General features: G+C 60.5%; 13 protein-coding genes across 13 annotated transcripts; 6 read left to right on the top strand and 7 right to left on the bottom strand.

Moving 5' to 3' along the window:
• Positions 1–3,550: 3,550 nt before the first annotated feature.
• Positions 3,551–8,897, top strand: PSMF1 (proteasome inhibitor subunit 1). Its single transcript, XM_088523561.1, has 7 exons — positions 3,551–3,679; positions 4,468–4,620; positions 5,029–5,111; positions 5,850–6,032; positions 6,677–6,730; positions 8,402–8,560; positions 8,678–8,897. Exons 1-7 carry the CDS (start codon positions 3,551–3,553, stop codon positions 8,727–8,729), a joined length of 813 nt encoding a protein of 270 aa, XP_088379687.1. The 3' UTR covers positions 8,730–8,897.
• A 3,563-nt stretch (positions 8,898–12,460) lies between these two features.
• TMEM74B (transmembrane protein 74B) lies at positions 12,461–12,898 on the bottom strand. The gene has a single exon (XM_088523624.1). It carries the CDS (start codon positions 12,896–12,898, stop codon positions 12,461–12,463), a length of 438 nt encoding a protein of 145 aa, XP_088379750.1.
• Positions 12,899–15,859: 2,961 nt separating this feature from the next.
• RAD21L1 (RAD21 cohesin complex component like 1) lies at positions 15,860–25,596 on the top strand. The gene is made up of 13 exons (XM_088523545.1): positions 15,860–16,046; positions 17,051–17,180; positions 17,520–17,619; positions 17,938–18,044; positions 18,439–18,624; positions 19,222–19,323; positions 19,551–19,655; positions 20,665–20,894; positions 21,924–22,026; positions 22,762–22,901; positions 23,538–23,627; positions 24,250–24,327; positions 25,359–25,596. Exons 1-13 carry the CDS (start codon positions 15,903–15,905, stop codon positions 25,545–25,547), a joined length of 1,704 nt encoding a protein of 567 aa, XP_088379671.1. The 5' UTR covers positions 15,860–15,902; the 3' UTR covers positions 25,548–25,596.
• Positions 25,597–34,550: 8,954 nt separating this feature from the next.
• SNPH (syntaphilin) lies at positions 34,551–38,236 on the top strand. Its single transcript, XM_088523548.1, has 4 exons — positions 34,551–34,616; positions 34,880–35,080; positions 36,468–36,617; positions 37,150–38,236. The coding sequence occupies exons 1-4, from the start codon at positions 34,573–34,575 to the stop codon at positions 38,183–38,185; spliced, it is 1,431 nt and encodes a 476-aa protein (XP_088379674.1). The 5' UTR covers positions 34,551–34,572; the 3' UTR covers positions 38,186–38,236.
• Positions 38,237–38,901: 665 nt separating this feature from the next.
• On the bottom strand, positions 38,902–41,403 carry SDCBP2 (syndecan binding protein 2). The gene is made up of 9 exons (XM_088523560.1): positions 41,390–41,403; positions 40,850–40,912; positions 40,679–40,773; positions 40,442–40,572; positions 40,203–40,342; positions 39,945–40,120; positions 39,707–39,878; positions 39,245–39,336; positions 38,902–39,173 (listed from the first exon to the last, which is right to left on the bottom strand). The coding sequence occupies exons 2-9, from the start codon at positions 40,901–40,903 to the stop codon at positions 39,119–39,121; spliced, it is 915 nt and encodes a 304-aa protein (XP_088379686.1). The 5' UTR covers positions 40,904–40,912; positions 41,390–41,403; the 3' UTR covers positions 38,902–39,118.
• Positions 41,404–43,963: 2,560 nt separating this feature from the next.
• On the bottom strand, positions 43,964–52,116 carry FKBP1A (FKBP prolyl isomerase 1A). Its single transcript, XM_088523556.1, has 5 exons — positions 51,997–52,116; positions 51,873–51,920; positions 45,107–45,219; positions 44,432–44,584; positions 43,964–44,095 (listed from the first exon to the last, which is right to left on the bottom strand). The coding sequence occupies exons 1-4, from the start codon at positions 52,031–52,033 to the stop codon at positions 44,456–44,458; spliced, it is 327 nt and encodes a 108-aa protein (XP_088379682.1). The 5' UTR covers positions 52,034–52,116; the 3' UTR covers positions 43,964–44,095; positions 44,432–44,455.
• A 2,807-nt stretch (positions 52,117–54,923) lies between these two features.
• LOC104573766 (sodium-dependent lysophosphatidylcholine symporter 1-A-like) lies at positions 54,924–61,700 on the bottom strand. The gene is made up of 14 exons (XM_088523623.1): positions 61,620–61,700; positions 59,563–59,712; positions 59,145–59,269; positions 58,426–58,558; positions 58,089–58,167; positions 57,803–57,960; positions 57,620–57,710; positions 57,040–57,161; positions 56,854–56,937; positions 56,559–56,642; positions 56,302–56,414; positions 55,675–55,818; positions 55,150–55,326; positions 54,924–54,954 (listed from the first exon to the last, which is right to left on the bottom strand). Exons 1-14 carry the CDS (start codon positions 61,698–61,700, stop codon positions 54,924–54,926), a joined length of 1,572 nt encoding a protein of 523 aa, XP_088379749.1.
• An 8,276-nt stretch (positions 61,701–69,976) lies between these two features.
• NSFL1C (NSFL1 cofactor) lies at positions 69,977–75,910 on the bottom strand. The gene is given in 11 exon segments (XM_088523559.1): positions 69,977–70,147; positions 70,982–71,146; positions 71,639–71,776; positions 72,185–72,294; positions 72,893–72,985; positions 73,321–73,486; positions 74,550–74,624; positions 75,285–75,312; positions 75,315–75,381; positions 75,792–75,806; positions 75,808–75,910. Coding segments are annotated over 11 exon segments (1,107 nt in total). The 5' UTR covers positions 75,895–75,910; the 3' UTR covers positions 69,977–69,984.
• Positions 75,911–76,564: 654 nt separating this feature from the next.
• On the bottom strand, positions 76,565–78,244 carry LOC104575107 (tyrosine-protein phosphatase non-receptor type substrate 1-like). Its single transcript, XM_088523622.1, has 5 exons — positions 78,221–78,244; positions 77,726–78,062; positions 77,305–77,619; positions 76,838–77,173; positions 76,565–76,665 (listed from the first exon to the last, which is right to left on the bottom strand). Exons 1-5 carry the CDS (start codon positions 78,242–78,244, stop codon positions 76,565–76,567), a joined length of 1,113 nt encoding a protein of 370 aa, XP_088379748.1.
• Positions 78,245–79,080: 836 nt separating this feature from the next.
• Positions 79,081–98,515, top strand: SIRPA (signal regulatory protein alpha). The gene is made up of 14 exons (XM_088523621.1): positions 79,081–79,198; positions 79,240–79,587; positions 79,776–79,877; positions 79,954–79,969; positions 80,196–80,238; positions 86,515–86,673; positions 88,494–88,587; positions 94,256–94,606; positions 94,713–95,027; positions 95,159–95,509; positions 96,061–96,162; positions 96,711–96,732; positions 97,386–97,425; positions 98,221–98,515. The coding sequence occupies exons 1-14, from the start codon at positions 79,081–79,083 to the stop codon at positions 98,473–98,475; spliced, it is 2,316 nt and encodes a 771-aa protein (XP_088379747.1). The 3' UTR covers positions 98,476–98,515.
• Positions 98,516–101,208: 2,693 nt separating this feature from the next.
• Positions 101,209–101,842, bottom strand: PDYN (prodynorphin). The gene is made up of 2 exons (XM_088523620.1): positions 101,723–101,842; positions 101,209–101,594 (listed from the first exon to the last, which is right to left on the bottom strand). Exons 1-2 carry the CDS (start codon positions 101,840–101,842, stop codon positions 101,268–101,270), a joined length of 447 nt encoding a protein of 148 aa, XP_088379746.1. The 3' UTR covers positions 101,209–101,267.
• A 5,040-nt stretch (positions 101,843–106,882) lies between these two features.
• STK35 (serine/threonine kinase 35) lies at positions 106,883–112,617 on the top strand. Its single transcript, XM_088523550.1, has 2 exons — positions 106,883–107,324; positions 111,902–112,617. Exons 1-2 carry the CDS (start codon positions 106,883–106,885, stop codon positions 112,612–112,614), a joined length of 1,155 nt encoding a protein of 384 aa, XP_088379676.1. The 3' UTR covers positions 112,615–112,617.
• A 15,839-nt stretch (positions 112,618–128,456) lies between these two features.
• On the top strand, positions 128,457–129,386 carry FNDC11 (fibronectin type III domain containing 11). Its single transcript, XM_010213954.2, has one exon. The coding sequence runs from the start codon at positions 128,457–128,459 to the stop codon at positions 129,384–129,386; it is 930 nt and encodes a 309-aa protein (XP_010212256.2).
• Positions 129,387–132,876: the final 3,490 nt, after the last annotated feature.

Here is a 132,876-nt window from a genome sequence, read left to right as displayed (position 1 = left end):
GAGCTGCTGGCGGGGCGGGCGGGTGGGAAACGGCTCCTCATTCCGACACTGCAGCCGCCCGAGCCGGGAGGCAGCGGGAAAGTGTGAAGGCCAGTGAGGCCACAGCCATGGCAAGAGGCAGCTGGGGCTCGTCCCAGCCTGGACGGCTCCGGCACCGCGGGCAGGAGCTCGGCACGGGCTGGCACGGGAACCAGGCAGCGGCTGTGCCAGGGGATGCGATGGGAGCATCCTCGTTTACCCACCCGGCTGCTCCTGGATGTCCAAGGCCACCCTGGCACGTGGTGCGGAGACGCCGGCGCCCGCAGCCGGCTCACCCAGCAGGACGGATGTCCCCAGGTGTCCCCGGCACGCGCAGGCTCCGCGGATGCCGCTCCAGCCATGCGGTGTCGGGGCCCGGCTGTGCCGGAGCGCCCGGCCGCCACGGAGCCCGGAGCGTCTCCCTCCCCTCGCACGGAGCTGGGAGACATTTTGAGCCAGGAAAGGGAAAATAAATTAGTCGCAACCCAAATATCGGGTCTCTTGCAAAAGCCCTGCCTGCTCGGAGGAATCCTCGCACCGGGCCAAGGGTGGGAGAGGAGGGATCCCAGCCTTCAGCTCCAATTAGAAGATCTTCCCCTGACAAAACGAGGCAGCCAGGGAGTTATTTAACTTCTGTGTTGCCCGGCCTGGCTTCACCACGTACCTTCCTATAGCCCCGGCTCGGCTCCTCACGTGGACGCGGCCCATGGAGAGCCGGACGGGCCGGGAGACACGGATGCGGGGGGAAGCGGAGGGCCCGGAGCGCGGCCTAAGTGGGGCACACATTCTTGTCCCCCGTTTTCTCCTTGCAGGACTGTGATTCCCTGGAATTCATAATTCCAAAGCCTTCATGCACTGAGGGACCTGCCACCATGCAGGCTGGATTGGGGATGGCTTCATGGCAGGCAGGATCATGATTCCCAGTGCTGGAGAGGCCCTCAAGGAAGCCACAGGAGTGGAGCAGGGGGCACCAGCTCTGCCCTTGCCTGCATAGGGGAAGGCCGAGCCTGGAAAGAGAAACAGGGATGCTGTTAGGAGAGCCAGGAATGCCGCTGGGAGCTGGGAATGCTGTTGGGAGATCGGGATGCCATTAGGACAGCTGGGGATGCTGTTGAGAGAGCTGGGGATGCTGTTGGGAGAGCTGGGGATACCATTAGGAGCCGAGTTTGCTGCTAGGAGAGCCGGGGATGCCAGTAGCAGCCAGGAATGCCGCTAGGATCCAGGAATGCCGTTAGGAGCCAGGAATGCCGTCAGGAGCCGGGGGTGCCGTCAGCACCGCGAGCCAGTGCTGCCTCCCTGCGCGGTGGGAGCGCTGCCTGCTGTGAATCACTGCCCCGGCGCGGACACGCGCCGGCTCCGGCATTTCCTGCCCTGCGCATCCAAGCGCGCCCAGATGCCTCTTTCAGCGGACGTCCCCGGGGCCGGATCGCCCAGGCCAGCCCGGGACAGGGCTGCCCCACAGCCCGCGTCGGGGCACGCGGCTCCCGCTCCGTCCCCGTGGCTCTTTCGGCATCCCCAGCTTTGTGCCTTGTGAGCGCCGCCTTGGCACCCATCAAGGCCACCTGGCTCCCAGGATAGCTCAATCCCTCCATCTCCTTGCTGCTCCGGGAAGCCCGACCCAGGGGTATCCCAAGCGGAGCAGGAGCCTCCCAGCATCACCTCCATTCCCTGCCTGCTGCGGGACACTGGGGACAGCGCCTGTGTCACATCCCTGGCCCTCTGCAGCCTGTGGCCGTGGTCCCCTCCCTGCCACCCCCATGGGACATGTCACCTGCCCGCACCCGCCGCTGCTCGCAGAGCCACCAGGACAGCACTGGGAAGCTCTGGAGCCCCAACACGGGTGATGGGATCCAGGCCCTGCCGAGATACGTGACAGCTTTCCCACCCGTTTCCCCATGAGCGGAATTCCCGCCTTGGGGAGCTGAGCCGGAGCAGCGCTGATCCGGCGGCTCCGGGGAGGTGACTCACGGGAAGGGCAGCGCTGCGGGAGCGCCCGGCGGCGCGGACGCCTCCGCTCGCGGTCAGCTCCGCCGCTCCGCTCGCTTCTTGGTGGGGAAACGGCAAGAGCGGCCTGTGCGTTAACTAACACGCACGTAATGAGGTCAGGATGAATCAGAGCATCCCCAAGGAGCTGCAAAGCGGCAGATCGCGGCGTTCCCTGGCATCGAGGAGGCTTCATCCCAAGGGTGGGTCCAGCACCCCCTGCCACCGGGGCTGATGGGGTCTCAGTGACAGGTCCCAGCCCTGTGCTGGCCACAGGACAGGAGAGGAAACAGCCCGGGTCAACCACCAGCTCGGAAAAAGTCCCCAGCTACCTTTAATGCAACTTTAACAAGAATTTAAGTGATACAAATAACACGGCCCAGAGATGCGGAAGGAATGGAAATAAACGGTAAGGGTTATTTTCCCGGGTCGGCTCTGTGCTCCCCTTGGGATGGTGCCCTAAGAGCAACAAGCTCCAAACGCAGGAGGATGTTTGGATGCTCACGGAGCGATTCTGGGTTTTCAGTAACCTGCAGGTTATGTGACGGCCCCAGGCCAGGCTGCACTGGGGCTCGCAGGGATCTGCAGCCCCGCAGGTGCAAGGGAGCCCGGGTGAATTCCCGCTGGGAAAGCGGCACGCGCTGAGGCTGCCGGGCCGTGCTCCCAGGGAGCCCGGGAGCGGGCGGCGGGATGGGGAGGGATGGGATGGGACAGGCAGGAGCTGCAGTTCGGAGCTGCGCAGGGACCGAGGGCCCTCTAGCGAGCGCGTGTCCCCGCGGAGATGCTGCTCCCGGGAGGGCTGCACTGCCCCACAGCCCGGTCCATATCCAAGCCCTACAACTGCGCCTGACCCCACAGCTCAATCCATACCCTGGCCCCACAGCCTCCCCCATACATTGCCCCACACCTGGGCATGGACCCTACAGCCTGGCACATACCCTGGCCTCACAGCCTGGTCCCCAAACTGAGACTGGGCCCCACAGCCCAGGTCAGCCCCAGAGCCCAGGCCATAATCTGGCCCTATAGCCCAGGCCCATAGCTTGGCCCTACAGCTCAGCCTACAGCCTGTCCCCGCAGCCCAGTGCCACAGCCTGGCCCTATAGCCTAATCCCATAGCCCAACCCTATAGTCCAGCTCCATAGCCCAGTCCTACAGCCTAGTCCCATAGCCCGGCCCTATAGCCCAGCTCACAGGTCAACCCCATGGCCCAGCCCTATAGCCCGTCCCCCCTGCCCGTCCCCCCAGCGGTGCCCCGTGCTGGCCTCGTGCTGGCCCCGGCCCCGGCCCCGGCCCCGGCCCCGGCCCCGGCCCCGGCCCCGGCCCCCCTCGCTCTCCCGGCCCGGCCCGGCCCGGCCCCGCTCGCTTTCCCGGCGCGACGCGGCCCCGCCCCGCTCGCTCTCCCGGCCCCGCTCGTTCTCCCGGCCCCGCTCGTTCTCCCGGCCCGGCCCGGCCCCGCTCGTTCTCCCGGCCCCGCTCGCTGTCCCCGCCCCGCTCGCTCTCCCGGCGCGGCCCGGCCCGGCCCCGCTCGCTGTCCCGGCCGCCCGCAGCCATGGCGGGGCTGGAGGCGCTCTACGCGGCGGCGCGGGCCGCCGTGTCCCGCCCGCAGGACGCGCTGCTCTGCGCGCTGCACTGGGAGCTGGTCCGGCACGGCTACCGCTGCGTGGGCGCGGGCGAGCAGGTACGGCCGGCCCGGCACGGCCCGGCACGGCCCGCGGCGCCGCCGGGGCCCGCAGGCCGCGCTAGGCCCCGCCGGGCGCCGGCCTTTCCCAGCGCCGCTCGCCGGGGCCGGGCGGCGGGAGGCGGCCCGAGCTCCGCGGAGGGCCGGGGCGGGGGAACGTCCCGGTGCTCCAGGGGGTACCCGGGCTCCCGGTGCTCCGGGAGTTGTGTTGGTGTCCCGAGGGTCCTCCGAGGTGTCCCGTGGGGGGGGTCTTTGGTGTCCCCGGTGTCACGGGGGGTGCCCAGGGGGTCCCGGTGCTCCAGGGGGTCCCGGTGCTCCGAGGGGCCCTGAGGGGGAGCAGGTGCCTGGGGGGTCCCAGGGCTGGAGGCAGGGGGTACCGGGGGTCCTGGTGTGGCCGTCCAAGGGGGGACCGGGTGGCACTGGGGGGGACACGGTGCCTGGGGGCTGCAGCGCTCGCAGGGGGGTCACAGGTGGGGAGGTGCTGGGGGGGTCGGTGCTGAGGGGGGTCTCAGCAAAGGGTGTTTATGCCCCCCCAGAGGGTGTTGGTGCCCCCCCAAAAGGGTGTTTGTGCCCCCACTGCTCCCATGTGAGGAGGCCGAGCAGACCCTCCTGCTGCCCACCCTGCTGCTGCCCACCCTGCTCCCGCATCCAGACTCTGGAATCCCTGGAGGGATCCCTGCAGGATCCCTGTGTCCCCCCAACCTAGACCGCCCCACGCGGCCGGGACAGCGTCCCCGGTCCCGCAGTCGCCGGTGCCGGCTGTCGGCAGCGTCTCCCTCCTCTTGCAGCCCGGCCCCGGCGAGCGGCAGTCGGAGCTGCTGCCGCCCGGCTGGCAGGCCGACCCGGAGCTCTACACGCTGCGCTACGAGTCCACGGCCGGCCGCCGCGGGCTGCTGCTCAAGGCGGTCGTGGTGGAGGACAGCATGATCCTCAACGTCATGGTGAGCCGCGGGCACCGGGCTCCTCCCGGGGCAGCCGTCACTGTCACCCCAAATGCCCTGGGCGCAAAGAGCCGCAGGGCACGCGTGGCCGCTCACGTTTCGGCTGCATGGGGATGGGGAGGCAGCCTGTGTCACACACGCTGGCCCAGCAGCTGCCCATTTTGGGTCCCCTTTCCAGGTGTTGATGTTCCCAGATCACTTGCCCCATCCCTGCTGAGCCCAGGGATCCTTTGCCCTGTGCCGTGGCCTCAGGCTGTGCCCAGGCTTTCTGCCTTTGGCCCCTTAGAGCCTGCTGGACACTGGGGTGTCTTTGCTCTTGGGGGTTCAGGCACGGGGCTAACCCCATTCCTGGTGTATCCCGAGCCCACGCTGGTCGCGGCTGACTCCGAGTCTCACCTGTCCTTGTAGGATCGCAGCTCTCAGAAGGTGGCAGATGTGACCTTGACGGTGGCCGACTACATCAACCCAGAGCACCTGGATGATTTCCACAAGTAATCTCCGTCCCCAGCGTTTTGGGTGGGAGAAAATACCCCATTGGCACGGGGAGAGGGGACAGGCAGGAACAGAGGGCCCAGCAGGAGGAGGCTGGAGGACTCTTCTCCGGCCCCGGAAGGCGGCCACGTTCCCTCCTGGCTCCGAGCCGCTGGCAGGAGGAGGTTTAGGGGCCTGTAGTTCTGCAGGGCAGAGCCCAGCGGGGAGGTGTCGACCTGTGAACGGGGCTGGGCCAGCATGTTTATTTCCAGAGCACCGACTGCTTCCCCGTGCTGGCTGGATGCGACCCGAGGGTGGTGACAACTTCAGCAGCCCTGGGCACCGCGTCCCCGCGACGTGCCAGCCCCTCTGCCCCTTTCTCCCCTCTCCCTGGTCCGTTTTGAAGCTGGTGGTTGCTCCCTGCCTGTGTTCATAGTGACAGCGTGGCAGAGAGCTGGTGCCCAGTGGGCACGGGGGACGGTGCTGTCCCCTCCGGCCAGGGGGGAGGCTGTGGGATGGCTGCAGGTCTCTGCAGTCACAGGGAAGCAAGACACAGTGCCAGGTCCTCCGCTTTCCTCTGAAGCGGCCTCACTGGGCTCCCCGGGGCTGGGTGGCACTCCTGCCTCTCGAATGGGCCTAGGTGCCACCGCGTGTCTGTCCCCTCCGTGCTGGGGACACAGCGTGCACGTGTCGGAGTGCGTGGCAGCGCGAGGCGCCGTGGCCTCCCCAGCCTTCCGTGTGTCCTCCCCTCCCTGCAGAGTGTACAAGAACACCGAGGAGCTCCGCGCCAGGATCGCTTCGGGCATCATCGCTCCCCTCGGGCCCCCCGCAGAAAAGGCCAAAGAGGATCCGCAGGCTGAGAAGGCTCCTGCCTTCCCCCGGGACCACGACCCGCTCCGGGTGCCTCCCCGGCAGCCGGCGGGCGCCAGGGAGCCTCCCTGGTGAGTCAGGAGCCGGCAGGCGCTTGCAGTCCTGCGTCAAATGGGCCCTGGTCCCGTCTCCCCGTGTCCGTGTCCGCTCGCTGCCCGTTGCAGATCCGTCTTGCGCACATGGGAAGGGGAGCGCAGGACAGCCAGCCCGTCCCGGCCTCGCCGGCTTTGGGTGATTTGCAAGCTGCTCCCTGAGGGAAACAAAACAGGGGAGCTGCCTGTTGCTTTGACTCCCCTCAGGCACTGCCTGGGGTTTAAGTGAAGAGCCACCAACCCAGGAGGGACAGGGCAGAGCGCGGGGCTGGGGGACGTGTGGGGCGCAGGAGAGGGGCCCTGCTCGGTGCTGGGACGTGGCGGGGAGCCCGGCCTAGCCCGGCGCTGCTCGGGGAGCCTCCGGCAAGGAAGCTGCACCGATAGCTCCCACGTGAAGCGGCGGGAACGGCGGCGCTCCCCTCGTCCACGTACGCTTCCAGCGAGCCTGCTGTGCGCGCCAGTGCTCCCAGGGCAGAGGACAGCGTGTCCTGCGCGTGGAGCTGCTCCTCCCACGGCCAGCGCAATCGCGTGGGAGCCCTCTGTCCCTGGAGCCCCTTGGCCAGCTCCGTGGGGCCGCGCTTGCCCCTCAGCCACAAGCTCACTCGCTGGCTCTTGCCTTTCAGGCCTTCTCCCTCGGGCCCCTTCGCTGTTGGTGGGCAAGACCTGGATCCCCTGCGGTGAGTCGGGCTGGCAGCGGTGGGGTTGGCGTGACGAGGAGCCTGTCCCCGCTGTGCCCTGGCCGTGTGGGGGACGCCGGGAGCCTCCGCTGCCACCGCCGGGACGTGCCCGGGTCAGGCGGCCCAACCAGCGGCCACTGCAGCCTCTGATGAGGCTCTTATCCTGCTGGAATTGCAAGGGACCAGTTGACAGTTGCTAACCCTCAATATGGTTCTAATACCGTAATAAGATCCTGCCTCTTGCATAGATGATAGGTTGCAATCTGTGTCTGTTTAATAATCAGCTTGTATTCATTTAAAACGCAGTAATTCCTTCAGTCCATCAAAGCTGAATACGTCGTTAAGCGAATGTAAGCCCCTAATATAAAATGTTCCCAGCTGCTGTGTCTGCAGCCCGCAGCGTTCTGCAGAGAGGGAGGCTTAAATCTGAGCCCCCGGCTTCTCCATTCCCGTTGGGAAGCTCCAGGCTGTGAGAGGCGCCTGCGATGGGGACACTGGGGAGAGTGTGGGCAGCAGCAGGGCTCTTTGCAGGGGGTTCGACACGCATCTCTCTGGGCCTTTGGGTTGCTGGGGGAAGGAGAACCTGTCATTCTCCATTCCTGTTAAAAGCACGTAGTCAGGCGAAAACCAGCCCTTGGAGTCATTGCGGAGCATCCCGTGGCCCAAGGGAGTCCTGTTTGGAACCGCTGCCCTGTGGGGATCGCATTTTTTCCCTCTTGCAAGATAGTTCTCTGAGGGTTTGGCTAGAAAAGGGCTGGCTAAAAATGTCCTGCTCTGCTGGAACAAGAGGCCTGGAGCCTGGGTGGCTGGAAGGAAACCCGATAGCACAAGGAGAGGGGCTTCAGTTGTGGGGGAACCCTGTTTCTCCCACTGCCTCCAGCCCTTCATCAGGAGTTTGTCTGTAAAGGACAAAAAAGATTGTAAATGGGACCAGATTTGTGCGCTGACACCTGCCAGGGCCGGGGCTGGGGACACAGACTCCAGGTTGTGCTCCTGGGGCCGGGCCGTGGGGGGGCCCTTTGGGCAGCCAGCCTGGTGTAATGCAACTCATTAGCACGGCTGTTAATGACTCGCACGATGGTAGCGGGGTCCAGAGGCTCCAGCTGCGTTGCACAAAGCTCACCGTGAATAATGGCCCTTGCAGCGTGGGGCAGCTCCGAGGAGCCGCCACGGCCGGCAAATGACTTCCAGGCAGTTCTTTGGGAAGGCTGCGGGATCCTGGGGCGGCTCCGCGAGCTCTTGCGACACGGCGCAGGGCAGGGTGTGACGCTCGCCCGGGGACTCTCCCTGGAGCGGGGAGCGCGCCCGGCCCTCGCTGCTCCCCTCACGGGCAGCGTCGGGCTGCCCTTTTCCTGCGCGTGTTTCCAGCTAACCCCGGTGTTTCCTGCACGTTTCCAGCTAACCCTGGTGTTTGCCAGCGCGGTTGGCTGCAGCCTCCCGCCCTGGTGCGATGCCGGGCATGGCGTGGAGCCACGATTGACGTCCTGCCTGTGACTGTTTGTCCAGGGGGGTCTGCGGGGCTGTGATAACCCCCGCGCAGGGCCGGCTGTAGCGCCCTGGGGTGGCTCCTGCACGGGCAGGAGGACAAGGAGCCGCCCTGGCGCGGGGTGGCTCCTTGCTGCTGTGCCCACAGTGCCGGGGTGATGCCCATCTCTGCCCTCTTCTCCGCAGCGGTCGGGGCGGAGGGATGATCGCCGATCCGCTCCGGTCGGGATTCCCGCGGCCTGGCCTGGACCCATCCTCAGGCCTCCCAAGCCGGCTGCCCCCCGGAGCGGTTCCGCCCGGCGCCAGATTCGACCCCTTTGGTCCTTTAGGGGCCAACACAGCCGGGTAGGTATTTGGGCAGGTCCCCAGCCTGTTTGCCACAACCTGCCCCTGAATCTCCCCTCTGCCCTGAAGGACTGAGCTCTCCATCCTGGTTTAACTTGGTTCTAACTCCCTTTCCAGGCCAAATCCGGACCACCTTCCCCCTCCGGGCTATGAGGACATGTTCATGTGAGGACTCCGCTTTCTCAGCTGGCTTCCGTGAGAAGATTCCCTGAGGAGCAGAAGTACTTCCATGCCGTTGCTCACCGCTCTGGTGCACTTCAATCTTTGCAGCAGTGTTTTTCCTCTCCCCACCCGGGGTGACCCATATTTCTGAGCAGCTATAAAGGCTTCCGTGTGTGTTGAGCAGGAGAGGAGGCAGCAGGTTTATCTTGTTTGTTTTCAAACTGCCGTTTTGCACCTAGTTGAAAGGCGCCTGCCGGGCGGACGATGGCAGCGTGGGGTGCGTAGCAGTGCCCCACATTCACCCGGCTTGTGAGGAGGTTTCATCCTCGGCCTCTCCGGGGAGGCCCCGCTTTCGCCGCTGGGTTTACGCCCGCGGTTGTGGCTGAGGCTGGAGATGGGCTCCCCTTGCGGAGGCGGTTCCCTGCGTGGGGAATGGCAGTCGTGGTGTTTTCCATTCCCTGGGGCGCCTGCAGACGGGGCAAGGGCTGTCCGGCGGGGCCGGGGTAGAGGAGGCTGCAGGGAGAGGGGTCGCAGGGCTGCGGGATTCGCTCCCCTGCGCTTTGTGGAGGGGTGACGGGGACGCGCGTCCCTGCGACCTGTCCCATTGGTGTCTCCCTCCTGGCTGGGTTCATGGTACCACAGGCCACCGGCGCAGAGCGGTCGGGCGAGGGCAGGAGCCTCCTGGGCAGCTGGAGGGAAGGGAGAAGCTCTGCACAGCCCTAAGCTCTCCCTGACCCGCTCCCTTCCGCGGGGCTCCCCCGTCAGCAGTGAGTTCGGGTGTTGTGGCTTGTTTCTTGTCCAGGGCTGATGCTGTTTTTTCTTGTCGGGGTTTGATTTCTTGGAAGGATGCTCAGGAGTTTGGAATAAAATCCCGCTGAAACGTTGTGTTGGTGCTCGGCGGGGTGTCCCCTCCTCGCTGCCTGCCGGAGCGGAGCCCTGAAGGTGCCCTTGGCTCCGGCACCGCCCCGGCTGCTCCCGCGTCGCCTGCGTGGAGGATTCACGCTGGGGCTGCCGCGCTCCCCCAAGGCACCGCGACTGCATTCACAAAATGAAGCGGAAAGCGGCCCGGCACCGGCTGCACCACGTGCCGCAGTCGGCTCCCCGGGGTACTGAGCGCTGCCGTTAGGCTGCGTGCAGCGGCACCCACGTAAATAGAAAGGGGCAGCGATCCCCTTCACCTCGCTCTTTTCCCCAGGCCCTTTTCCCTTCTAAACTCCCTTGCCCACGGCCGCAGTTTGGATTTACAGTGTGGGCGACCTTGGGCTGGGAGCAGGGTGGGGAAATGCAGCCGGGAGCCGCAGCCCTTGCGCCGCATCCCAGGCAGAGGTGCCAGCACCGCAGGTGGCGGGTGGTCGCTGCCCGCGGCTCCGCGTGGAGCCTGCCCCGCTGCAGCAGGCTCGGGAGCGCCGGCCTGCCCGGCCGCGGGTGCTGGAGCGATCCCTGTGGGATCCCAGGTGGCCTCGGAGCGCTCGTTAACGTGAGCCGGTGCTGGCTGAGCCCTCGGCAACAGCCTCATGTGCGCGGAGCCGGGCGGGCGGCTGGGGAGCAGGTGGTGGAGGAGGCGCTTCGCGAGAGCACGAGGGCCCCACGGCGCCGAGGGGTGCGGGGATGCGCTGGGGACACGGGGATGCACTGGGGTACGTGAGGATGCGCCAGGGACACCGGGACGCGCCAGGGTACGTGGGGATGTGCCAGGGACACAGGGATGCACTGGGGGACATGGGGGTGGTCTGGGGGATGTGAGGATGCTCTGGGGGATGCAGGGATGCTCCAGGGAACATGGGGATGCTCTGCAGGGCACAGGGACACTCTGGGGGACCCAGGGAGGCTCTGGGGGATGTGGGGATGCTCTGGGGGATGCAGGGATACTCCGGGGAACACAGGAATGCTCTGCAGGACGCAGGGACACTCCGGGGGACCTGGGGAGGCTCCGGGGGATGCAGGGATGCTCCTTGTCTGCTCGCTGGGAAGGGCAGGATGCTGGCAGCTAACGCAAGCACCTGGAAGCACTCAGGTGCCAAGGAGCCAGTTAAGCCCCGCACTGGGCGATGCTCCATCCTGGAATGTTGCCGGGACCAGGCTCCAGGTCCCTTTGCGCCCTGGCCCATCCCATCGTGCCCCGTCTCCGCTCCCTGCTCACTCCAGGGCAGCAGCGACGCCCGCGCTCGCCCTGCAGCAACCGCCCCCCGAGCTCAGGTGAGTTTAGCAGCTCTGGGGACGGTGACAGCAACCAAGAATTATTTATTCCTTGAAGTAACCAAGGCCCCGGCGAGAGCGGGGGTCATGGGCGCCACCAAGGGCTCCATCCCGAGACATCCTGGGAGCCTCAAGCCCTGCGCTGCACGGGCAATGTGCTCCATTAAATATTTATATTCCAACTGGGAAGTTTATTTTGTTCATCCCAATCCCCCAAGCCCATCTTAGGGGACACTCAAGGGGTTTTCCATACCCCAGAGAAGTCAACTTCTGAGGTACAATGTCCACCGGAGTCATGGCCCCAGGGATGCTCCGGGCACAGGGATGCTCCAGAGACACAGGATGTCCCAGGGCCGCAGGGATGCTCTGGGACACAGGGAGGCTCCAGGGCTATGAGCAGGAGCTGCTTGGTGGCCCATGGGATTGCTGACGGGCACAAGAGGCCCCTTGGGGACAGGGAGGGATGTGCTGGAGGCACGGAAATAAAATGGGATCCGGGCAGTGGTGGTGCTGCAGAAGTGACTTCCCTCTTGTCGGCTGTCTAGAGAAATTCGCTCCCGCCTGGAAACCTCCAGGGCAGGTTTAATCACGGACTGGATTACAAACCAGCTGCAGCTCACGGCAGAGGCACCTTTTGCTGTTCTGCATTTCCTTAGCGGTGATTATATCCCTTCCTGGGCATCCTGCTCCTACCGCTTTTTCTTTCCGCAGAACAACATGGGCTGTGACGATGCTTCACGTTTAATCCCCGCGATGCAGTTTCACCTTCACACTGCCGCCAAGGACAGTTGTGATCAGCACAGACTCATGCTCAGGCACCCCAATGGGCAGAGCTGCGTATTCAAAATGGGAATAATCATTTTTAAAAAAGAAAAACCACAGTTTCTCAAAGCTTTGTGAATTATTCTCTCCATAGCACCATAGCACCGACGGGGCTGAGGAGGGTGTTTGGGGGCACTGGTGGGAGCAGCGGTGTGGAAGCGTGTCCGGGCTCCGTTCCGCTCGCCAGAGCAGGGCTGGGCTGTGGGAGGTCCATCCCCGCGCTCCGCCGGGAGCTGGCAAAGCACCAATTCTACAGCACGCTGTTTTACAAGAAACTATTGCTTAAAAAGAAAGGTCACTGGCAGCAGAAATTAAAAGCTACATCCCAAAATGGAGCCACCAGCTACGTACGGCTGCTTGGAAGCTCGTGGGGCAGTGACAAGGAGCAGGGCCCGTGCTCCCCATCAGGGGATGTGCTGGGCCTCGGGAGGCAGTAACTGTCCATGGCACAGGAATCCCGCCTGGAAGACGACGTCGCTCGGCTGCTGGTGGGTCGGACTGTCGTCCAGGAGAGGATGAGCGGGGCCTCCGCAGGCTGCGTCGTCCCACTGTGCGCACGGGCAGGTCCCCGTCGGGAGAGGACGACGGGGTGTCCCAACGCGGCGCGGCCCCGGCGCGAGCGGAGCTGGAGCCCGTCCGGAAGGAGCCACGGCCGAGCAGGGTGTCCGAAGGCCGCGCGGACACGGCTGCGAGGGGGCGAGCGGCGGGGAGGCCGCAGGGCTACGAGCCCTGTCCGTCGGGGGCCGGCGGCGGGGGCGGCCCGAGCTGGCTCTCGAGCAGGGCCTGGTCGCCCTCCGAGAGGCGCCGCAGCCGCAGGCGCACGGAGCCGTAGGTGCCGCCGTGCGCGCGGGCGGCGCGGGCGCGGCGGCGGGCGGCGGCGGCGGCCAGCAGCAGGGCGGCGAGCAGCAGCCCGCCCAGGGCGAGCAGCGCCAGCCCGGCCACGGTGCAGCGGTCGAGGCGGGCGCGGAGCCGCGCGGCGCGCGCCTCCAGCCGCTCCATCTGCCGCGCGGGCACGGCCGGGTCGGGCCGCGCCGCCCGCGGAACGGCCCCCGCCAGCACCACGAGCGCCGCCCCGCTCAGCGCGCAGCCCAGCGCCAGCGCCAGCCCCGGGCCCGGCCCCAGCGCCAGCGCCGGCTCCGCCGCCCGCGGGGAAGCCATGCGCGAGCGGCCCGCGGCGGCTCCGCTGTCCCCCCGGAGCCGCGCCGAGCTGCCCCCCGCTGCCCGCCGCTCGCGCCGAGCCGCCGCCCCGCGCCACGTCCCCGCGCTGCTCCTACCCGGAGCCGCTCTTCCCTGCGCCGGGCCGGGGCCGCCCGGCGGCGGGAGGCGAGGGCAGCGCGGCGGGCGCCCCCGGGCGCGCACGGGCACACGCGGGCCGCGGGCGGCACGGGCGCGCGCGCACCTGCCCGCTCGCACCTGCCCGCACCCGCGCGCGCCGCTGCGGGGCTGCGCCCGGCTTGCACGCGCGCGCACGTGCGCGCGCGAGTGCGCGCACACACGCGCGTGCACCACGCGCCGTGCCCGGGGCGCATCGGGACCCTCCATGGGCGCGTTGGGTTGTGCTGGGAGAGGCAAACGGCAGCGCCAGGGGTCGGCGGGCGCAGGCTGCGGGCAGGGCTGGAGGGAGCCGGGGCGCTCATGGCCGCCGCTGCTCCGAGGCAGCGGGGCTGAGGCTCCCTCTTCTCGCCTCCTCGGTACTCCCGGCACCCCGCGGCCGAGCGGGCGCCCGCAGCCGGCACCGCTCAAGGTGGCGCGGAGGTCGCGGCGGGCTCGGCAAGGGGCAGCGGGTAAAGCCTCCGCGGCGAGGACGGCGACCGGAGTTTCTCCATCTAGCGCCGGGTAGACCCCCTTCCGCGGGGGGAGCAGCCGCCGTCCTCGCGCTGGACCCGCGGCGGGAGCGCGCGGCGCCCCTGCCCCGTTTGCCCTGAGTGCGGCGCTGCGGACCCCCAATCAGCCCCACACCGCGCCGGGTACCCCCTCCGCCAGCCCCGCACTGTGCTGGGTACCCCTCTCCGCCAGCCCAAGAGCCCTCTGAGCAGCCTCGCCAGCCCAGCACGACGCTCGACAGCTCCCCTCAGCGCCGCGGTAGGTACCCCCCTCTGGTCAGGGCCGCTGCCATTCCCTCAGCACTGCTGTAAGTACAGGCCACCTCTCAAACCACCCGAGGTACCCCCATCACCTCAGTGTGACACTAAGTACCCCCATTGCCTCAGCACTGCCCCAGGTACCCCTGTCACCTCAGTGCGGCGCTAAGTACCCCCATCGCCTCAGCGCTGCCCCAGGTACTCCCATCACCTGAACGCTACCCCAGGTACCCCCATCACCTCAGTGTAACACTAAGTACCCCCATCGCCTAAGCGCTGCCCCAGGTACCCCCGTCACCTCAGTGAGGCGCTAAGTACCCCCATCACCTCAGCACTGCCCCAGGTACCCCCATCGCCTCAGTGTGACGCTAAGTACCCCATCGCCTCAGCACTGCGCCAGATACCCCCGTCACCTCAGTGCGGCGCTAAGTACTCCCATTGCCTCAGCGCTGCCTCAGCTACCCCCATCACCTCAGTTCTGTGCCAGGTACACCCATAGCCTCAGCCTTGTCCTCGATAGCCCCATCACCTCAGCGCAGTGCCAACTACCGCTGTCACCTCAGTGTAGTGCCAAGTACCTCCAATATCTCAGCGCACCATTAGGTATCCCTCTCAGCGCACTACCAGGTACCCCCCACTACCTCACTGTAGTGTCAAGTACCCCCATCGCCTCAGCGCCTCACCAGATACCCCCATCACCTCAGCACAGCGTCATATACCTCCATTGCCTCAGTGTAGTGCCAAGGACTCCCATCACCTCAGCGCCTCACCAGGTGGCCCCATCTCCTCAGCATCTTGCCAGGTAACCCCAACACCTCAGCACAGCAGCAAGTACCCCCACTGCCCCAGCATAGTGCCAAGTACCGTCAGCTCACTGCCTCATCAGGTACCCCCAGCACGCTAGCCCCTCAGGAATGTGCCAAGTATACCCGTTGCCTCAGTGAAGTACTAAGTACCCCTATCACCTCAGTGCTGCACCAAGTAACCCCAACACCTTAGCACAGTGCCAAGTACCCCTGTTGCCTCAGTGTAGTGTCAAGCACCCTGTCTTCAGTGCCTCATCAAGTACGCCCGTCACCTCAGTGCAGCACCAAGCACTCCCACTGCTTCAGTGTAGTGCCAGCACTCCACCAGGTACCCCAAACACCTCAGCACAGCACCGGACACTCCTATTGCCTCTGTGTAGTGCCAAGTACAGTCATCTCAGCACCTCACCAGGTAGTTCCATCGCCTCGGTGCCACAGCAGGTATCCCCAATACCTCCGTGCAACACCAAGTACCCCCATTGCCTCAGTGTAGTGCCAAGTATCCACATTGCCTCCATGTCTCACCAGATACACTTAACACCTCAGCACAGCACCAGGCACCCCCAATACCTCAGGTACCCCCATTGCCTCAGTGTAGTGCCAAGTACCATCACCTCACTGCCTCATCAGGTACCCCCAACACCCGAGTGCCTCAGCACTGTGCCAGGTACACCCATTTCCTCAGTGCAACGCCAAGTACCCTCAACACCTCAGCACTGCACCAGGTACCCCCAGCACCTCAGCACAGTACCAGTTACCTCCATTGCCTCAGCGTAGTGCCAATACCATCACCTCAGCGCCTCACCAGGTACCTCCATCACCTCAGCACCACGCCAGACACCACCATTGCCTCAGTGTAGTGCCAAATACCATCACCTCAGCACCTCACCAGGTACCCCCATCACCTCAGCGCAGCACCAAGTACCCCCATTACCTCAGTGTAGTGCCAAACACCCACATCACCTCAGCACCTCACAAGGTACCCCCATCATCTCAGCGCAGTAAAAGATACCTCCATTGCCTCAGTGTGGTGCCAAGTACCATCACCTCAGCACCTCATCGAGTATCCCCAACACCTTAGCACCACGTGAGGTACCCCAAATACCTCAGCGCAGCCCCAAGCACTCCCTTTTCCCTCAGCGTTTCCTCGTCCCAGAAACACTGCCCATAAATACCCCTGCCTCTTCACCCTGTTTTCTGCCCCAGTGAAGAAGAAGGGCAAAGTCCCCAAGGACGTGACAGTGCAGGTGATCCGTGAGCATCCGTGTAACCATCATGTTCTACATGCACCTCTTCGTGAATAAGCGTGGGCCCCTGGCCAAAATATGGCTGGCTGCCCACTGGGAGAAGAAGCTCACCAAAGCCCATGTGTTTGAGTGCAATTTAGAGAGCACTGTTGAGAAGATCATCTCACCAAAGGTAGGTCAGCAAAGAGGAAGGTGCCCTCTGGTAGCTTCATGTGCAGAAGTCCATATTCTGTAGGGAACAAGTGTCTCAGAAAGACTGAAGAGTCAGCCACCTAACCAAAGCAAAAGGACTATGAAAATTACCTTCTAATTGTACCTGGAACATTTGAGGAGAATGTTTTTTGCTATTCTTAGGGTTAATTTGTAACCTATCATAACTATCCTTCCACTTTCAGTGGAATTCTTCCAGGTCCCCACCTGTAAGGAGATAAATATACAATTAAGTATATATTAATGCTTATGAAAGGCTGCGTATTAGCAGTCCTGGGGGCTGAAGTCCTCTGTATATCACTAATAAGGTGTGGCTCAGATAAGCACAGATGGGGCTGGTTGTTAAATATCCATGACTCAGTCAGTCCTTGACCCCTCTATTTTGATTGTATCCCCTGAAAGAGTAAAGAACATTTTGTACCATCACTAATTGATGAGTTAGAATACCCAAGGTTTTCTGTGGTACAAGCAGGTTCTTTTACGTGAAAATACCTGCTCAAGAGTTGGTGATCTTAATGTTATTGTCTGTCTTTTCTGGGTTATAAGTGCATTGTTAGAGTAATCTTGTTATTATTACTTAAAAGCATTTTCTGAAATGTAATCTAGCAAAACGCAATCTAGGACCACCTAGCAGTTTCTTGCTGCAGAAGATTTTGCATTATTAAATGAGTAGCTGTAGTTAAAATACCCTAAGTGGAAAATTCTAGAGTATGTGCAGCTGTTTTGCTCTGCAGCATGTGCTGTACTGCTGCAGTGAGTTGAGATGTTTTAGACAACGAGCAAGCAGCAACTTACGACTTACGCTTCAGTATGGTAATGTTTAGTAACAGAAATAACTGGAAGTTTCCAGCTCCATGCCAGTGTAATTTACCATAACTCTGTAGCTATTTTGCATAATATTTTCATTTTAATGTTTTTGTTATATAAATACTAACTCACAAACAATTAAAAAAAAAATCATTGAAGTTTGCAGTTGCTCTGCGCACCTCTGGACACTTACTCTTAGGAGTGGTACGAATCTACCACAGGAAGGCAAAGTACCTCTTGGCAGACTGTAGTGAAGCTTTGACAAAAATGAAGACAGCCTTTCGTCCAGGTGTGTATAAAGGTTTTTCCATCTGTGTCCTTTATAGCTCTTATCTTTAAATTTAATTTTGGACTTTTCTCCCGCATACACATTGTTGATCCCAGAGAAGCAGTTTTCAACAGCAGCTTACTATTCTGTATCTGTCTGTAAATAATACGTCTTCCAAAATATAGGTAAATTAATATTTTTAATTCCATTGTGGGGTCCTGTTGACTAAGTACCTAAGCTTTGTTTTTGTTATTTATAATTCCAGAGACCCTGACAGAGTTATAGCTTTACTATATGTACTTGGGAGAACATTACTTATTCTGTTGATGTTTATTTTGTTATGCTTTGTGTGGCTTTTAGGACTTGTTGACCTTCCAGTAGAGGACTTCGAGGCTGCGTATCAGTCCATTACATTACCTGAAGAATTTCATGATTTTGCAGCACCACTCCCTGAACTAAAGTAAATGCTTCCCTATATTTTATAGTTTATTTTGGCATTTTTGAAAGTACAAGATAGAGGAAATTCAAAGCAGTAAATTTTATCAATAAAATCTGAAATGGTTTGAATTCTAATAGCTTTGAGAGGCAGTGCTTTCTCCACAGAAGTTAGGATCAGCTGGGGTACTTTCAATGCCATATAAAATTGTAGTTGTCTTTTTGGTTTTTTTTGGCAATAAAACATCAGGTTTGAAAACTTTCTGGAAACAAGGTTTTCACATTCCAGCTAAATGGCCAATAAGTTTCAGTTCATGTTATATTTTGTGATTTTTTTTATTAGTGCCATTGATGTTGCTGAACATTTTACCTTGAATCAGAGGAGAGCTGAAGACATCACACTTACAGAGGATTATGAAAGCAATATACTTCTCTGTGATAGAAACTTTGGTGAGAGAAGTTGAGAAATTAGGAATATTTCATAAGGAGAAGTGTGTTTTATACAATTTTTTGTACAATCTGGGTCATATCCACGCATGAAAAAGATGTTATTAAAAATGAATTTGTTTCATGTTTGTGTTGATTGGCCTATCATATAGTCTCATATGTATATTTTTGTGTCCAGTACTCTGCCGAAGCAATGTAATGGGATATGAGAGAATAAGAATCAAACTCATCATTTGCTGTTTTTTTAACTGAATTAGTTGAAATTGTCCATTGTAGTATTTGCTATGTGCAAGATCTTACAACAATTCCTATTTTTTTTATGAGATAGGAAATGGATAAATAAATATTTCACATGCATTCATATAGATGAATCATCAGAAATTCTGTATGTATTCAGGTGAGGAACCAGAAACACTAAGAAAACAAAGTTTCTTTGATGGCAGCATATTAATGAGCAGCAATAGTGTCTTAGCTGACCACACCTTGGCAAGTCTGAACGGAGACAAGTCTGCGCTGTGTGAAGACACTTACTGCTTCGAGCACGACTGCTTTGGAGATGAGGAGACTGCTGGAGATATGATTGGTAGGGCTTAGCACAAATCAACAGAAATAAATCTTTCCAAATATTTGTATTTTTACAGGAAAACAAACAGACATGAAATGGACTGTTTTCAAACCCAAGTTTTCTCTTTTTTTTGAAGTTTTTCACTATTTTTCACTAAATCTCTGTTCATTTAGGCATTCTCAGCTGAAACAGAATTAAAGGACCAATTTCAGTTGTACAGAATAAAATGCATTCAATTTATATTTAATACTTAATTTATATTTTCAAGGGTGATATACTACAGCAGTTTTATTCCTACTAGAATAACAAAGGCCACTGAGTGTACATTTTTATGGTTTAGAATATTTACATAAACCTTTGTAGACTTTTATCTTTGAAAGCGTATCAATGATTACACTTTTCAAGGAAAAGATAGAAAACTGAATTAAGACTAATGCTCCTCTTTTCATATTAAGATAGTTGTAATATTGCCGCACAGCAGTATAAACTTTTATAAACTGTATGAAGTTTTTTTTTTTTGCACAAAAGTTATATTTAAGTAGTAATATAAGGCTGTATCAGGTTATTTCATGACTCTAACTTGGAATGAATAAAAATACACATTTTATTTTTGAGAAATTCTATTAAGGGATGAGAAAAATAGCCAAATCAAGGACATTCTTGATATGGAGGAAGAACTTCCTTTGTCACAAGATCTTCCAGGGAACAGCACAGCTGGTGAGTTTGTTGTTATTTTGAACTTTATCTAGCACTATTTCTGACTCCACTTTTCAGCTACAAATGTCATTTTGTTAGTTCATAAAGGTGGTCTGGTCATACTTTCAATTGGTATTGACAAAATAAGTTGTTAACATGCCAATCTTGTATATTGTAAGGTAGAGAAATTCTTTCATGTTATATATATACATTTAATTTGGGTTATTTGCTACGTTTTCTTATGGCAGATTCCAATGGTGCAGATACCATGATTCAAGAAAATCATCTAATGAATGAAACAGCACTTCTGTCTAAAGAAGAAGGATTTGTGCTTGAGCCCATTGATGATACAGGTCAGAACCAGACCAGTTTCTTGCTAACAGTGTGCAGTATGAGATTTACTTTACATACTTTCTATTACTGAAGATGTTTGCTTCACAGAATATTCTCATTTTACATTAATCTGCTGCTTCTGTCAGAGTTCTCTTTGCTGATAATAATTATACAAAAGCAATACCAGGCTATTCCTCTCATCTGCACAAATCTTACTCTTACAAACACCAAGATAAGTTTTGCTCCTCTACAGTCCTGTATCAGTGCAAACCCAGCGTACACATGGGTGTTACTGAACTTCTAACTGAAGAACCTTCATTGCTAGTGATACATCAGCATTTCTGAACTGTCAAAATAATATTCAAGTAGTTATGGATATATAACTATTGGTTCCTTGGTTTACTATGTGATCACCGACGGATTAAAGTGGCAAATACAGATATGAATCATGAGATAATGAAGGTTGTTGGGTATGCTGATAATTGTTAGAACAATGAACTTACTGATGGATTAAAAACAGTGTACACAAACCTGCTGACATATCATGTGTTCTTGTTAAATCACCACATTGCTGCTGCTTCAGTAAAATACTCATACATCTTCCTTAATTAGAAATATGTGGAAGAGTAGACATTACAAAAATTTTTGTTGGAATGGTCTATGCATTGCAGTTTAATTCTCAAGTCTGTGCTGTATTTTAAGAGGTCAGCACTCTGTCCACTCGTTTCACAATGCTTTATTCATGCTTAAGCTGTGGGTGCCCTGGGCCTCATTTGTGTATATTCATAATGCAATAGCTGTTGAAAAAAGCCCTGTCCAGATCGGAACTAGGAGGCACGAACACCTCATGTTGCGTTTTTGATATTGTAATGACAAAGAGTAAATATATGAGGGTAAGGAATAATTAAATACATTTCTTAGAGATTATTTTTCCCACTATTTATTTCCTCTGGTGCTGAATTACATTATAGAGAGATAGCTGCCAGTGAAGAAGGTCAATACCATTTTTAAAATACTTCCTCTACTTAGTGATCACTCCGAGGAAAAAAAATAAGAGAAAAAGGAAATTGCTTGTGGATGCAGACAAGGAGCTCAGCTGCCAGACTATATACAACCAGCTTAACAACTGTGTGGGCACTCTCACTACGCTGGACCTTGCGCCCCCAACCAAGAAAACAATGATGTGGAGGGAGTCAGGGGGAGTGGATGTTCTCCTGTGCCAAGCTGCACAACCTTTGATTCATGCTGAGCTGCAAAAGGTAAGGATTTATTCCTTGTAGCTTTTTATGCCACCGTGTTTCTGTGCACATCTAGGGGGTCTGTTGCACATTTAGGCTCTGATTGTAAGAGATTTTGCAGAGTGGGTTACATGCGAATTCTTGGGAAACTGCAGAGTGGCAGTAAAGTCTTGTTTTGCATTACAGCTCAGGGGATATCTGGTGCTTGTAAGTGGATTCATAATTAATTGCTTCAGCAAGAAGGCCTCATGTGGAACTGCGATCCTTAATTTCCAGCACTCCACTCTCTAGAATGGCAGAAATGAGCAAAAAAAAAAAACCAAAAAACCACACACAAACTTGACAATACGTGATTAATTTCATATATTGGCATCTGATTGTACATTAATACATTTTTTTTTCTGATTTCTGTCAATTTTTTACTTTCTTTTTGTTTGTTTTCTTTCTGCTCTGTAGTCAATATTGTACCTTTTTTTCTTGCACATTACTTTAAAGATACTTTATCATTTACTTTAAAGTTACATAAGGCTTAAGCGTTATTGTTGTATGATTAATGATTTTGAAAAGAAGGCATATCAAATTGTTTTTTACTTTCCTAATGGAAGACTAAGCTCCCAGCTCAGCTGAAGTCAAGGGACTTTGCCTCTCAGAGAGCCGAAATGCTCTTGATCTATCATTTTGACTGGAGGCATCGTCCAGGCCCCCCTTTCTTTTACAGTTTGGTCCCGGCTGTTCTTCTCTCAGGAAAAACACATTTTTTCATGGGAATGTGGTCTATCAAATCCTCTCATGTCCCTACATGCTATTTGACAGATCATTCAAAGAAGCTGTAAGTCTGTTTCTCATGATGAGGTAAAGAAGAGATCCACATGTGTACAAGGTGATACAGAAAGCAACAGAGAAAACTTTCACGGGCAGTCTTGCCTTAGTTGCACTGTGTTTCTTTGGCTGTGTGGCTTTTCTGAGAGCCAGGACGCAGGGTTTCCACACGAACAGCCCTCCACGGTCACCAGAATAATAATCATCATCATAATAAATGATTGTTTTCAGTTGTTTGCGAACTGCTTCAAGTATCACAGAATTAAGATGGGAAGAAATGGGATACAGGTGGAATCTGAAATGGAAGAAACAAGAAAAGGACAAGATACAGAAGGTAACATTTTAATTCATTAATTATCTAGCTATTAGGAGATATTTAGAATCTACTTTATGTAATATTTGAGACACACACCGTGGGTACAGTAGTCTACAAAGCAAGGCCTAAAAGTTCTAAATGTTAAGAAAATTGGCTCCATTAAATATAAACAGAAAATAGGTTTTGTTTTTATAAGTACTTTACTGTTCTTTTGCTCCTTGCATCACACAGGGCAAGATTTTCTCTCTTTTATGTCATAGGGAGGTATTTGGGGGTTTTCCTTTTGTTTCTCCCATTGATTCCCAAAGTAGAGGTTTGTTAAAAACAGGCTTCCCATTTATCCTGAAATTATTCAAACCATTCTCCAAATGCAGGTAAATAATTTCTATTACTACTATGAAGATCATGTTTTGGTTAATATGAAACAAGAAGAAAAAATGTTCTATTTTAGAAGTTCTCTAAGGTGATTTACCACTTTTACTCTTTATTTAGCCAGGAAAATTATCTGTGTGACTAGCTCAGAAGTTAGTCAGTGAAACCACCTCCTACAAGCCTGTAAAGGTCAACTTTCAAAGGAAAAGATCTCTTGAAAGGTTCTCCTTCCCTAGTCCTGCTGGGGATGATGTTTATTCCACTTAGCAGCCACCTTGAGTTTTCTAGACCGAGGTCCGAGTTTGTTTTTCAAAGTTTTTTTAAGGATAGAGGTTAACCATAATTTCCTCTCAAACCTTGTTTGTTTTTTTGTTAATACAGAGATGCTGATTACAGAAGAGCCAAGTTACCTGCAGGAGTCAGCTCATTCAGACACTGAGAAAAAAATTAGAAATGATTCGTTTATGTTGACATCAGAGAATAGCAGAAATGCAATTGATAATAATCTGGATGAAACTATAGTGAGCAGTTTCCATAAATTTTAGAGAACTACTAAATACATTTACCGGTATCATTTTGTATTAAGGTTCCATTTGTAACAAGCTAAGAAATTATTAACATATATTTGAAAAGCATGTTACAGAGAGCTGATAAAGCGTGAAGCAGCTTGTGTCATGAAAGTTTTTGTTTATACACACTATGGGGGACTCTCACAGAAAATTATTGATTAAAATGTCTATTAATCTCTTATTAATATCTTATAAACAATTTCTAAGTGGAGCCTCAATATAAAATATAGCTACCAAGAAGGTAAATACTACCATCTTTATAAAAGCATTGTTTTTTCCTTTTGTGTCTCAAACTGAGGAAATACTCTAGCAATAATTAATTATCTATTTCCGCTCTCTTTATTTAGACTATTTTTAAAGGGAGATTCTTTAGAGAACACCAGGCTCTTCAGGTTGAAAAGGAATGAAAAAAAAAAAGACTTAATAGTATAAAATGCAGGATCTGTACTTAAATTGAACTGAATGGAAATATCAGCTCTTAACTAATTTTGAAATACATCCATTAAAATAAATCTTTGGAGCAGAGTTATATAAATGAGGATGAGACTGTATGTATGACTGCTAATGCCACCCTTCCTACCCTAGCAGCAGGACAGAAGTGCCTGGTCTGAGAGCTCCTCTTTGGTGAACACCTCCCTGGGACAAGAAGCTGAAACGAAGCAAGCTGAGATAACAAACGTATGTGTCCTAGAGACTGGCAATTTAACCTCGCAGCATAACAGCATTCCTTCACAGAAATATTTAAAACACAAAAGTGATAACGTCATGAACTTATTGTGAATTTCAATGTATTAATTCACATACTCTTTACTGTATAACTTGCCAACCAAAAGCAGTCATAGCTGGGATTCCACTGTTACAGGTTATAGAGACAGTGAGGAAAACAGTTCCCTATTTAGATACTCTGCTTCCATGCAAAAGGAAAGCGTTTCTAAACTTAGTAGTTAGGAGAAAACCAAAAAATTTCAGCAATCCCAGTCACACACAGGAGTGTCTTACTGGGAAGCTGTTTTCATAAGGCTCAAACGGACCATTTTTGTACTAGAAGACATATCATTGCACTTGATCTGCCTCTCTTTTTGCAGAGGGAAGGACCTAGTTAACACAATTTTTCTCTCAGTTCCTCAAAGTCTGTGGTAAGCGTAGAGGTGTCAAAAGCCCCAGATAGCTATATATAGGGTATCAAAATGTCTAGCTCCAGTTGGATTTTCAATGAAGCTAGAACACTTGTCCTTTTTTATCATCTTCGTGTATGACTTTTTATACATCTATTTAACATTCTGCTATATTTCCTATCAAGCAGCTAATAAGGAGTAATAAAGACAGTGAAGAAAGAAGGTGGAGCAAAAGAACTCTTCAATTATTAAAAACTTTACAGGTATCAATATTGAATATTGTAAACAGATGCCAAAAATAGGTATTGATATTGGCTGGACCATGTCAGAAAAACGTCCTGCTTATTTGTACAGTTTACCATACTACTGCTTTTCAAATGCTATGTATAATTGCCTTTTGCTGAGCATTTATATAGGCATGTTTATATTGCATGTCATATGCACAGATTTGAAACAGGCTTATGCTGGAGCCAGCACAGCTTGTCGTGATGCTGGATATCTAAATGCTTGACCCTATCCAGACATTCCTGTTCCCTCCTGTTGGTCAGTGCTGAGCATTGTGCAGGTTTAGCATTGGTCTGGCTGGGGGAAAAAAGGGAAAAAAAAAAGCCAAAAAAATGCTTTCACCCAGGGTGGTTCTCTGATCTAATGTACCTCATGGCTGAACAAGTGATGGAGGAAGGAAAATATGGAAATCAGAACACGGAGATGGGAACATTTGGGCTGGAACTTCTGCCAAAGCAAAGTACACCAGACTTTGCTCTCAGCCTAGCTTTTCCCTAGTGTTGGAGGCTGACTTTGCAACCTTCTTTTAGTTATTTTATATTAACTCTTTTAAAAGGTTGCCTGTATAACCCATAAATAAATACTTACATTTATGTGTAGCTCTTTAGAAACAAACAACAACAATAATTATTTAGCTCTGAATTAATTTGTGTGTGATACCCTGTTCTTTGAATAGAAAATATCAGCTGTATGCAATGATTTTTATTGCTTTGAATCATGAAAATCATTACAGATACGCTTCATTGTATGCCTCAGTACAGTTTCACTGAATTCTGGCAAATTGCAGGCATGCAATTTTTTGTAGCATACGTAGGTGGTAGCAATATTATGGCAATAAAATGTTAAGAGCCACTATATAAATGTAAATGCCAGGATGAGATGCTGTTCAAGGCCTTCAACCAGAAAATGTTAGCTCTGAGCAGAAGTGCTCTTCAGTTCAAAGTTGACAGAATTTGGTTTTATTGGCAGTTAAGCTGACCTAACTGATTTTGATTTTTCTCTTACACAGCGCATGAACAAATCAGGAGTGAATTCCTTCAGTTTACTGAAGCTTTGCCAGAAAAACAACCGGAAAGAAGCTGCAGACAAGTTCTACATCTTCCTTGTTCTGAAGAAACACTTGGTTATTGAGCTTACTCAAAGTGCTCCCTTTGCTGACATTACAGCAACTGTAGGCCCAATGTTCAATGCTCTCTGAAATCATGTAATATCCAGATAAGCTAATTAAAAATCTTTATTTTTCAGAAAATTCTGTTCCTGAAAACAAGTGCAAGTCTTGCTAAACCATGATGCACTAAGCAGAACTCTCCTTGATTTGTCTGTCCCCTCAGGACTGCAAAGTAACTAAACCTGTGCAGATGTGCTGCTTCAGTACTGGTTAGCAAGGTGTTCCTTATTATGTTGATTTTTAAAATATTTGTTTATATAATGAATGGTTAAATATTCTGTTAATTAATGATAGTCAGAAACAGATATTCCACACAAGATTTCCATTGTTAAGGTTCCTATGAAAGTTCTTTAAAATCTTTCTTAAAATCCAATTTTGAAGATCGTTTAAAAAACAATCTCCATTATTATTATTATTTTAATAAAAGATCCATAAAGGGGTTATGAACAATTTCACAGCATTGTTGGATAATACTGAAGCTTTTGTTAGAGATCTCAGGCTGTGCAAACACAACAAATATTGATGTTTAATGGTCTATGCAGTCCTTTCACCTAATGCAGATACCCAACTCAAACATGTTTCTAAAACCTCATGACATTTATTGGAAGCCACATGTAACTGAAGGGCTTGTATGTGTTAATTATCTAACACAACCAGTAAAGCAAACCCTGTTAAGCTGTCTTTAAAGCTGCATTTAAAAAAATCTTTTTTCTTTACAAGAATGTGCAGCATTTCATATTTTAAGGTCTAGAGAGCTATCATCTCCAGGATTATTTTTGTATTTTAAAGCACAGACAAGTTTTGCTAGCCTTGTCAGGGTGGCACGTCATTCCAGAAAAAATACTAACCTTGGCCATTTTAGATTGCATGGAGCATGTTTGCTTAAAAATTACTTTTTTTATTTATGTGTAAGCCTATTTACATGAAGATATTAGTTCTTTGCATTTTTACTTATTTTAAAGGAAATTTTAAGGCTTATATTTACATGTTGTAAAGTTAATAATGTTCATATAGGAGAAAGCAGTTACAATAAAGTTGCTAAATACAGGCCAGTTGTGTACCTTAAGTACCTTAGCAAAATATGACTGTGCTTTGAACATGTTGGCATACCTTAATATTAAATCAATAGAAAACAAAAAATGTCTCTGGAGCTCTTTGGTGTTTGCTCTGAAGGACCAAAATTGGAAGCTGTCTATTGTAGCTTGGGTTTGATGTTTTAGAGTCAGAGTTTTCTCTGATTTTCCCTAAAATTTCAAAGGCTGGAGAACATTGTCACGCACTCTAACTTTCCAGATGTTGGGTGGTTTTAGTCATGCTCCGAGTCTCTGGTCCTGCTAAAATACGCTGTTCCCCTGTGTCACACACAACACCATTCCCTTGCAGAGGGTGCAGAGCACTGAGGAACCCCTATTTCTGCTTTCCAGGAGTCTCTTCAGCTTTCAGAGCTCTTTGTGCTGGGTGGAGGGTGGTGTTTGGGGTTTTTCTGGTTGGCTGACTGCAGGATTTTATTTCAGTTTGTTTTTCTTTTTTAAAAATCCTTCCGTGTAAGAATATCTGATAAAAGAGGTGATAAGAAACCTTTGCCATGGTAAAATGTGTCTGCCACTGTGTTTGCTTTTTCTGGGCACAGGGGAGGAAAAAGGGATCCTCTTTGGTAAAACGCTGAGACCTTTTCTTCTCTGTGACAGAATCTGCATTTTCCTTGTCTGCCAGGAGCAGAAATCTCTCCAACCTCCCCCAGCCCGAGACTGTAATTAAGAAGGGCCGGTTTCTTCATTGCCTTGAGGTTCATTTAAGAGTCTGAGTATCCCTCTGTGATGAAGAAAGGGTTCGATTTTCCCCATCTGGAGTCATCCTGGGAGCAGGGCAAAGACTTCTCCTTCATTTCCAATGCCTGCCGGAGCATGCCATGTCCATGGAGGATCCCATTGCTCCTGCACGAACCAGGGAGCACAGGGATGCAGCGCTGTGGGAACGGAGCCGTCGGCTGCAGTACAAAATTGCGAGAAGCCCCGTGTAAGATTTTGAGAATTTGAGGGATATTACGACCTTGTGCAAAAGGTGAGGTTTCCCCCCTTGCCTAAAGTTCCCTTCAGGATAAGTTTACCTGTGGGAATAGAATGGTTGTGGACTCTCTTATTGCTTATTTATGAATATCCTTTGCACTATGTTAAAAAATAGAGAAAAATAACAATTTCTCCTGTATCTGGAAAAACTCTTGTGGTGGTGCCTTCATTCCTCCACGTGGAGGAGGAGGAACAGGCGAGGGGCAGTCGAGGACTGGGAACACAGGCCTGAGGCAATACGGACATACAAAAAGCGGCACGAGAGACTGGGAAGGAAACAAAGCAAAGAGCAAGACGGGTGGAGGAGAAGGCAGCCCCATTCCCCCATGAGGTTCAAGAAATGCTTGTGCACCTCGTGCAGCAACGTTACTTCCCGCTGCCAGCCCTGCTGCAGTGGCAGGAGCAGCAGCGGTGGCGGCTGGAAACTCAGTCGTTTTCTTTTCGGGGGTGAAGTGTAAACGCCTTCGTCACCAGAAAATGCAGAAATGAGAAGAGGCTGGAGGAAGGCGGGAGAAAAACTGGAAGGCGCAAGAGACAAATTGGCAGGATCTTCACACAGGGAAGATCTGTATATTGGAACAAACGAGGTGAAAATCTTGCAGGAAATGAAACTGGGGGAAAGAATAGAGGGTGTTTACGGACTAGAGTTCTGAAATAGCTGGCTGGCTGGTATAAATAGAGTTTGCAAAGGCAAAGGAAACATAACACTCCCTTACCAGCCAAATCTGCATACTTGCTGCACATATTTACACGTGGGTTTTGTTTTTCATCTAGACCAGAGCTGCTCAGATGCCGGAGCCTGATCCAGACCCCGCGGAGGAGCAAGGTCTGCCCTGCCCCGGGGAACACACGTTCCCTCCTGGCAGTTACGTGGGTACCCATTAGCTGCCCCGTGCACACGGGTGACAGCCACGTACACGTATGGACGTGTAGGCACCGTGTCCAGGTGTTTGCATTGGAAATAACACAGAAGAGGGAAATTAAACAGCTATAGGAGGAGCATCCCACCACCACCTCACCAGCAGCTGGCACAAAATGAGGCTTATCTGGGGCAAAGATTTGTCACATAAATAAATAAATAAATAATATCGATTATTGTATTATATAATAAAATAAATAAATATATTGTTTATTATGTAGAAATATAGTATTTAGTATTTTGCATACTACATAATTATGTAATATCTGCTTGCATAACAATATTTTATATAATATTTGCAAGTGTATCCTATTAAATCTAAACCCGTATGTTTTTATGTTCGAACACAGCTGTATTAATAAACATTTATTGATTCGTTTCTCGGGGGAGGTGCCGCCCTCCCGGGGCTCCCTGGGGGTCGCCCCTCGGCCCGGAGCCCCCCGCGGCCGCGGAGGGCGCGCGAGCGGCGGTTGCCATGGAAACTGAGGAGTTGCGCCGTCCCTTTAAGAGCGCAAATTGCGCAGCTGCCGGGCTCATCCCGCCCTCCCTCCCGCCCCGCATCCTCCCTCCCCATCCCCATCCTTCCCGCATCGCCGCTGCGCGGAGCCGCCCGCAGCCCCATGGAGGCCGGCGCAGGTGCGGAGCGGGGGGCACTCGGGGGGTCGCGGAGCGGGGGCGGGGGGTGGTCGCGGTGTCGCCCGCGCATCCCGCGCTCAGCGCCGCTCTCTGCCCTCCCCGCAGGTCGCTGAGGCCGCCGGAGCCCGCGGGCCCCGCGCAGGTGAGCGGGGCGCTGCGCGGGGGGAACCGCGCTGAGTCATCGCGCTGCAGCGCGGGGCGGCGCGGCAGGGCCGCGGGGGGCGCCGGACACGCGAGACGGGCGCGGGACACGCGGGGGGGCGGCGCGGGACACGCGGGGGGGGGGGGGGGAGGGCGGCGCGGGACACGCGGGACGGGCGTGGGACGCGCCCTAGGGACCACATCCGCGTCGCAGGTGCCTGGCCCCATTGCGGGCGCCAGCCCCGCGCAGGGTGACCCGTCGCCCTCACCACACCCCACGCGCCAGAGCCACCTCGCGCAACCCGGGCTCCCGTCACCCGCCCTGGACCTGCAGTGGATGCACCAGAGCCCCACGGTGCCCATCAGAGCACTGCGACACCCCCCCAGGTCCCCATCACCCTCCCAGACCCTCCCTGAACACTCCAGGCCCTCTCCAGACCCCTGTCACCCCCCAGACCCCCGCTGCACCCCCCAATCCTTTCCATCCACCTCGGATGTGCAGCTGCCCAGAGCCCGGGGTGCCTCCCGGCGCCGTGGGGCGTTGCAGGAGCGGTAGCTGCCCTGCAGCCGAGGTTTTATTATTTAATAGCTTAATGCTCCCCCTGCATGGGGATGCAGCCAACGCGCCAGCTGATTGATGAGCCGCGCGCTCCTTTTTTCTGCTCCCCGCAAGGTCAGCGCTGCCTGGTTGTCACGCAGAGCGTTTGTGGTGCCCATAAAGCCCCGCGCGCCCAGCCTCGCTGGTAACACACGTTCTGTGCCGTGACCTTGTGCTAGGAGGCAAAAATACTGGTTTTCAGGGCTTCAGAAGTCGCTCTGGTCTGGGAGGTTCCCTGTGCGCGGGTTCAAAAGGCGCCGATGTCTGCGCTTGTGCGCGGCAGCCGCGGCTTTGCGGCAGCCTCACACGAGAGATTTGGCGTGTTGCTAAAGTAGGGCATCCCGGCAGCGCGTGGACCTCGCGCTAATCCTCCGTGACCACCGACTTCCCGGCCGGGATTCAAGGTGGGTTGTGGCTAAGGGAGACCTACTTGTGTCCAAGGGGGCATTTTCCCTCTGTGTTTCTGTGGGTGCTTCCCGGCGGCGCTGGCGCTCTGCTCCCGGGCCTGCTTCCGAGCTGTGCTCCAGGCTCCGTGTCCTCACGCATCCAAGCTTTCCGGCGGGAGCCCCGGCATCCTGCTCTTGTCACCGCTGCTGCTGGAGTGGTTGTGCTGACGCCTCTTTCCTCCGCCTCTGAAGAGGCATCGGCAAGAAAAACACTGCACAAAAGCCATGATGGGCCTGAAGTTTGCAGCAAAAGGGCCTTCAAGGGCCTGGGGAAAGGAGATGACCTGAGCATGCAAGGGTCACATTGGCCATGCAGAGAGGCTTTCCATCCCACGGGAAGGGGACAAGGGGCCTCCCCACTCCAGCCCCAAACTAGACCAGGTGGAAAACTGAGCTGCATAACCCGGTTCTTCTAATGGTCTCTGTTTTCCTGTAATCTCTGAGCATAAACTCAGCATCTTGTGGCAAACAAGAACATCAGGAAATACCCCCGCGTTTCATTACATGTTGTAACAACTCTTGGCAAAATTGATCTGCTGTTGCATAAACACCCCGCGCGCTTTGTCCCCGCTCTCGCCCGGAGCGCTCCGCTCCGCCAAACCGGCGCTTCTGCCCTTGACCCTGCACGCAGGTGCAGGGAGGGCTGCGGCTTTCCGGCCCGGATCGCCTCCGGGCAGAGCTTCCCTTTGGAGCCTTTGGCAGATGTTGTGTCCCCTTGGCAGCTGCCCGGCGGGGGTGAGGAGACCTGTGGGCTCCATGGAAGTAGGTGCAAGCGCAGGCTCCCACCGGGCTGGGGATGTGCTGGGCTTTGCCCCGGGCTGCCTTGGCCGGCATCCACTGCCCACCCAAAGGCACCACATCCCGCTCTTCCCATGGTCCTAGTGCTGCTCCGGCACCGTGCTGCTCCGTGCTTGCACCGCCTCCTCTCGCCGTGGTTTTAGACTAGGTTTGGCGAACTGGCCGGTTGCCTCCCATCCCAAATGTGCGTCTCGGCCTCCTTGCGAGGTCCATCAGCACCTCCCGCGCCTGTGTCTGGGCACCGTTTGGGGGCTACGCTCATCCCTGGCCCTGCTGCCGGCCGTTTCCCAGCTCTATTCCAGGCCTCCTGCTGCTCTCGCTGTGCCGGGACAGCAGCACGAAGGGAGCGCGGGAGCTGAGCCGGGGCCGCAGCCCACCCTGCTTCGCTCAGCGGCTCCGCGGCCTTGTCCAGCAGCAGGAATGGACACAGCCCCCTGCTGCTGCTCAGCATCCGGGAAGGGCGTCCAGAGGCTTTGGAGCCTCCCCCCAAAAGAAGTAGTGAACAGGAAAATGAGGAAATGCAGGCGGTGGTTGCACCAGCATTGCTGCTCCCCAGCAAGCCCTGCTGCTGCGGCGGGTGCCCGGCGCGGTGCTGGAGGAGCCGCTAAAACCCTGCGGAGTAAAGCGAGACGCGGCGGGAGCGCGAACCTGAGAACCCGCGTCAGCAAAACCCTCCTGCGGGAAGAGCCGAGGAGGAGCGGAGGCTCCCGGAGCTCGCGGCCCGGCCTGCCGGAGGAGCAGCCGTGCGGATCGGCCCGGCGCTGGCACCGAGCGCTGCCGCGTGCCCGGGAGGAGATGGAGAGCGCGGGGCGAGCGGCTAGGGAAGATCACGCCGGGCAGGAAGGTTTGCAGCTCCCGGTGGCGCCCGGCTCGTGCTGTGTCCTGCCTTGTGCTATCGGCCTCTCGCCGCCGCTCTGGATGCTTCCTTCACAAGGGCTGTTTCTTTTGTTCGGCAGCGCGCCCGGGCGAGCTCTGCTGCGCTAAGCACCGTTGCCGCTTGTTGACTGCAGCAAAGCTGGACCCGCGCATCAGCGAGGCCGGCCCCGCGCTGCCACCGCGTCCCGCTCACTGGGGACGTGCCCAGCCAGGCAAGGGGCCCGGTTTGGACTCCCACCGTGATGCGCACAGTGGAGGTGGCAGAGGGGACCGTCCTCGTCCTGCTCCCTGCGGTGCGGGGCCGTTGTGGCCCCGGGGCCGTGCCACAGTGGCTGCCACACAGCGTGACGTCCTGGTCGTCCGCTCTGCAGGGCGCAGATGGGGTTCTTCTCCTCCGTGCTTTCCCTGCATCCTGCAAGGTGCCCCGCACAGGGCTTGCTCTGCAGAGGAGTAAAACCAAGGGGAAGAAACCGACTGCATCCTTGGATCTCCATGAGGACACCGGGACCTCCAGCCTGCCAAGGGGAACTGAATCCACGGGCCAGGGAAGCGAAGGCAGCGATGGGCTGAGCCCCAGGCTCAGCGGGACGGGGCTCACGGAGCCGAGGAGCTGCAGGAGACTCCTGCAGCCGCAAGGGCCAGAGCCCCCCGTGCACAGGGCTCGTGCCGGAACTCCGGGATCCACAGCAGCCTGTTAAACCAGCGAGGAATTGCCATGCGGGGAATGAGTCCATGAGTCCTGGCAGCATCGCTGCCTTCCCGGGCCTGCCCGGATCCTCATGCTCCTCCTGTTCATCCTCGGCACGACCCGGCTCTGCCGACCAGGCACTGGGCTCTGCACCCGCCCCAGGCCTGGGGGTCCATTCCTGCTCTCCACCCAGTTGTTTTGGGGCAGTTCTTGTCTGTCCTTGCAGCTTTGCTCCCTTGGCTAGCAGAGGTTTTCCTGCCTTTTTCTGCCCTGCTCCTGGCTGCTTCCCGGCCCTCCCTGCGGCAGCCCACAGCTGCCCTCGTGCTTCTCGCTGGAGAGCACGCCGAGTGTGGGGGGACTCGGTTACTTATCTGGGGACGGTGTCTGCAGGAGCATCCTGCAAATCCCATCCAGGACGTGGGGAAACGTCCCGCCAGACAGCAAAATGGAGGTGATTTTCAGGAGCTCCCATCTATCGTTGCTTGTCCACCCCAAGAGCATGTACAGAGCAAAGAGCCCCCGGGAATCTGTGTCCCTGTAAAACCAGGAGAGTCTCTGTCCTCTGCCCAGAGCATGGATTTGGGACTGAGCGTATGGAAAGTCATTGCTGCTTATTCCTTCCTTGCTCCTCAGGTGGGATAAGATAATCCCAGCTCTCCTCATGCTGTCATGTCCCTTCTGCTATAAATTCCATAATTTCTGCCCAGATTCCGGGGCAGTGGCCCCTCCGTGGGCGCCCGGCCGAGGGCACAGCTGCACTGCGCTGCGCAGTGTCACGATGCGCCGTGCGGCCACGGGGGTTTTAGCTTTGACGCTAAGTCTGTCCCAACACCACCTTCCTTGGCAGCCCTTGGGCACAGGGAGGCTTTGGGGAGATGGAAATAACCCAGAGGTTCCTGCAGATAAAAGATAATGATGATTTATTACAGGGGGTTCAAACCGAGCCTGGCATGGGGGGACGGGGACCCTGCGGAGTGGGGGGCACCGCAGCGTGTGCGGCCGCTTCCCAAAGCCACTGGGATCACAGAGCAGGGGGCAGCCCCCGCGCTCCCTTTCTGTGGCACTTTGCCAGCGCCAGGGTGGAGGCTGCACGACATTCCCACCATTCCCAGACCTGCAGCACCTGCCTGAGGGACAGGGATGGCCCCGGGGGACAGGGATGGCCCCGCGGCGCCCGGCGGCGCTGCCGCTCTGCAGCACATGCTGATTCACGGTGCGGCAGCGGCCCCGGCGCCGCTCGCAGCCCCGTGCGCGGCCCATGCGGCAGCTCCCGCCCCGGCGCGGCCCCCGCCCGGCTCCTCTCGGCCCCTCCGCGCAGGGAGCAGCGGGCGCCGCGCGGTCGTCCCCGCGCGTGTCCCCGCGCTCTGCAGCGCTCCGTGTCCCCGCATGGACCTGGGGCTGATGCTGCTCGAGCGGCTCCAGACAACTGCAGGTCTCTGGATCCAGCCTGTTTATTTAGAGGAAAATGAGATCCGTTCCTTTCCAGAGCATCATGCAGCATCTCGCCTGGACCTGTGCTTGATACCTGGTGTCACTGGCCAAGGGGTGTTTGGTATTTCCTTAATAAAATGCAACCCCGTAAAATGCCCAGGGCTTGGATGGCCATGGTGGTGCCTGGAGTCAGGTGCCAGGGCCCCATGGTCCGGTCCATGTTCTGTCCCGGTGGCTGCTGTGGGTAAAGGGCTGCTCTGCCGTAGGCCTCCTCCTCCCGCGCACTCCGTGCGCCCTTTGTGTGTCCCCCAGCAGCAGCCTGTGCCCCGTGCTCCAAACTGATGTCTCCGGCCGGCGCGTCCTGTCCCTGCTTCCCCGTCTTCACCTCCTTCTCTTGCTCTCCCCGCAGTGGAAGCAGCAGCCGTCGGCAGGGCCGGGCCCTGCGGCGCCGCGGCCATGTCCGTGCCCGGAGGCCGCCGCTCCTCCACCAGCTCGCGCAGGTGAATACGAGCACCCGGGAACCGGGATCCATCCCACGGGGGGCGGTGCTGCTGGAGACCCCCATCCCTCCCGTCCGCCCCCTGGGACCCTCCTCGCAGCGATAACTGTGATAACCCCCCGTTTCTTCCCCTGCTCGCGCTGCTTGTGCTGCTGGGGCGCGGGGGGCGCGCGCAGCCTGTTGCAGACGGCCGTGGCCGTGCCACTTTGATCCCCCTGTCTGTTTTGTCCCCTTGTCCTGTGTGTTCCGGTGTGGCGGCGGCAGCCGCGGGGTTTATGGACGCAGTGGCTTGGCCTCCTTCTTTAAGTCTTCGGCGGCCTCCGCCCCGCGGCCCGAGACACAGCCTCTTCTCCCTGCCTCCAGGCGCCCCTCGCCGCCCGGGAGGGACACGTACGGCACCTCCTCGCTGAGCAGCAGCAGCAACTCAGGCTCCTGCAAGGGCAGCGACAGCAGCCCCACGCCAAGGTAACGCGGGGCAGCGCGCGGGGCCGGGGGCTGCCGCCGTGTCCTGCCAGATCCCCCCGAGCCGCCTCCAAGCCCCTGCGCCACCCCTGTCCTGTCTTTCCCCTCCGTGTCTCCGAGCGGGACTCCCTGTCCCCGCTGTCACTGTCACTGTCCCTGCCGTGTCATGCACGCTGCATGTGTCACTGCCTGCACCGTGGCACCCCTTGGAGCGCTCCCGTGCCCCTCGGGATGCAGGATGCCCTGGCAAAGCGCTTGGCAGTTGCTTCCTCCCTCTGCACTGCCTGGGGAGCACGCGGCAAGAGCCGGCGGCTGCTTGGCTCTCACCCACTGCAGCCCGGTCCCCGCGGCCACCGCGCCGCTGCCCTGGGCAGCTCGGGCTGCGGACAGGCCTGTCCCCCGCTGGGGGCTGCTCCCGCCTGTCCCCGAGCCAACTTCCAGCTCCCAGAGGTGACACTGACTCCCGTGGTCCCGAGGGAAGCCCGTGGCTGGTGCCCAGATGCGCAGGCGCAGGGCCCAGCAGCCGTCCTGCTGCTGATGGGGACACGAGAGCCCTCGTCCTGCCCGGCTGCTCCCAATTTGTTGCTCATGGCTCCAGCAAGGAGGGAGCTGGGGCTGCTGGGCTGTCCCACCGCAGTGCCGGGCGGCCCGTTGACCCTGCTGCAAGGGACAATCCGGCTACAATGCACAGAGTTTGGGGACGCCCTGCTGCAATGCGCAGCGTTTGGGTCATCCTACCACCATGCACACAGTTCAGGTCACCCTGCTGCAGTGCACAGGGTTTGGGGACACCCTGCCGCAATGCACACGGTTTGGGCCACCCTGCTGCATGCACAGGGTTTGGGGACACCCTGCCGCAATGCACACGGTTTGGGCCACCCTGCTGCATGCACAGGGTTTGGGTCACCCTACCACCATGCACACAGTTCGGGTCACCCTGCTGCAGTGCACAGGGTTTGGGGACACCCTGCCGCAATGCACACAGTTTGGGCCACCCTGCTGCATGCACAGGAGGTTCGTGCCGTGCTGCGCTGCAGTGCCCCGGGCGCTCACACCGCTCCCTGGCCAGCCCGGCCGTGCACCCCGGGAGCAGCCACGCTCTGCCCCATCCCGCTCACCCTTTGCTTCTCCTGCTGCCCCCGCTGCATCTGCCCCAACCCCTCCTGCCATGGAGCCAGGAGGCTCGTGGTGTTAATCCAGGAGGCTCCCAGTGTGCAGCAGTTCCCTGCGGCAGCGCTGCCGAGGCTCCTCTTCCTCCGGCCATGCAGCAGCCCTAAGCGTCCCCTGCCTCATCTTCCTCCCATCGCGCCTCTCGGGGGAGCGGTGCCCGCTTAGGCCCGCGTCCCTGTCGAGCTCATGCGGGACGCCGCTCACGGCCGTGTCCCCGCAGGCGTCCGGTCAAGTACAACCTGTGCAGCGACAACCACGGCATCAAGCCGCCCACGCCGGAGCAGTACCTGACGCCGCTGCAGCAGAAGGAGGTCTGCATCCGGCACCTGCGCGCGCGCCTCCGGGACACGCAGGAGCGCCTGCAGGACCGGTGAGCAGCGGGACGCGCGCTGGGTCCCACACGCAGGGACTGCCAAGGGGGCCCGCGCGCGGCTGGGGGGAACCTGCCCTGGAGATGTCACCAGAGGCCTTAGGTGTCGCAGGGTGGTTGTCCCTTGGGATGCTCTCGTTTCCCGCCCTCGGGTTGGCACGTGCCCGGCTGCGAGTGTCGTGGGGCGATGGCGGGGCTGGGCGCCGTGTCTCTGTGCCCGCCTTCCCACCCTGTCTGGGGCCGGTCGGCCTCTCCTCGTGCTCCTCTTGTCACCACGTCCCCAGCACGGGTACCTCGAGGGGCTAAATCTCTGTCAGCTCCTTGTGAGCGTAGACACATCCTTGTGTAACGGCCTCAGCCAGAGGGAGACACAGCTGGGATGGGGCTGGAGCCCTCTGGAGCATCCAGTCCCAGCCACGGGTTTAGAAGGGGGCTGGAAAACAGGAGCCACCAGTTAGCCCTGCATGAGCCTCAAAGGGCAGGGCTGGGGCAAGTGACAGGGAGAGGCCATGACTGTCCCTGTCTCTTGCAGGGATGCTGAGATTGAGGACCTGAAGACGCAGCTGTCGCGGATGCAGGAGGACTGGATCGAGGAGGAGTGTCACCGCGTGGAGGCCCAGCTGGCGCTCAAGGAGGCCCGCAAGGAGATCAAGCAGCTCAAGCAGGTCATCGACACGGTGAAGAACAACCTCCTGGAGAAGGACAAAGGGCTCCAGAAGTACTTCGTGGACATCAACATCCAGAACAAGAAGCTGGAGACGCTGCTGCACAGCATGGAGCTGGCGCAGAACGGGGCGCCCAAGGAGGAGGGCGCCGGCGAGTCGGCCGGGGGCTCCCCCGCGCGCTCGCTCACGCGCAGCTCCACGTACACCAAGCTGAGCGACCAGGCGGCCGGCGAGCGCAACGGCGGCGGCTCCCAGACCATCTCGGTGGACGAGGGCGCCGACAGCGGCTTCGGCAACGCCGACGAGGCGCCGAGCCGCACGGACTGGCCCGAGCCCCCGGCGCGGCTCCCCGCCAGCTGCACCTACGAGAAGCTGCTGGGGCGCGCGGGCGGCGTGGAGGCGGCCGTGCAGGCGAGCTGCATGCAGGAGCGCGCCATCCAGACGGACTTCGCGCACGGCCAGCCCGACCTGGACACGCTGCTCGAGAAGGTGATGCACTCGCAGGCGTGCAGCCTGGGCAGCCCCACCTCGGCGTGGGCGTCCGACGCCGAGGAGCTGCTGCCCGCCGGCGCCGAGGGCGCCGCGGCCGAGGACAGCTCGCCCGCCGTGCGCCAGCCGCGCGGCGCCGCCGTGGCCATCGCGTGCGCGCCTGAGGAGGAGGCGGAGGCGGGCGGCGAGCCCGCCGCCTCCAAGAGCTACTGGAGCCGCCACTTCATCGTGGATCTGCTGGCCGTGGTGGTGCCGGCCGTGCCCACGGTGGCCTGGCTGTGCCGCTCGCAGCGGCGCCAGGGCCAGCCCATCTACAACATCAGCTCGCTGCTGCGCGGCTGCTGCACCGTGGCCCTGCACTCCATCCGCCGCATCAGCTGCCGCTCCGTGGGCCCCGCCGGCTCCCAGCCCTGAGCGCCCCGCGCCCGCCGCCCCCGCCGCCCCGACCGCTGATTGTAGCGCCCGCCGCGCGCTCCGGGCGCTCCGCGCGCCCGCGGGAGGCTGCGGGCACGGCTGAGCCGCCCCTGCTCCAGCCCGGGCACCCGGTCCCCGGCCCGGTGGTCTCGGATATACCTCACGCGCGGCTCGGCCGGCAGTGGCTCCCCGGCACGGGGCCGGGCGCCGGCACCATCCCTAGCTGCTCTGCACTATGTTCACTTTTCTTTCTTTCCTTTTCTTCTTTTCGGTCCTTCCCAACGGCGGTGGAGCCGGGGCGGCCGCAGGGCCCCAGGCTCCGGCTCTCCTGCCCCACGGAGCTGCCTTGGTTGGGGGGGGCGGCCCCGGCCCATGCCCTGCTCTGCCCGTGGAAAAGGCCTTTTCTTTAAACAAAAAATAGCAAAGACAGCAAAGATTGATGAGCCGGGGGTGCGATGGGGGAGGCGGGGGCCCCCCGGCCCTGCACCTGAATGTCTGCGGCTTCTTCGCGCCTTGAACTGACCAGGTTTATGGCCCGGCACCCCTGCTGTCCCCTCGGGCACCACGTCCTGTCTGTCCCCACGAGCGCTGGGGCGGGTGCCCCCCCGGCCCCATGGCCTTCGCGGCGGCGAGGAGGAGGAGGAGGAGGAGCGGAGTCGGCCTCGCGCCTGCACTGTCCTCGTGGCCCCGTGTGCTCTGAGACTCTCCCGCGCTTTGCCCAGGAGTCAGTGTAATAACGACTTTATTTCAGAGACAAAGATCTATACAATATATATTTTTTAAATACAGACGTCGAGCCTCTGTAACCGCCATTCTCCCGTTGCCGCTGTCCTGTAACTGCTGTCTGTGGTGGCCGTAATAAACGTCGCTGGGTCTGTGTCTGCTTGCGCTGGAGCGTCCGCGGGGGACAGCGGGACGCGGCGGTGCCGGCGCTCAGAGGTCCGGGATGGAGCGGTCCATGGCCGTCTTGGCCTGCGCCGGCGAGAGCCTGCGGAGAGGGATGCGGTGGGCGAGGGCCCGGGGGTCGGGGACCAGGGGCCGCGGTGCCGCCGCACTCACCGCTTCACCATGTGCTCGTAGATGACGGCGGGGATGATGGTGAGCGTGACGATGCGCCCGGCGCCCGCCAGCACCTGCTGCAGCTGCTTACCCTGGGGGGGAGACGGGGGGCGCGTTTGGGGCATCGCTTAGGGTGGGCACCCACTCCCGTCTGCGAGTATCGCGTGTGTCATCCCGCGCATCATCCCGTGCATCACCCTGCACATCCCGTGCATCATCCTGTGCATCCCACGCATCATCCCATGCATCATCCTGTGCATCCCACGCATCATCCCATGCATCCCGCGCATTATCCCATGCATCACCCTGCGCATCCCATGCATCATCCTATGCATCCCATGCATCATCCCATGCGTCACCCCATGCATCATCACGCACATCGCATGCACCATTGCACTCATCCTGCGCATCATCACACGCATCATCCCATGCAACATCATGCACCTCCTGCGCTGCCCCTACCTTGAGCCCGATGACGTTCTGCCCGTTGACCTCGCAGATGTAGTGGTGGGTGAGGAGGCCGTTGCGGGCAGCAGAGCCGTCCTTGCTCAGCGACACGATCTGCCCCTTCTTCACCACGAAGCCCACGTTCCCGTTGCTGTCCTTGTGCACGGTCACGGTGCGCTGGAAGGGCCTGAAGCGACGGGACGGGGGTTCAGTGCGGCCCCATCCGGCCGTCCCCGTCCCCGCGGCCGCTCACCTGTCCCGCACCACCATGACGATCTTCTCGGGCGAGGCCTTGCGCAGCGCGCGCTGCGCCTTGTCGCTGCTCCAGCCCGCGCAGCTCCGCCCGTCCAGCTGCAGCACCTGGTCGCCGAAGCGCAGCCCCACGAGCGCCGCCGGCGAGTTCGCCTTCACCAGCTGCACGAAGATGCCCTGGGGACGAGGACGCAGCGGTGGCACTGTGGGGGACGCACCGGGGCCGGGTCCCCTGGCGCCAGTCCCCGGCTCCGCTCACCTGGTCGATGTTCTTGAGCTTGAGCCCCGTCTTGCCCCGCTCGTCCTTGCAGAGATGGATCTCGCGCAGCCCCGGCTTGATGGCCGCGCGCCGCAGCCCCGCGTCGCCGCCGCTCAGCGGGGCCACCAGCTGCCCCGGGGCTGCAGCCACCAGCGCCTGTGGCAGAGCCGGCAGCGGCGTCACGAGGCGCCGGGGCCGGGGCCCCCCTCCCCGCGCGGTGCCGGTACTTACGGCGGCACCGGTACCTACGGCAGCGCCGGCCGGGACCAGGCTCCTCTGCACGTCCTCGCTGCTCAGCGCCAGGCCCATGTAGTCGTCGAGCGCGGCCAGGTCGGGGTAGAGTGCGGGCGCCGCTGCGGGCACAGCCCAGCTCAGCATGGGGACACCACGCCGGGCAGCCCGGCCCATGCACCGAGTTGCGAGGGCTCAGCCGGGCGCTGCCGCCCTGCCCGGTGCGCGTCCCCCCGCTCCCGCGCGATCCCACGGCCAATTTACCGGCGCCGGGGGGGAGATTGGGCTTCTCCGTGACGGGCGCCGTGGGAGGCGTGTGGAGGCCGGCGCGGGCCTGCGCCTGGGGAGAGAGACGGTGCTGGAGGCCACGCGCCGCCGGGGACACGGGCGGGGGGACGCGCGGCGGCCGCGCTCACCTCCAGGAGCTGGTGGCCCTTCATGTCCTCGAGGGAGGGGTACAGAGTCGCCATCGCTGCGTCCTGAGGCCGCTCCTGGGGACGAGGCGGGGGCGGGTCAGGGGCTCGGGGGCCGTGACGCTCCATGCCCGGGAGCTGCGGCCTCGGGACAGGCCCCGGGACGGACCCCGGGACGGGCTGCACCGCACGGGACGTGACTCAGAGCAGCGTCACTGTCACGGGCTGCCGCCTCCGCCGCTTCCCGGCACGTTGGGACAGGGCGGATGCAGGTGATCGCGCGTCGCCGCATCCCACATCCCCCGGCAGCGGCGGGAGCAAAACCCCCATCCCGGCTCCTTGTCGGCTTCCCCTGCCCAGGAGCGGCAGCCAGAGCTGCCCGGAGCCCCCGTCCCCCTTCGGGCACCTGGTGCCAAGGGTCACCCTGATGGGGACAGACTGCAGGCACCGCAGGGACACAGAGGGATGAGGACACCGGGTGGAGAAGGGACGGGGACACAGGGTAAGGACATGGGGTGGCATCGCGGCCCCGGCAGGACTCACCTGCAGGCTGCTCCCGGCTCCGGCGTTGCCCTTTGCTCCGAGCCCGCGGCTTTATCCGGATGCAGCAGCTGGGGAGGGGCCAGGGCTGCCGCACAGGTGAGGAGGAGGAGGAGGAAGGAGGAGGAGGAAGAGGAAGCTGGGCCGGAGCGGTGGGAGAAGGCCTGGCCACGCTGAGGAGCTGATGGGGATGGGGACATGGGGATGGGGACATGGGGATGGTTTTCCATAAGGATGGAGATGCCCCCCCACAGGACCTGGCTCCCCAGGGACCCTGCTCCAGTGTGACGGTCCCCAGCACCTGCCACAGCCCTTGTCCCGCTGCGACGTCCCCTCTGGGCGCCCAGACGTGCCCCAAGGCATCTCGCCCTCCGCGTGGCTCCAGCCCGGGGTGATGCCAGGTGTGTGGAGCCCCGCGGGGCTGGCAGGGCCACCGCGCACCCTGTCCCTGGCACCATCGTGATACCCTGTTCCTGGCACCACTGCCCGGCCCGTTCCTGGCACCACCACGATGCCCCATTCTTGGCACCACCGCGATGCCCCGTTCCTGGCACCGTCGCGCGGGGTGAGGGAGCAGGTCCCACATGCAGCAGAAGGGACACACAAGCCGGGAGCCGCTGGCACGCGGCTGGGCACGTCCCGGCGCTACCGCTCGCTGTGCCAGGCCAGCAGGAAGCGAGTTATTTATTTACCCGTGGTATTTTTAGCTGCCCAGGAGCAGCCCAGCCCGGCGGCAAAGAACCAGGGCACAGAGCGAGCACAGGGAGGGGATGGGCTGCGGCCGTGGGAAATCACCCTCCTCTGGCCACCCTGGTGCTGGAGCCGGGCAGGGCGCGCGCGTGGGGCGCGGGGACCCGCTCGCCCACACACACGGGCACCTTCCAGCTGCGTCCCGTCCTCACGGCCCCAGAGACGGGATGAAAGGGCCCACTGAGCCCAGGCAGCACCAGCACCCGTGAGCAGATCTCAGAGCAAACCCGCAGCAGCCGAGCACTGGTTTTTGCACTGAGCAGGTGCCCGAGGGCAGCTCTGATCCCTGTGGAGCAGCAGGGATCGCACAGCACCAGGCCGGACCCGTGGGAACATCCGTGCAGCTGCAGCCAAGCCCGGGAGCCCAGACAGCGGCAGCCCAACCTGCAGAGGCTTTTCAGCCTCCTCCTATCCCCCTGGAGCCTTGAATGCAAAACACGGATCCCGTTCCCTGCAGAGCAGCCTGGGCACTGAGCTGGACTCTCCCTGATGAGGACACCCCAAGTCGTGATGACTACGGAGCATCCAGACCACGAGCAGCGAAACAGCCCGGACCCGTCAGCATGGCAGCCCCAGGGCCACCAACACGGCCCCATGGTGGCAAGGAGGATCCCAGGCATGGCCAACTGCACGAAGGGGGGTTTGTCTGGAGAAAAGGTCCCTGCACATCCAAGGAGGCACCCAGGACACTACGAAAGTGCCGAAATTTCCCCATTTTCCACCCCGGGCTGCGCTGACCTGTCCCCACCAGCTGCTGAGGGATGTTGCACACGTGGCACCGCCGGCCCTGGGTTCTGCTCTCGCCCTGGACAGAGAGGCAGAAACCCCAGGGAAGGGCTCTGCACAGTGACACCAGAAGCCACTTAATGACTTTGTGGTAGGATGAGTCGGTGAAGGTGGCCAGACCGCGGCAAAGCCCCGTGGGGCCGGGCGCATCCGGAGCATCCTCAGCGCCGGCACCCGGAGCCGCAGGCAAGCGAGGGAAAAACCTCCAGCACACAGAGTTGAGAAAAGCCAGCATAAAGCACTTTTATTGCAATAATAAAACTTGATACCTTTATGCGGTGGAGAGGGAAGTGAAGAGCGGCAATTTCTCTTACCAAATCACTACGCGGGGCAGAGCGGGGCGCAGAGGGCGGCAGCGGGGGAGCAGGCGATGACCAGCATCAGGCGGCGGGCAGAGCGGCCGGGCACGGGCACAGCGGGGACACCGGGCGCTGCCGCCTCCTTCCAAGCAGGGCAGAGCAGGGACCTTTCCTCCTGCGCTCTCCCGCCGCGGCCCCGCGCCTCCCCGGGGGACAGCGCCTTCCTCTTGCCTTTCCTTGGCTCTCCTAGGGAAAGCTCCGAGCGAGTTCTGGAATTCCAAGGGAGTCGCGGAGCTCCGACGGCTAAAGCGAAAACCATCTCCACAAACCCCAACGCAGGCGGGCGCAGGGACCCCGCGAGGCCAAGGGCAGGGAGAGCAAAGGAGGGAGCAGCGGCTTCCTCACGGCCCCGGGAACTCGCACCCGATCCGAGCGCTGCTTTGCTCTCCGCATCCATCCGGCCTCTACAACCTCACTCTGCTATGGCTTTTGCAGCAGCAGCAATTTATGGTTTTAATACACCAGAGAGGTCGGCACCAAAAACAATTAACTAGCAGGTTGCCTTTTGTTCAAACAACTCCTATCTAAGGTCAGGCCACCTGCATACTACTGGTAAAATGTAGTCTACACCTGGAACAAAAATAAGAGTAAGAATTTGACCCAAAAAAGAGTTGAGGTTTACGGCGTATAGTTTAAAAAGACATAAAAACACGATACAAGGAGGAAGAGTCAGACGCAAAGCTTAGTGACCAAAGGCATTCAATCAAGGTGTAAGGTTATACAATGAGTGTAGTGGAATATCGGGAAAAGCTCCGTACAAAGTCATGTGCATTCTTCTTGAAGCTGAGATTCTGGATTCCTCCATGTGCCAAACCTGCTCGGGAGAGAAGAGAGGCTCCGTGAGGAAGCGGCCGGCCGGGACAGCGGCAGCCTCGCCATGGAGCGGCCTCGGGAAGCATTTCCATCAGAAACCGCGCGGCGCCCTCAGAGTCAAATTCCAGCCCCAAGGAGGGGGGAAATTGGCCTTGTGCAGGTGCCCAGTGCTCCCCAAACCACCCATGTCCCGAAGGCAGCGGTCTGGCCAGCAGCCCCATCCATCCCACGCACCCCAAGAACCGCCCGCTCCATTGGGGCTCCCCATGGTGGCCCGAGGCCAAGGAGAGGGGCCCTAGGAAACGCTGAGCGCCCGCAGGGGCTTCTCCCTCCTTACCCGAGGGCGGGGGGTCGGGGAAGGTCATTCCAACTTCATGAGCTCCACGTCGAAGATTAGAGTGGCGTTTGGGGGGATGATCCCTGGGTGGCCGGTGGAGCCGTACGCGTAGTCTGGGGAGATGGTCATCTTCGCCCTCTGACCAACGCTCATCTGGGAGCAGGGAGAGACACACACACACGTCAGAGACAGGCGGACACCGGGCGGGAGCAGGGACACGGAGCCGTCCCTGCCATCCCCGCGGAGGGCGCGGGTCCCACGGGCTGCCCGAGGGACAGGAGGGCAACGGGAGGAACACCAGGAGGAGGCTGGAAAAGGAGGAGATCGGCAGGGGAGCAGGGCCGGGAACGTCCTGCACCAGGAGCGCCGGGGCTGCCAGGCCGTGCCCTGGGACCCGTCTCCGTGCGCTCCGGTGCGGAACCGGCGCCAGGCACGCGCAGAGCGGCCCGGCCGCGCATGGGCTCCCTGCGCTGACTCGGCGCCCAAACGTCCCCGCGGAGTCACCGCCGCGCCGGAGCTGCTGCCGGGGCCTGGCCGGCTCCGTTCTGGCCATCTGGCAGGCGGCGACGCAGCCGGGGATGCTCTCACCCACGGCACCGAGGGGTGGGAAACACAAGGAAAAAGGAGAAGAGCTGCCCGCGCCGGCAGGGAGAGACACGGAGCCGCCGCGGGCACCTGGGCAACTCCTTCCTCCCAGCCGCGGATCACCTCCTGCTTGCCCATCACGAACTTGAAGGGTTTATTCCTGTCGCGGGAGGAGTCGAACTTCTTCCCGTCCTCCAGCATCCCTGCGGAGAGAAGGGGCAGGTCGGGGCGCGCGCGGCGGCCGGGCGCAGGGACGGGCAGCGCGTCACCGTCCCCGTGGGCGCACGCGGCCCTGAGTCACTGCGCTCAGGTGCCCGTTGCTCCCTGCTGCCCAAACGGGACGGACCTGCGGGGAAAACCCCGACTGGCACCTGCGGAGAGCGGGAGCCGCCCTGGCACGGGGGGACCTTTCCCCCTTGATCTTTGACGCAGGGAGAAGGGCCCGGCTGCCACAGGAGGGAAGCGGCAGAGGGACAAGGCACCGTGCCCGGCTGGAGGCTCCAACGCGAGGCGTTGGCACGGAGCCTGCTCCCAGCAGCAGGCCCAGGCCTGGCGCTTCCCGGGATGATCCCGTCCCTCTGCGGGCACCAGGAGATGCCAACTCCTGCTCGGAATCCCACAGCCGGGCTGTATCCCGGTGGGAAAGGCTCTCCAGGTTCGCATCCCCGCGCACACAGGGCAAAAGGCCAGGAGGTGGTGGCCAGCCCAGGGCTGCCGGCGCTTCCGCGGCCCCGCTGGTCCCCAGCCAAACCACCCTCGTGCCTGGGAATCACCAGGAGAGGCGGCGCCGATCGCTGGACACGCTCATGCCCAAGGCAGCCCCGTTCCGCGCACACGGTCATGACGAGGGCTGAGCAGGGCCGGAGCCGCCAGGCTAAATATAACCCCCAACGGGAGCAAAGCAGGAATTCCCTCCCCGCTCCGGGGTCCCTCCCTTGCTCCCTGTGTGACCTTCTTGGGGAATCCCGGAGCGGAGCTGCCTTATAGGAGCAGCAGCTCCGCAAGGAGAGCTTGGCCATGGGACAACAGGCAGCGCTGCTTGGAGCCGGGCCCACGCAGGGACATGCCGAGCGGGAGCCCAAGCTGTGTCCGGGCCGGTGGCTCGGGGACAGCAACAGGACGGGGACACGAGTGCCATCCCCGCATAGGAAGCCGGGTGCAGGGTGCTCCGAGGGCGCCTTGCTGGCCCCGCACGGGCGTCACGGAGCAGCCCACAGCCACGGCGAGGGACACGGGATCTGTCCATGTCACGGGATCCCGCCGTGTCACGGGATCCCGCCGTGTCACACGCACCCTGTCCTCCTGCCCCGCAGGGAACCTCGGCCTCATCGCTGGTTTGCGGCGGCTCCGACCGCAGAAAGGGAGAGCTGGTGCCAGTGGCACCAGACGGTGACGGAATAGATTGAAATTCATGAGGGCAACGATCAACTCCACGGCAAACGCTGCTCGCTTCCCCGAGAAGCCCAAGAACCTGTTTTCCCGGTTGGAAAGGGCTGCAGTCTTGGCAAACGAGCCGCTCGTCTGGTTCTGCACCGCGAGGCTCTGCCCACGGGCCAGGGGAAAGGCCCCGCGCGCAGCGGGCACCGCACACGGCCTCCCGGGCCAGGACAACGCGGGCCACGAGCCCACGGGCATCGGGGATGGGAAAGGGCACCTGGATGTGGGCGGACGCCTGGGAGAGGGGAAATGGGGCAGAAAGGGATGGAAAACAGTCACCCCCTTGGAGCAGCGGCACCGTGGCCGGGCAGGACTTTCTGCGCCCATAAGCGCGGACTCATGACGTCCCTTCAGGCCGTGGGAGCCTTCGGAGCACATCGCGATTCCTGCCAGAGGACAAGGGCCAAGGGCTCCATCCCATGGCCCCAGGGTGCCCACACGGGGCTGCCCGGGACAAGGCCAGGCCCTGCTGGCAGGGGTGGAATGAAGCATCCAAATCCACGGAATGCCAATCTGCTCCTGCCAGAGCTGCCCCCCGGCACCCTGAGCTCTGCCCATCGGCACCAGCTCGGCTCCGCGCTGGCGGCACAGCCCTGGACTTTGGAATGATAAACAGGGAGTCTGCGCGTTTCCCGCTTCCCGGATGAACTTCCCGGTGCGCAGCCGGCTCCGGCGCTGCCGAGGGACCAGCCGGGCCCCGGCGCTGCAGCCGCAGGTGTCGCAATGACCAGGTAGCACCAGACAGAGACACCTCGCTCGCTCCTTCCCGCCTTCCAGGTGCCCAATCCTACTCCTCCAGGCCCATTCCCGCTCCTCCGGGCCCGCTCTCCTCAAAGGAATCACTCCTGCTCGCGGTCCCTGCGCTGCTGGCACAGCAGGTCCTTGCTGTCCCCACGCTCCTCATGGCCAGCTCCTGCCCCCGGCCCGAACGCTGCGCGGTGCCTGCGGAGCAGCACGAGGGAGCGGGCGCTTCCCCGGGCTCCAAGGGCTCCGGGGACACAGGAGCCCGTGTCCCGCCTGGCTCCCGGCCACCCCAGGACAGCCGACCTGCCCGAATCCAGAGCCGGCAGTGCCCCAGTCCTGGGACAGGGGGTTAGTGGGGATTAAGTTGTCACACCAGCCCTGAGGGCAGTCACCACCGCACAGCCCAAAGGGACATCGGGGTCACCCCCAGGGAGCCGGCCCCGCTTCCGGGCAGGTCCACAGGACTTTGTGCTCCCTGCACCGTAGGGAAAAGCTGCAGACAGCGACACGGCCGAGGGGAAGACGAAGCAGCGCCGGCCTTCGGAGCAGCATCCTCGTCCCCGCTCCGCCTCGAGGCTCCCGGGAGCCGTCGTGAGCCCTGGACACGGACGAGCAACCGTTCCCAAGCAGGGAGACAACGAGATCCCAAAGCTACGGCCAAGGCGAAGCCTCCTCTGGCTGCCCCGCCAGAGCCGCACATAACCCGAGGCCAAGGGAGCCCGTGACACATCCCGCTGCCTCCCCTGCTGCCGGCGTCATCCCCAGGAGCCCGCGGGACGGCAGCTTCCCGGGATCCGGCAGCGCTGCCGGCACCTCCCGTGCGCCGCGGCCACCAGACCCTGCCCTCTCAACAAGCAGCAGCTTTGGGTTTTCCGACGGGAATTTGGGTCCCATCCACCCTGCCTCCATCCGGGGCTGTTCAGGGCGCCTTCTCCGCGCGGCCGCTGCATGATGAGGCCAAGAGGTTCCTGCGCGGAGCTGGTTTCCCAAGGAGAGGCAGAAATGGAGCAGAGCGCCCTGGGGCAGACCCTCCAGTGCAGCTGCACAGGGACGGGGTGGGAAAGCCTTCCCGTCTAAGATCCTGGGATACCCCCGGATATCCTGGGACACCCCCGGATATCCTGGGACTGACCAGGATGTGCTCCAAGCCCCTGTGCAAGGCCTGGGCTGCCCGGCTGAGATGGCATCCTACCTCCCCCCGCAATCCAAGCGGATCCAAGCTCCGGGGCCGAGGCGCTGCTCGCATCCCGCCAGGCCCGCGCGGCCGGCGCCGGCTGGAGCAGGGCTGTGCCGACCCTTCCCGGGAGAGGCTGGGGCTCGGCCCGGGAGTGGAGGCTGCGGGAGAAGGTGCGGAAGCCTCGGAGCACTCGGCGGCCTCGCAGCGAACGTCCCGTGGCCACCAGCCCCACGGCAGCCGGGATGACGGGAGCACCCGGAGCGCTCGGCGCTGCCGGCGGCGCCGAGGGAGGCTGTGTCCGGGCGCAGGCCAAGGAGCCCCGCGCCGCCCGCCGCCCGCAGCCCACACCTACTCGCCTGCCGCTTCCCGCCCAGCCCAGACGGGGCTCCGCGGAAACGCTCCGGTCGGCCACCGAAACCACTCGGCTCTGCAAGGCCTCCCGCCGCTTCCTCCAGGCGCAGGAGGCAGATCCCAGCACGGCAACTTTCCCTCCCCGCTGCCCAAGCTCTTGGCAACAGAGATGAGGGGCTGCGAGACCCCTGTTCCCCGCTATTAACCTCCAAAGCGACGCTCCAATCCCGCTCCAATCACCCCTGACAGTTCCCAATATGCAAGAGCACTTCACCCTGCATTTCGCTTCCCCAACAGCCTTTTGCAACAGCTTTCACACGCAGGGCCTTTCCCAAAGCCCCTCCGCATCAGCGCTCCCGCCGCGCTCCCTCCTCTCCCGCTCTTCCCTCCCTCAGGCCGGAGCCGCGATGTCCCATCAAGAGCATTGGGCTCATGGCCACCGGTCCGGCCTGGGGACAAGGAATCATCAGGTGACCTCCGAATCCCTGCCACCCTTCCGAGCGCAGGCCAGGCCTGCTAGGAAGGTTTGATCTTGAAAACAAACAAGCACCTCCGTGTTTCTCGGTGCCGTCCCCAGCTGCAGCAGCCAAGCGACCCGGTTCCCAACGACCCTTGTCCCTCAGGTCACCACATTTTACTGAAGGAGGGAAAACATGGCTTTGTTTTTTTTTTTTTTCCAATTGAGTCACGGCAAATCCGTAGCTCAGCGGAGCTCCACGAGAGCTCGAGGGCCGCGTGCCCGTTAGGGAGCAGCACACTGAGAGCTGCGGCTCCCCAGCGCCCGCTCCGGGCGCGCTTCGCACGGAGACGGAGGGCAGGCAGGGCCCGCGCTCCCGCTGGGGCCCTCGGAGCGGCGCGGAGCACCGCGCGTTTCCCACCGCCGGCGAGAAAGCCGCAGGGCTGGGGAAAGCAGCCGTTTCCAGGGCTTATTCAGACCAAGTTTCCCTTCTCCCTGCACAGGGCACAGCTTAGCGAGCGGCGGGGTGAGCAGGGAAGGGCTCCGGCAGCGAACGCGGCACGCGGGCACCGCAGAGCATCCCCATCGCCACCGCCGGGGCCCAGAGACCTCCCTGCTGAGGGCAGCAAGGGCCAAAGGGATGAGCAAACCCAGGAGCAAAACCAAAACGCAAAGAGCAGAGCACCCTCTGCAAGGCGCGAAGCAGCCAGGACGGAGGAGCTGCAGGTCAAGAGCTGCTGCCAGCGCCTTCTCCAGCTGCTGCTCCCGCGACCCCCAGCTGGAAGCGGGGCCGGGATGGGGACCGGCACCGGGACACGGTGCAGAGAGCCGGCGAGCGCGGCCGTGCCCGGCAGAGCCGCCGCGGCAGGGCCCGGAGCGGCGCCGCCGGAGCGCTGCCAGCCCTGCCTTTGTTCTCCTGGAAGGAAACGGGCTGGAAACAGGGCCCGGGAGAGCCCCAGCCGCTTCCTCTGCCTCCTGATGGCGGAATTAAAAGGACCGAGGGGAGGAGGAGGGGGGAAAGAAGCAGATGGACTGGACAGGGAGCCACCAGGCAGCCCCGCTGGAGCGGGCTCGGATGCCCGTCCGGGTGTTAAGGGCAGCGCTATGGGGAGGCAGGAGGGGCCGCCTGGGCCCCCCGCCCTCTGGATCACACCATCCCACCCGGCTCCAGCCAGGAGGAAAGGGAGAGCAGAGAGCACCAGGGGCAGGAAGCAAATGAGTTGGAATCGGTTATGAGGAGAGCCGGCCACAAACGGGTTGACTCATCCTTGTCCCGGCGCGCGGCAGCGACACGCGGAGCCGGCGCTCTGCAAAGCGCCGTCGGCCGAGACACAGGGCCCTGGACATGTCCCTCCAGGCCCTGAATGATTCCTCAGGGTCACAGCCGCAATGTTTTACCACTGCGGAAGCTCTAGGAAAGCTGTTGGAATATAGCACACACGGAGAAGCTCTGCACTGAAATAGCTCGGGCAAAGCTTAAACTGCACCTTGCGTTACCTGTGCCAAGCCCGCGCCTTCCAGCATCCCGCTAGAAAGCTGGGAACAGGGATGCAGCAGCATCGCTCCGTGTGGGGACTGGCTGCGAAAACGCCTGGTAGTGGGAAGCAGCCTTGGCACAAGGGATGACACCGGGGAGAAGGGACGCGGGACCAGACGGCAGCTCTGCCGTGACCGAAACCTCCTCCCCGGGCGCTCGCTGCAGGGGAGACGGCTCTGAGCTCCGGCGCTGACACCCCATGGGAGCCCCGAGCGTGCGGGATCTCAGCTCTGCCCCGCACAGCCCCGGGGTCCCCGGCTCTGTGCTTATGGGGTCACCGTGACCCCCATGAAGTGCGAGCCTGGCCACATCCTGCACCCGGACCCCGCGCCGCATGGGGCAGTCCATTGCTCCCGACGTCCTGGGCCGTCTCCCGGCATTCCCGGGAGAAGAGGGCAGGAGGAAGCGGTGCAAGGGGCCCAATGGCCCTCCCGCTTCGTTACCGTTGGGGCAACAGGGAAAACCAGCCCCATGGGGACAACCGAGCACCACCGCATCCCCCTGGGCTGAGCCCCATGGGGCAGCCAGGCATCCCCTTCCCGGGGAGCTCGGGGGAGAGCCGGGAACTCCCAGAGTATCCTGGGGATGGCCAGGACCCCTCCACGGTGGCTCCAGAGGGAATAGCCAGACCTTGCTCCGAAGTCCCCCCAAGAACAGCCCACAGAGACACCCAGAGCCCCCCAGGGACACTCAGAAACACCCAGCCCCACAGGAACAACCTCCCCAGCCCCACAGAAACACCCAGAAATACCCAGCCCCACAGGAACAGCCTCCCCAGCCCCCAGGGACACCCAGAGCTCCCCCAGCGCCAGCTCCCAGCCCCACAGGGACACCCAGACCCCCCAAATAGCCCCATGGGGACAGCACCCAGCGCTGTGGGACACCTGCAGCCCCCCACAGGCCTGGGGCCCCCATAGCCCCCAGGGATGCCCAGACTGAACCCCACAGCCTCCCCCCAGGACCCCCAAACTGCCCAGGGGCCGCCCGACACCCCCGCGCCCCCCCCAGCCCCGCTGTCCCCAGGGAACCGGGGGTGGAAGGGGCAGGTCGGGGCCGCCCCCCCCGGCCGTATCTCCCCGCGGCCAGGCCGGGCCGGAGCGCCCTCCCCACCGGCGGCCGGGCCGAACCGGGCCGGGCCGGGCGCCGCGCTCACCCGTGTAGTGCACCACGCAGGTCTGGCCGCGCTTGGGGAACGTCCGCCCTGCGGGGAGACACAGAGCGGGGGTCAGCGGGGCGGCCGCGGCGGCGGCAGGCGGGCGGGCCGGGGCCGCGCTCACCGTCGCCGGGGGCGATGGTCTCCACATGGACGCCCATGGTGCCGCCGGTGCCGCCGCCGGTGCCGCCCGCGCTCCCGCAGCGCCCGCAGCCCGCGGAGGAGGGGCCACGTGTGCGCAGCCGCCATGGCGCCCGCCGCCGCGCCCCGCCCTCGCCCGCCGCCATCTTCCGCGCGGCCCCTCCGCCTCCCTTCCCGCCCGCCCGCCGCCATCTTGGCCCCGCGCCGTTGCCCTGGAGACCCGCGCGGGGAGGCCCCGGTAGCGCCGTCCCGGGGAGCCGCCTCGGCCTCCCCTCCGCAGCCCTCGCCCGTTCGCCCCGGCGGGCGCCCAAGGCCGCCGCGGGGTCGCCGCAGCTCCCGGCCCAGCCCCGCCCGAGGGGGCCGTGTGGCCTTGTGTGACACCCGCGCTGGCACCTGCCCCTGTCGCTGCTTCTGGCCACACTGGGCAGGGTCACCCCCTGCCACCAGGGTGCTTGGACATTGCAATCCATGAGGGCACAAAGAGCAAGCCCACGGGCAAAAGGACTTTCTTTCCTGAACAAAAGAACTGCCTTTCCTTTTATTTTTCCCCCTTTCTATTTTTCCCCTCTTTTGATTTAAAATAAAGATGTTTCCAGGCAGAGATTTTTTTTTTGCATCAAAGTGTCCTATTTCCTGACACAAAGTAGGTGAATTTGAGTGCCCACCAGGGAATAGAGGAGTTGCAAGGACAGCCAAGAGCATCAGAAAAAGGCAGAAGTTTCAGCAAGTGCATTAAAATAGGGCACAAGAGGGGACTCTCTAAAACAAGAGATAATGAGATGAAGCAAGATTTAACTGTTCCTATTTTTTACTTGCATCAGTTAAATGCTGAAATGTCACCTTTTTTTTTCCCTTCTGCTTTACTCCTTTAGCGTTTTTTTACATTAAACCTGCAAGCCAGTGGTACCTGCTTTTCCTCCAGCAGACCCCTGTCACCAGAGTGCCCGCCAAGAGCCAAGACAAAAAGAAAAGAGAGAGAAAATGGGCCTGTTCCCATCCCTTCGGATTAATGGGAACAAATCGAGCCTGCTGTCCCCACAGGGGCCATCAAGAAGCAGGGAGGTGGAAGGGGAAAATACCACTCTATTTATACCCATACTGGAACCTCCGTCACGGTGCTCAGGGGCGCTCATCGGGCGCTTCAGCCTCCGAGAGCTCTCACCCTGGAGTGCATTTTTTTTCCTTTTATTTTTTTTTCTCTTTTTTAATTCCTAGTAGAACCTGCTCATCTTACCAGCTACACCAACCAGCAGCCCCTGGCAATACCAGTGACGCAGGAGAGAAACTGGGCATCCAGAAGCACAAAAGGTCTCAGGCCAGGTTCTGGTACCGGGACTCTGCAGAGGGTGAAGCAGCCTCAGAACAGATTCTACGGACTCTTCATCTTACTCTGTGGTTCCTTTTCTGGAGGAACTCACAAAATAAATGCCGAAAGGGAAAAGTGTGAATATTCAGGTTTAATTATGTAAGAAGTGTGGGGCATTTTGTGGCATACAAAAGTAGAAGCAGGGCTGGAAGGCACCAGAAGCGCCAGCGGCGTTTCCCTGCTGTGCCATGGGGCCGGTCCCGCTCCGCAGTGGTCTGGGGATGCGCTCGCCCCCGCCGCTATCCCAAAAGGCAGGTGCTTCTGAGCACCCTTGGTGCCTTCTGTAGGACTGAGCTTGCAGCAGAGCGTTTCCTCCACGTTTAAAGGCACTTGCTCGTAAATCCGCAGGAAGCGAGGGCCGGTGGTGGAGGGCAGCGCATTGCGGCTCTGACCACAGGCTTGGTCAGGCACTTGCAGGCAACACCCTTCACAGCCCAGCAGAAAAACGGAACCCTTGGCCCTTCTGAGAAGTCCCTTCTGAACCCGGGCTGGTGCGGGGATCCTGCAGACGCCCCGACGCGACGCAGCTCCAAAGCAGCATCTTCCTCCTCACGCGGCATCGCAAGGCGGAGGGTTTCGGGTGGGATTTGCTGGGATCCCAGCACCGCGCAGCAGATGGGAGCGCTGCAAGGTCAAGCAGCGGGCAGGTCGAGCTCGAGCCCTAAAAATAACGCCCCGCACTCACAGCCCGCGCAGGGCCGGCCGCGGCTCCTGCTGCCTCATTCCTCCTCCTCCTCCCCGGCTGCCCCCGCGCTGTTGCCAGGAGAGCTGTGGGGGCGCTGGGAAGCTCTCACAAGATGCGGCGGTGGCGGAGCTGCCTATGGGCTGTGGTTTAGAAAGCGGCTCAACTGATTCTGAATTTTGTTTGACCCCTCGGCCGTAACCTCTTGACATGGCACAATCAGGACAGACGGTCGGAATCGCCCACGACTGCCCAAGCGGAGGCAGCCGGGCCGGGCCTGCGAGCTCCTCTGCCGGGAAGCTCCTTGTTTCCCCTTTTCCTCAGCCAACAAGACAGCGGCCGTGACACAAGGAGCTGTCCCTGCAGGGCTGCCAGGTGTGCTCATCTCTGCTTTTCTCTTACACGGCTTGGACTTCACCCTTCTGCAGTGGAATCGCGAAAGGGCAGTGTGAGCAACCAACACACACCGGCCAGGCAGCGCGTTCTGTAGGAGCTCGCCAGAATGCCGTATTTTCCCTCAGAAGCAATCAACATGCACGCAAAGCCACACGCCTAAGTGGCATCTCGGTGGCCCGTCGTGTTGGAGAGCCCCGCTCCGAGGTTGGCACGGTGCCGTCCCCGCAGGAGCCTGGATCTGCCCTGTGCAGGAGCCGCGGGGCCCAGCCCGGAGAAGACAGCTCCCTAAGGAGGGCCCTCTCCGACCCGCGCACGCCTGCCAGGAGAAGGAGGGGAGCCAGGACAGGCCCCTGGAACACGGAAACGGGAAACAACAGGAAACGGGGAATTTCCGCGACGGCAGCGCTGGGCGCGCTCAGCGGGCCGGGCCCCTTCCCAGGGCGACTCACCCGCTGCAGGGCCCGTTTCACGCGGCGCCGCCGGGCTCTGCGCGGAGCCTGCGGAAGGAGCCACACGAGCGTCCGTGAGAGCCGTTGCGAGGGCTGCGGCCCCCACGGCCCCTCGAGCCCTTGGAAAGGTGACCGCGGAGGGGAAAGGTGGCCGCAGCCCTCCCTGCGCAGCCCCTCTGCCCTGGGCTTGTCGCAGCGCAGACACCCAGAGCAAATAAGAGCAGAGCCGGGGGCTCCCGTTACCCGATTGCCTCCATCTCCCTTCTCATCTGCTCCCTCCTCTCCTCGGTGATGGGGTAGGTGCAGAAGATGGCCACGGCAGCGAGCAGCAGGCTGATTGGGACGGGGGCCATGAGCAGCTGGAGGGCCAGCGTGACGGAGGGGCTGCGCCTGCAGTCTCCAGCGCGGTAACCTGCAAAGCTGGAGAGGAGCGCGCGTGGAAGGCACCGCTGCCGGCCGAGGGAGCCGAGCGGGGAGCTCCGGAAGGGTTCCAGCTGTGGGAATGGTCACGCTGCTCCCCATCCCGGCGAGCCGCTGCGGAAGGGCGAGCGGGCGCTTCTGCCACCCCGCTCCGGAGACCCAGCTGGGGGATATCCCATCCCTTCCCGCTCCTCTCACGCTCAGTAGATGTTGGAGAGACCAATCTGGATATGCCTATAACCCACCCCAGGGTCTCTTGTCAGACAACCAGGATCAGTATCGTTCAGTATCAGTATCCAACATCTGTGCTGGACTGGCAAAATAGGGAGAGTAAGAGTTGGTGCTTACTGTAAACTCAGCGTCGATATCCCCACGGCAAGGCCGCCTGCAAACTTGTTGAAGAAGACGTAGAATGAGTAGAAGAGAGCCTCCAGGTTGAGGCAGCTGGGGTTCCTCAGCCTGAAGTCGTCCACGGCGTCGGGCAGCATGGACCTGGGGGGACACAGCCCCATAGGGCCTTCACGAACCGCCCCGGCGCCGTCCAGACCCGGCTGCAGCCACTGCCGGGCCTCTCCGGGCAGCGGGAAGAGGTGGCGAGCCCTGGCAGCCCCTGCTCTGGAGCCTCTTGGGCGCCAGCCCTTCGCACTAGGCAATGGGGGCAGAGAACATCTCCCAGGTTGCAGCAGATTCTTTGGGAAAGGCAGAAGAAGAGAATGCTGCTTTGCATGGCACCCCGGGCGATGCTGCACAGGAGTGTCGCTCACTGGGATCCCATCCCTTCCCGGTTCCGCTGCACGTGCCCCTGTGCAGCCCAACGGCCCGTGCAGGGAAGCCTTGGCCTGGCATGGGGCTTCCCGTCATTCCCAGGAAGCCTTGGCCTGGTGCGGTGCTTCCTGGGAAGCCTCAACCTCATGCGGCGCTTCCCGTTCTTCCCATCCTCTCCCTCGCAGCTTCCTCGGAGCTGCCTCCACTCACCAGGGCAGCAGGTAGAGCACAGCCATGCTGCAGCCTGCCACCATCATGAGGAAGGTGAAGGCCAGGAAGTTGTGCGTCACCTGGGTGATGGCCACGAGCGCTGGGATGATCAGCTGGGGCGCGGAGAGGAGACGGAGCGCGTGGGTCCCCCCGCAGACCCCTGCGCTGGCCGCACGCCCGCTCCCCCTCGCTCGCAGAGAGGGGCTGCAGCCCCCGTCTCCTGCATCGCCCTGCTTGGGCGCCCGGCGCAAACCCACCAGCAGGCCCAAGGACACGGCCGTTTTCTTCCCAAATTTCCCCAAAAGCCACTGCCAAAACGGGATGGAGAGGGCGGCTGAGACCTGTGGAGAGCAGAGGGGGCTCTCAGCAGGACTTTCCAGGTTCTGCTGGCATGTGTCCAGGTGACATCCTTGGTGGCAGCAAGCAGTAGCAGTGCTGGCTCCACAGGATCCGGCATCCCACGTGTGGCACTGCCACCCTCCTGGAGGGCTCAGGTAATCCCGGCATCTGCTGAAGCTGATGGGGACAGCAGGGCCAGAAAGTGTCACTTACCAACATGACAAGCAGCAAATGCTGGAACTTCCCGGCCAGGCCTGCAGCGTGAGTACAGAAGGTGGCAAAGATGCCCTGGGCAATCTGGGAAGGGAACGCGGAGACATTCGTGGCTGCGGTCACGGGAGAGCCCGCCTGGAGCGCCTCCTCTCCCCGGCTGTCCCGCTGCCGAGGCCGGTCCCGCACCTGGAAGGCCAGGGACGCGCAGAGGAAGCCGCAGAGCAGCTGGACGTAGGGCCTGTGTCGCACGACCGTCCTCAAGCAGCTCCCGAAGGGCAGCCCAGCCTTCCCCAGGGGGCTGAGGGGCCCTGCGCGAGACGCAGCAGGGCTGGCCCGGGGCTCGGGGACAGCGGGAGGCGCAGGGGGACGTCCCTGCGGCTGGAGCGCGGCTCGGCCGAGCGGGGAGCCGTGGGAGCGCGATGTCCCTGTGCGCAGATGGGAGCCCTCATCCCCGCGCGCCACGCGGTCCGCACCGCCGCAGGCTCCGAGCAGCAGCGCTCAGTAGCCTCCTCGTGCCTTTCTCACCAACATCTCCCCAGGCCTCAGCTGGAGCAAGATGCCACCGGCACAGACTGAGGGGCTGCAAGGCTGGCGGCTGTTCCCAGGGAGCCGGGAAGGCAGAGGCTCGGGATCCGAGCAGATCCCATGGATCTGCCCCATGCTGAAAGAGTCACCCAGCCTGCAGGTGCCTGTGCCTTCCCCTGCACGGCCACCGTCACCATCCACCGCCACGGGACACCATCAAAGCCATCAAAACAGACCCTACCAGGCTGTTCTCTTACTCCAAAGACGAGAATCAGGCAGGACAGCAGATAGATGGAGCCCAGCACCAGGGATGCAGACGCATAGGCCCTGCGCTGCGGGCGGCAGCGTCACAAGGTGGGTAGGACGCGCGCGGCCGGGAGTGCGGCCGGTCCGTGGGGAGGCCGAGCGGCCGGGCCAGCCCTACCGTGGTGCCCAGCGAGGCCGCGAGGCCGGGGGAGCTGCCGTTGGCCAGGGTCCCGTTGGGCACGTCGCAGCTGTGGAGCATGCGGGCATGGTAAGCGCCCACGAGCTGCCCCTGGATCCCCGAGCCCAGGAGCGTGCTGAACACCTCCATGCCCATTCCTGCCGGGAGAGAGGCTTCAGAGACACCCCAGGAAGGGCAGGAGAGCAGCTCCGGGTGCGGGGTGCGAGGCCCCGACATCCAGGGCCGCTCCGGAGGGTGAGCCCCGCGATGGGGCACCGTCACTTACGGTAGGCAGTGGCTACGTCCCGATCTCTCTGGCTTCCTCCCAGGAACATGGTCAGGGAGGAGTAGGGCACATGGTAGCACTGGGGAACAGCACAGATCAGACCCCCCTGGCTGCTGCCTTGCCTCCTGCGACCCCCTCATTGCCAAGTACAGGAGACGACACTGCCTTCCACTGCACCCCTGCACAAGGCAACCCGCTGCCCTCCTCTATCAGGACTTGGCTTCTTTCTTAATCCTCCTCACAGCCAGTGCTGCCCAGACCCTGCTCCAGCCCCGGCACCCAGCGCTCCGAGAGGCCGACGTGCAGCACGGGCAGCCCCAGGTCGCCTGCTCCTTACGGTCATGCACGTCTGGAAGAGGCTGTACGTGAGCAGGTACCACAGGAACTTCAGGGAGCCGGCGGTGGCGTCGGGGAGCGGGGCCCACATCAAGCAGTAGCAGAGCACCCCGGGCGGCGCGGAGCACGCGATCCTGCGGAGGAAGCGGCGCGGAGGAAGCCGAGCTGCTCCGCTCGGCGCCTCCCCCGGCCTCCAAACCGCAGCTCAACCCTGCTAAACCACAGCTAAGCCCCACGAGGCCGAGGGCTGCAGGAGGAAGGAGTCTGCTCAAGCGAGTGCCCGTCTGCCAGGCTGCAGGTGGGGGTCAAATGAAACACTGGGACAAAAACAAGTGGCTAAGTTGTCCCAAATGGCTTATTCTCTTATTTTAAATACTTCAAGTCCCAGCCCTGCAGCAGAGCCTCGTGGGCAGCAGTAATGCTCCAAGTACAGGATTTGCCCATAGTTGGAGACTGCTGGAGAGCTCCTGGCGCCGTTGTTTGTGCCTGGCGGCTCATGAAGATTTGGACAATTCTGGAGCACCAAACTCCACAGCCCTGGGTAGGAAAGAACTCAAGGAAACAGCAAGTGTTGGGAATGGTCTCCCCCTCTTTCATTACTGTGCCATCTGGACCCCACTGCAAGCCACGCTACGAGGATCCCAACTGTCTCCCCATGTTAACACGGGAGGAATTTGAGCCCCACGCAGACCCTCCTGAGGCTCTGGCTCGGACACGCACCATGGCACCAGCTTGCCGTATTTTCTCCTCGGGCTCTTGCTGACTAGGAAGCCAACAGCAGGGTCAGTAACTGCATCCCAGGCTCTTCCAAGGAAGAGGATCAGAGAGGCATGGAATGGCTTCAGCTGGGGGAGAAACAGAAGCCACAGCTCCATGGAGAAAGAAGTGCTGGTGGGAAGCTGGGAGCAGTGAGCTCCATGCAGTTTGCTCTAGGCAGTATTTCAGCTGCATCCCCTGGGGACCACCCAAAGCCTTGAAATGACCCAGAAACATCTCTATAACCATGAGTTGTGCCAGGTTTGGCACCTAATTCCGATGAGCATTTCCAAGGGCTTCGGCCGCCCATCACGCTCCACCCTGGCTCCGGCCTGCCCAGTTCATGCAAAGCAAATTCCCCCCGTCTCTCATGGCCACTCACCTGCACAACATCCAGAAGGAAGATTTGGAGGAAAAACCCCAGGACGTTTCCCGTCATCTGGTAGGGAATGCCGCCAACGGCGTAGCAGAGCTTTGTGCGGAACGGCACCGCGGGCCCCTCCTGGAAGCGAGAGGCCGAGGACGCGCTGCGCTGGGAACGGATCCCAGCCCTGCGCCAGGCCTCGCTCCTCTGCTCCGCGGGGCTCCCCGGGAGCAGCGAGGCCCTGCGTCACGGCGCTCCCTGCCCTGCGCTTTCCTTTGGCTGGACAGGGCCCCATCCAGTCCGGAATCCGGAGGGACATGGCAGCTGGGAGCCGTGCTGCTAAACGCGATGCTCAGCGTGGCATAAAGGCGGCGCGGGAGCTGCCGCAGCCCGGCGGGGCATCCTGCTCTGCAGGGCCCTGTTCTCCTCCATCCCTTGAGGAGCTGCTCCCAGGAGCTGCCGCAGCCCGGCGGGGTGTCCTGCTCTGCAGGGCCCTGTTCTCCTCCATCCCTTGAGGAGCTGCTCCCGGGAGCTGCCGCAGCCCGGCGGGGCGTCCTGCTCTGCAGGGCCCTGTTCTCCTCCATCCCTCGAGGAGCTGCTCCCGGGAGCTGCTGCAGCCCGGCAGGGCGTCCTGCTCTGCAGGGCCCTGTTCCCCACCATCCCTCGAGGAGCTGCTCCCGGGAGCTGCCGCAGCCCCGCAGGGCGTCCTGCTCTGCAGGACCCTGTTCCCCACCATCCCTCGAGGAGCTGCTCCCGGGCGCTGGGCGCCTTCGCAGCAGCTGCCCTCGCTGCAGCCAGCGCACGCGCAGCCCTGACCGCAGCAGGGGCTCGCGGCAAAGCCTCCGTTTCCCCTGGATGTGGTTAGTTTAGCAAATACTCCACCAAGCCGCAACTACCTGGCAGGTTCCCAGAGGCAACCTACAGGCCGTGCTCCCAGCCCCCACCTGCTGCCTGGTGGGATCCTCCTCTGCCTCATCCAAGCGCAAGAACAGAGGGAAACACAGAATCAGGCCGCAGAGGAAACCAGCGGCCGGTCCAGGCTGCGATTTTCCTTGCCCTTGGCTGAGCAGGGGGCACTAGCTTGGCCAGTAGCCGGTTCTGCAATGGGCAGACCCTGGTTAGAGGCCGTTCAGCTGCAGTGAGTGGAGCCCTGGGGGAGTTCAAGTGCAGAGGTAGGAATCTGGAGAGCAGAGCTCATCTCTCGATTCACCACAGGTCAATGTAGTGGCACTGGCTGCTCCTAAGGGACTCACTTCCCTGGCTGGCACCATGTCCCTGCTTTGCCAAGTCACTGCGCAGCCCCGGGAGCTGCGGGCAGGTTGCTGCCCTGCACCCCAAAACGCACAGGCCTTTGTGGGAGCACGAGGGAAGCTCCTCTGCTCACGTAGTGCCAATGGCCATCCCAGCGACTGCTCTTGTCCAGGCACAGCTGTAAAAAAAGCTTTGGGCTCCTGCAGAAGTTTTGCAGAAGTGCACGGAGTGACGAGACATAAATACGTGTCCTCCGCAAGGCCCCGTGCGCCTTCCCCTGTGCAGCGAGCAGAATTCCATGAGATTGTATGGAGACGGACCCGGGCCGGGAGCCTCCCGGACTGCTCAGGTCCCTGCCCGCGGCCTCCTCTCCTTTCTGTCTTCCCCTGCACACACGAGGCAGCTCCCTTGCATCTCAAGGCAGCTCCCTTGCATCTCAAGGCACAGATCAGCTTGGTCCCGTTGGGCTGAAGCGTTGGGTTTGCACCTCCGCTGTGAGCACTTACTCATGCAACACATTGTTGCCGCAGCAGCCCTGTTTCTAAAATTACCAAGGCATTTCTCTACACTGGAGGGGTTTGCGGCAGCTTTTGTTCCCTTTCTGTTCTAGCAGGCAGGACGCAGCTCCGTTTCACCGGGAAGTCGGCAAACGCAGCGCGAACGCGGAGCCTCCCCTAAACAGCGTGTTCTGGAGCCTGAGTCACGACAGCGCCGCGCTCCCCCGCGGGCCGCGCCGAGCGGCTCGGCGTGGGCGCGACGGCGACGCCGCACGTGCGGCGCCCACGGGGCACGTGCGCAGGGGCACCCCGGGGCGCTGCTCTTACCTTGGCGGTGCCCCGCGGCGGGTCGGCTCCGTCCCGCACGGCCGGGAGCAGCTCGGCGTCCCGCGGCGCGGCCGGGGGCATCGCGGCGGCGGTGCCCCCGTCACGCGCGCGGCCGGGCTGCCCGGCCTGGGCACGGAGAGCGGCGCGGGCACCGGGAAGGGCTGCGCGGGGAGCCGGCGAGATGCGGCATGGCGAGGCCACGGGGAGAAGCGGCAGCCCGGAGGAGAAGTGACGGCCCCGAGGGAGGAGCCCGGCCCAGCCTGCCCGTGTGGGGCGTCCTGCGCTGCAGGGCAGCAGCTCTGGGCTCTCTGCGGGCAAGCAGAGAAATCCAGAGCCCTTCAAACATCACGTTGGATCTGGCGCTTTATCCCCATGGCAGAGCTGCTGCTGGGAAGCTCGGGATACAGGGGAGAACATGGTCACGCAAGCAATAAAGCACCCAGGAGCCAGCCCAGGGCTCCTGCACCACCAACCGCAACGAGCAGAAGCACCAAGGCCAGAGAGGGACCCCAGAGGAGCAGCAGGGACAGGGAGGTGCCGGCTCTGGGGCACCCCACAAAGCCCCTCTGTCCCCACGGGCTCAGGAGGCACTTGAGGAGCAGCAGGTGCCCGGGCACCCCATGGGGGGCTGCGCAAAACGCCCTCCCTCTGCTCTGCCCTCTCCTTGACGGGCGCAGGAAGCCGGCGCTGCCCTGGCCACGTCGCTTGGCCTGGCAACGCGGGGGGGTTATTTTCCTGTCGCTGTCAAGATCACTGTCACCTCCGCTCGGTCTGCGGCTCCGAGAGCGCTCTCATGGCAACGCGGAGCCCACACACCACGTCTGAGCCTTGTGACAAGGAACGTGCTGTGCTTAGTCACCTTCCACAGACCCTTCGTAGCCCAGAGATCCAGCAGTCCTGGTAGCACAAACGACTCCTACGTTAGCAGCAGCAGGAGCTCCGTTACTCACTGCGGATGTGTGGGAGTCGCTCCCAAAGTGGAGGGACTCGTGGCCAGAAGCGCTTGGAAAGTGAACGGTGCGGGGAAACGCGCCGCAGAGCGCGGAGCATGTGGGGAAACGAGCCGCAGAGTGCGGAGTGTGCAGGGAAACGCACTGCAGAGTGCGGAGTGTGCGGGGAAACGCGCTGCAGAGTGCAGAGTGTGCAGGGAAATGTGCTGCAGAGCATGGAGTGCATGGGGAAACACGCTGCAGAGCATGGAGACACGCTGCAGAGTGCAGAGAAATGCACTGGAGAGCATGGAGCATGTGGAGAAATGCGCTGCAGAGTGCGGAGCGCGTGGGGAAATGCGCCGCAGAGCACCGAGCCTCCGGGAAAGGGACCTCCCGCGCCACTAACATCCGTCTCATGCCTCTCCTGAGCGCTCTTCTCACACAGGCCTCCCTCGTGGTGCTCATGGGTCTCCAAGCGTAGCCTGGCCCGGAGCAGCAGCCCTGAACCCGCTGCGTCTCCTCGCTCTGCTCCCAGCGAACCCGCGGCCCCTGGAAGCCCTGAATCCACATCCCAGTCTCTGCAGCGCCAAGCTGATCACAGCGTTGGTAAAAAACATGGTGTCTCGGCTCAGTCTTGATCAACGGGGGTTAATCTAAAAAACAGAAATTTCACAGGCTGAGTTAGAACTTAGCTAATAAGCCACAGTGCAACTGAGTCAGTGGCATCTCTTTTCGCTGCTATTTTACTGACATCTCAGATAACAAATATCACTCGTTCTGGACCACAGCCAGTGCATTAGGAGCCAAATCCTTGTCTCCCACCAGCATATTTAAGCATAAAATTTTATAAGAAGGGAAAATACATCTCTAACTACCCAAGGGAAAAGGGAAAAACTCAGAAGAAAACATTAAAAAAAAAGATTTTTAGTTTTTCTATGCTATTTTCTACTCACTGCATGTAACTACAATATTTGCACAGACCCAAGGTACTGTTCAGAGCAGTGCTCAACACTGAATCCTCTGGCTCTTTGGCACTCCTTTACTCTCCAGGTGCAGATAGCTGCACTTTCTGCCCCTGTAAAAAGCAGACAGAGGAGGAACAGATACGTCGAGAGCAGCTGTGCCTGCTGCTCCCGGGCCCATTGAGGGCGATTCCTCCAACACAGGCAAGTTTTGGATTCTCCGGAGACCTTTGTCTTCTCCGGAGAGCTTCATCTTCACCCACTCACGGGTCCTCTTGAAGCCTTTGGTCGCGTTTTGCAGCATTTTATGCAGGACGGTGTCACCCGTCGGCCTGGACGGGACCCTGAGGTCGCGGCTGCAGCGCGTTGAAGAGCACCCGTCTCATCCCGCTGCTTTTCATCATCCCAGACCACTCGCTGCAGGAAAGGAGCTTTCTGATAATGCCACATTCCCTGAGCCCGAAATGCAGCTGAGCCACAGGCCTCCGTGTAGCCCAGAGCCGAGCACAGAGCCGTTTCCAGCTCCACAGCCGTTTTTCCTGTTGGTTGCTGGAAGCGGGTTTTGGGCAGGAAGGAGGTCGCAGCGATGCCGCGGCCGAACCCCTTCTTTCCCTTGGGGCAAACGCGAAGCCCAAGTGCTGCAGCAAGGCCCCTTCCCCAGGATCCCCCTCTCTGCGGGAGCACTAGAGCTTATCCCAAGGCAGCCCTGGGCCTAAGAACACACAATTCCAGCAATTCCAACCCGAGCCGTGCAGAATGGCCTTTCTCAGGGTCCTGGGACCTGAAGAGGGGCCGTCAGGCAAGGGAGCCCACTGAGAAAGACGCCCAGTGCCCACGGAGCGGAATGTCTTGGCAGCAGCGGCCGTGGCAGCAGTTGGACTCGTGCCACTAGTGGGTCCCCTGCATGTCCCCCCTTGGCCGCTCCAGGTGTTTCCAGCAGCTCTTGGGTCCCGTTCCCACTTTCCCAGGCTGGAACGGCAGGGCTGCTCCTCAGAGGAGGAGCGAGGGCGGTTGCTGCTGCAGCCAATAAAGAGCAAATGCAATAGAGAGCAATGCAACGTACCTGAATACATAAGAACAGCTGGAATCTCTTCCCGGACTCCCAGCACTGGGTCGGACAGGTTGAGTATGGACAGGGCAGGACAGCAAACAAGATAAGCGCTTTGGAATGCAGCGAGTCGGAAAACGATGAACTGGTAAATTGAGACACAGAAACTGTTCAGCTGCCAAAGATGCCAGCCTATTGCATAGCCAGTGCTACACAACCAGCTGTGGAAGTGTGCGAATTGGGAAATAAGGGATTGCTTTGGAAAAACCTCCTTAGTATTTAGTATTTAGGAGGGATTTCTCTTGCTCCTCCTGGTTAAGCCTGCGGGATTCCTGCTGCCAGCTCGCCCGCAGGGCTGCACGCGGTGCACGCTTGCTCGCTCATTCCGTCAGAGCCGCGCGGGAGCCGGGTCTGCACTTTGGAAGCGGCAGCCGCGTCCCGACGGCCCCCGGCAGCGGTCGGAGTTGCGCGTTGCAGCGCCGGGTCCTTGCGCGTTGGTGCCACGCGGTAAAGCACGCGCGTTATTTACCAGAGCAAGAACAAGCCTTGCAGCTGAATCCTCTGCAGAAGCCAACGAGCTTTAAGCTTTGCTTCTTGCTGAAATAAACTGGAACCAGCTAAACTCAACCCAAAAGCTGCCTGGGACCTCATCGCTCATGATGAGGATGGTAGATGGGAAGACCCAGCTCCTCGTTCAGCAGCCGAGCGTGGGCAGTGGCCGGTTGCCTTCCCCTTGGATCTCGTGTTTGATCCCAGCCTGGATCAGGGGGCAGGGCACGCAGCTCTGAGGAGCCCGGTTGGAGCCTCGAGGTACGAGGGGAGCCGAGAGGCTGCTCGTTCCTCAGGGCTGCTGCCTGGTCACCAGGAAGCTGCACTTGGCAACAGGCACTGCCAGGAACGAGGGCTCCTGTCTCCCAGCTTTTCCTCGGATGACCACCAGCATCCTCGGGTGATGCCAAGTGTTTCTGATAAAAGCACTCATGGAAAGCCACAGCCTGCTAAGAAAAACAGCGCTGTTGTTTCATTAAACCGGTCATTTAAAATCACCGATCTGCCTTGATAAGCATCCCGGTTCACCAGCAGGGACGGGACCGTGTGGGAGCCGTAAGGGGGTGGCAGGAAGGGCCGACACAGAACAACCGTCCCAAAGAGGTGCCAGCCCTCGCACAGGGAGCAGCGCAGGTGTCACAGGGAGGTTCTGCTGAACACCACGAGCGTCTGGCGTTCCGGGGCCGGGACACCCATCCCTTGGGCCAGCTTTCCTGTAACCGCAGTCAGAGACGTCACTCAAGGTCCTTTCCTTGATGAGAGGGGACAAGGCTCTAGAGCAGAGCTGCCTTTGGAACCAAACCCGACAGAGCTTCAGGAAAGTATCCCGGGAGCAGAGTGACGTCAGGCGCTTGGTCCTTCCTCCAGCTAGATCGAACTAAGCACCAGGGAAGCCCAAGTCCCACCCAAAAAGGAGCCGCAGCACAAGGGCCACTTTCTAGTTCCTGACTGATTTATTATCATCGCACACGAAGAAGCAAAGACCAAGTCAGATATGACTGATTATAGCAAAAAGCAACAAAAACATCCACCTGTTAGCTTATAAACAATCAATAAAAAACAGGGCAGGATGAAGTCATCCTCCCGTAGCTGCAGGTGCCCAGGGGATTCCCTGGTCCCTGTCCCTTCTCACGGCTGCATCTGTATTTGGGCCAGAACCGGCACCCAGCCTGCTGCTCCCTGCTGCTCCTCCTGCCCGGCCAAGCCGAGCGGGACCCGCACGCACAGCGGGTGACAAACAGCAGCAAGGACAGGCGGCCGGAGGGGCAGGAACACCGGGAAAAGGGTGCACCTCCACCGACGTCATGGAAAAACAGCTTGGCCATAGAAATACCCCCGGAGGAGGCAGCCCCTGCCCGTGGAGAACAGATCGGACCAGGAAACAGCCAATAGCAAAGACAGTGTTACGGATGGGAGGAAAATTCACAGGAAACGGTGCAAAACAGCCGTGTGTGAGGAAGTGCTATCAGGAGGCACAGGAGCTAGATCGGAGCCAGCAGGACACGTGAAAAGGAAGAGGAAACAATGAACCGTGCACGAACGAAGGCAATCTGAGGAAGCCACACAAGCAGCGCTCGGAGAAAAGCAAAGCTGCTGAAGGACAGTGTTCAAAGAGAAACGCTCGGATGCCCTGAAAGACATCAGTGACATCAGCCACGGGCGAAACAGCGCGGGAGTGAAAAAGGGGGAAAAAGGGAACGAGTTTTTGCATGTGACATCAAGCACTGCCGTAACACCAAAGGGTGGGAAAGAACAAGGCAGGCAGAATAGCGCTCCGAGAGAATGATCAAAAAAAGAAAAATTCAAAAAATATAGTTTCCCAGGCACAGAGGGCAGATGAGGCCCTTTTCTGTCGGCTGAACAGAGCACACACATCAGTTTGAGAGGAGCCCGATCTCAGACTGTGACTGCTAGAACAAAGAAAATGGCAAAAAAAGGAGATTTTACTACAGAGAAAGCCAAGCAAACTCAGTAATTCCAAACTGGAGCAGAGTCAGAAACACACATTTACCTTCCTGCCAGGGCAAGGCAGAAAGAAACACCCAGGAGCTGGAAGTGATGAGCGAGGGTGCTCATACCCTGCATGAAAGCGGGGCGTCTCTTTCCACTTCTTCCTTTTGCGTGATTTGGGGTATTATTCCCTTCCCTATTGGTAAGCCTGGGTGATTTTTTTTTTTTTTTTTTTTTTTTCCCCGCTTTGCAGTTTGCTTTGCATGGAGGGAGCCAAGCAGAGCGGAGCAGTAAGCGCAGCCGGCGCTGCGGGCTCCTGGGCCGGATAGAGCTATCTCAGTTCGCGATAGCGCCTCGGCGCTGCGCGCGGGCACGGCTCAGATAGCCCGGCGGCAGCACGGAGCTGATCCGCACGCCGGGAGATAAGGACTTCTCATTACTTCCAAAAACAAGGGAAGACGCAGAGGAAAAGGGCTGGGGAGCAGCATCGTGGGGCCCCGAGCAGCAGGAGCAGCTCCCTGGGAGAGCCGGAGCTGGGAAGCACCTTCCGCAGGAGCCGCCGCGCAGGGCGGCTTCTCTGCAGCACTGCCACCCTCCGGCTTAGAGCACAACGTTCCCTTTTTGCGGCAGAGAAACAGCGCCAGGAGCTACTGCCTTTCCACCCCACTCCCTGGGAGCCATCCATAGAAATCCTGGCCGTGAAATTCCCCTCGTCAAGCAGCACCTGGGCAGCAGAAGCCTCAAGGGAGCCGGGGGCCTTCCAGCTGCCAATTCCCATTTAATCTGGGGCCAGACCACAAGCACCAGCTGGACACCTCCTTATCCCTCCCAAACCACCAACAAAGCAGGGCAGGAACAAGAGAGAAACGGTTTCTTATCTGTTAGATAAACCTTCCTCCTGGCCCGAGGGCCACATCCTGTTCAGCAATCTGCAAGATGTTGTCCTAGGTCCCCAAATGGCACACAGGGAGGGAAAGGTCAGCAAACAAGGAAGCAAGACCTCCTCCAATGAGCAAACTTAAAGCAGGTGTCCTCCAGGTATTCTCAGCTTCGAGGGGAATTCAGATCTCAGACAGCTCCACGGCCATAGCACACAGCATCAGATGACACAGGCAGACCCCAGCTTCACCCAGCAGCTCTAAAAACGCTGCCCAAATTTTCCAATCTCCCGTTGCTGCAGACAGGGAGCCCCAGGGAAGCAGCAGCAAGAGCAGACGTGGGCACACGCATCGCCCGGCCACAGAGACAGATGGCAGCCACTAGCAGAGAAGGTCAGACACCACATTCCTCTTTTGCGTGTTTTTAATGATTGTTTTCACAATAATTTACAAATTTGCTGTTATGCACATTATATATCCAGTTAATGAAAAAAAAATGAGTTAATTCAACTCTCAGTAGAGAAACTGCTATAAAAAATTGCCCGTGTTTAGTCTGGTACCTACCGCAGCTCTGCTATATTAGTACACCCGGCGAAGCGAGTTCCTCGTGCTGAACCTGTCCGACCTGCGGGCCCTGCCCAGCCCGCGTGGGTCTGGGCTCTGCTCACGCCAGGGGAGGACGTGGGGGCTGCAGAGTGCTCGTGGGGTGACCCTGCGGGGACAGGGCTGGGAGCCAGGGGCAGAGGTGGCCCCTCTCGCTGGGGGTCTGGGCTTGGTGCAGTCGCTGCTCCGCAGTGCCCCGAGCAGCCCCCGGTCCTGCTGGGACGCGGCTGGGACATGGGACGAGGCCCCTGCGGTGGGTGCCAAGCGCCACAGCCCTACGTGGTGCCTGAGCAGAGCCAGGGCCAGCAGCGATGAATTCCCACCAGGATTCTGCTCGAAGGAAAGAAACAGAGACCCGAGGCCAACATACAAACAGTGGAACAGACCAAAGCTGGAGAATTCCAGGTGTCAGAGAATCCCAGAATGGTTGAGGTTGGAAGGGACCTCTAGGGATCATCCAGCCCAACCTGCTGCGCTCCCACAGGGACACCTGGAGCACATGGCACCTGGTTGCATCCAGGAAGGTTTGGAAGATCTCCAGAGGAGACTCCACAACCTCTCTGAAGTTCTTGTCCTGCCCTGTCAGCACTCAGCTGCAGAGAGGAAATAAAGCATCCTACAGCCTCAAATTCTTCACCTGAGCTGCTCCCAACATCTTGCTAATTCATCTTTTAAAACACAACCTTTCTGCTTCCAGTAAGAAACACTGCCTTTCAACCACTCCACACTGCTTCAGCCTTGCACCTTCTTGCAGCAAGTTGTGTTTCTCAAAGAAAATCAACAGAGCAAGTTAAAGCTGCCAACAGCCCACCTGGGCTGCTGGAGAAAGCGCAGACAGAGGAAGGGAAACTGCACCGAAACCCCACGAGGGCTGCAGAGGGAAGGACAGGCAGAACTTGCTCTCCAGGAAGACACATCCAAGCTCTCCCCCAACTCTAAACAACAGCTGGGTCAAAGAGGCGCCCCATAAGGTGCTCACAGGCATGTCCCCATGATCCTGGGGGTCAGACCAGCCCCTCTCGTGCAGAATCCTTGATGTGTGAAAACAGAGTGTTTTGCAGCAGCCCTTGGAGGAGAGGGAAGAGTAACGGATTGCTGTAAGCGGTTAACTGGCATGGATGGAAACCGCTCCCTTCCCCTTTGCCTTCCTCCCCTCTAAAAAAGGCATTAATGCAATCCACCAAGGTAACTAATCTCCCAGGGGAGAATTTGGGGCGCAACAGGCTGCAGCTCCTTTCAAAACTGGTTTCTTTTGTTTATTTATTTTAGAGTCCACTGATCATCACCAAAAAAAAAAAAAAAACCATGGGAAATGCAACTAAAGAGAAAAAAAAGTCCAACCAAGACCTAAGAACCCAGCGCTACGAGGAGATGTGACCCGTGGTGCGCAGGACGGGACGACACGCGCCTGGCGGGCGGGCGCCTGGCCACAGGCGGGTTCCTCTATATCAACCGCTGCACGATGACAGCGTTGAGCAGGTTGGCTTCCTTCAGGGTTTGGTTCTCATCCGTCAGCTCCTTGTTGGGGAAGGTGGTCATGAGGACGAAGCTGGTGGCAGCCATCGCCGGCCGCGCGTCCACTATGAAGAGCCGGATGTCGCGGATCCTGCGCGAAGGGATCGAACACACCAGGTTGGGGCTGTTAGTTCACGCTCTGCAGAAGTGCACGGCGAGAGCCTGAACTCACCCTTCCCAGAACACACAATCCTGCAGTGACTGCACTTGCTTCCCAGCTAACAGCAGAGGCCGTGGCCAGGCAATCTGCCCCCTCAGCTAGAAACCTAGATGATGCCAGCCCCTAGAGTAGCTGCAACAGCAACACTGGATCTGTGTCCTGTAGAAGATGCCTGAAGGAGGGGGGTTGTAACCCTTTAGCAGGCTTCGTTCTCCTGTTCTCGGAGCCCTGGAGGATGCCCAGGCTCTCCAGGATCAGCTGGAGGAGAACAACTTGGGGACACAAGGCTGATGAAGCCATGGGCTACAGAGCCAGCCTGGCTCAGCAAGGGGAGGGAACTGCTTTACAGGCGTTCTCTGAGCTCGGGGCCGCACAGGGAACAGCCTGGTACAAAAGTTTCACTTCAGAGTCAGAACAGCTGAATCAAGCTCCCAATTACATCACAACTTCTATAGTTCTTAGACTAGTTCCATTTTCTACAACTGACATTATCAGCGTAACTTTCCCTAACACTGAAGCTCCTAGATACAGTTATCACCAGCTACAGTCCATCACTATCTGCAAAGCAAATCCTATCTTTCTAAGAGTTAACAGCTGCCTTAAAACCCCACAATAAGTTTGTTCCTATTCACCTATCCAGAAGGATGCCCAGAGCTCCCTTTAGCAGGCCAGCCAGGCTTTTAACATCTGCTGCAGCTGTGCACAGTTCGCAGTGTCATTCAGGCCTTCCCAGTTAGTAACCTGTGTTTCCTGTTGCCTTTGTACCTGTGATTGTGGTTAAATTTCTGGACCAGTCGCCCGCCGTCAGCGAGACGGATCTGGATGTTGGTGATGGGCTCCGACTCATCAATGCTGATGGCAGAACTGGCTTTGGCTTCGTTCTCTGCCTGCTGGGCGGGTGAGCTGGTGCCCATCACCTGGGGGACAGTGCTGAGGAGAGAAGGACACGAGGAGGGTCGTTACCACCCAGAGGAGCTGCTGAGCACAAGGCCACGGCCAGGCACAAGAGCCTGTGGCCTGCAGGGCCCGACTGCCAGGGCTCCCAGTCCAGGGACACGCTGCAAGCTAGAAAGGTGCTGCATTAAGATTGTGGGGACCAGCTAAGGTCACAGCAGGCACCTCTCTAGGGTTTCACCGCCACTGCCTCCCACAGGAGCTCTCGGCTACTCCCTCACCGACATGAACAGCATCTGATGACTAGGAAAAACACCCTTGCCCATGACCTAATGGCAGAGCTGCAGCCTCCTGCCACGCAGCGCTGAGTCACCCCACGGCACAGCTGCACGCCCCGCGTCCTCTGTGGGCACCCCCCAACCACGCAGCTTCTCCTCGGAAGGAGGGACCGACAGGCTCATCCCCCCCAAATTCTCAAGGGGCTTTCACAGACCCCGACACACCGATGCAGGGCTGCTGCTCTCTCACCTGCCCAGCTTCTGGCCTTCTCCGGTAAAAGCTTTGAAGACACTTTTAGGTTTCACGTAGTCCTCGTCGCGGTGATCCTCCATGTCCAGGTTCACCTGCCCGCCCCGCGCTAACCTGCGCAGCTCCGCCGGGACCTCCCTGCAAGGGAGAGCGTCGCAGGGAAGCTGGAGCGGGCTGCGGAGCGCGGGGACAGGCCTCCGAGCCAGCGGGAATCACGGCCTATTCGTGCTCAATTAAGAGCAGACACATACCTTCCACCTGACACAAATTAAAGGTTACCTCACCCAGGCTCTAGCCTGGGCCAACAGGTCTTTTTGTGACACATCAGAAATTGTCACCTCCAATACAAAAAGCCTGTTTGTTCACTTCAAACGCTCAACATCCCACACAAACCAAAGCTACTTCCCTATTTATCTAAAGTGAGTCTTCAAATCCAGCCTCACCAACAGGTTCCAGGCTGGAAACCCTCCTAAGAAAGGGCAAGTGCAATAGTGCTGGTTTCACAAACACCTTCATTTCACCTTTTCTCTCTCTCTCCTCACTCACCCTCTGCGGATATCATCCAGAAACTGGGCATTGGACGGATCTTGGTAGCTCCTCAGTTCTCCGCTGTCCAGGCTGAACCCGCTCTTCCACAGCTTCAGCACAACATGCACCTGCAACCACCCAACACAAGAGTCAGCTGCTGCAGCACCTTAGCAAGAACAGCAGTCGGAACAAAGTGCAGAGCTGCCGAGCAGCAGGCAGGTTGCAAGCTGCAGCCAGGTCCCAGCAAGGCTCCTCTGGGTCAGAGCAATTAACATGGAGAACAAAATAGGGATTGGCTCTGTGATTCACAGGAATTCCTAGAAGGTGACAGCACTGCCCGCTCTTTGATAAACACGGCTGTGGAATCAGGAGCATGTTCAGCAAGGAGCCCAACACAGGGTCAGATGGGACATTTGCTCCCGAGCCAAAGCAGTGAGCAGCTCATACCAGCACACTAAGCCCCACGAGCCCCCAGCAGATGAGGGCTTCACTGCCCAGCGCTCTTTGCTCGCTGTTTGGATAATTGATATATTGAAGAGGTTGACAGCAGGATTCCTGTGACTAAGGAACACCCAGGTTCTTCATTAGAAGGTCATCAGGAAATTATTTGACCCAAGCACCTATCAGAAGAGGTCCCCATCAGGCTTTATAACTCTGTGCTCTCAAGCATCGCAGCTGAAGGACAGAAATGGCTCAGGTGACACTCACAGAACAAGGGATACTCACATCCTGCGCCGAGCTCTGCCTCCTCTCTCCAGCCACGTAGGCAGACTCCTCCTCTGGAGTAGCCCCAAGGCGATAGCCTCCCCCTGCAAATGGCTGCAAGAGAGCATCAAAGAAAGATAAATAGCCAAGGAACAACTTCATTCCCCAATCCTGTTCTGGATAAACGGGGGCTTCATGGCGGCAGCAGCAACACACGTTACTCCGCAGACACAGCGATCACCTTGAACTTGCTGACACAACTAAGGGGCTTTTCTTGCTACCAAGACACTGCAGCTAGAGCTGCAGTATCTGGTGGCCAAACTCAGCTGTTCTAAGAAAATCCCAGGGCTCAGCAGCCCTACAGAGGGGGGGCAGCAATGAGCAGATCCCACCATCAAGGAACAACTGAAACGGGGAAGGACGGAACAAACGAACTCATCACTCCTCACTTTGGGCTTGCTGGTCTCGCCGCCGCTCTTGGCCGTCCGGTCCACGGCCACGGCTCCATGCTCCTTCGCTCCTTTGAAGAGATCTTCCACCAGCTCGTTGGGACTCTTCTTCCTCGGGGGGCCGACAATCTGCTGCCCGCTCCTCTCGGAGCCTCCGGCATAAAACCTGGAAGGGAAGCACAGGGAAGCTCTGCTGGATGAGGCTGCAGTTTTCCGCGGACCCACACAGCTCCGGGACACACATGACAGGACCCAGCAGTTTCACACCAGGACATGGTTGGTCATTTTGGGACAGCTTAGTGAAACCGCTCAGATGCACAAATATTTGTTATTACCAGGGTATCTTCTCCTGCAGTCACTTCCAGTAGGTGGGAATTACAGAATTTTAAAGGACAGTCCATCGGTGCAGGAATTTGTAAAGTTACACACTTAGGGATAACGAAGCAACCCCAAACCTTTGGCTCCCTCAGGCCTGGGGAGAGGGCACAGCCTGGCAGGGCTCAGTCCAGCTCTATTGGTAACTCCTAAGTGAATTTCAGCAATTCTCTGACTTGCCTGATACCTTTTTTTAGCTCTTCTCTAAGGTAGAGGAATATAGGTCACATCCAAACACAATTTGAGGAAAGACACACACTTTTTCTACACTTAAAGAGCAAGCCCACATCACACCCATCCCAGCCAGCTCAGGTGCATCAGCCTCATTCAATCACCTCCCTTGTTAACCTTAAGTGTATTTAACTACTCACAGCTGACAGCTAAAAACGTCCCCACCAGGATACCTTAAAGGTCAAAACTGCTAAAAAGGGACCTACGTTTTTGCTTTCCATCTCCTTAGCCTTTACATTCCCTTAAACTGCACTTTAAAGGAAAGCAAATAAGCCAAAAGAACAAGTGATCCCTGTAATTTTCGCACAGATGTGTTCTCCACAGACCCAAATACTGCTTGTGACCTTTTTCTGTTCTTACTTTAGGGCTTCCAGGTCCCCCCTCAGCCTTGGCCTCTCTCAGCACAGCTCAGAGAGGAAAGCTGAGGCTCGTACAGAGGCGCTGGGCACACCTGGAGCACAACCTTTGCGCTGCCCAATTCTGCTGCATCAAGCCTGAGATTTTCCACTATGGGACTTTCAAATCAGTTTAAACCCACTTCAAAAAAATAAAGTGGCTGTAGACAAAACCGTCACGTGAGGACAGAGACAAAACCACAGGTCTGCCTCTAACAGAAAACTTACCGCTGTCCCTCTTCCTCTTCATCATCATCCTCCTGTGCATGGACAAGGTCTCTGAACGACGTCACCCGATGGTCACTGTGAATCAAAGTCGAGGTAGGTCAGACTGAGCACACGTTTCAACCTCAACAACGCTCAGGAAAAGCTCCTGGGCGTCCGGAACCTGTTAGTTTGGCTCCTTCTATTCTGCCATCCAAGGCAGAGGATATTTTGCAATATGGAATTTCCTCACAGGCTGAATGTCTTGATTCACTTTCCACTGCCAGCAACCCTTTTTCCACATGCTCCCCGTCTTTGAACCGGGATAGTATTTCCCAGGGATTTGGCAGGGCCAGGTCAATAGGCCTAACCAGATTGGGTGGCGCACAGAATGACAGGATATTTTTCTTGTGGAGACCCAGTCTCTTTGGACGAAAGGGCTACCTACAACACCTCCCTGGTTACTGGCTGCCTGTCTTCCAGCTTCAGAGTGCAAATCAAGTCTTTCCTGAGCTATGGGGCAAGTTATCCTGACTGATCATTGCATGAGTTGAGCAACAGCCCCGGAGCCCGGGGTGGAAAATGCGGATGTTCCCACAGCTCTCATGGGTCACATAAGGCGAAACGGATCCAAACGCAAAGGTGCCCCTCTGACAGACACCCCACACCGGCACTTCAGCTACAGCGTGTGCTTTTGAGCAAGGAATTTCTCCCTTGGATTTCAGGGCCCCTGCGGAGCAGGAGGCGCCGCTCTCGCACCTGGGCGCCAGGCCTCGGGACCCGGAGCTGGCCGCGGGCTGGGCAGGCTCAGGATGTCGTCGTCGCCGCCGTCCTCGTAGAAGCTGGCCAGGGCGAGCTGCAAAGAGACAGCGGCGTCGGCCCAGCCGGCCGTGCGCGCCCGCCGCGCGACAGCCCTCCCACGGCAGCGGGATCGACGCCTGCGCCGTCCCCCCCGCGAGGCCGAGCGCGCGGGGCCGGTTTCTGCTGCTCGGCCTCGTCGCTGCGGCGCTTCCAGCGCGACCTCTCCGGGCAGAGGCCCCGTGCCGCAACATTCCCACCGGGATTCTGCTGGAATTCCCGCTCGGAAGCAGCCGCTTCCCGCACATGGTGCACGGAACCAACAGGGCCACAACGCGGCCGCCGAGGCCTCGCCGGGCCCGGTGGCGCCGTCCCTTAGCGACACCCGTCGAGAAAGGGCCCCGAGGCCGCGCTCCGCGCCCCGGGCGAGCGCTCCCCGCGCGGGCCCCGGCCCGGGGGCGGCGGTACCTGCAGGTCCCCAGCGCGCGGACTCGAGGAAGAAGCGCGCGCGCTGCTCCCCGGCGCCCGTCACGGCCTCGAACTCCCGCAGCGCCTCCTCCCTGCCCGCCATCTTGCCGCCCGCCGGTGCAGCGCGCAAAAGCCGCCGGGCTCGCCCCGTCCCTCCCGCACGCGCCGCGCCGGCCGCCCGCGAAAAAGGCGCCGGGCGGAAACACGCGCCGCGCGGCCCCTGGCGGCGGCGCCGAGCGACACCCCCCGCTCCCGCCGAGCACGAGGCCACGCGCGGGTGTCCCCGAGGGTCCGTGGCCTTTATTGAGGGGGAGCGGGCTGTCGCCGTGCCCAGGTGTCACCGTGCCCAGGTGTCATCGTGCCTGGATGTCACTGTGCTGGGTGTCACCGTGCCCAGCTGTTACCATGTCCAGGTGTCACCATGTCTGGGTGTCACCATGCACAGGTGTTGCTGTGGCCTGATTGTCACCATGCTCAGATGTCACCGTGCCCAGGTGTCACATGCCTGGATATCACCATGTCTGGGTGTCGCCATGTGCAGGTGTCACCATGCACCGGTGTCACTGTGCCTGGATGTCACCATGCCCAGCCATCACAGCACTCAGGTGTCACCTTGCCTGGGAGCCACCATGCCCAGGTGTCACCATGCCTGGGTGTCACCATGCCCAGGACAGCAGGGGTCCATAGCCACGCGCGTGTCACAGCTGCGTCATCGTGGAGTGATGCCACAGCCAAGGAGCGGGAGCGGGGGCTGCCACGGGGTCCTTCCCTCCTCACTCCATTAAGCGCTTGAAGAGGTAGAAGAGGACGAGGCCCAAGAGCCCCTTTTCCAGCAGGACGCCGGAGAAGAAGCCCAGCAGGATCAGGATGCTGCCTGCAGCGGGGACATGGCCGGGACACGGCTCTATGGCCACGAACCTGCCGGCCGGGCCGGCCCCGTGGGGTCCGGGCTGCCGTGTGCGGAGCTTGGGCCAGCGCTCAGCGCTCCGTGCAGCAGCTCCGGAGCTCAGCCCGGCGCCAGGAGCCCGGCCCGGCCTCCCACTCACCGTTCCCAGCGGCGGACGGGTCGGCGGGCGGCAGGGTGACGTGCAGGGTGACGCTGCGGCTGACGGGGCTCTGCGAGTCGTGCACCACGCGGCAGGCGATCACGGACTGGTTCCTCTCCGCCACCGCCTGCAGTGCCAGGGAGCTCTGCAGCTCAAACGTCCCCTGGGCCGTCGCTGCTGGGCTCCTGGCTTCCACGGGCACCTCCTGCTCGTTCTCCAGCCACGTGAGGGTCGCGGTGCCCGGGTAGAAGCCCTCCGCGGAGCAGCTGAAGTTCACGGTCGTGTTCAGCTCCACGGGGCCCGAGGGCTTGGCGAGCAAACGCACCGTGGGGGACACTGCAAAAGGAAGCGCCTGGAGCCCCGTGCGCGGCCCCGCCGCCCGGCTCCGCGCGGCCCCGTCCCGCTCCGGGCGCCCGGCTCCGAGCGCGGAGCGGGGGCTCCGGGCGGGCATCCCCGCGGGCGCTCACCTCGCAGGGCGGCGCTCAGGTTGTAGGAGCTGCGCAGGGGGGTGCTCAGCGTGGGGTGCGCGACCTCGCAGCTGAGCCGGGCGCGCACGTCGGCGGGCGCCAGCGGCACCTGCACCGCGCTGCTCATGGCGAAGGAGGAGCCCGGCCGCTCCGGGATGACCAGCACCGATGGTGCCGGCAGCGAGTGCTCGTCCTTGAACCACTGCACCTGGATGTCCTCGGGGAAGAAGCCTCTGGCCGTGCACGTGAAGGTCGCCGAGCTGCCCGACTCCACGCGCTGCGTCGGCCCCGACACGGCCACGTCCACGGGGCTGGCTGTGGGGAGAGGCGTTTGCCCGTGGGGCCGGCGCTCTGCCCCACAGCCCCCGGGAAACAGGGTGCACGGCCAGGCTGGGGGGACGGGGCCGAGGACTCCACTCACCATTCACAAGCACCTTCGTGCCCTTTCCTGACAAAAGCACCTCGTCCTGACGGTCTCCTCTCTTAAACTTCACGCAGTAATAGGTCCCGGCATCCTCCACTTGCATGTTACTGATGTTGATGTCGTAATTTATGTTGGAGCTGTCCACCACCCTGGTCACACGGGGCCAGGAGCTTTTTTGGTCATAAACAGTCTCATTCTTTCCTCCTGAGTCCTTCAGCCACGTCACCGGTCCCCCGACCTTATTTCCGAGCACGGTGCAGTTCAGCGTGAGCGTCTTCCCCACGGACACCGACACCTTCTCCGGGGACTGCAGCACCTGGAGGCTCCCGCTGACCTGGGCACGGGCACCTGTGCAGCGAGAGCAGGGCCTGTGAGGGTCCTGCAGGGACGCGGCCGGCAGGGAACCTGCCCCCCAGCACGGGTCCCAATGAGGAACCCTTTGCGCTGGTCACGAAAGCAGGGAGCGAGAGGAGAAGGCGGGAGAGGCGCCACCGGGAAGCTCGAATGCGGGACCATCCGCCCCGTCGCGACACTCACCCAGGGCCCTGCAGAGCAGCAGCAGCAGCAGCAGCAGCTGCAGCCTGGCAAGAGGCAGCGCCATGGCCGGAGCCGTGTCCTGCTCTGGCAGCCTCCAAGCTCAAGGTGTTCCAAATGGGGAAGGAAGGCTCTGGCGGTGGCGCAAGTTCCCCTGCCAGCACCATGCAAGCCCAGAGGGTTTTCAAGCCGTTTCCGCCACGGTGCGTCACAGGACCACGTCTTGGCCAGCCCTGTGAGCTGCCGAGCTGCCGTCCTGCGATGTGGCATGGCAGTGGCTTTGCGGCACCAGGGTGGCTTTGCAGCCTGGCCTCAGGTTGCAGCCCCACAGAGGCTCTGCAGCCCCACAGGCCATCGCACACCCGCCGCTCACGGTGTCCGTGCCAGCACAGCACCCAAACCGCGGTGCCGCCAGCCCGGCGCACCCCACCCCAGCCCCACAGCATCGTCCCTGCTGTGCAGAGCGGGAAGGGAAGCGTGGCCGGCGTTCCCAGCCGCTCGTCCAGGGCCTGCCTGGCATCAGTGCCCGAGCTTGCGCTCCTGCCACACGGGCTGCCCCCGTGCAGCTCTGCAACCCGCAGCGCCCGAGCCCCAGGCGGGCAGCGCGCGTGAGGGGTTAACGCGGCGCTCGGGGCGGCACAGGCACCGCTCGCCTCCATTTCCTGCACAGCTTCTCCTTTTCCCTCTCCCAAAGCTGCAAGTTTCAGCGGCGCCGATGGCTCCGCGGGCTGCCGCCGCGGCCCCGCTCCTCGTCCGCCTGCTCAGCCTCTGCCCGGCCCTGCTGGCGGGTGAGTCGGGCGCTCGGTGCTGCCGGTGCCATGGACCGACCTCGCGGCCGCCAGCGGTGCCAGGGCCGGCAGGGCCGGGTGGTGCTGGCTCCGCGCTTGGAGCGGCCGCGGCTCCGCGCGGCAGGGAGCTCCCGCGCGCGCAGGGCTCGTGGGTGGCACATTCACGTGGCCCCACGCGGCCGCCCGCAGGTGCCACCGCGGGGACGGGCGGCCGCGTGCAGCTGCAGCAGCCGCAGGCCGCGCTGGCCGTGCTGGTGGGGCAGACGCTCACGCTGAGCTGCACCGTGTCCGAGGGCGCCCCGGCCGGGGCCGTGAAGTGGCTCAAGGCGTCGGGCGGCCGCAATCACACCGTGTACGACCAGAAGAGCTCGTGGTCCCGTGTGGCGCGCGCCACGAACGGCTCCAACACCGACTTCACCATCCTCATCCGCGACGCCCGCCCCGACGACGCCGGCACCTACTACTGCGTGAAGCAGCGGCCGGGCACGGAGGATCAGGTTGCCTGCTCGGGCGGTGGCACCACCGTGTCTGTGCACGGTGAGCGTGGGTGTTGGTGGCACCACAGTATCCGTGCACAGCGAGTGTAAGTGTCGGTGACACCGCAGTGTCCATGAATGGTGAGTGGGGGTGTTGGTGACACTGCGGCACTGGTACATGGTGAGTGTGGGTGTTGGTGGCCCCGCGGTGCCCGGCTCTGCGCTGCCGCTGATGCCACAACCCTGCAGAGAGGAGCCTGTTCCCCAGCGTGGCCGTGGCCGCTGCGACGCTCTCCCTCCTCCTCCTCCTCTTCCTCGTGGCCCTGTGCGTCTACCGGCGTCATCGGGCAGGTGAGCGGGGCCGGGCGCGTGGCGGGTGCTGTGGGGGCACCCGTCCCACTCACCCCTCCTGTCCTCGGCCTTGCAGGTGGCGGCAGCCCCAGGTTGGTCCCTGCGGTGGTTGTTGGTGACGTGCGGACGTGCAGCCCCCTCGGAGCCCCTCGCTCCCCGGGAAGAGCTTCCAGCGGGGGCCCCATCCCACTTGTGCCGCCTGCCCAGACCCTGGGGTCACCGCTGCAGCACCGGGGACACCGCGCGGCCCGGGGCTGGGCGCCGCGCGGGGGTCACGTGGTGCCATCACCTCTAATGATGGTCCCTCTCGTCCCCCAGCGCCCAGGAGCCGGATGGCGCCACCGCGGCCGCCGCCGCACAGGTAGGAGCCGCCACCGCTCCCCGCAGCCCCGGGGCCTCGCGAGGGCCTCCCCGATCCCGGCGCCGCTCCCAGCCGGGGTCCCACACGCGGCTCCCGCCCTCGCAGGGCTGCCCCGCGGCGGACGGGGACGTTCACTACGCCGACCTGCAGCCCCTGCCCGCGGCGCCGCGCCGGGCGCCCGCCTGCGCCGCCGCCTCCGAGTACGCCAGCATCCAGCGAGCCGCGCCGTGACCGTGGCAGCGGGGAGAGCCGGCAGCGGCCGCGCTCACGGCGCCGCCCGAGGCCCCACGTGCTGCAGCCTCCACCCAGAGCCGGGCGGCTCCGAGCGCCTCCAGGAACCGGGAGCTCAGGCTGCTTCGCACCGCCCGGGTGCCAGGGACAGATCGCGGCCCAGCAGGGCCACGTGGTCAGCACCGGCGCCGGCAGCCTGGAAAGCAGCCTGCAGGTGCCAGCTCCCGCTGCCCTCCAGCTGCGGGGGCTCTTCCTTTTTTTTTCTTTTTCTTTCTTTTTCCTGAGAGATTGAAATAGAGAAGTGAGCTGAGAGCGCGCGGCCTCTGCGCCCGGAGCGGGGAGCGGGGCCTGGTCCGGGTGCGGGCGCTGGGGGAAGGATTTGCATGGCAGCCCTGGGGGAGGCGAGCGGAGGCTTGGGGACAGCCTGGGGACATTGTCACTGCTGCGCCGTGTCCTGCGCGTGACACCCAGTGCCCCAGCCACAAAGGTGGCAGCGGGACAGGGACCATCCCGGGATTCACCGGCCGGTCCGGGGCTCTCGGGACAAATCTGGTCACGGCCCACGGGACACGGCGCCACTTTTGCCATGCGGGAATCCCGAGGAAGGACCATGAGCACCGTATGTAAAACACGTGGGTGAGACCGAGAGCGGGGAGAGACGCCGCGGCGGGGGGAGGCGCTCTCAGATTTAAGGGGATTTGGGGCTTTTGAAGCACCGGGCTGGGCCGGGAGGGGGAATCCCGCTTGCTGCAGGCTCATGCAAAGCAGCGGCGGGCGAGCGCCGGGCCGGGGAGCGGGCCCAGGCGTGCGGCTTACGGCCCAGGAGAGGGATTTGGTGGTTATTGTGGGAAAATCCTTTAAGCCGGCAGCCCGGGGCGTGCCGGCAGTGAAAGCAGCCGCAGTGCCCAGCGCGGCCGGGCCGCAGGTAGGAGCGGGGCCGGCGGGACGCGGGACGCGGGCGCGGGGAAACCTCCTTCCCGGGAGCGGGGCCGGGAGCGCGGGAGCCCCCGGAGCCCGGGCTGAGCGGGAGGAGGGACGGGAAGGGCCGGTGCCAGTGCCGGTGCCGGTGCCGGTGCTGGTGCCGGTGCCGGAGCAGGGTGGGAGGAGACCCCCGGCGCGGAGCGGCCGCCCAGGGCTCCGCGATGCCCCACGCTCGTCCCCTCCGTCCTGGGGACACCCTGTCACCTGCATCCCCCTGGGGCTGCAGCCGCGCTGCCCTGTCCTGCGGCCACCAGCGCCAGGGACCCGGCAGCTCCCGAGGAGCTGCGAGTCCTGCGGGCCCTGCAGTGGCCGAACAGCGGGACCCCTGCAGTGCCATGGGGACATGGAGGTGCCACGGGGACCCCGCAGTGCCATGGGGACCCTGCAGTGCTATGGGGCCATGCGAGGCCACAGAGACCCTGCTGTGCCACAGGAAGCCGGGATGCCACAGGGTTCCCTGTGCCGTGGGCCCGTGGAGGGAGCAGCTCCGAGGGGAAGGGCACAGGGATGCGCCGGGGAAGCCGAGGATCCCCCTGTGCAGGCGGAGCTGCCACCGGATCAGCCCCCATGGGATCCGGGTGCCGCTCCGGGACATGTGGCTGCCGGCTCCGCGCTCCCATCCCTGGGCAGGGGCAATGGGGAGCCAGGGACGGAGCTGAGGGAGACGCGTGAGGCTTTAGGCTGCTGCCGCTTTATTCCATGTTGGACTTAGTGAAACTTACAACCTGGTTTCACGGTTATTGTAGGATTTTATTGGGGGGATAGGCAGTTTCGGGATTGGGGTTGTCATAGGAACAGCCCTCGTGCCGCATCCCCGCTTCCAGCCTCGTTATTCCCGCCAATTTCACCGCTTAGCGGAGCCGCCGCTCTTTCCAGCCCAGCGCGTGGTTTTCCAGCCCCATGAGCACAGCCGGAGCAGGAGAGCAGGCGGCGGGAGAGCCGCGGGCGGCCGGGTCCGAGTGGGGCCGCAGCGCGGGCACCGCGGGCAGCTTCTCGGGCATCTCCAGGAGCTCGTGCCGAGGGCACCGCTGCTCCGCCAGGGACCCCTCCGGCAGCCGGTCCCTTTTTGGTGACACCCCCGGCACCAGGAGGCCGAGCGGGCAGGGACTGGGCTGCGCTTGGCTGCAGCCCCGGAGCTGGCAGTGGCACCGGTGCAGCCGCCTCCCAGACGGGAAGGGGAAGGAAAAAATCTGGAGCAAGGCTGGGGAGCGGGAAGAGCGGCAGCCGCACGGGGGGCCGGGCTGGGGCTGGAGGCGCTTCCCGAGGCGCCGCCGCCGGCCCCGCTCGCCGGAGCCGCTCGCCCTCCTCAACAACCGCTCCTGACACATCCATTCCTTCCACAAGGTTCAGGCTTAATTTTCTAATGGCATCGGTAACCATAGCAACGCGCAAAAATAACAGGCCCCGGGCTAGGCGAATTCTCCGTAAACATCTCTGGTTTCCCGGAGCACGGCGGGACGCTGCGCGGGGCGGAGGCGCCGGCGCTCGGGATTGGGGACGGGCAGCGGGAGCCCGGGCCTGGCCCCTGGATGTGACCCCCAGGAGGGGCTTAGGGGGATTAAGGGGTCCCGGGAGCGGGGTTGTCGTCGCTGCTCGCACCGGGATGAGCACGGAGAGCCCCATCCCGGCACAGGCAGCATCCCCGGAGCCTCTGCGGAGGCACCGCACAAAATGCCACCTCCTCCTCGCCAAGGGATCGGTGCCACCGTGGCGGGACCCGCAGCGCCGAGCGCGCCTGGGGCCCTGGCTCGGGCCAAACACTGCCACACACGTGTGTGCATGCAGGTGCACATACACATGCGCACATACACGCATGCATGTGCATACATGCATGCACACGTGTTTACATGCATGCACACGTGTTTACATGCATGCACACACGTTTACATGCATGCACGCACGTTTACATGCATGCACACGTGTTTACATGCATGCACACACACACAGGCTACACGTATGGGCTTCCGGCCTGCCCGCGCGCTCCCCCGCTTAGCAGCGCTCGGCTGGCGCCGTCACTCGCCTCGGCTCAGGTGCCTCAGGTCACCAGCGCTCCCGGATAATCCCTGGCCACGTTTCCGCAGTCGGGGACACGTCACAGAGCCCCTCTGATGCCCTGATCCCTCCCCGCGCGCTCCGCTCCTTCTCCCGCAGCACATAGGGAGGCCCCAGGGACCAGTGTGAACACCGTGCGCACGATCCCCCCGCCGATCACCCGGGGCGGGAGTTAATCCTCGCGGTTTTAGTTGCCCTTTGTACTGAAAAAGAAAAATGCAAATAGCGAATCGTTGCGACAGCCTCGCGGTGCCGTTTTGCAAGAGTTCCTGGACGCGCACGGCTGGGAACAGCCCCTCGGGGGGCCGGGAGCACGTGCAGCGCGGCCGGGCCCGCCGGGGCGTGTTAGACCCGGCGCTTTCGCAGCTGACGAAGCCCCCGCCTCTGCCAGCCGCGCGGGCGGGTTGCGCGGGTTGTGTCCCTGCTCACGAGGCACTCGCCGCTCCGCCGCATGGAGAAACCTCCGTCGGAGCAAGGACCCTGCATGGATGGGATGGGACGACCACGTCCCATGGTGCTGGCGCTGCTGATCAGGGAGCAGCGGGTGGCGATAGCTGAGCCTGGTGACCCCCGCGCGCTCGGGCTCTGCCTGCAGCTCCCGTGAGTGTCACGGAGCGCGCGGGGCAGCTCCTGCAGCTTGGCAGGAGCAACGTGCAGTCAGCAGAAAACTTTGAGAGGATGCAAAAAAAACCCAAGACAGCAAAAGCAGCAAAAGGAAACAAAGATTTTATCGCTCCTGTCCGGCCGCGTTCCGGGGCCAGTGACAATGACGGGCATCGAGGGCCGCGCCGGGTGCTGGGGTCAGTGCGGCCCTGCTCCCCGTCACCCTCTGCTTTCTCCTCCCGGTAACCCGGAGCAGGAGGATGGACTGAGCGGAGTGGGGAGCAAAACAGGCACCTCCGTCCGCCCCGCGTGGCTTCACCCGGAATCCCACAGTCCCTCGATCTGCTCCTCCCTGCCCCAAATTCCCACCGCCTGCAGGTCGGGGGCAGCTCCAGCTGGGCGCAGGATATAAATCACCTTTCCTGCCGACACCGCCCGGTAGGAATTCCCCCATCGGAAACGTGCTCATGGTGTTAAGGAAGCCCGGCCGCATCCGGCCGTTTTCGCGCCCCGGGCGCTCCCGGTGCGGAGGTGCCGCTGGCGCGTGCGGAGCATCCCCAGTGCCGAGCGCCCCGGCTCCAAGGGCATCCCCTCATCCCAGCTCGGGCACCGCTCAAATTAAGGGTCGTGATGAGGGACACGGATCCCCAGCCCGGCCGCCACGGCAGCGCTCCACGTTGCCGCCGGCCCCGGTACCCGGCACAGCAAATCCCCCAGTTCGGCCCGTGCGCCCCACTCAAGTGAGACGTCTTGGACCTGTGTCCTAAATCAAGCGATAAAGCCCATCCCGAGGGGATATCTGGCAATTCCCGGGAAGGCCACGCTCGCGCTGCTCAGCCGTGGCGGAGCAGATGTGGGCAGGCCTGGTTGGCATCGCCGGGACCACACAAGGAGGCACCACACGGAGCAGCTCCCGCCCCGCACGGCGCTGCCAGGGCCGCCGCTGAGCACCTGCAGCTCGTTGCACCCCAGGGCCTCTCCCACATAAGGAGGCACCCAGGGGCTGCCTCCTCCCTGACTCCAGGTGCTGGCAATGCCCAGGGCGAGCAGGTAAGGAGCGACCCCCCAGAGCAACGCCCTGTCCCCTCTGATGGAGACACATCCTGCCCCATTGCTGCTCCTTGCAGGCTGCCCCAAGGTCCCCATCCCCGCGTTAACATATTGTTTGTTACAAGTTGCCATCAGATAGACTAATTTAAGCTCTTTCTGTACTGGATGTCTTGGATTATGCTGGCGTGGTACCTAATGAAGCTGAAGCTCCATTTGTTGTGCTGGAAGCCCTAAATATCAACTGTGCAATTGCTGCTACTTATTCTAGGAGATATTTCTGTGTTTCTCCCCTTAATGGAAAGAAAAAAGAAATCCCTGGGTTGTTGCTGGCTCTGGAGCGAGACTGGTGGGGAGGACGGGCAGGAGATGCAGGGGATCATAGAATCATAGAACGCTTAAGGTTGGCAGGGACCTCTAGAGATCATCTAGTCCAACCCCTCCGCACACGCAGGGTCACCTAGAACACGTGGCACAGGGCTGCATCCAAGCGGGTTTTGAAGATCTCCGGAGAAGGAGACTCCACAACCTCTCTGCCTCCTGGTGTGAGCGGGCTCCCTGCTTCCTGCCGCGGTTTGGTTGGGAAGCAGCATCCCACGGAGGGGATGGGATGGGCCCGTGCGGGGCTGGGGAAGCAGCTCCCCGCAATGCGTGCGCTTGTTGCGCTCGTGTCTCGCTTCTTTCCGCTGCTATCCCGGCTCCGGGGATCGGGGCCACAGGTGATCCCGCGTGCGCCGTCCTGTTGCTTGAGCTTGGACATGATCCCGAGGCGGCAGCCATGGAGCTGCACGGAACCGGGATGGGGGTTTGTGCTGCTCTTGGGCTGCTGGCAAAGCTGCCCCGCTGCCTGTCCTGGGTTTCTGCCTTCCTGCTGGCCTCAGCCCTGGGCCTCCTGCATGGAGGCTGGGATGGCCGAGGGGGATGCGGCTCTGAACCCATTCCTGGCTCTTCGTCCCGGAGCAGGGGGCTTGGCGAGGAGCTGCAGTTGGAGCTGGGGCCGCCTGGTCACGGTGCAGTGATTCCAGCCCCGCAGCCTCCCGCTTGCTCCGGGCGCTCGAGCCCGAAGGAAGCTCCCAACGGCAGCGCGCGGGGAGCCGAGCACCCACATCCCGGGCTGCAGCCCCAAATGGGTGCAGGGCACCCTGAGGGCTGCCCGGCATCACCCGGTGCCTCCGAGGCTGTGAGAGGGAGGCAGCCGAGCCCGTGGCCCATATGTTCCCTAATGGGGAGCGCTGGCCACGCTTCCCGGGAAGCTCCCGCGGTGCCATCTGCTCGGCTGCGCTGCCTTCTCCCGCGGAGCTTTTTTAAGCTCTAACTTTGCTGCTGGCGCCGGGTTCCCGCCCTGCGAGCGCCTCCAAACAGGTTTCCTTGGCGTTCGGCGCGGAGCGGGAGAACAGCCCCGACAGGCTGGAGTCAGCCAGGCCTCCAGGAACCGTGCTGCCGGGTAAAAACAACCGGGAGAGCCGAGCCGTTGGGAAGGGCTGCCGCATCCCGCCGGGCTCCTGCTCCCGGGATATCGAGGTCTGTGGGGTTTCTGCAAAGCTCATCCCCTTGTCCTGGTGCTGGGGGCGCCTGTCCCCAGGGCCGGGAGCGGAGCCCATTGTGGGAGCAAGCGGCTCCTGGGAGCCCTTCCCGGCCGCGACTCGTGGGCCGTTGGCTGCGCAGAGGGGAAATGGGAGCAGCGCTGCTGTTCTCCGCTCGCCTCTGCGGTCCTCCTGCAGCGTGAGGGCTGGCCGGGGCGCGGGGCCACCGCGCGCAGATTGACGGTGCCAAGTCGCTTCAGATATCCCTGGTGCTCGTGTAGCGGGAGCCCTAAATAGAGGTGACAGCGGCAGCGCAGGGAGGAGGGCGGCGGGGAGCCCGCGGCGGGGCCCGGGGCGCTGCCATCGCTTGTCCGTCTGCACCACGTGCTCCCGCGCGCCAGGAGGCCTGCGGGGCTGCAGGCAGCCCGAGCCGGGGCCGCGCTCGGTGCTGCCGCCGTGCCCGGGAGGGAGGCCGCGGCGCGTCCCCCGGGAGGGCCCTCGGCGCAGGGACACGTGTCGCGCGAGCGCCCGCGTCTAGACGCCTTCCTCCCTGGCGTCCCTCCTCAGCAAGCGCTGAGCCGCACGGGGAGCCGGCGGTGCCGAACAGGCTCCATCAGTGCCACACAGAGCGCCGTGTGTCTCCCCGTGCCACCCTGAGAGGCGCCTTTGTTCCCCCCGCGGAGACGCAGGGGACATCCCGGGGCTGCCCAAACGCGGGCCCTGCTCGTGCCCAGCGCATCTGCGGAGAGGGGGCTGCGGGGCCTCTCCGCCTGCCCGCGCCAGAGTCCCCTTCTTGCTGCGTGTGACCCAGGCGCCAGGCTCGCCTGTCCCCCACGTGTGGTGCTCCCGAGCCGGGACCCCCAGTGTGGGCTCTTCCAATGCGCTGCATCCCTGGAGGGCGCAGAGCCCTGTGCCGGAGCGCGGAGCCGCCCGCGGTGCCACCCAGCGCCCCGGGCCACGCGGGGCGGAAACCGCAGCCGCACAGGAAGCCTGTGGCCCCCGGGGGGTGGACGGCTCCGGCCCCCCTGCGCCGGGCGTGCGCTGGAGGCTCCGAATCATCCCTGCCTTGGGCCTGGCCGCATCCTGTCCGATTCACAGGGATCCCCATTGCCCTGGGGCGCAGGGAAGCGCCCAGGGCATCGGCTGCACCAGCAGCCGCTGCAAGAGGTGCAAAAAGGCAGGAGTTCTTGCAAGGGGGGCTTCTTGCATCTGAGAGACCCTAACCCCGCGAAGCCAGGAGCCAGGGTGGTAACTCCACCGGCCCACCTTAAAAAAAACCCCGTGTGCGGTGCATCGGGCATGCCAAAATGACCTTAAAAACCAAGTTTGCGGCGCGGCCGGCAGTGCCCGGGCTCGGGCGCAGGCGGCAGGGAAGCTACCTTAAATCGGGGCCGTGCCGGGGGGGGGGTCTCGGTGCCGGGGACGGGCCCGCCACGTCCCCAGCGCTAGGCAACGGCGACGGGGAGGCGGCGCGCGGGGACGGGCAGCGCCGCGCGGGGGGAGCCGCCACTGCGGCGGCACGGCCAAGGTGACGCCGGTGGCCCGCGAGGCCCGGGACAAGGGCACGCGGGGGCCGCGGCGCCCGGGGCGGCGGGAGGCTGCGCGCGCGCCCAGGTGACGGGAGCGGGGCCGGGGCCGCGTTCCCGCCGCGCTCCCGGGCCGCCCCGCGTACGTGCCCTGTGCCCGCAGGCAGCGCGGCGCGGGGGGGGGACCTGCCCTCCTTCCTCATTTTGGGGCCGAGAAGGGCGATTTCCTTTTCCATCTGCAATTCAAACCAGCCTGAAGTCGCTCTCTGAAGCCGCTCGTTTCTGCCTACAGACGGAGCAAGCGATGGAGCGCCGAGCGGGCGGCCCCGGAGCTGCGCTCCTGCCCCTGACCTGCCTCTTCCTCGGCTCGCTGCACGGCTGGCCAGGTAAGCAATGGCTCCGTCCCGCTGACACGTCCGTGTGCGCTTTCCAGAACGATTTTTTTCCCTTTCCTCTTTCCTCCTTAGTCCGTGTCCTTTCTCTCTGCTGCCCCTCCGCTCCCCGCCGCTCGTCCCCGCGGTTGCGCTGTGCTGTCCCCATGCCCGTGTTTTCCGCGATGACCTTTGTGTTACGCGGCGGGAGAGGGGGCAGCCCCCGGGGGCCGCGCTCTGCCCTGGGGCTCCGCTCCACTAGGAGCAAACTCCAAGGGAGACATTCCCCCTTCCTGCGGGAATGGGGCAGGGACAAGAGCCGGCATGTCGTTCCCAGCCTCCCAGCGCCCTCCGCCAGCTCCATAGAGCCCCGCGAGCAGCAGGGATCCCTGCCCAGCGAGGCAGAGGAGGGCGGCGCTGGGGAGGAAGCAGGGTGCCTGCCTTCCCCCACTCGCCTCCGGAGGGTTTTTTTCCTCCTCGCAACCCTATTTTTGCCTCTGCCTCTTGCTGCTCTACTCGACTGCTGAGCCCCGAAGCCGTGGGGTTTGCACCGTGCCGGCTCCAAGCTCGGTGGGCCATGGACCACCTCGGGTCCTGCTGCTGGCTGCTCCGGTGCCACAGCTCTTCCAAAGCCGGCGGCTCTTCTGGCGCTTTGTGAGCAATAGGGAAGGATTGAGGTTTATTCCTCTCCTTGGCTTGTTTCCCTTCCCTCAATGGGGTGAGAAGTCCATTGACCTAGCAGGAACTGAGCCTTTGGTGTGGGCTGCTTTCAAGGATGTTTTGCTTGAGCGCTGTTAGTCTTGGGCGACGCTGCTGAGAAATCTTTCTCCTTCCTTCCATGCTACCTACGTCCATGCCAAGGGACAGGCCTTTTTGGGGTAACACGATGGGCCAACAGCAATCTGAGTTTAGGAACATCTTGCCACTAGCAATTTTGCCTAGTCTTTCCCAATCTTCCCCTTTCCAGATGGAACTATTGCTAAATTAGACCTGGGCTGTGAATTTACAATCCTAGATTCTCTTCTGCTGCTTTCTGGCTTCCCTAAGATCAACACCAAGCCTCTGTCCTGGTGTGTCGCCCAATTCCAGGCCCCCGTGCGCGCTTGTATCCTGGCTCCTGTGCAGACGGGAATGTTGCTCCCGAACTGCGTGCGCTTCCCGGCCATCCCGTGCGGCGGCTGCAGGAAAGCTGCTGTCTGGGAGGCTGATCGGAAATGTTTACTGTCAAAGCTGCATTTTGACAGAGATTTGAGCCTGCCACTGCAAAAAAAAAAAGCTTGAGCAGAAAGCAAATGCTTTCAGCACAACACTCCTTCCTTTCTGAGTTGCTTGATCACAACTGAGAAGTGTTGGCCCCAAGCTGAAAACTCTGAGCTGCTGAAAGCCAAGAAGGCTTTGGCTGTGACTTCCAGCTTCCCAGTGAACCATTACAATTTCCTACCAGGAATGAATAGCTAAAACAGAGCTGTTGTGTTTAATCAAATGTGCTCCCAGAGTAAAGAATCTGGTTTCCAAGCCAGAGCCATAGAGAAAGGCTGTCCTGGCTCCCTGGCGGGGCAAAGGCACCAGGATAGAGAGGTAATTTGTGCTGATATTTCAGACACAGCAGTGATTCCTCCCAGGCCCTCTCATCCAACCGTCTGCTGAACTCTGGAGCACCTGGCACAGCCTCCCTCTGCTCCGGCAGGCTTCCTGGGGAAGCAAGGGGCAAAGGGAAAATCCAGTGGGATGGTTTTCTGTGAGGTCAAAAACGAGTGAAAACTTGGAAAGCAGCGCTGCAAAGTCCCCTTGCAGAGTCTGAGCCAGGAGCAGTGCTTCCATGGAAGCTTTTCCCAAATGAGAGACTTCAGCTGTGTCTCCTGGGGACTCCAAGGAGGAGGAAACCTGCTTGGTTTGGGGGGTTTTGGCTTTAGAGCTGAATTTCTCCTGGTGTTGTAGGAAGGAAGCTCAAATGGTGCTTGTGTGTGATCTGATTCTTCCTCAGACGGAGTGAATGAAATCTGGTCTTTACTAGGGCCTCCCCAGGCCTGCCTGGCATCTGCAGAGCGCTGCACAACTATCTCTGGATCTTTCCGTGTCTTCCTTGAAGCTGCAAATTCCAAGCTCTTTTTATAGGCAGCACCTGTTATTTTCCTTAACGGGGGGACCCCGCTGCAGGTGAAATCCCAGGCATTGAACCCTGCAAATTATTTTGGGGCAGCTTTGCACGTGGGGACATTCACTGAGCGGGTGACAGTGATGTGACTCCCAAATGCGAGTGGCCAGCTGCACACTTCCTCTTAGCATGCGGCCCTCCCTTAGCAGTCCTAAAACTCCTTACCCAGCTACTTCTGAAGAAAAATCTATTTTTACCGGGAACTATTTCGGCACTCTGCTGAATTAAACCTCAGCCTCTCGCAATCTGTTCGGTATCAAATGCTTCAAAAGGTGCAATACGAGGAGGGGGAAAAAATGTGTTGCCGAGACGGAAAATTTCCCCCACAGTGGGAAGGCAAGGCGCTGTTTTGCTCTGAAATGAGATGAAATAACGGGATTTGGGGTGGGTGCTGCCTGGCCAGGCTCAGCACTGCCTGCTGGGCTCCTCCCTGCGCTGGGAATGCTGGAATGGGCGCCGCTTCCCCACGTGGCCTGCAGTGCACGGATGCCCATGGGGAGATGCTCGTGTGGTGGCTCCAGGGCTCTGAACTCTTTTTGCTAATTCTGGAGTGGAGGATAGAGCAGATTAGAGGGTTAAGGCACCTAAGTGCCCCTTGATCTCGGGAGTAGAAGGGTTGCACGTTGCGAGTGGTCCCCTAAGAAAAAGGTTTCGCCTAGTGAAGCCATCCAAAGCGGCGCATAGGAAGCGGTTTCTTTACATTAACGCTTTGCATGAGGGTTTGCTGTGGAGCAAGGCCCAGGGGGAACAAACTGAAGTGTGTGCTTGTGGTATGGAGCTCTCCCGAGGCCAGTGCGTGCGCAGGTTAAACATGTGGAAGTGCCAGGAATGCCGCAGGGAGAAGGGCTCCGCGTGGCACCGGCCTCGGTGCCTTGAAAAGGGGAAGGAGGAGAGACTTTGTGCAAGGGGAAGCTGCCGCTGCCGCAGGGCAAGGGGGAAGCTGGAGCCTGGGTGAGAACTTTGCATTTTCCGACTCGCCCGTCGGGGTTTCGCGGCAGCTTCCCCTTTGCGCGTTCCCACCCTGGGGAGGAGGGGGCGGCAGGGCTGGAGGCTGGAGCTGCCTTGGGTGAAACTGGCTCCCTTGGGTGACGACTGGGAGCCGAGCGGCTCGTGGTGGCAGCGGGCGAAAGCCGCGGGGTTTCCCTCCCCGCCGAGCGCCGTGCGGCCGAGGAACCGAGGCCTCCTGCAGCGGCGGCTCCGCGAGATCCCGCCTGCCCCGGTGGTTTCATAGCTGCTCTCGAGGTGCTGGTCATGGGCAAATCACAGGTGTGGGCAGCAGTATGAGACAGAGGAGAAAAAAAATACATATATGTGTATATATATGTAATGCACACGTTCTGCTCATGGGGATGGCGGTGGTGTCGGCATCCCTCATGGCTGCAGCGCGACGGTCCGGCCTCGCTGCCCCCGCCGCGCCGCTCGCCGCCGCGTGAGCTCCTCGTGGCTCGACAGATGGGGAGAGGGCGGATGGAGAAGCGGCGCTGGCGGCTCCTCCGTGCGCTCGGCTCCGCCATGCGCCCGCGGAGCCTGCGGCGCCGCCCGCCCGTCGCGCTGGCTCCCTGCCCGCCCGCGGAGCCTTCCTTCCCCCCGCGGCCTCGGCACCCGCCGCGGAGGCTCGGCCTCCATCCCGGCGCGGGCCCCGGCGCCCTGGCCGTGTGCCAGGGTGGGCGCCGCTGTGTTGGGTGCTGCCGTGCTGGCACCCAAGCCCTTGTGGGGTGAGCGCAGCGCCGTGCGCGCTGCAACGAGCCGGGAGCTCCGCTTGCCCAGGGGGTGGGTGAATAATTAACAGCGAGCGGCTCCGGGGGAGGAAGGCGGGCGCCGGGACGGGGCCCTGCGCCGGGGCGCTCTGCCCCATGGGCTGCTGCGCGGCCCTGCGCTGGGGGCCAAGCTGGAGAGGGGCAGGAGGTTGTTCTGCGCTGTGGAAACTTCCCCTCCACGTTGCTCAACCACCGTTTGCGAAAGGGCCACCGGTGACGGCACCGCGCGCTGCCGCCCGCAGCAGCGTCCGCGATGTGCGGGCACGACGGAGCCCTTCGTCCTGCCCGTGTTTGGGCTGTCAGTGCTGGGGCGGAAAACGGAGGCTCCAACGTGATGGAGAGCAGGTTTCTGTCTCTGCACCTCGTGCTTCAGGCCCTGCTGTGTTTTCCAATGGAGACATCAAGCTCGCGGTGCTGGGCACCTGTGCAAGGGATGAGGCGCCGCGATTTACTACCATGCAACCAGGCTGAATTGGGGGAGCTTGATGCTAGAATAAATCTCCCCCTTTGGCCAGACCGAGTGTTTGTCTATACAGGTAGCAAGCGCTTTTGCAGGGACATAAACTGAGGCTGAAAATCACAAGGGTTTAACACCCCCGCCAGTCTCCTCAAGCTCCTCACGCCGATCCTGCAGTGGGAATTCCGCGCTGGGACACGGAGCTCTCCGGCGTTTGAGCAGTGCCGCGGTCTGCGCGTTGCCCCTCTGCCCGGGAACGCGGCCGTCGGCGCGGCCTGGCCCTCGCTGCGGCTCCCGTTACCGGCAGGGGAATTCACGCAACTCTCCCACTTCTCTCCTGCACGGCTTAAAAACGCTCCCTTAAGCAGCGACACGTATCGAAATCTTATTCAATTAAGTTGCAAAACTATATTGGTATGACAAGTGTTGCCAAAATTAATATATCAGGGAGCTGTGTGTAGGCTCCGGAGTGTCTGTCTGATGCTGCGGCTGTTTTGGGAAGCCTGGGAGGTGCCGTTGCTGACGACTTCTGGTGGGCTGAGCCTGCTCTTTCCGCCAGCCTTTTGGGAGGCAGCTCCTACCTGGATTGCGGGGAGCCCGGCCCTGCCGGCTGCAGCTATAACTTCACCCACGGTTGCTTTTAGTGCTACCTACCAGAAGGAAACTGGAGCCCCTGCGATTTTTCCTTCCCTGGAGAGCTCGGGGAAGGCTCGCTGCATGAGTGCACACACACAAAGGTGCGTTTGCAGCCGTGTTTGCAGCCGCGTTTGCAGCCGCGTTTGCACGGGCAGGCACGCTCGGCTCGCTGGCTGGCCAGGCACAGGCTGTTTTTACTTGCCCTGGAAAGGGCAACACAGGCAGATCGATTCGGAAGCTGCCTTACTGAGACGCTTTGAAGGGAACAGATTTCCTCTGCTGGCGACACGTAGGAAAATCTTTTGCCTGAGTGGTGTGGGCTTTACATTGTGTCTATGCTGCGGCAGAACCGGAGTTTCGTAGAAGTTGGAGAGTAAATGTAAACACGTAAATGTGGTATTGGTTCCATATCTGTGTTTTTTGGAGTCCTGTGCTTTAAGCTCTTGTTCCCTCCTGCCTGATCAAGATGGATGGCCCATGGTATGGGACAGAGCTGGCCCTGCCAGCAAGACTTGGCAGCTGGGATCTGTTGGTGATTTTGTTGTACAGGATGCCACAAAGCCTGGATTGCTTCTTGGGTTCCTGGGTATTACCGAGGGAGGAGCTCCATTACAATCAGGGCCACAGGGCTCATCCCGTATATGAGGAGTGCGTAACCTTGGTTTGGCTTTGCTGTAGGTGCCCGTGCCCAGGTCAATGGGAGCCTCCAGGTGCTGCAGTCCCCGGAGAAGGTGTCGGTGTCCATGGGGAAGACGCTCACGCTGAACTGCACCGTGCTCGGAAGCAGGGTCGCAGGACCCGTGACGTGGCTGAAGGACTCAGGAGGAAAGAAAGAGATTGTTTATGAACAAAAAGGCTCCTGGCCCCGTGTGACCAGGGTGGTGAATAACTCCGAAACAAATTACGACATCAACATCAGTAACGTGCAAGTTGAGGATGCCGGGACCTATTACTGCGTGAAGTTTAAGAAAGGAGACCGTCAGGACGAGGTGCTTTTGTCGGGACAGGGCACTAAGGTGCTTGTGAACGGTGAGTGGAGCCTTCAGCCCCGTCCCCCCGGCCTGGCCACGCACCCCGTTTCCCGGGGGCTGTGGGGCAGAGCGCCGGCCCCACGGGCAAACGCCTCTCCCCACAGCCAGCCCCGTGGACGTGGCCGTGTCGGGGCCGACGCAGCGCGTGGAGTCGGGCAGCTCGGCGACCTTCACGTGCACGGCCAGAGGCTTCTTCCCCGAGGACATCCAGGTGCAGTGGTTCAAGGACGAGCGCTCGCTGCCGGCACCACCGGTGCTGGTCATCCCGGAGCGGCCGGGCTCCTCCTTCGCCATGAGCAGCGCGGTGCAGGTGCCGCTGGCGCCCGCCGACGTGCGCGCCCGGCTCAGCTGCGTGGTCGCGCACCCCACGCTGAGCACCCCCCTGCGCAGCTCCTACAACCTGAGCGCCGCCCTGCGAGGTGAGCGCCCGCGGGGACGCCCGCCCGGAGCCCCCGCTCCGCGCTCGGAGCCGGGCGCCCGCGGTGGGACGGGGCCGCGCGGAGCCGGGCGGCGGGGCCGCGCGCGGGGCTCCAGGCGCTTCCTTTTGCAGTGTCCCCCACGGTGCGTTTGCTCGCCAAGCCCTCGGGCCCCGTGGAGCTGAACACGACCGTGAACTTCAGCTGCTCCGCGGAGGGCTTCTACCCGGGCACCGCGACCCTCACGTGGCTGGAGAACGAGCAGGAGGTGCCCGTGGAGGCCAGGAGCCCAGCAGCGACGGCCCAGGGGACGTTTGAGCTGCAGAGCTCCCTGGCACTGCAGGCGGTGGCAGAGAGGAACCAATCCGTGATCACCTGCCGCGTGGTGCACGACTCGCAGAGCCCCGTCAGCCGCAGCGTCACCCTGCACGTCACCCTGCCGCCCGCCGAGCGGGGACCCGCCGACCCGTCCATTGCTGGGAAGGGTGAGTGGGAGGCCGGGCCGGGCTCCTGGCGCCGGGCTGAGCTCCGGAGCTGCCGCACGGAGCAGTGAGCGCTGGCCCAGGCTCCTCGTGCTGCAGCCCGGACCCTTGGCCCAACCAAGGCAGCAGGTTTAAGGCCATAAATTTTGTCTCTGCATCGGGGAGGATCCTGCCAGGACCTGAATAGTCATCCCTAGAGGTCGAGGTGTCACTATCCCAAGTCCCCTTTCACAAACTGTTCTCCTATTAGGCACCACACTTGACTGATGGCCTGGCACCATTAGGGCATTTTCCAGGTTTTCCAGGCTTCTGTAAGCCCTATTTAGCTCAGCTCCTACCCAGTCCTGCATGGCCCCAAACCAGGGGATGGCACTCAGGACCTAAAAAGGGACAAAGCCAAGGAACAATCTGTCCTGGAAACTGTGCTGCTCTGGAGCCTCTTTATCCTGCCAGGAGTAGAAAGAAGCAGGGATCTCTCTTTTTGCCAGCTGTGACTCATGCTGGCACTAGCATTTGCAGGCCTATTGTAGCACCTGGTCTCATTCTCCTTTCAGGATACTTGACTTTCATATACATCGCAGTTGGAGTGATCTGTACTGTGCTGGCGCTGCTGGTGGTTGCTGTTCTCTACCTCATCCGGGTGAAGCAGAGTAAAGGTAAAGGAGATCACGCGTGGTGGGAAAGCAGCTGCTTCCCACCTCTTTCTTCCTCTTGCATGTCTGTACTTTGACACTAAAACTCATGGCAGTTGTGCAGCTCCTGCAGGAAGGGGAGGGCAGAACTGAACAGGTTATTTGCACACTGCTGGGGAAACCTCCCTGGCGCTGCCATGTTGCAGTTTGTGCTCTGCAGGGATTTGAGGCCTGAACAACCTGACCAGGCTCACAAATCCAGGATGGCTTCAGCAGAGCGGGGAATCACATTCATGGTCTTAAAGACTGTGACCTTCTCTACCACCACCTGGCCAGGCCTCGTCTCTTAACTGTGCCCAAAACTGCTGCTCCTGCCAGCACCCAAAACATCTAACACCACCCTAGATGTCCTGCCCTCTGCCAGGAAAAGCTTCTGCAGTAATACGTTGAAATTGCATCAAAATGCTCCTGGAAAAACACCACTTGCTTTTGCACTGGTCCTGCACATGTGCTGGCACCCATCAGGTTAACTGGGGTTTGCTTTGTTTCCTAAACTATTTCTCTTTTGGCAGGTAAAAGCTCCCCATCTGTTAGGTAAGTGCTGATTTCTGTATTTGCCAAATCATTGAATTATCTGAGGGCACTATGAGCTGGACATCTTCAGCATGGAAAGAGGGGTACTTAGGAGGTCAGGGCTGAACAAGGAGCCCCACGAATGTCACCGTGTGACAGCATGGCCTGCTTCCCAGGCAGATCTCCATGCGCTCACTGCTTGGGGTCACTTGTGCTAGGACCAGGTCATGGGTGTGAGGAGAGGGGCTTTCCTCTTGCAGAGCTGGATCCAAAAAGCTGCTGCGATAGAGGTAAGAGCCCAAGGGGGAAGAGCATGGAGGGGACATGTCCCCCCAGGTGACGCGCAGCTCTGGACCTGGCAGCTGATCTAGCAAGACCAGCAACGGAGCCTCCGTCCTCCCTGCTCCCTACGTGACCTCGCACCCAGTGTTTAGTTTGGGGAGGCTGAAAAAAGAGGAGGGAGTTAAGTCCCAGCCTGCAGAAATGTGGCTCTAGGGCAGGAGAGCAGCTGAGCTGCATGAATGCTTTCCAGTGGGGACGCATCCTGCCTGGTTGAGTGCCACCGCTGGAAGGACCTTGTTTCCCAAGTGAACCAGTGCCCCAGCTGCCCTGTCCCTAGTAAAGGGGCACCAGGGCACTTCGGTGACCTGATTGGTTTTGTTTTTCCTCTCCAGGTTGCATGAGCCAGAGAAGAGCAGTGGGACGGCTACCCAGGTACATAGCTTAACTCTTGGAACTGGGGAAGGGAGAATAACCAGGAAAATTCCAGATACTGGAGCAGACCCTGGCATTACCTGCATGAAACATTTAAATGTTGCTCAGCTGCAGCTGATAAGGAGAAAAACTACCCCTGGACGTGGGGATAGCTACTTCCCAGCATCTTTTCTGCTTTTGCCCCTTCCCATCTCTCTTCCGGGAAGTCTGGGCTGATTTGTGACCAGAACCAGCTGTGCAATAGCCAAGGAAGCTATTTGTGGAGTTGTTTTGCATGCGGTGACGCAGTTATGAGCCATGTCGTGATCAGCAGCAATCTGTCCATCCCACCCAGCCTCTGCCGGCTCCCATATAAGCAACACGTAGCCGTCCTTGCCAGGCAGGCTCACCCGTTCCTGACTGTGGGGCCTCTGGCATCCCCAAGAGCCCCAAGGGGAACGGTGGTGATTGCAGCAGGGCCCTCCCTGCCAAATCTGGGTGTCCCCTGAGCCTCCTCTGCACGGAGGCACCTCTAAAATCCTGCCTAGAGGTTCATGTTAGCCCTCAACTAGCCGCTGCTGTTGGACAGGGCGATTTGCTGAACATGTAGCATGGGGAAAGGCACTGCTACCACAGCATTCCAGTCCACTCCTGGTATCATTCCCAATTTACAAACCAAGTTGTCCCAGGCTGAGTGGAAGTGGAATGGGCTCTTCCAACTGCTGACCTGGGCTGGTGTGCGGGGCAGGGATGAGGAAGCTTTCATCACGGTTTCCCTTACGCTGTCTGAAGAGCAACTCTCATTATCTCGCACAGGAGTCGGATACCAACAACCTGACCTATGCGGACCTGAACTTTGAAAAGGAGAAGAAGAGCATCCGGCGGATCATCGAGATGAGCCAGCAGTCCGAGTACGCCTGCATCCAGACGAGCCAGGCCCCTGCCACCGAGGACAACCTCACCTATGCGGACCTGGACATGGTCCATCTCAGCAAGGCGCCCAAGAGGCCGGCCCCGCGCCCCGAGGAAGCCGGCTCCGAGTACGCCAGTGTCCAGATCCAGAAGAAGTGAGCGGGGCTGGAGCTGGCCAGGGCTCGTGGGGACTGGGGACATGCAGTGGGGGTCCTCCGCCTTGGGGGAGCCGTCCTGCCCCTCCATGGGTGGATTTTGACATAGGCACCGAGAGCGCCATGGAGGGTACGTTGAGCTGCGGTACCTGCGTTTTGGGAGGAAAACCTCCCCGTGGAAATGCTGCCTGCGGCACTTGGAGGCTATGGCAGCCCCTGCAGCTGCATCCTCAGCTGGAGCTCGTGGCCCCTTCCACAGAGCGACTTTGAAGAGCCCCTCAGCGGGCTGCTCCGAGCCCCTGCGCGTGGCGCTGGAGGCTGCTCAGGCGCTGGTTTGACCGTGAGCGCGTCCGTCTGGAGCAGCTTCTGCCCTGCCCAAGGGCTGCATCTCCTGGGAGCAGCGGAGCGCTCTGCAGCTCCTGAGGACACTCGAGCCAGGCTCAGGGGACCCTGGCACCGCTCCAAAACAGCCCCCGATGGCAAAGGGGACCTGAGCGTGGCAGAGGGCCCTGCTGCTGCTGGAGGCTGCCTGGCCCATGGCCCCGCTTGCAGGCGCTGTCGCTGCTGGGCCAGGCTTGTCATGTCTCCCTCTAGCGACGCTGTCCCCAGCAGAGCCAGCTCCGGGGCTCTCCTGCCGCTCGCTCTGGGAAAGCTCCGTGCGCAGATCACAGCAACGATGGCTTTAAAGGAAGGACCAACATGTCCACCTCTATATTCCGAAGTGTCTCTTCTGGGGGACCTCAGTCTCACCAGGGCCAATGGGATGGCTGGGAAGGCTTGTGAGAAAGCTGCGCTTCTGGGGGCTCCCCCGTCACCCCATCCCGGGAGAGGCGCCGCGTCCTTCCCGTGCTGCCCGTGCCCGGCTGCGCAGCGCCCAGCAAGGACTGCAGCTCCCCGGCTCGTGGCTCCGCATGGAGCCTCCTTCCCGGAGGAGCTTTCCCTCAACGCAGCCTTCGGGCTTGCAGGGAGCCCCCAGCCCACTCGTGTTCCTGAGCACCACCCCAGCGGGTGCCTTTGCCCTCCTTCGAGCCGCTGCCGTGTTCCCTGCCACCCTCTTGGTCCCCAGGAGAGCAGGGGGAATGGCAGGGAGCTCCCGAGAGAAAGCTTTCCCACAAATAACATATAACACATTTTGACTGTTCTACCCGTAACTGTTAATTTTTAGAGCTAAAACTGATGTTTTGTGTTGTATGTGGGTGTACTGCTGTGTACTTAGCACTAGGATAAAATGTGCAACAATAAGACCAAGGCCTCAGTAAAGACCCCCTGAACCCTGTGGAGTTTCGGAGTCTTCCGGAGTCTCCCTGCCCTTGGCCACAGCTTCCTGCAGCGCCGCAGCTCCCGTGTCACCTGCTGAGTGTCCCTGGCCTGCCCTGTCCCTGTGTTGGTGGCAGGATGGTGCCTTGAGGGCTGTGCCAGCTCCCTGTGCTGTCTGTGGACCCCTGTGAAGTAGGATGTCACCCCCAGACACCCTTGTCTGGGGCATGGAGTGAGACGTGGTGACACTTTGAGGGCTGTGTGACTGCTTGTACAGATCCCACTTTTTTTTTTTTCTTTTTTGCTTGCAAGATATTTTTGTAATAAAAGTGGAAAGTCCAATGCTGCTCCTGTGCATAGAGCATCCCCCTCGTGTGCTCAGGGCTGCCGTGTTGTCACCTACATGTCCTCCCTGTGCGTGGTGCAGGCCGGCCTGACCGTGGTGCCTCCTGCAGCGCTGGGGTCGCATCCAGCCCCTGGGCACCGCAGGGAATGACGCTGCAGGGGAGGAGGTGGCGTGTGGCCTAGGACACCGCGCAGGGCTGGTGCTGCCACCGTACCCTCACAGTGGAGCGTGGGCACCCCGCACGCAGCCCCTCTGCCCCGGTGCTGCTCCCTGCCCCCTGGGGACTCAGGAATAAGGAAGATGTCCCTTGCTGTGGGAGCCGAGCGGGTCCGTGCTCTGCAGTGACCTCCAGGCCTTTCCCCACTGCTCTGGCCGGAGCACGAGTCAGCACCACCCCCAGGGCCGGGAATGCGGCCGGATCCTTCCCCTGGTCCCAGGACGGGAAGGAGAAGCTCAGAGGGGAACTCGCGCGGTGCCCGGTCAGTGCCCTGTGACCCAGGTCACGCTGTCCTCGGAGCCGCAGGGGGACCGGGCTCTGCCACCAGGGCCGCGTTTCCCGGGACAGAGCCAGCCCCATCCCGGGGCGGCAGCGGGGGGATGCGGGGAGGGCTCCCTGCGCACGCGGCACCTCCTGCCGCCGTGCACGGAGTGCCACCAAGCGCTGCCCGCAGGCCTTGCAGCCGGGGACAGCGGCGGCACCCGCGCTACAGCGCCCGCCACCGTCCCCTCGCGCCGCCTGGGCGCAGAGCGGGCGCCGCCCACGCGCGCGCTCAGCACCCGCGCGGCTTCGTTGGCAGCTTCCGTTTATTGGCCGGGCGGGAGGGCAGGGGAGCTGGGCCGCGACGCTCATCCTCGGGAGGGCAGCGAGCCCAGGGGCCGCGCGCGGACGGGCACGGGATGAGCCGGGGAAGCGGGAGGGCGGGATGCGCTTGGCCAAGCGCCGTGTTCCCGGCAGCGGCTGCTCCTCGGCTTTGCTGCCGGCTCCTGCGTGGACACCGGGAGCTGCTGGCTGCGAGGGCTGTGTCCCGGCCGACAGGGTCTGGTCCTGCTCCGGCTCGTCCCCGGGTTCCGTCCGTGCAGCGGTGGGAGCAGCCAGGGGCTGCGTGAGCCCTCAGAGGGGCTCTTCGGGACGAGGCGGCGGCATCAGGCCGAGCGCGGGACGGGGACACAGAGGGTGACGCCACCGCTGGGCTCTATAGGTTGGCGGCCTCCCCCAGAGAGGCGCCGGGCTCCTCGTCCGCCCGCGCGGCCACCTTGAACTGCCGCCACAGGAAGCCCCCGTAGCGCTTCTGATTGTCCCACTTGAGCTTGGGGCGGATGCGGCGCAGGAAGCCCCCGTAGCGCTTGTGCAGCTCCTGCGCCTCCCCGGAGGCCGCCCCGGTCACCCCCTGGCCCTGCGGCGGCTCCCGCGCCGGCTCCCACTCTGCCAGCTCCGTCCCCTCAGCCTTGGCCAGGGCCAGCAGCGGCGCCAGCAGCGCCGGCGCCTTCCCACAAGGCTCCCGGCACCGCAGCCGGCACATCTGCAGGAGAGCGCAGGGCTTGGCGGCGCCCACGGCCCGCATCCCACCACCCGGCACCAGCGCATGCACCCGCCGCGCGGTCCCCCGCACCCCACAGACCCCCAGGGGCTGCGGGGCGCCCGACTCACCAGGGCCTGGACGCTCTCCGCCGAGTCCTGGGAGCACACGGAGCACCGGCTGGTGCAGTCGGCCGCAGCCGCCGCGGCCAGCGCCACGCAGAGAGCCAGTGCCAGCGCCCGCCGCTCCATCCCGCGCCGCGGGGCTTCCTGCAGAGGCGAAACACACGTGCAGCCCGTCACCGGCGCCTCCCGGCGTGGCCGACCCGGATCGGCGAGCAGCATGGGCTGCACCCCAATGGGATGCGGGCGCAAGATGCAGTGCCACCCCGGGGTGATGCCCCGTTGGCACCAGGCCCCTCGTGCGCCGTGCGGGTCCCTCCTGGCGCCGCATTTGCAGCACAGCAACGGCCGCGCCGCGAGCGTGAGTCACCAGCTCTCCCCCCGCGTGGCCTTGGAGCAGAGAAGCGCAGCGCTCGGAGAGGACACCCGCACGGAGACGCCTCCCTGGCGCCCAGGGCGGCTCCTGAGCATCCTCCGCTGCTGCCGCTCTTTCTGCAGCCACTGGCCAGGGGGAGAAGAGTGGGATTTTCCCCTGGAGGCCACCGGAGAGCCGCCAGCAGGCCCATCGCTCCCGCAATCTCCAGCCAGAGCCGGCGCCAGAGCCGGAACCGGTGCTGGAGACGGTGCCGGAGCCAGCGCTCCCATCGGGGTCCCGGGAAGCACCCAGTGCCGCTGCTGCCGCCTCGGATGCAGAGACCTGCCCAAGCGGGGGCTGCGAGGCGGCCGTGACGTGCGCGGGGGATTATCGCTTCCTCCGGCTCTCTCTGCTAATGCACCGTAATTGGCGCTGATGAAGAAATGTTAATGCTGCCGTATGAATTGCTGCGACTCCGGAGCGTAATCTGGATTCTCGGTGCTGCAGAGTGTGTCGGCACCCCTGGGCACCACGGCCCTGGTACCCGCATTGCTGTTCCCCAGGGATGGTCCCCAGCAGATGCCCGGGAGCCCGTTCCCGAAAAGCAGGCGTCCCGCCGTGCACCCACCTGCTCCAGGCGCAGCAGCCGGTCCCCGTCGAACTCTGCTGCCCTTCTGCACACGAGAAGGGCAGGAAAAGAAGAGTGGTGAAACCAAGAGGGAAGCAAGGAGCTGGAGGAGGCAAGGAGAAGGGGAGCTTTGGAGCAGCGTTACCTTCAGCGAGCCGCAGGCCGAGCGTGGGCTCAGGTGTCGTCCGTCCTGTGGGGCTCCGCAGCTCCTGGGAAGGAGAGTGCAAGGCTGCATGAGACCCGGCCTCCCTCAACAGCACCGTCCCCACAGAGCAGCCGCATCCCTGGGCTGGACCGGGACTAAGGGAGCCCATGGGGACCCAACAGATGTTCCTCATGGGAAGATCAGCATCTCCCGCATCTCTTCCCATGCCCCTAAGAGCCACCCACACCAGAATGCCATCGGCTCCCAAAAGCCCAAGACTTTGAGGCTGGACGCAGCCACCCCGAGACGTGGTCAAAGGCTCCAAGACCCCAAGCTGAGGCCAGGAGCTGCAGCCGGTGAGTGGGGCCGCGCGGGGCTCCCTCCGCCCCTACCTGCGGTGCTGGCGGAGCGGGGCGCACGCGGTGCCGCTCGCCTCGACGCGCGGCCACGGGGCCCCCGCCGCACTGGCCGCCCGCGCCGCCCGCCCCGCTTTTATGGGCTGCGAGTCTCCTCCTGCCGCGGGCCCCCCCGGCGCGGCCGGGCGCGCGGAGCCAATCGCGCGCGGGAGGCTGGGATGCAGCAGCCCCGCGGCCGCCCCCGCGGCCCTGCCGGGCCGGGATGCCGGGATGCCGGGACCCCCGCACGGCCAGGCTGGAGCGCGGCCCCGCGGGATGCACCGCTGCAGCCTGTCCTCTCACACTGCTGCGTTCATCCGTGCTCAAGAGGGATGTTTCCCGGCAACCTGGCTGCCCAGGACCCGGAGCCCCTCGCGCTGTCAGGGGGGAGGCTATGGGGAGGGCAGGGATGCAGGGGACCGTGCAGGACCCCCCCGTTACCACTCAGCACGGGCACAGAGCAGGGCCCAGGGGCACCGAGCACCACGGGGCCATGGGCATCCCCCCCAAGGCACCACATCTGTGCCAATGGGGAAGGGGCCATGGAAAAGGGGCCTTTTCCAGCAGGAACCTCCCATCCTTCCCTAGGAGCTGCAGGTGGGAGCAGCTGAACCACAGCCCAGGGCAGCTGCCCCTCCAGGTCTCCCCTTTGCGGCTGGGCCCCGCAGGAGCCAAGCAGCTCTCACCCTGCAAGTGTCCCCAGGGCCAGCTGCTTTCCCGGGCTGGCCAGGGAATTGCTCTGCCAGGAGGGAATTACAGGATGGAGTGGGAATTGCAGCGGACGAAGGGCTTTACAGTGCAGGGAAGGAATTGCACCCTGGGGACAGAATTGCACAGGAGGGCAGTTGTGCGACGCCCTGCGTGCTCCTGCAAGCAAATCAGGGAGCAAGAGCCCAGGAGCCGGGAGACGAGCGGCTCCTAACGAGGCTCCTTAACGAGGCTTGCAGCGAGGCCGCGTTTCCTCCGGGGCATCTTGTTATTTTCTCCTCTTGCCGCAGGGTCCTCGGTCGGGCGCGGGGTCCCAGTGGGGAGGGGGCTCGGAGGAACCCGCCCCTCGTTAATGACTGTTCCTAACGGGAGCTGCCGTGAGTCACGCTGACATTTCCCGGTCCGCGGGCGATTACGCACCTGGGCGAGGGAGAAACGAGCGGTGGGAGCGGGGCGGCCTCGGGGGAGCGGCGGGGGGGCTCTGCCGCAGCCCCCGCCCTGCGGCCCGGGGCGGGTTTCGCCCGTGGGGGGGACACGCGCGGGTACGGGGAGGCCACGCGCTCGGCCCTGGGGTCTCCGGAGCGGGGGGTCCGCAGGGCGGGAGCGCGGGCTGCGCCATCCGCCGGGATGTGCCCGGCCGCAGCCGCCCCCACGGATCCCCGGGGAGACCCTCGGCCGCGCGCGGGCAGCACGTGCCGGGAATGCCGCGGGAGCGGCTGTTTCCAGCCGCACGGGAGGCTCCGGCGGCCGCGCTCGCTCGCTCTCCCGCGCAGCTCCGCGCCGGGAGCGGCCATCCCGCGGGAACAGCCGCGCATCCCCGCGAGGAAGCGCCGCGCGCGTGGGCAGCGCGGGCCGCCCGCGGGCCGCCGGATCCGCGCACGCGGGGCTGCACGTGCGGCGGCCGCGCTGCCCACGCGGGAGCGCGGGATAAGCGCCCTGCTCCGTCCCGCGGGATAAGCGCCCTGCTTCGTCCCTCGGGATAAGCGCCCTGCTCCGTCCCTCGGGATAAGCGCCCTGCTCCATCCCGCGGGATGAACGTCCTGCTCCGTCCCGCGGGATAAGCGCCCTGCTCCATCCCGCGGGATGAACGTCCTGCTCCGTCCCGCGGGATAAGCGCCCTGCTCCGTCCCGCGGGATAAGCGTCCTGCTCCATCCCACGGGATGAACGTCCTGCTCCGTCCCGCGGGATAAGCGCCCTGCTCCGTCCCGCGGGATAAGGGCCCTGCTCCGTCCCGCGGGATAAGCGCCCTGCTCCATCCCTCGGGATAAGCGCCCTGCTCCGTCCCGCGGGATAAGCGCCCTGCTCCGTCCCGCGGGATAAGCGCCCTGCTCCGTCCCGCGGGATAAGCGCCCTGCTCCGTCCCGCGGGATAAGCGCCCTGCTCCGTCCCGCGGGATAAGCGCCCTGCTCCGTCCCGCGGGATAAGCGCCCTGCTCCATCCCGCGGGATAAGCGCCCTGCTCCGTCCCGCGGGATAAGCGCCCTGCTCCGTCCCGCGGGATAAGCGCCCTGCTCCGTCCCGCGGGATAAGCGCCCTGCTCCGTCCCGCGGGATAAGCGCCCTGCTCCGTCCCGCGGGATAAGCGCCCTGCTCCATCCCGCGGGATGAACGTCCTGCTCCGTCCCGCGGGATAAGCGCCCTGCTCCGTCCCGCGGGATAAGCGTCCTGCTCCATCCCACGGGATGAACGTCCTGCTCCGTCCCGCGGGATAAGCGCCCTGCTCCATCCCGCGGGATGAACGTCCTGCTCCATCCCTCGGGATAAGCGCCCTGCTCCGTCCCGCTCCGGCCCCGCGCGAGCCGCCGCCAGGAGGAGCAGGAGCAGCGGGGCCAGCATCGGCACTGCCCGGAGCGGGCGGATGCTCGGGAAGCTCCCAGCTGCAGGAACCTCGGCTTTTTCCCAGATTCCCACCTGGTTCTGGGCTTTCCGCAAAGCTCTGGCCCCAGGATGCCCTAACCCCCCCGCCACCCCCTGCTAGAGCCTCCGCTAGAGACCCCCCCGAACCCGCTGTCCTTGCCCGTCCCTCGTATTGCTCGCCCCGGGACACCCCCTCTTGGCTTGCACAGCCCCAGGGCACCCCGCGCTGTCCTGCACGGTGTGGGGGTGCCCCCCGCTTTTCACCGCCTGCCCCCCGTGCACCCCCCTTTGCAGTGCACGGTCTGGGGTGCCCCCCGTTTGCAGTGCACGGCTCCGGGACACCCCCTTGCACTGCACGGACCCAATGCCCCAGTTTGCACTGCCTGGCCCTCGTGCACCCCCCTCCCCTTGCACTGCACGGTCTGGGGGTGCCCCGTTTGCAGTGCACGGCCTTGGGGTGCTCCCCCTTTGCATTGCACGGCTACAGGACACTTGGCACTGCACGGTCTGGGGGTGCTCCCTGTTTACATTGCACGGTCTAGGGGTGCCCCCGTTTGCACTGCCTGGCTGCCGTGCACCCCCCTTTACACTGCACGGTCTGGGGTGCCCCCCGTTTGCAGTGCACGACTCTGGGACACCCCAGTTTGCACTGCACGGCCCCAATGCCCCCCTCTTTTGCAGTGCCAGGCCCCCGTGCCCCCCCCCCCTTTGCACTGCACAGTCTGGGGTGCTCCCCCCTTGCATTACATGGCCCTGGAGCTCCCCCCTCCGCTTGCACGGCCCCGGTGACCCTCTCCCCGCCCCCCCGCACTGCGCGACCCCGGTACAACCCCCCCGCCCCGCCGTTACATAAGCGGCTACGTCAGGGCGCGCGGGCCCCGCGCAGGTGCCGCCGGGCCCGGGCGGAGCGGCGGCAGCGCCCGCCCGGCCCGGTCCGGCCCGCCCCCGTGCCGGCCCGCGGCCCCGGAGCGGGCGGAGCCGCCGCCGCTGCCGCCGCCTCGGCCGCGCGCTTAAAGCGGCGGGAAGCGCCCGGCGCCGCGGCCCGCTCCGCGGCGGGGCATGCGCAGGGCGCCGGCGGCGCCATGGCGACGGCGGACGGCGGCCGCCGCGGGACACAAAGGGCGGAGCGGCGGCGGCGCGCGGCGCGGCGGGCCCCCATGGCGGCGGCCGGGAGCGGGGCGGCCGGGCCGGGGCCGGCGGGGCCCGGCGGCGGCGGCGGCCCCGGAGCGCCCCGGTACAGCCTGCTGGCCGAGATCGGGCGCGGCGCGTACGGCGTGGTGTACGAGGCGGTGTCGGGGCGCAGCGGCGCGCGCCTGGCCGTGAAGCGCATCCGCTGCGACGCGCCCGAGAACGTGGAGCTGGCGCTGGCCGAGTTCTGGGCGCTGACGAGCCTGCGGCGGCAGCACCCCAACGTGGTGCGCTTCGAGGAGTGCGTGCTGCAGCGGCACGGCCTGGGCCAGCGCATGAGCCACGGCAACAAGCGCAGCCAGCTCTACCTGCGCCTCGTGGAGACCTCGCTCAAAGGTAGCGCGGCCCCGCGCCGGGCACGGCCCGCGGGACCCCCTCGGGGACAGCCCTCCCCGCCCCGGGGACCCTGTCCTGGGACACCCTCCCCCTCCCCGGGGCCTCGTGGGGACCCTGCGCTGACACAGGCCCTCGGGGACAGCCCTGCCCCCTCCCCACGGGCACCCTGTCCCGGGACGCCCCGTGGGGACCCTGCGCTAGGACATCCCCTCGGGGCACCCCTCTCCCCGGACCCTGCACTGGGACATCCCCCCTGCACCCTGCCCCCCCCCCCCCCCCCCCACGGACCCCCGTGGGGGCTCTGCACGGGGACACCCCCCCACGGACCCCCGTGGAGGCCCTGCACGGGGACACCCCCTCCCCCCGGAGACCCTCCCCGGGGACACTCTCTTTGAGGGGCCTTCACTCTCCCCTCATTCCCCCCTTGCCCCTGGGATCTTTCCTTGGGACCCTCCCTCACCTCAGCATTCCCTGAGACCCCCTTTCCAAAGCACCTCCCCCACCCCCCACGGACATGTTGCTGTCTTTGGGATACCCCCCTCCCAAATGGGGTCACTGCTAGGGACCCCTCAAACTTCCTCCCCCCTCCTGGATGCTCATCTGTCCCCTTGTCCTTGGAGACAGTGCCTGTCACAGGCACCTCCATGCAGGTTCCCCATTGCCGTCTCGCCTCCTGCCCTTTCCCCCCTCCCTGGCACTGTTGGCACCACCAGGATCCCCCCATTGCACCCTGGCTCCCTGGTGCTGCTGTCACCATGGAGCCCCCCCAGCCTGGGTTCTGGTGTCCCCTTGCTCTGCTGCTCCCCGTCCCCTGCTCGCAGGGTCCCTCTGCTCCATCAGCCCCCTTCGTAAGTGACCCCCTTGCTGTGCCACGGTGATGCTCTGGGGACTGTCCCTGCTCCACGCGCTGCCCTCGGGCGCTCCTCTTCCAGCACCTTCTCCTCCTCCTCCCCTCTCAGGGCTCTGTCCTCCTACATCCCCTTTTGCTGCCCTCACCTGTGCCACACGCTCTGCGCTTGTCCCTTGGGCGCCTTCCCTGGTCTCTCCCTCCGTCCTTCCCCTCTCCTCTGAGCCCCACAGTTTGGGGGCTCCTGTCCCCATTGTCCCCTTGTGCTCTCCTGTCCCCATTTCCCCAGGACAGCACCGGCTGCGGGGACGTTCCTGGGAGCGCCAGTGGCCCCACTCGGGTTGTGAGGTCTCCTTCTCCCCTTGGGGTCCCTCAGCGACATCCAAGGGCTGTCTGGGGTCACCTTCTCCTGCCACAGCCAGAGACATCCCGAAAGTAGGGCACCCCCCTGCTCCCTTGGCCGCTCGTCAGCCCTGGCTCTGCCGCCGTGCAGCCGAGAGCTGGAAAAGCACCCGGGCGCCAGTGTGCTTGGTGCCCCCGCTCACACTGGGAACTTCTGCTGGAGACCCCGGGTGCTCCTTGGGGAGCTCTGTGTCATTGTGCCACCATCCAGCCCAGCCAGACCTGGGCATTGCGGGAGCTTGTGGAGAGCTCAGAGCTTCCCCCTGCTCTTCCCAAGCGGTGCCGACACCTGCCTTTCCCGGACACCCTGATCCCTCGTGCTCCATGTGCAACGCTCAAGCGAGTGGTGACGTTACCCGGTGCAGCTGTACCCCCAAAAAGGGCAGGGTCTGAGCTGCAAGCCCAGGAGAGTCCCATACGTGCCAGCCCTGTGGGAGACCCTGCTCGTCCCCTGCTCCCAGGAGAAACTCCCTAGGGTGGGAAGAAGCCCCTGCACTCGCCAAGGCTGTGCCCAGGCATCAGGGTCCCCGGCTTTGCCCTCCATGTGGAAGGGCATCCATCGCTTTCCTCCCCGCTGCCCTCCGGCCGGGGTTGTCTGCCACCTTCCCCGCGCTGGCTCGGACGCAGCAGCGATAAAGGAGCGTTAACGCTGGCGCAGCAGCGAGGGGAAGCCGCGCCGCGCACCGCCGTGCCATTCTGCACGACCGCAGCTGGGCTATTTACAGGCGCGCACAGATGCTGTGCCAACGTGCCAGGGCTCGGGGCACGGCGGGGATTAATCGGAGGCGCCCTCGGCATCAGGAGCGCCGCTCTTGGGCTCCAAGGCTGCGCGGGGGTTCGGCTACGTAGCAGAGCCTGCGCGTTCGTAGCTTTAAATTAATTTTTGCACATCTCATTAAGGGCAGAGGGCACGGAGGAAGCAGCGAGCCCGCGCCGAGCTGGAGAGGGGCCTCAGCAGAGGCACGCAGCCCAGCAACGTGCTCAATCCACAGACGCATGGCCAGGGCTCGCGCTCGGCCACGTGCCCGTGGGTTGCTCCTAGCCCGTAGCATCAGCGGCTGCTGAGCCAGCCCTGCGCGTTGATGCCCTGGGCTAGGGGAGACGAGCGGGCACGTACGGGGCGCCACTGCCCGCATGTTGCCCCGTCACCGGGCGCCCGCCTTGGTGGCGCCGGCCCCTTGTCCCCCCGGGGCCGCTTTGCACGGAGGGAGGTCACGGTTACATGCAGCGCTGGGGAGGGGGACCTCGTGTCTCTTGTCGTTAATTTTTTCCCGGTGACTGCAAGCAAATTAGCAAGCTGCTAATGAGCTCCCAGGGTGGGCTGCAGCGGGGACGGGAGGAGAGTGTGTGTGGGGCAGGGATCCCGCTCTGCCCAGGAAGAGAGTGTGTGTAGGGCAGGGATCCTGCTGTGCCCGGGAGGACAGGAGGAGAGTGTATGTGGGGCAGGGATCCTGCTCTGCCCAGGAGGAGAGGACATGTGGGACAGGGATCCCGCTGTGCCTGGGAGGACGGTGGCTCTCAGCGTGGCTCTGCCCTGCTCGCTGTGTCGCTTGGCTGCGTCGAGGCCACTTTGCTAAAAATCCCATCTTTCACAAGCCGCTTGCCAGCTCTTTATGTTTGAAGCTGTTTGTTTTGAAGGCAGGAAGATGATTTAACAACTAAAACACTCTCAGATTATAGAAAGTGAGGAAATATTGCTGTTGGCTTAAGGCTCTCCCAGCAGCGCTCCACCCAGCGTGAAGCGCGGGGTCCTCGGCTACCGGGGGGCCCCTGCGTCCCCCCTGCGCCTGCACGGGGCCCGTGGCTGAGTTTTATCTTGGTGCCTGCTTTATCCTCAAACCTCAGCTCTGTTGCGTGCGGCCCCTGCCTGGGTAGAGCCCTGCCCTGCAGCTCTGCAGAGGGCCAGGGCAAAGTCGCAGGGTCCTGCGGAGGTGACACTGCGCAGGGTTGGTGGCAGGGTGACCCGACTGGGGCTCCGCTGGCAGCGCAGGAGCCTGTTCCCAGACAAGGGGCCGTCTCGCTTTGGTTTTCCATTCGGTCATGCCCTTTGTGGGCTTTCTCACCGGAGAAGCTGCTTTTCCTGCTTGTTGTTTCCATCACAGAGCCGGCCTTCAGCCTCAGGTGATGGGTCCCCTCTCCCTGCCCCTCGGGGTGGCATCTGACCCCTGGAAACCCCCCATGTCCTGTGTCCCTTGTGTGTTTGGGGCTCCTCCTGTCCCCCAGACCTGCCCTTCATCCCTTACCGAGGGCAGGGAGGTGCAGCCAAATCTTTCTGTCGTTTGGGCTTTAATTTCCATGGCAGTAGCCATGGTTACAGACTGTTTGTGCAAATAACCAATATTTCCACCCACACCGATTGCTGACCAGTATAGGCCCTGATGCCGAGGAGCCCGGGCCTTCGTGTCCCTGGTAGTCACTTAACTGACCTCAAAGGGCTCAGATTTATCTGTGTGATGCAGAAACTGTGGCAGAGGCGAGGGCGGCCTCCAGTTTTTCCCCTTTCAGCATTTGAGCAAAAAGTAATTCCCAGAGCAATCCAGTTCCCTGCATGTGCTTGTAGAGTCTGCCTGGCGTGGCTCAAATTCCCCTTAAAATCTGTTTAGGCTCTTTGGGCCTCCGGTTTTCTGTTCAATAATTTGAGACTTAATTAAGGCCTCATGAAGTGGCGAAGCTGCCCTCGTGCAACACTCGCCCTGCACCGATTTCCTTCTGTTTGAGCAGAGCCAGTTGAGAGGCTCCAGTGCTACTGCAGGTGCTTGCAGTAAAGCCCTATTGGCACAACGTTAGTGTTGTGATTTACTTCCCCTCCCTGGCAGTTACAACAGTAAAGCCTAAGGTATAAAGCAGCCTCTGGGACTGTCCTTTAGGCTTGCTGCTAAATGTGCTGTTCATCCGAGGCTGCCTTGGCTTTGCAGCCCAGTGTGAATCACCTGGTGGTAACTCAGGAAGAGACCCCCCATTTCCAAGCGCCCTGCAAGCACCTGAGCTGCTCAGAGCCTGCTCGTGCCGCTCGCACCTGCGTGTGGTTGTGAGCAGCTCCCAGGGCTCGTATCAGCGCGGCCCTGGCGCGTGTCACTTGGCAGCCTCCTAAAGCGTTTGAAGGCCCGTGATGAAAGCATCAGCCAGGCAGTGTGTTTCCCTGCAGAGCACATGAATCACGTTTAATAGCAGCGATTACTGATACCCTGTGGAGCGTCAGGTCCTAGTTAAACTCCCACGGCATTTAATATATCCATAAAACAGGGCTGTTCCTTGTCCTCGTTGAGTTACGGTGCGGACACTCTTCACCGTGTTTGGAAAACCCACTCTTGCTTTTGTCCCTCGTTAGGTGAGAGGATCCTGGGCTACGCGGAGGAGCCCTGTTACCTCTGGTTCGTCATGGAGTTCTGCGAAGGGGGGGACCTCAACCAGTACGTGTTGTCACGAAGGCCGGATCCGGCCACCAACAAGAGCTTCATGCTGCAGCTGACCAGCGCCATCGCCTTCCTGCACAAGAACCACATCGTGCACCGGGACTTGAAACCAGACAACATCCTGATAACCGAGAAATCCGGCACCCCGGTTCTCAAGGTGGCTGACTTTGGACTCAGCAAGGTCTGCGCTGGCCTGACTGCTCGGGGCAAGGATGGGGGGAACAATAACAAAAATGTGAATGTGAACAAGTACTGGCTGTCTTCGGCGTGTGGCTCGGATTTCTACATGGCCCCCGAGGTCTGGGAGGGACACTACACGGCCAAGGCTGACATCTTCGCCCTTGGCATCATCATCTGGGCCATGATTGAGAGGATAACTTTCATCGATGCAGAGACCAAGAAGGAGCTGCTGGGGACCTACATCAAGCAGGGAACAGAGATTGTGCCCGTTGGGGAAGCGCTGCTAGAAAACCCAAAGATGGAGCTGCACATCCCTCAGAAACGCAGGACTTCCATGTCTGAGGGCATCAAGCAACTCTTGAAAGACATGTTGGCTGCTAACCCACAGGATCGACCTGATGCCTTTGAGCTTGAAACCAGAATGGACCAGGTTACGTGTGCTGCTTAAATTCAGGGCAGGGCACTGCTGTGCTTTGCAGCTGGGTAAGTGATCTGCAGTTTTCGTATAACACCGTCTCCTTTACCAGCCCGCTTATGCGTTCCGCAACGATACAAAAGAGTCTTTTATGTTCCCAGAGCAATTTCTGTAGTGACTCATCGGGAGCACTGTTCCTGAGATTTTTACCCACCTTTTCTACTGCAAAAATAAAATAGAGATGGAAAACAGAATTAGCAGCTGCACACCCCACTGCTGCTGAAGCCGGAGCGCAGGCGCGGGCTGGGAGCAGCCCTGCTCCGCAGCAGGGCTGGCCACAGGCTAGCCCAGGGGCCGGGATGCAGCGGAGAAACCCGGAGCATCAGCCCTGGGCTTGTCCTTTGCTCCCGGGGCAGGGAGGGAGCTGCCCGTTCAGTGTCCCCTGCTCCTTTTGGTCAGTGTTGAGAGCACCTCGTTGTCCTGCGTGGTCCTTCCTCCTGCTGGGTGCTCCGGCTTCGGCCAAGCGGGGTGGCAGGTGGCTCTCGGTGCAGATGTGGCCGTTTCCTTGCTCTCTCCTAGAAGGAGAGTCATGTGTCTCTCTCTGTTTCCCTGCTAAATGCAGGGCTTCCTTTTGGTGTGAGCTGCAGTTGCATAAGCCCCAGTCGGATGCTTTGGTCTTCACCCTCCGCATTCAGAGACACAAGTCTGTCCAGGAAGGAAGATTACAAAACAGTCGCGCTCAGATTGTTCCCGGGTCAGGCAGAGTTTCCCCCCCGGGCTCAGTTCCTAAGTAGTCCAAAACTCGGAGACTTTCCCTGCTGAATCCCAGCCCTGAGGCCCAGGGGGTCACGCATGGCCTGGAAGGTCTGCCCAGGGGTAGCTGGCAGCGTGTGTAACCAGTGACACCGTAGGAATGAGAGGTGTTGCCTTCATGGCAAAGCTCTATATAAACATGAGCTGTTACTAGGGATTCTCCTGGCCAAACACTTCAATGAAACTGAATAATTACAGATTACAAGAGGCCAGGCTGCTCGGGGAGCCCCGCGCTCTCACATGCCGCGGTGGAGCTGCCTTTCATGCTGCCGATCATAGAAGGTCTTTGGAAAATCTGGCTCCAGCAAATGTTGGATTTACAGCTTGGACTTCCCACTCCTTTCCTGATTCAGAAAGCACAGAGATCCCACTGGATCACAGCAGATCATAGACACCAGAAAGTGGGGAGAGCTGGCAGGGCTGGGGGTGCCCCATGGGAGCCTCTGGCTGTAACGTAGGGGCCAGGATGGGGACAGATGGGCACTGTGCAGGGAGGGCTCAAACCTCCTCGGTGCTCCGGGAAGGAAACGTTCCCGGGCTTATGTAAGACGGAGGAGCTGGCCGAGCCCCCTCCGGCCGTGCCGCTCCGGAATGTGCCCAGAGAGCTCCGTGCTGTTCCCAGCACCCTTGGCTGGCCTGCCCGAGCTGTGCTCCCACAGCCCAGCTCTCCAAGGGACAGTAATTCCTGGGGGCTGTTGCCCAGCCCTCCATGTATGCCAATGGCAAGGATCTGCTGTGTCCCCAGTAAAGTGCAGCCCAGAGAAACAGGAATATGTCATGGAAATGCCCGTCGGGAGAGTCTAGCCATGGCTGGGTTGTTCAGGAGGGTCCAGGAGCCATCTCCTCCTCGCCACAAACCCAAAATATTCCAACGCCCTTGAGATCTTTGCTGTGAGTAATTGATGTGACTGCTGCTGCCTGGGGCTGGGGCTGGGGATCCGCGGAGCTGCTCGCATGGGTGTGAGGAAGCCCCGGGGCAGGAGCGGCGGGGAAGGAGCCGGGAGCCGGTTCCCTCTCCGCGTGCGGAGCGTCGGCGCCGCCGCCTGCGCTCGCTCGTGCTGGGCTAACGCGCCGCGGCCGCGTTACGTAACGCGGCGCTGCCCTGCGGGGAGAGCTCGTCCTGCGCGCATCCGCGGAACGGTGCGTGCGGGGATAACAGCCGGCGAGGGGACAGTCCTGCCCCGCGGCTGTTTGCGTCCGACCCAGCTGCCTCTGGAGCCCCGCTCCGTCCTCGCGCGAGGCCAGCTGTGTGCGCACCCGGACACGGCCCCGCTTGCATAACCCCACGCGCCGCTCCATGCAGCGCGGCGGGAAGCGCCGCCGTGTCCTCCGCAGGGCAGGGATGCATTTGCTGCGCTTTCCTATAGGGGCTTTTGCAGCTGCGTGCCTGCGCGTTTGCATCGAGCTGCCTCCTGCTGCTGCCGGGCTGTTGTTCAGTGTAAATCCGTGCTGGCAGCGCGCTTGAGAAGCTTAGAACGGGATTGAGAGCAGCTCCTGGGCTCTCCCGTCGGTAGTTTAGGTTGACCATGAGACTCAGGTGACCCGTCGGGGGTAGTTGTGGCACTTGTGCATGGCTCATACGGGGGCTGGGCAGCGCAGCGGGTTCCCCTTTCCCTGGGGCCCTTTCACACCCAAGGCAGACCTCCTGGCACACCCAGCCCTTCCCGAGCTGGCCGTCAGCTTTTCACTAGTTCCTCGGTATGTCACTGCCCCGTTCTCCTTCTGCTTCATGTCCTGACAGTCCTGCTGCAAGAACCTGCCAGTCAGCAGCCTTCATCCTCCGCTGCCTCTCCGAATTGCATTAAATACCCGTTCCCAGGCGGGACGGAGCTCCCGGCCCCGCTCCGCAGAGCGCGGGGGATCGGGCGCAGGCCGGGCTCCTTCCTGCCACTCTTGTCATCCCAGCCCCGGGGTCCTGCACATTCCCCCCGGGAAGTGGGTCCCTCCTTTCTCTTTGGCACAGTGAGTTCCACATCCTGTGGTTGTCCAGGGTTATCCAGACCTGATTAGCACAAAGGTGCCTTGTGGGCACAGGGGACAAAAGCCATTCCAGGGTAATTAGCAGGCGCTTGGGCTGTGCTGGATACCTGCTGTTAATCTCTCGATTGCTGTGTGATAGCCCAGAGCTGTGGCCAGGACTAAGGGCTATTTCACCCCATATTTTACCGATTCAGGAAAACTTTCCTGAAATCCAAAAGCAGCTGTGGAAAGGGTGGTTTCCGAGCTGGCCCTAGCGCTGTCTCATCGTGCCGGGTAGCACTGCTGTGTCCTGGGTGCAGATCCGCAGCCCTGTGCCTTGCTCGCAGCGAGGCAGGGGCTGCTTTTCTAGCAGTGTCTCCCCCATCTCCCCCCACATCAGGGGAGGATTTTGCAGCCAGTCACCGTCCCCTCCGTTTCGTGCTGCTCACGTCTCCTCGCTACGGGAGCATCTGGCTTCTCCTGTCTTTCTCCAAGTTTCCAAGTATCTGCACATGGAGTTCCCCCGGCAGGCCGGGCTCTTCCCAGGCAGTCGCATTCCAATGGGAGAGTCTCTGCACAGCGTGGAGCAAAGGGCTGACAAGCAGAGCACAAAAGGAGCAAGTGGCAGCATCTCCCTGCCGCTCTCCCCTTGCACGCTTAATTCCCAGCCAGTATCGGGTAAAATTAGGAATGATGATAACGAAATTGCTACCAGAGCTTTTGCTAGCACACAGCGCAGATGCCCTGCCTTTTATTTTATTTGTTTATTTTTTTAAGTGTGGACACGTGTCTGATTTAATATTTATGCAAACCTGCAGTGCAGGGGGCAGCTCCTCCTGGCAGCCCACGATGGTTTTTTGTGGTCGATCAAGTGGCCGCTCTGGTTTAGGAGCAGGCACTCGAGTGGCAGCAGCCGGTGTCGGTTCAGACCAGGGAAAGGGCTGCCAGAGGGAGCTGCCTCCTTTGCTCCAGGGCTCCTCTTCCTCCCGCCCTGGGTTCGGAGCACTTTGGCTGCAGCTGGAAGTTCCCGTTTGCATTTGCTTGTGTTTTTGGCAGGCGGCTGAGCTGGTGCTGGGAGGCTCCTGCGCTCCCCGTTGTGACGCGTTTCTCTCTCCCCTCTTAGCCCCCCTGCACGAGGGTGCTGCAGCCTGTGCCCGAGCGCAGCAGTATCCAATTGCTGCTGTGCAATTTGTGGATCTGGAGGGCAGGAATCAGATGCAGCAGGGAAATGTTTCTGACTGCAAGCAGCGAGGGAGCAGGGCTCTTGCCTGGTGCTGTATCTGTCCGGGCCCCTCCAATCCTTTGGAATAAAGGTGCCCTGACATTGCTAGGCAGGAACATGTGAGCGGCTGAGGGAGAGCCTAGTAGTTTCATTCCTGACTCAGTGTTGATCCCCACTTCAGACTGTTTTCAGTATGGTTTGTGAGTCTTGGCATGGGCCGAACAAGCCCTGGAACGACATGAAAGCAGGATCCCTTCCTCCCGCTGGCAGCGGGTGCAGCCGGCAGCATCCCCAGGCCTCCGCGCTGAGCGGTGCCGCGTTCCTGCATGCGGATCCCCCCGGAGCAGCGGAGCCCTCTGCGTGACCCGGCTCCTGTCCCCCCCGGCCAGGTGCATGTCCTTGCTCGCCTGTCACCCCCTGCTGCACCCTCGGGCCGGCTCTGCAACCCTGCAAGGGATGAGACAGGGTTATCCACCTCCCTTGTTCCCACTGCATCCCACGATGCCTCCCCGTGACCGCGGCATCGCTGTCACCTGTATTAGGTGCTGGGGGACTTCACAGGCTGCTGGTTCATATCCTGCTGATGCCAAATGAGCGTTGGAGCTGATTAAAACTATAAGTGGCATCAGTGGAGGGATTAAAAGCTCTTGAACAAGCCCCTGAAACAACCTGCGTCAGTGTAGTGAGCTCTCCTGTCTCGGAGGCGAGAGCTTGGGATTGCTCCAGCAAGGAGCTTTCCTGAAGACGCTCCTGCTCCAGGGAGGCATGAGCAGAAACGCTGTCCTACCAGCTAATGAAGCTGCAGCACAGGGGAAATCACCCAGAAAATCTGTTACACTGGCGCCCACGTCCTGGTGCCTCTCGCCAGCCTCCCTTGTGGAGCAGAAAGGCCTTTTCTGATCCACGGCCACAAAGGCCGCGTTTCCCGGGCCCAGCACCCTGTGGAACAGCACACGTGGTCCTGGCTTCTGCTCCGAGCAGCAGAGGCAGCCGCTTTCGTGAAAAAAATGTATTACTTGGGCATGTATTTCTTTAATGAGATTTCCTAGGGCTAAGGGATTTGAATAATTTGCTGGGCAGGAGCAGTTTTTCTCCAGCCGGTCTTTCCTGCTGCTCAGGTGCTGTCGCTTGCTCTCTCTGAAGAGCCACTTGTCCCCCTGAGCTTCTGTGGAGCAGAGCGTCCCCCTCGTGCTGTTTGAGAGGTTCGCCCACGGCTGGTGCATGTCACGGGGCCCACGAGAAGGGCCGTTGCACGCACGCGTTGTTCCTCCGCCGGTTCCTTTGGCGGCTGAACGGTATCGACGGGGAATGTGTCTGGTTTCGCAAGGAGCAAGGACACGGCCGCGGGTGACTCACGCGCGGGGCGTTAGGTGGAGTCGAGCAGCGCTGAAGGAGCCGCAAGGACACGAAGGAGCCCGGGGCCGGCGGGGCAGCTCCGTGCCCTGAACACCCTCCTGCTGAGCATCCTCGTGGCCGTGAGTGCCGCGCTCGGAGCCGGCTCTGCCGCACCAAAATAGATCCTCGCCGGCGTCTCGCGCAGCCACTCGAGGGGCCCGGACTGACGCACGGGCAGCCGAGTCCGCGCGGCCCCGTTAGCGCAGGCGCTGGAAGGGCTCCCGGCCTCGTCCCGGGCTCTGTCGTGGTCAATGTTCATCCGCAAACCCCAAGATGGAGCTGATGGAAACGCAGCGCCGTGTGTAGCCGGGAGCCCGGCCCGGCTCGAGTGCCGAGCGGCTGGTGCGGGTTTGCCCTGGCTACCTGCTCCTTGTCAAAACCAAGTCCCTTTCTCACGATGTGATTCCAAAGGGAGTCCAGACTCACCACGGACAGGCCTGGCTTGTCTCTGGCTCCCTTGGGCTCGGGCTGGGCCCTTTCTCCGCAGCCGTGTCCTGCGGTGCTTCCATGGGATGAGCGGCTCCGTGACACTCCCCTCACCCTCCGCTCCGTGCAGTTGTTCACGGGTGTTACTTAAAAGTCGTTGGCTTTAATCATGTAACCAGAAAGCACCCCTTCATCTCCAGTTCTCCTGGTCCCTCAAACACTGCTTTAATTAAGGGTTGGAAATGAAAAATGGAGACACAGCAAACAGTTTATACGTGCTTCAGCTCTACCTGCCTGCAGCCCGGGGGGAGACAGGGCGGTCTGGTGAGGCACTGCCTTCTCCCCACTCATGACTTAGTGACTGGAACAAAACTACCTGTATGACTGATACCTGCTTCTTTGTTTTTGGTTCTTTTTGCAGGTTTATTTACCAGGGACTCATAATCTCCATTATTTTGTGCAACTAAGGAAGCTGAAGACAAGGGAAGAAGGTGATACAGAAGACTCCTGGCCTGCAGGATCTTTGGCAATGTGAAATCTCTGGGTGTTGTTTTGCTGGGAAGAGGGGTTTGGGATTGTGGGCAGGGGCAGCCGGGGGCTTCAGGAGGGTGCGAGTCGGGTTCGTGCCACCATCCTGGACCGAGACCTGCTGCTGCCCGGCCATCCCGGCGCCCCTGTGCTGCGGCTGCGCTCGGGAGACGTTTCTAGGGAAGACGGATCCCGTAACCGTGATCCCATAACCATGATCACTGTGTTGCTGGCCCTGTGTCCGAGCCCAGCTGGGCACAGCTTTGGGCTTAAAACTGTTGCTTCTCTGGGGGAAAAGGGGCACGAGGTGATTGCGCTGGGAGTGCAGGGCTGTAGCAGGAGAGAGGCTCGGAGGCGGCGGCTGCTGCCGTTAGTGATTTCATAGCCAGGTAACTTCCCACCAGGCAAATGCTGCTTGGGATATAAGCAGTTGGCATTAGGCTAGAGCAGTAGGAACAGGCTGGAAAGCCTTTCTGCAAGACAGCTCTGCCCCGGGCTGGACAGCCCCTTAATCTCCCTGCTCTTCCTTAGTGACACTCGTTATGGACAGCCCTGCCATGCAGAGGGCAGTGGGAGCCGGTAGGAGCGTTTTGGGCAGATCCTGTCTCCTACAAGGAGAACGGATCACTATCCACCCATCCGAGCCCGCTCGTGCCAACCTGCGGCCGTTGGGAAGGGCACTAAGGAGAGGAGGAGGCCAGGCCCGAGCAGTGCCCAGGCTGGAGTGCCCTGCAAAACCCTTCTCTTTGCTCATCCAGGAAGCAAAAGCAGCACGAGGTCGCAGCTCAGCGGGCCGCTCGGGTAAGGAGATTGGGACCTCGGGCTGAGCAGTTAATACGTGTTTCCTTCCTATCTTTAGAGCAACACTGATATTCTGGGGCTGACCCCGGGTGATGTCTTTAGGCTTAGGTCACTGTAAATACAGTGTAAAGCACCTCTTTATCCCGCAGGTTCTGAACAGGCTGAAATATTTCCCGCCGGGTCAAACCCACTGGCACCGATGTAGGAGATGGGCTGTTCTGACCCAGCTTTACCTGCAAGCCCCGAGGTGTTCAGTGCTTACAGGGGCTGGCCAAGCTCATGGGAAGCAGAAGGGTCCCCGTCTCCCACTTCTGGCAGTAGGAACCATCCTTGGCCTGTGCTCGGGCTCTGGCTTCCCGCTTGTCATCCCTGAAAGGCTCCTAAACCGACAGCACCTCCTTTATGTACTCGAGTACCTTTACTGGCCCCATGGGAGCGAATGGAAGTGCAGGGAGTGTCGGGCTGAGGCGGGGGGTCTGCAGGTGGTTTGGCTGGCCTGGTTTCTCTCCCAGGAGCAGTAGATCCCTGGAGCGGCCCCGCTATGGAGCCCCGGGCGGGTTTCTCATCGCAGAGCCCTGCGCGTCCCTGGGAGGCTGCAGTGGAGGGAGGACTTGGCCCCGCGTTTTCCAAGTCCAGTGTTAGCACCCAACGTGCCGCCCCGTTGTTCCTCCGCGTGGCAGAGCCTTTGCTGCCGGCTCTCCGAGCTCTCCCGGCTGGAGCGGGCGGAGGAGCAGCGGGAAGGACCCTGCACGGAGCGTCGCGCCCGGAGAAGGAGCTTCCCGGCAGCAGGGCGGAGGGGCCGCGTTGCAGCACGTGCAGGAGGAAGGCGAATGCGGGAGGCCTGGAGCCCGCGGCCACCCTAGGGTCACCCCCTGAGCTCCTTCCAAGCCATCGTCCCCTCGGCTCTGTGCGGTTGTGTTTTCAAAGCAGCTTGATTTAGGGAGCTAGACCGTAGTGCCTTACTTAGGATTTAGCGAGCGCTCCCAGGGCAGAACCCAGGGCTGCTGCCCTTGGGTGACGTGGACGTCCCTGCGTTGAGTTTGTCCCTGTGAACGCGTTTCCCCGGTGACTTTGCTGCTGTCTGCACCCGACTCCCCAGTCTCCTAAGGAAGCTGCCTAGTGTTTACAAGCTCCCAGTATCCCTTCCAGGCCCGAAGCAGCGCTCCCTCCGGAACAAGGTGGCGGTGGGACGGGCTCCGCGCGCGCTGCAAAGCGAGAGCTGCCCCGGCCTCGCTCCCGGGCTGGCTCTGCTTCTCCCGCTGCGCGGGGCATTGGGATGTGCAGCTGGGAAAGCTCGGCTGAAGGGAAGCAGCCCCAAGCCTGGGGGCAGCCCAGCCGCGGCACCGCATCGGAGCATCCCTTGGGCCCGCGAACCTGTTTACTTCTGACGTTGCTGTTTACAAGAGGGCCGTGGGGCGGGATGGGGACCGGCCCGCCGGCACCGCGGGGTCCCGGCCGGCCTCGCTCCCCCGGAGGAGAGAGCGGAGGCGGCCGCAGCCCCGGGGGTGGATTAGCTGCCCCTTGTGCCCTTGCTGCTGTGTTTGAGGTCCGGCGGCGCTCGTGCCACGTAGTTCCCCGTGCTCTCCCTCACATATCAGAGGCTCCCGGAGCCTTCCTGGAGCAATAAGACTCCGAACGAGCGCCGCCACCGTTGTGGAGTTCCCCTCGTGCACGTCCTGTGTCTCCTCGTACACGGTACCGAGTCTGGGTTTAAGCCTGCTGAGCACCGCGGGGCAGCTGGGCACAGAGTCCCATGTCACCTTGGGCTTGGCCCGTGTCCCCAGAGCAGGGGGCACCTTGCTGCTTCCTCACGTTTCCCCTCTTCACGGCAAACGGACCTTTCCAAGAGCATTCCGGAGCCGGGGCGGTGGGGATACCTGGCCAGGAAACACCGCAAGCTGCTCCCTTCCCACCGCAACCTGCCAAAGCCCATTCCCTGCCGGCACAGCAGCAGGGCCGGAGCAGCTCCCTGCGGGAAGCGCTTGGCTTCCCATCCCGGCCCCGGCGCTCCGTGCGCCTCGGCCCCTGCAGCCCCCGTGCTGCACTCGCAGGAGCAGAAGGCTCAAACCCAGACTCTGAGCTAAAGATAACAATATTAGTAAAGAAACCTTTTTTTTTTTTTTTTTTTTTTTTTTTGCACAGAAGCTGGTAATCTAGGACCTATGTGTGAACAACTTTATATAATATTTTTTGTACTTGGTTTACTCGGGTTGGTATGAGACGTTCTATTTAAGTTCCTTGAACACTGTGGATACCCCCATGCGTGCGAATGGCAGAGGCTTTGTAAGTTAAGAGACGTTTGTGTGAATAAAGCTATTTGAGGTGGGGTTCAGAAGCCGCATTCGGCCTGTGAGGCTCCTGCGTCTGCTCTCCCGCGCGCCCGGCCTCGCTCCCGGGCTGCAGTTCCCGGGGGTGCTCCCGGAGCATCCTGCCCGCATCGGATGCAGCGTCCGCTCCTGCTGCAGGGAGCAAACGGGCACCGTGGGGACACCGGCGTCGGTGCCACCTAAGTAGGGCAGCCCCCAGCCATGGGGCTGCTCCTGCCCCGTGGGGGCACATGGAGCCCCAGGAGGAGCCAGGGGACAGTGGGAAGCACCTGGTCCTGTCCTCAGGGGACAAAACCGGCCCTGCTGCGGCGGGAGCTGCTGCCCTTGGACCTGCGGGGCCGACAGCCGCCTCTGCCGCTGCTGGAAAGGCACCGCAAAGGGACCAATCCCTAATTCCCGTCCCCCTTTCCTGGGCAGGACTGATGGAAACGCATGTTCCTGTGTGAGCCCTGAGGCGTGTGCCGGGACGGGGCGGCTGCTCCTCCCGGGAAGGCTGGAGAGGTTTGGGCTGTCCCATGTCCCTCACATGTCCCCCTCGACGGAGCAGTTGCTCCTCCTGTCCTGGCTGCCCCCCCATCACGGCTGCACCAAGGTCCCTAAAGCGTCACCAGCTCCCAAAGGGCCCATCCTGCCGCGCTGCAGCAGCGATGCCGATGCATCCCGGGGCACGCGGGCAGGGCCGCATGCAGCGCTGCAGCTGCAGCATCGCCTGGAGCCCCGCGCGCATCCCTGGACGCGGATCCTCGCCTGGAGCAGCGTTAAGCTCCGCTCTCCCTGCAGCAATCAGCGCCGAGGGGAGCGGGGGGCTCCGTGCACACGGATCCACCCAAACGCCACCTCCGGCAGCCCCTTCCCGGGCGGGATGCGGAGGGCACGAGCTGGCAGTGCCCGCGGGGAAGGGCCACCCTGGCGCCACGAGGGGCTTCTCCCCCTGGCCGGGCACGCGAGCCGGGAGCGGCGGCGGCTCCGGGGCGCTGCGGTCCCCGTGGCCGCGATGTGGGTCACCGCGCGGCGGCCCTTGCGTAACGGCCCCGGCCTCGCGTCACCCGCCCGCCGCGCTGGGACCAGGACGTGCCGGGCGGCCAGTGCTGCCGCTGCCCCCCCCGCAGCGCCCGGCTCCTTTGTGCTCCCTAATCGCTCCCGACAGGCTCCGCGGACGGGCCCGGCGCCCCGCGGGACCTCACGGAGCCGCAGGACGCGGCGCTGCCGGCAGAGCCGGTCGCAGCCCCCGCGGCTCCCCACGCTGCCGGGCTGGACAGTCACCCCATGCCCACTCGTTATGTCCCCTGCAAGGTCCATGCGGCTCCAGCCGGGCACATGCTCCAGGGTACTTGTCCCAGGGCAAGGAGATGCCTCGGGAATTGCCCAATGGCACCATGGAGAGCCCAAGCTGACCGGAGAGCCTGAGCCTCCCTGAACCGCTTTTGTCCTCACCCCGCTCTCACCCTCCGTCCCGTCCTCGCCACCCCCCAAATATTTGCACGGGGCGACTGCACCCTCCTGCGCTGCCTCTCCCTGCCCTGCGTAGCGGCCGCACCGCAGCTCCTCGTGCAGCCCCTTTGCCGGTCCCGCCGTGTCTGCACCTGCACCAGTGGGGACAGCGGCAGCAGCAGCACCAGGTTTGGCAGATTTCAGCACTAATCGCTGGAGAATAACGCGGGGCTGCTCCCGTGCACGAGCCGTATGGGGCACGGAGCTGCGGAGCTCTGCGAACACGAGGAGAGGGAGCTGGTGCTGGCTCCACGCTCGCTCCCCGGGGACCTGCTGCTAACACACAGAGGGCTGGAGCCCCGCAGCATCACGTCACCACGGAAGCCACAAAAACCGGCCCGCTCGCCCTCGCCGCGCGCCCGGGGATATGAGGCCACCAGTGGGGCGATGGTGACAGCAACAACCCCCGTGGCAGCTGCTGGGGACCCGGGGCCGGTCCCCATCTGCCACACCGGTGGGTTTGGCGCTGCAGAGTGCAGGATGGTGCTGATGCCCCAACACAGCGGGGAGGTGCTGGCAAGAGCCTCCTCCTCGGAGAGCGCCCGGCCTCGCGCTGCAAACCCGAGCCCGGCGGCGCTCGGTGCCGATACGGCTCCTTCTCTGCGGCTCTTTGGAGCACCCAAGCAGCAGGCGCTGGAGCCCGCGGGACAAATAGCCCCGTTTGCCCGGTGCTGGGCTCCAGGAGGGCAGAGGATGGAGCAGCGGCGCTGCCGGGAGCCCACGTGCTGCCGGGAGGTGACTCAGCCCGCGCTCCGGTGCCGGTGGCGGCGAGGGGAAGCGTGCGGGCCCTGCAAGGCTTCGGCAGGGACATGCGGCCAAGCACGACAGACGCACGCGGCTTTTGCACATCCCTGGGCGCTGGCATTGCACGAGCCCGCGGCAAGGCGAGCGCAGCCTGCGGACAAAAGCCACTTCTTGTCCCCAGCTCCTTTCCAGCAGAATCGACGGCCCGCTCTTTGGGGATGAAGCGACTTGCTGGGAGGCAAGCAGCAAGGGAGAGGAGCCAGGCCTTATTTCCCTTGCCAGAGAGGGGATCTTTAAAGCTCTTGGCTGAAAAGCTCGTTTGATTTTTTTTTTTCTTTTTTTTTTAATAAAAGGTTTTGCAAGAGACTCTTGTTCTCCAGGAGTGCATCCGCCCTCAAGCGCGATTCCCCCGGGAGCAGCTGCGCGCGCAGGAGGGATGAGCTGGCACAGGCACCGTGTGCCGCGATGCCGGGGGCGTTCGGCAGGGCTGGCCATGGCCCCAGGTCCCCACAGCCCCGGGACCCCCGCAAAATCAGGTTGTATCATGGGGGCTTCAGTCCCTCCTTGCAGCACAGAGACATGGAGCCCTTGCAAGGAAGGGAAAAGCTCCAGAAGTGCCAGGGCCCTTCAGGGAAGAGCCTATAGCCCCAGGGATGGTGCTTCCTGCCCCAGGGATGGTGCTTCCTGCCCCAGGAATGGTGCTTCCTGCCCCGGGACTTTGCTCTATGCCTTATAACTAAGCAAGCCCAAACCCTTCCGAGATGTCCGTGGCCATCCCTTATTTCCAAGGAAGTTCCCTGACACTCCCCCATCACCCAACAAGTCCCACCTGAAAACAGGAACTTGCATATATGTACAAATCATGAAGTCCGTCAGACTGCCTGGGCCTATGACAGTTTCCTTTGCAGCAAATTACTATTGCATAAATGCAGTAGACATGAAATATGAAGCCAGAAATTGCCAGTGACTTTTAATTTGGGTTCTGCCAATTTTTCTGTTTCAGCTATTGATTTTCCATAAAGATGACTCCTGGGTCTCTCTGACAGGCACTATCTGAGTGTTTTGCTTACTCCAAGAGTGGAAATATATGTTTTATTAAAAGTGTCAGAGCTCACTAATGAGGAGAAGGAGGAAAATCAATTGGCTGCTTATATCTTGATCACAAAGACAGGACTAACAAGTTCTTCATTTTGCTGCTGCGGGCAGGACGACAGGGCAGAATGACAAACGTGGCAGACAACAGCTATCAGCTCCTCTGCAGAGCTATCCTAGCTGACGAGAGCGGGGAGAGGGAATATATGGTGTTCGATTGCTTCAAACACATTTTATTTTTATTAATTCAAAGAGATTCATAGACTGCTATAAAATCCTATGGCTAAATTAGTGCATGATGCAAGGCTACTGACTACGGTCAAATCACAGATGCAGATAGAAGCAGGTTTAGACTTATATTCCTCAAATCCAGAGAGAAGTCTGGCATCTATTTGGGGTAGGAGTAGCTGAAGGGGCTCCATTTTTCCATGTTAAATTGGGGGTTAAGGTTAGCATTTGAGAATTTTGGTTTGGTGCAAAGGTGACATCCCAGTCCCAGCAAAAATGAGGAGGGAACAAGCCCAGGCCTTCCCCCTTGCTGGGCAGAAAGGTCGTGCTCCATGTTCAGCTCGGCTGTGCCATATTTCCATCCCACATCCTCCTCTTCCGCAGTTCCGTTCGGGGCCGCAGCAGCACCCAGCCCTCACCTGCTCCAAGATAAACACACTCCAGAGCTGTGGAATACCCGGATACCATCGCACGTGCAGAAATCACTGTCGGACGGGAGGGTGCCGATTGCAACGTGCCAGCCTTGTTTTGTGCTCTACCATGGGCATCTGCCGTAGTCGGGTGTGACGGTAGGTGGGCCCCCGTACAGCTCCTCTTAGGTGCTGAAGTCCTCAGACCACCAAGATTGGGATAAAAGGCCAGGTCCAACTCCCAGCTCAAATCCCAGGATGGGGATCCGTGACATGAGCATCTCAGCACATTAATTCCCTGCAGAAACCAGTTATTACTGAGCTCATCTCTCTCCTGCCCCTTCCCCAAGCAAGAGCAGCTCCCCTTGGCTCGTACGTTGTCCTCCCCAACGCAGAGCCGCCCTGACCACGGCCTAGTTAATCTCTTGGCAGCTGTGAAATGAAGCGGTGAGCGCCAGCCGCCCTGAGAAGACGCATCGATCCCTTGAAGTGACAGCCTGCCGGCTCCCCCGGCGCCCGAGCAGCGGCTCGGGGCCGCTGGTGAGGATCTGGGCTATCATTCAATTAAAAACGCTCAGCCGAGACGCAGCCGCTAAGCAGAGGTGCTAGCAATAAGGCTAAGCCTTGACGGCAAGATTTAATCGAGGGGTGGATAAACGTGTCCGCGGATGCAGGACGCTGCTCCGGCATCGGCTTGGCGAGCCGGGCGAGACGGTCTCCCTTCAGCAATAAAACAGAGCCGGATGGTCGGGTCCCTCCGTGAAGCCAGATGGGCAAATCCCTTCCAATCCAAAAGGGAATCTGCTTCGCTTAATGGAGCAGTCGCCTTGACCAGGATGATGTGTGAGTTAGCAAAAGCTCTGGACATGTCGGGATGCAGCGTCTGTCACAGCGGGGCCGAGCAGCACAGGGCTCTGGCCACAGCGCTGCGGGACGAAGCCCTTGGAGGAGGGGAGGTCTCCGGCAGCCTGCCAGGAAGCCCAGGAGATTCTGCTGCAGCTCCGGAACGCTCCGTGCTTTCCAGGGGGGGATAACACCCACCCCGTGCAGCCCCATGGGGCCGGCCCGGTGTCTCCGGCTCCAGGCCTCGTGGCGGGCAGGCCGCAGCCAGGCCGGACAGAACAGTGTGTTGTCATGGCAACCGGCACGGAACCAGAACCAGAACCCGCACCAGGACCCGCAGTGGGGCCTCCCACCGCCCTGCAGGCCCCAGGCCTGGGGCACTGTCTATGGAGGGGCCACAGCCATCCCCCTCCCTGCACCCCCCCCAGCCCCACAACTTTCCGGCCTTTTCTGAGGAAAAAAAAAAAGGGAGAACAGACACCAAAAAGGAAAAGCACCATGAGGACATCCCCACCTTCTATCCCGTCTTGTCCCAGTGCAAATACTCCAAAGTGTCCCAAAACCTTCCGGCCCGGAGTGGCCACCCACCTTGGTGCTACCAGCAGCACTCGCTCTGATTTGGTTTTGTTTGTTTTATTTTATACTGTTTTTTCATTGCATCGGCGGGGGGGGGGGAAGAGGCAATGCGTTGTTTTTAATTTGCCAGCTTGCTTGGAAAAGAAAAATTTAAAAAAATAATTAAAAACTAAAGAGTTGCTGTGAGTGACTCGATGTGAATCGCAGCTCCCAGGCCAAGCCTCGCCGCGAGGCCCTGGCCGGCAGCGCGGCCCTAGGAATGGAGGTGATTCCTGCTCAGGGGACACAAGCTGCAGTGATGACATGAGAAAACAAGCAGATATCCCACCGCGGGGTGATGACATAAACTGAAAGCAAAGAAAGGTAAAGCAGTGCATCACAGAAAACGTTGCCGGGCTGCAACTGTCCAGGCGCTGTTGAAAACCGAGGGGCACGCGAAAAACGTTGGGATGAGGCTGCGGCAGCTCGCTGGAGGGCTGAGCCGCACCGCCAAGGTGAGGCTGCAGCCCTCGGAACGGCCTCGGAGCGGGGCCTCCAGCCTCCCCACGCGGCAAGCGGAGCCGCGCAGGCATCTCCAGGGATGGGGAAAACCGGGAGCAATTGCTTGCAGGAGCACAGGGGCATCGAATGAGAGCGAGAGGGCACTAAGATGGGGAGAAATGTTGGCTGAGAGCACCAGAAAATAACTCACGACCTCTGTTAAACAGAGGTTGAAGCTATTAAACGGAGCTGTGATCTCCCAGGGGAGGTGGTGGGAGCCCAGCTGATTGCCATGTATAAAACTAGGCTCTACAAAACATAAAACACCTGGCACTTATAGAGGAACATCCCTCTATTACCCAGGGCTTGTTCTAGTCTAGCAGCCCTTTCCCATCTATAAATTTATAAGTGAAGCTTTAATTAGGTAGAGAAGAGAGGCACAGCTGTGGTTATAGCTGCTTTTCCTTTGGTTCTTATTTTTATCATTGCAGCTCTTTTTCTTTTCTTTTTTTTTGCACAGCAACAGTGAGTTTTGGAATCATGGATGCATATTTGAAAGACTTTGGAACCCGTTTGGAGAATGCGTTGCGCAGCTGCGGGGCACTCTCCGACAGCACCTGGAAGTTATACCTGGACAGGAGGAGCAGCCTCCTGACGTTCCTGCACACCAACCTGAGCCTCCACTTCCTCAGGCGCCACCACAAGCGAGTTGAGCTGCTGAAGCAGAGCTCCTTCTACATCGAGATTCTGCCCAAGCACTTGGCCCTGGGAGACCAGAGCCACCCGATGCATCCCATAAACCTGTTCCAACAAGTTGACCCCTGGAGATTCCAGAGGATGAAGAAGGTGGGAGCCACCCAGACTAAAATCCAGTTACTGCTTTTAGAGGATCTGCTCGAGCAGCTGGAGCGAGGCCGGGAGGAGCTGCTCTGCTACCTGAAGACCTACGACGTGGTGACTTTCCTCTCTCAGTGGGACCAGATCAAGCAGAGGGTCTCAGACCTCTCCAAGATGATCGACAGCTTCCTTGGTGCTCTAGTGCCGGGGAAGCTCCATCTCAAGCACCGCTTGGTGCCAGATGCCAGAGCTCCCAAAATCCCCCGCATTCGCCTTGTTCTCAGCACCAAGATGCCAGTGGTGTTTGATCGGAAGGAGTCGGTGGCACACGAGGACCGGGCCACTCTCAAGTGGTTCAGCACGAGCCAGCAGGCGCAGCAGGAGCAGTACGAGCTGTCCTTTAGGCTCCTGGAGCACGGGATGCAGGAGAGGGGCCACTGCGGGAATCTGACCATCACCTCCAACATGTGCGAAATCCAGAACCTGCTGCGCGGCCGAGCCTACGAATTCACCGTCCGACGAGCCGAGACCTACGCGCTCGTCTATGAGCAGTGGCACGACAGCATTACACTGAAGACAGAAACGAGCCCTGACCAAGACATGGGGAGCAGCCTTTGCGAACCAGAAGGGTGACGTGACACACAAGGTTTTCTCGCTTTATCCATTTGAAAAAGTGGAATGGGAAAAAATAAAGGAAAACCTTATTTTTAAGCATTTTGCGCAACACTGAGCTTGTTCTGTTTTCAATAGCAACTTTACAAGTCCTGTCACAAACCTTTCTGGGTTAACAGCAACCCGCTGCAAAATTTGGTAGATAAAACCTCCTTAGGCAGCAGCCAGGACTCCCTTCCCACTGCTCAGAGCTCACAGGCAGCAGCTGGAAGCAGAGACAGGTCTTGTTTCCTTGACCAGAAATCTCAGATGCAAAAGCATCTCCATCACCCAGTGCAGCCCAACTCCAAAAGATGGTCCATGCTGGCTTCTTGCAAGGATTATTTTTACCCTCAAAAGTATTTTTTTACCCATTTCCACCAAAACACCTCACCTGAATCCCAAGCTCCTGAAATCCCCCTTAACAGGTTCCTCTCACGCTGTACACTCCATGCACTATAATTACCTACTCATGATTTCATGCTCAGCACTCTGCAGTGCAAGAAGTTTCCTCAAAAAGAGCCCCGCCACACACACACACCAAGCAAACACAGGCAATATGTCCACAGCAGCATCTAGAAGACAAATATTTTCTACATCACATATTGCAGCTAATGCTCATTTTCTTTTTTACCGTTTAGTTCGGTCCAAACACAGTGGTATCCACACAGACACTAGTAGGCACTGTCACATAAACAGATCTTTTAGCAATACGTTTTATTATTTAAATAAATTCAAATCATTTTTTACAATTATGGCTTAAATATCAAAAAGGAATGTTGAGGTTCATTCTTACAAACACTAGAAGCAGGTAAAAATATTTGTATCCAAAACGCAGTTTGAGGTCTGCTGCCAGTCACAGACATACATACAAAAGATAAAAACCTGCCACATTCCAAGTCCCTTAATTTACACTTCATGACACTTAACATTTCATTTCTATTTAAAAAACAATTTATTGCAATAAATTGATCATCCTACCCAGATCTGTCTAAATCCTCCAAAAACATTCCTCGGGCTTCTCCCATGCCACCCGAAGCCAAAGGCTTTTGCTAGTTCTGTGTGTCTGTAATGTCACCACAAGCCGGAGCAGGGTGGTCGCAGCACTTGTGCAGCTTGTGGCCGGTGATTTCCTACTGGAATGACCAAAGGATCTTTTCGTTGTTTTGGTGGGCTTTGCTTTGTTTTTAATAAAGCAAATAAAATAAACCATTATTTCACAAATATTTGCTCTCAAATAAAAATATTTCAAAAAGTAAATTCAAAGCTGTGTGCAAATGAAACCAGACTGCTTTGAACTTTTTTTTTTTCAGCATTAACTTCTATCATCCTATGATAAAGAAGGGACCACGATATCCATACCACACTATTCAGGCATCATTAACAGTCTATAAAATGTTCAGTTAATTGCACTTTCTGCTAGCCCTGACTCTTGCAGCTACAAGACCAACTCTGCCATTACCTGCGCCCAGCACAAACAGCCCAGGCCCGGGGCTGTCACTGCTGCTTTTGGGGTTTAGGGGAGTGTTTCCTAAACACGAGTTACAAAATGCATCTTCAGAGACAAAAATCCATGTATTGTCTTGCAAAAGTGGCAAAGTGTCTCATTCCCGGCTTTCCCTTCCCCGGGCAAAGGGAAGGGAGCTCTGTTCTTGGTTCCTACAAACACACGGCCAACCTCCAGGCACGGGTATCGGACTGAGCCGCCAACCCCCAGGCGAGTCTCCTCATTTGTGTAAGATGGGAGGAAATAACAGCAGGACCAACGAGGGAGGGACTGGCTCTTCATTTATATCAGATGAGGAAAATGGGTCCCACTGGTTCTAAAGGGAGCAGCACGCGTGCGGTATCTGCTGACTGCAGGAATATTGACGTGAAGGATGTCCGCACCTTCTGCATTCTCCACCCCGCCTCTGGGATCACTGCACTCCAGCAGTCCACAAAATGATTCTTATACAAGCTTATTTTGGAATTGCAGTACTATTTTAAAAAATAAGGCTGGTGTGAAATCCTTAAGATTCAGCGATGGCTTCAGGGAGGAACAAGGAACATTTGACTTACTTTGCATCTTACTAGCTTCTATGGAGCATCTTTGGACCCAGCAGAGGTTCTGCCTGCAGGCTTTTGTTCCAAGTGGAATTTCAAGCTATGCGCTAGTTATTTTGCTTCAGAAATATAACAGCAAGCCTGGGTAGTCTCTGGCGTACAGACCAAATCCACCAAATGTAGAGGTGCAGGCAGGCAGCTTAAAATAAGGAAGAGTGGAACAAGTTTTCTCCATAGGTTCCCGAGTTCAACACACAATCAGAGCATGAAAAGGGACACAGGATGACTAATGGACTTACCCAGACACAGCGCTTTCTTATTGCACATTCCTTCACGTTGGGAAGAGAGCCCTGCTGCATTTCTAGTGCAAACACAGGACCAAATTCATCCCTGCCATTACACCGCCAAGTCACGAGGACCATCATTTATGCCAGGGATGATTCTTGCCCCAGCACAACATACATTTGGTGCAAACATAAAAAAGAGGGGAAAAAAGAAAAAAGCTGTGATTGCATTTTGGCTCGATCCCACGTGAACATCCAGAGACAGTCACACATTTGGTCTCGGGGAGAGCTGAGGCAGGCACTTCATACATTCAGAACTGGAACGAGCTAAAAGGCGCTTCCCCGAAACACCCACGCTGCAAACAGCAGCTCCGTGATTCAGGAGAGGGCACCACTTCACTGCTGTCCATCCGGATCAGCTGGAAGCGAAGGGCAAACGCAGCCTTCTCGAGGGAATCACAACTTCCAGTTCACAGCAGTTTGGTTACTTAAAATAAAAAACACATTATACATATATGTCGTGATACATGATTATCAAGTTTCCAACACTGCTCTTAAAAGCTCAGGCCACCAACTGTGAGACAAAGTTCACCAAGTTAAAAGTTAATAAATTAGAAGCAGCTTTAAAAAAATAGGGGGTAAGAAAAGGTCTCTTACAGGAAGAGAAAAATTCAAATAAACCCCGGAACAGTTTAAAATACACTTAGAAATTTCAAAGTTTCCTGCTAGGAGCAGTTCCCAGTTTTCATTAATGTTATATGGCGAGGATAACTTCTTTTGTACAAAGAATAAGCAGATCTATTTACAAAATCAACTTGGCCTTGGCTTGTAATATTTACACCATTTTGTCTAAAGATCATTACATGTTTTTCCTCTTGCTTTCTTCCTTCATTAAAAAAAATAAAAAGTTTTTCTGCTTTGAGAAATAAGCAGCCTTTAAAATTCCCTGGCCTTGGTTTTAAAATGAGCGGTAAAACTCAGAAGCTTTGGTCCTGTATGGCAAATCACAGCTTGCCTTGCAGATCAGTTGGGTGCAGTCATTCAGCTTTTGATGAGTGGAATGTGGATTTGGTCCCCAAAGCACAGCTGCACAGAGATGGGATGGTGGCTCCGCTGAGCATCTCACAATTAAAAAAATATCA

This window comes from Tinamus guttatus, unplaced genomic scaffold (assembly GCF_059628265.1).
Source record: "Tinamus guttatus ecotype Peru unplaced genomic scaffold, ASM5962826v1 Tinamus_guttatus_pri_ptg000194l, whole genome shotgun sequence".
NCBI lineage: Eukaryota > Metazoa > Chordata > Aves > Tinamiformes > Tinamidae > Tinamus > Tinamus guttatus.
This window is presented reverse-complemented; position numbering and strand designations above follow the sequence as displayed.

Excerpts from the sequence above, each read along its gene's own strand:
- PSMF1 (XM_088523561.1), top strand. The coding sequence starts at position 3,551 with ATGGCGGGGCTGGAGGCGCTCTACGCGGCGGCGCGGGCCGCCGTGTCC. Across the intron at positions 3,680-4,467 it reads GCGTGGGCGCGGGCGAGCAG|CCCGGCCCCGGCGAGCGGCA; the intron begins GTACGGCCGGCC and ends CTCCTCTTGCAG. Across the intron at positions 5,112-5,849 it reads CACCTGGATGATTTCCACAA|AGTGTACAAGAACACCGAGG; the intron begins GTAATCTCCGTC and ends CCCTCCCTGCAG.
- TMEM74B (XM_088523624.1), bottom strand. The coding sequence starts at position 12,898 with ATGGCTTCCCCGCGGGCGGCGGAGCCGGCGCTGGCGCTGGGGCCGGGC.
- RAD21L1 (XM_088523545.1), top strand. The coding sequence starts at position 15,903 with ATGTTCTACATGCACCTCTTCGTGAATAAGCGTGGGCCCCTGGCCAAA. Across the intron at positions 16,047-17,050 it reads AGAAGATCATCTCACCAAAG|TTTGCAGTTGCTCTGCGCAC; the intron begins GTAGGTCAGCAA and ends AAATCATTGAAG. Across the intron at positions 23,628-24,249 it reads AGCAAGCTGAGATAACAAAC|CAGCTAATAAGGAGTAATAA; the intron begins GTATGTGTCCTA and ends TTTCCTATCAAG.
- SNPH (XM_088523548.1), top strand. The coding sequence starts at position 34,573 with ATGTCCGTGCCCGGAGGCCGCCGCTCCTCCACCAGCTCGCGCAG. Across the intron at positions 34,617-34,879 it reads TCCTCCACCAGCTCGCGCAG|CCGCGGGGTTTATGGACGCA; the intron begins GTGAATACGAGC and ends TGGCGGCGGCAG. Across the intron at positions 35,081-36,467 it reads GACAGCAGCCCCACGCCAAG|GCGTCCGGTCAAGTACAACC; the intron begins GTAACGCGGGGC and ends GTGTCCCCGCAG.
- SDCBP2 (XM_088523560.1), bottom strand. The coding sequence starts at position 40,903 with ATGGCGACTCTGTACCCCTCCCTCGAGGACATGAAGGGCCACCAGCTC. Across the intron at positions 40,774-40,849 it reads AGGGCCACCAGCTCCTGGAG|GCGCAGGCCCGCGCCGGCCT; the intron begins GTGAGCGCGGCC and ends CTCTCTCCCCAG. Across the intron at positions 39,174-39,244 it reads TACGAGCACATGGTGAAGCG|GCTCTCGCCGGCGCAGGCCA; the intron begins GTGAGTGCGGCG and ends CCCTCTCCGCAG.
- FKBP1A (XM_088523556.1), bottom strand. The coding sequence starts at position 52,033 with ATGGGCGTCCATGTGGAGACCATCGCCCCCGGCGACG. Across the intron at positions 51,921-51,996 it reads GACCATCGCCCCCGGCGACG|GGCGGACGTTCCCCAAGCGC; the intron begins GTGAGCGCGGCC and ends GTCTCCCCGCAG. Across the intron at positions 45,220-51,872 it reads CTGCGTGGTGCACTACACGG|GGATGCTGGAGGACGGGAAG; the intron begins GTGAGCGCGGCG and ends TTCTCTCCGCAG.
- LOC104573766 (XM_088523623.1), bottom strand. The coding sequence starts at position 61,700 with ATGCCCCCGGCCGCGCCGCGGGACGCCGAGCTGCTCCCGGCCGTGCGG. Across the intron at positions 59,713-61,619 it reads CGCCGCGGGGCACCGCCAAG|CGCAGCGCGTCCTCGGCCTC; the intron begins GTAAGAGCAGCG and ends ATCCGTTCCCAG. Across the intron at positions 55,327-55,674 it reads ATATCGACGCTGAGTTTACA|CTTTGCAGGTTACCGCGCTG; the intron begins GTAAGCACCAAC and ends GCTCCTCTCCAG.
- LOC104575107 (XM_088523622.1), bottom strand. The coding sequence starts at position 78,244 with ATGGTCCCGCATTCGAGCTTCCCG. Across the intron at positions 78,063-78,220 it reads TCCCGCATTCGAGCTTCCCG|GTCAGCGGGAGCCTCCAGGT; the intron begins GTGGCGCCTCTC and ends GCCCGTGCCCAG. Across the intron at positions 76,666-76,837 it reads CCCGTCCGCCGCTGGGAACG|GCAGCATCCTGATCCTGCTG; the intron begins GTGAGTGGGAGG and ends TCCCCGCTGCAG.
- SIRPA (XM_088523621.1), top strand. The coding sequence starts at position 79,081 with ATGGACCGACCTCGCGGCCGCCAGCGGTGCCAGGGCCGGCAGGGCCGG. Across the intron at positions 79,588-79,775 it reads CACCACCGTGTCTGTGCACG|AGAGGAGCCTGTTCCCCAGC; the intron begins GTGAGCGTGGGT and ends ACAACCCTGCAG. Across the intron at positions 96,163-96,710 it reads CCGGGTGAAGCAGAGTAAAG|GTAAAAGCTCCCCATCTGTT; the intron begins GTAAAGGAGATC and ends CTCTTTTGGCAG.
- PDYN (XM_088523620.1), bottom strand. The coding sequence starts at position 101,842 with ATGGAGCGGCGGGCGCTGGCACTGGCTCTCTGCGTGGCGCTGGCCGCG. Across the intron at positions 101,595-101,722 it reads CGGAGAGCGTCCAGGCCCTG|ATGTGCCGGCTGCGGTGCCG; the intron begins GTGAGTCGGGCG and ends GCTCTCCTGCAG.
- STK35 (XM_088523550.1), top strand. The coding sequence starts at position 106,883 with ATGGCGACGGCGGACGGCGGCCGCCGCGGGACACAAAGGGCGGAGCGG. Across the intron at positions 107,325-111,901 it reads CGTGGAGACCTCGCTCAAAG|GTGAGAGGATCCTGGGCTAC; the intron begins GTAGCGCGGCCC and ends GTCCCTCGTTAG.
- FNDC11 (XM_010213954.2), top strand. The coding sequence starts at position 128,457 with ATGGATGCATATTTGAAAGACTTTGGAACCCGTTTGGAGAATGCGTTG.